The sequence below is a fragment of the Rhipicephalus microplus genome, chromosome 1 (assembly GCF_043290135.1).
Source record: "Rhipicephalus microplus isolate Deutch F79 chromosome 1, USDA_Rmic, whole genome shotgun sequence".
Taxonomy (NCBI): Eukaryota; Metazoa; Arthropoda; class Arachnida; order Ixodida; family Ixodidae; genus Rhipicephalus; species Rhipicephalus microplus.
Window position 1 is genome coordinate 234,856,422 of NC_134700.1, and position 134,116 is coordinate 234,990,537.

At 45.4% G+C, this 134,116-nt stretch overlaps 6 protein-coding genes across 6 annotated transcripts in view; 2 read left to right on the plus strand and 4 right to left on the minus strand.

Moving 5' to 3' along the window:
- LOC119159511 (adenylate cyclase type 1-like) overlaps positions 1–36,763 on the plus strand; it is a 256,501-nt gene extending 219,738 nt beyond the window's left edge. Inside the window, exons 4-22 of the mRNA XM_037412298.2 lie at positions 1–118; positions 2,073–2,184; positions 2,313–2,440; positions 4,054–4,212; positions 6,391–6,535; positions 8,202–8,381; positions 9,892–9,932; positions 11,573–11,717; positions 14,206–14,303; positions 15,862–15,946; positions 17,921–18,016; positions 20,203–20,471; positions 22,265–22,385; positions 26,859–26,978; positions 27,754–27,900; positions 28,942–29,040; positions 29,986–30,103; positions 34,018–34,142; positions 34,712–36,763. The exon at positions 1–118 is cut by the window's left edge and continues 1 nt beyond it. Of these exons, the coding sequence (XP_037268195.2) occupies positions 1–118; positions 2,073–2,184; positions 2,313–2,440; positions 4,054–4,212; positions 6,391–6,535; positions 8,202–8,381; positions 9,892–9,932; positions 11,573–11,717; positions 14,206–14,303; positions 15,862–15,946; positions 17,921–18,016; positions 20,203–20,471; positions 22,265–22,385; positions 26,859–26,978; positions 27,754–27,900; positions 28,942–29,040; positions 29,986–30,103; positions 34,018–34,142; positions 34,712–36,397 (3,992 nt within the window). The 3' untranslated portion in view covers positions 36,398–36,763. The remainder of the gene's footprint in view (positions 119–2,072; positions 2,185–2,312; positions 2,441–4,053; positions 4,213–6,390; positions 6,536–8,201; positions 8,382–9,891; positions 9,933–11,572; positions 11,718–14,205; positions 14,304–15,861; positions 15,947–17,920; positions 18,017–20,202; positions 20,472–22,264; positions 22,386–26,858; positions 26,979–27,753; positions 27,901–28,941; positions 29,041–29,985; positions 30,104–34,017; positions 34,143–34,711) is intronic.
- Positions 36,764–53,068: 16,305 nt separating this feature from the next.
- Positions 53,069–54,809, minus strand: LOC119159510 (neo-calmodulin-like). Its single transcript, XM_075872574.1, has 2 exons — positions 54,344–54,809; positions 53,069–53,336 (listed from the first exon to the last, which is right to left on the minus strand). The coding sequence occupies exons 1-2, from the start codon at positions 54,608–54,610 to the stop codon at positions 53,160–53,162; spliced, it is 444 nt and encodes a 147-aa protein (XP_075728689.1). The 5' UTR covers positions 54,611–54,809; the 3' UTR covers positions 53,069–53,159.
- An 11,837-nt stretch (positions 54,810–66,646) lies between these two features.
- Positions 66,647–78,332, minus strand: LOC142812325 (UPF0729 protein AAEL015238). The gene is made up of 3 exons (XM_075891620.1): positions 78,148–78,332; positions 77,227–77,409; positions 66,647–66,970 (listed from the first exon to the last, which is right to left on the minus strand). The coding sequence occupies exons 2-3, from the start codon at positions 77,380–77,382 to the stop codon at positions 66,869–66,871; spliced, it is 258 nt and encodes an 85-aa protein (XP_075747735.1). The 5' UTR covers positions 77,383–77,409; positions 78,148–78,332; the 3' UTR covers positions 66,647–66,868.
- Positions 78,333–82,656: 4,324 nt separating this feature from the next.
- On the minus strand, positions 82,657–84,401 carry LOC142769379 (uncharacterized). The gene is made up of 2 exons (XM_075872584.1): positions 84,103–84,401; positions 82,657–83,526 (listed from the first exon to the last, which is right to left on the minus strand). Exons 1-2 carry the CDS (start codon positions 84,391–84,393, stop codon positions 83,101–83,103), a joined length of 717 nt encoding a protein of 238 aa, XP_075728699.1. The 5' UTR covers positions 84,394–84,401; the 3' UTR covers positions 82,657–83,100.
- An 8,477-nt stretch (positions 84,402–92,878) lies between these two features.
- On the minus strand, positions 92,879–102,501 carry LOC119159506 (ubiquitin-associated protein 1). Its single transcript, XM_037412291.2, has 8 exons — positions 102,352–102,501; positions 102,184–102,245; positions 101,867–101,985; positions 99,618–100,007; positions 97,000–97,245; positions 95,381–95,530; positions 94,340–94,441; positions 92,879–93,073 (listed from the first exon to the last, which is right to left on the minus strand). The coding sequence occupies exons 2-8, from the start codon at positions 102,203–102,205 to the stop codon at positions 92,948–92,950; spliced, it is 1,155 nt and encodes a 384-aa protein (XP_037268188.2). The 5' UTR covers positions 102,206–102,245; positions 102,352–102,501; the 3' UTR covers positions 92,879–92,947.
- Positions 102,502–102,634: 133 nt separating this feature from the next.
- On the plus strand, positions 102,635–107,427 carry LOC119159507 (protein KRTCAP2 homolog). Its single transcript, XM_037412292.2, has 5 exons — positions 102,635–102,786; positions 102,942–103,096; positions 103,700–103,763; positions 103,849–103,915; positions 107,262–107,427. The coding sequence occupies exons 1-5, from the start codon at positions 102,783–102,785 to the stop codon at positions 107,377–107,379; spliced, it is 408 nt and encodes a 135-aa protein (XP_037268189.1). The 5' UTR covers positions 102,635–102,782; the 3' UTR covers positions 107,380–107,427.
- Positions 107,428–134,116: the final 26,689 nt, after the last annotated feature.

Consider the following 134,116-nt stretch of genomic DNA (forward strand, 5'->3'; position numbering starts at 1 on the left):
AACGGCTACTACTCAGTGTATTGCCACAACATGTTGCCATGGAGATGAAAGAAGACATCATAGCTCCCCGAGCTGGCCAGTTCCACAAGATCTACATACAAAAGCATGAAAATGTCAGGTATGTAATGCTCGAATTTTTTTTTCTATCCTGTACTATGTAATTCATGTTCAAATATAAACAACTTGGAGGAATATGGAAGGTACAAGGAAATAATGTTGCAAGAAGTTAGAACTGCAGTTGGAAGGGGAAAAAAAAAGGGAATGATAAAAGTGGCCTACTTAGTTCATAACCTGCAAATATATGAACCCATGTGCACAAGCATAAGTAACGAGTACTTCATTGGGAAAGTGAAACACCAGAACAATATTTGCACACATACACAGCATAGATTTGCTTGAATGTATTACATCGCTGACCATGGATCTTGGCCGGGTGTTGTTCTTAAAATTTTGAGTATGAATCGATATCATAAAAATCATTCAACAGATGTTATAGTGATACTGTATTCTCACAGCCCAATATCTGTTTAGGTCTGATGCAAAAGGGGCGTTTCAGTCACTTAAGTAACTGCATGAACCTCTTACGAATAAACACGTATTGATTTTAACATGCCTATGTTAAAGAGCTCGTGTGGCGAAAATTGTGGCATGGGCACTGGCGCAGTCGGTTGTGAGCGAAAAGTCGGCATTGTCTGTGAGCGGAAAATCTAAAAAGGTGCAAATAAAATAAATGCAAAATGAAAAAATTGGTTCGAGCCACAACAGAGCTCAGGCCTGCTGCGTGACGAGCAGGCGTTCCACCTAAAAGCTACGCTGTTGCTTGAAACTGTTTTGGAAAAAAAAATTATAAATTGTATGAATGTCGTGTAGTGAGAGGAGCCTCCTTAACGCATGTAATACATGAAATAAGCACAAAATCACGCCAGACATCAAAACATGCAAATTGTGCAAAGGGTTTTAAAGGTCCACTTGTTACAGTGCACTCAGACCTGTTCAATCAGCAAAAGCATTGACTTAGTGAGCAGCTGTGTAGATTGATGTGTTGCCTTATGAACATGTAGTGGGCCCTTCGCTGATATGCAAAAAGAAGAATTATGGCTTAGTGGTTACTTCACAACTGTTCTTTCAGTAGGCATCCTAGGACAGTTTGTAACAAACTAATGTTATGTTCACAATCGTTCGTTTCCTTATGGCACGGTTGAAGCTTGCACTGAGAACTAAAGCCAGGCTAGCAATTGAGAAGGCGATGCGCACGAGGCCCAATTACGATTTTGCATTCTACTCTTGAAGACCAAGCTCGAGTGTGTTCCAAGTTATTTCTTGTGCCATGAACATCAGTGGCCAAATGGCTACATGTACGAACATGCACGCATGCATGTATGTGTGCGTATGCATATATATGTATGTATATATGTATGAACAAGTATGTATGTTCACAGAGGTTCGTTTTGTTTGCGACACGGTTGGGGCATCCATTAAGAAGCGAAGCTAGTCTAGCAGTCGAGAAGGTGCGGGCACGGGGATCGATTGCACTGTGGCATTCTACTCTAGAAGGCGAAGCCTAAGCGTTCTCCAAACTTTTGTAATGTTTTATAAGATTGGAATACACATGTAAAAAAAAACACGACTGTAATATTAAGCACACATATCTTTAAGAACAATTGCTTGAATTTCATGTCATGTCCAAGGAAATGGAGAATATCACACAAATATTGATTTGGTTTGTTCAGAAAAGTTTCAAATTGACAGTTACTTGCCCTTCCAAGGATTTGACGTGCTGAATATTTGAGTTCAAAGTTCTTTTTCGACCTGGAACACATACATGAAAGTAGTTCAAGATATATTTTGTTTTGTGTGCAGTTTTAAGTGCAACATTATTCCAGGTACTTTTGCACTAATGGTGAACTTCTGAGCCTGTTTTGTAATAAAAATTGTTGGGGCTTAACGACCAAAAACCAGAATGTAATCTTGTTTTGAAAAAAATGCATGTTTGGCTTAACTCACGATCTCTTAGACGTTTTTTTTTGGTGATTGTTGTACTTTAACTATTGCCGTGCTTGTTCTTCTTGCAGCATCCTGTTTGCTGACATTGTTGGCTTCACAGTGCTGGCCTCTCAGTGTAGTGCCCAAGAATTGGTTCGGCTCCTGAACGAACTATTCGGACGTTTTGACCAGCTGGCTAATGTGAGTTTACCCGTTAAAGAGCTTTTTGTCTGTGATTGTAAATTTGTGCATGATATTGAAAGTACAGGAAATCCTTCAGCATTGCAAGTTTATTCTTGTTGGAAAGTTTCTTTGCGTCTTGTTTTCAGGACAACCACTGTCTGCGTATCAAAATCTTGGGTGACTGTTACTACTGCGTGAGCGGCCTGCCCGAGCCTCGTTCTGACCATGCTCACTGCACTGTTGAGATGGGGCTAGACATGATTGATGCTATAGCGTGAGTGCCGCTTGCTTTCTTTGCTATTAAAAAATATGCTTAGGGTCTCATTCGAGGGCTAATATTATACCATGATTACGTTCTAACATTATTTTATAGCAACCCTTAGCATCTCTTGAGCACGATTTAACCTCTCTGAATGAAAACATTGCCATTGAAGCTTGCTTAGGGCGTATTCATACGTCTAAAGCACATCATCAAGTAAAAACTGTTACGGTGTCATATGATCTTACAAATTTCTTACAATTTCTTACAAATTTGGCATGGCATGACATTGCATGCAGTAAGAGTTACCTGATAACTTATAATAATTTCTGCTTCTTGAAGAAGGACAAGTAAATAGTGCATACTAAGACTGCACAAGAAGTGACACCGTAAAGTTTTGTTTTTACAGCGAAAGAGATCACAACAAGGGTTACGTGCGCTGTTGTTGTCTGCCGCCGATGTCCGTAACCACTATTGAAAAAAAAAAGTACACAAAACACACCAAGGACACAATGGGATTCAAACCGGGGTCCCCTGCATGCGAGCCCAGTATACTACTGCAGAGCCATGCCAGTGCCTGAAGCTCCATTGCAAACTGGCCTTAGGCAGGCTTGAATGTCGGGGAAGGAATCTCGTTAATACGAGTAATAAGCGTTTTAGAACAGTAAAGGAGAAACAAGGCGTCACACATTTCGAATCGCATAACGAATGGGCTGTTGAGTGATCCAACCCATTACAAAAGCTTCAGGAATAATTCTTTATCGACGTCAGCCACAGCATCGAAAAATTGCACAAAAGTTCTTGCAGCTGTGTAGCAGGTAGTGCCACGCTTCTCCGAAGACTAACGAAGAATGGCATAGTGGATGCCTCCCTACTGCAGAAAAATTTGATGATTAATTGTGTAGTGGATTTTCTGCAAGTATGCTTGTAGCAGTTACCCAAAGAGCATTTAAAAGAGGCTGTAAAAAGGCCGCTCTTCCAGTTCTCGCTGTGATTGTGCTGCGTGTTCCACGCAGACCTGGTGGTTTTTTTCGTGTTCTGTAGTGAAAATTCGTGATGTAAAATTTCGTTTCTTGTGTGCCTGTTGCACAATTGAATCATTAATGTAATAAGCTTGCTAAGGCTTCAAGGCTTTGCTTAAGAAATGAAAACAAACAGTATTATTATACAGAATTGTTGATTGATGTGTTTCGCTGACAAAGCTTAGCATCCCAGGTGTGCTAAATGACCTAACTTATTAAGAATATTGCAGAAAGATCTCAATATTTCAGCCAATTAGTGAAGTTTAGGGCAAAATGTGAGTAAAGTATGGGCACAATTTCAGGCAGCGAAAGCCACCAATTTGTTAAGGAAGTTTTCTCACCCCACCATTATATACAACAGCCGCTCACAAAGCTCATGGCCTGCAGTAAGTGTGTACAGGTGCAAAAATAATCGTTATTCTTCTTTTGAGTTAAGTATGTCATTTGTGTGAATGCTAACTTTAATAATTTCTGTTCAGCAGTCTTCTCAATTTAGTAAGCCCTGTGCTTCCTCTAGCTTCATTAGATTGATGTTTACTTTCATTTCGAGCTGCAAAAGGAGTAGCAAAAAAGCGCCTTCATCTTTTGTGCTTGTACACATTGCAGGTCGGTCGTGGAAGCCACAGACGTTCAACTCAACATGCGAGTTGGCATTCACACAGGTCGAGTGCTATGCGGTGTGCTGGGCTTGCGCAAATGGCAGTACGATGTCTGGTCCAACGATGTCACTTTAGCCAATGCAATGGAGGCTGGCGGCATCCCAGGGTGTGTATGACATGGTGCCAAGAGGTAGCAACATCAATACCACATTTTCAGAACGCTGTAAATTCATGGTGACAAAGGAAAGAGTGACCAAAGAAGTGACATGAGCGTAGATTGCAACCACGTATGCCAGGAACCCAAATCAACTATTGCTAACAAAACGCAACGATGTCGCAACATGTTAATCTGTGATTCAATTTGGAACTAACCATTGGTGCTAGTGCCAACTATGTGTATGACAACATCCGACTGCCCAAATTCACCGGTTTTCTATAGATTTGCTTTTATTATCTTATAGTACCTCCACGCTCGAGTGGAATCTGTTTCATCTTGTGATGCAGAAGAAAAATGGTATCAGTGCAATTGAATTTTACTCGCATAATTAGAAGCTACTTGCATTCTATTCTATGGCATAGAAATTTGTGCCGGAATATCTAAGATAGACATATGAATTCTGTTATAAAGTCATTGCAGCCCGAATATGTTATATCATTGCAGCCCGAATATGAGTAATGTGGGTTGCCTTCCTTGTTGGATAAAGAAAGATATGAAGTTGAGTTAAGGCTGCAGCACTAAAAGGAAAATTGACTTATTGATCTACAGTCGCTCACCGATTTTTCGGACTCCAAAAATTCGGACTTGTTGGATATTTCGGACTTCAATATTGCACCGTCAGGGTTCCCATAGGGTTAATGAATTTTTTCGACCATTTTTTCAGACGAATTCGCCCCCAAAAAGTTGGATTTTTCGGACTAAATCGCTTGTTTTGAGCTGCGCCAGGAACCTGTATGGACGCCACCATGTTGTCGGATTTTCCGCGGGCTTGAGTAAGCTCAGTGGCTCAATTTTAAAAGGGCTTTTCTTCCCCAAGATTGAAAAGCAAACATCATATTTCAAGTTTCGGAGGCCCTGTCTGCTTCAGAAAACGCGGCACGGGACCATTTTTTGGTCTTCGGTCAGCCATAGTGGTCAGCACTGTCGTCATCGCACCGCACATGGAGGAGGTGGAGATGCACAGTGGTGGAGTGAATGTGCCTGCCACAATGACATTAGGGAGTTTTAGAATAGCACACCGCGAGCCCTTGCGGTGTGGTCGCTGTCACTGCGCATGAGTCGTAACACGAGTCGCCATTCGCGGCCCGCCCGCAGAAAATCTGAAATAGCGTGCGGCGATCTCGACCCGCGAGGGCCGCGAATTGTTGTCTGTAGCTTCCGTGCATTTGGGTTTGCGGTCGGGGCGAAAGTCCCTACACTTTTCTCTAGGGGGAGCAAACGCTATTCTAAAACTCATAATAGGGAGTTTTAGAATAGCGCACTGCGAGCCCTTGCGGTGCGGTCGCTGCCACTGCGCATGCATCGTAACGCGAGTCGGCGTTTGCGGACCGCACGCAGAAAATCCAAAATTGCGTGCGGTGATCGCGGCCCGCATGTGGCCTGCAAGCGCTGGTTTCAAAGCTACGGTGTCGCTGTGGTTGTGTATTGCGGTTTGCAGCAGCGCAAACGCTATTCTAAAGCTTATATGGCGCCCACCACGCCTGCAACGCTTGCAAACGGTATTCTAAAACTCCCTAATGCGTCCGCTATACCCGCAATGCCCGCGGCGCCTGCAAACATTGTTCTAAAACTTCGCTCGTGGGGACAATGACAATTTCATGCGCAGAGCCCACAGACAAAGAAATTCTTCACCAGGTTGTGCCGCAGCCGAAGAGCGGTTCGGATAATGACGACGATGATCGCCCGCAGCTGTCGGCAGCGGAGATCGCCACTGTGGTGACGCTTTTGTCGAGCATTTACGGTGACGATGTCACCTTGGCACAAATACGGGCGAACCAAATCGCTTCCAAGCGTAGTATGAGGTAAGGCAGAACCATGGACTTTTTTAAGCCTGCCTGATGCAATAAAGTTCATATTTCTGTCAAAAACAAGTTTTTCGGACTGTTCGATTTTGGACTTTTTTCGGTTCCCCGCCAGGTCCGAAAAATCGGTCGACGACTGTATTTATTTATTTATTTATTTATTTATTTATTTATTTATTTATTTATTTATTTATCTGGTTTGATTTGATTTGGTCCATTTGTCTATCGATCTGTGCATAGCAGAGATATTTGAGTGTCATTTCAGATCAGCTAGTCTAACAATATATACTGATCTGTGTGATTTCACTCTCTCCCTCCCTCACAGGCGTGTACATGTGACAGAGGCAACTGTGGAGTGTCTGCACGGCGAGTACCAGTTGGAGCCAGGCAGAGGGCAGGAGCGCAACAGCTACTTGCGTGAACACAATGTCAACACATATTTCATCCGACCACCTGCACACAGGAGAAAGGTGTGCCCAATCTTTCCAATGCTTCTTTCGTAATGTGACACTTACTGTTGCATGATATAGTTCACCACGTTTGCTTTAATCTGGGAATGTCGGAACTCACCCATGAGCCACGCAAGGGCCCTGTTGATCTCTCCCCCCCCCCCCCCCTCTTTTTTTCAGCAGGGGTCAGTACCACCTCGCAGGGCTGATTCTTTCATGGTTTAGAGCTCTTGAAGCTTTTGTTAGGGCATAAAACATTCTCATGCTTTTGTTTTTCTGTATGACCATGTTTCACATAACATTTCATTACCGTGAAATCTTAAGCAAGCACCCCTGCCCAAGCAAGTGCCTGCTACCCTTTTCGGAAGATTGGGAATACGCACCAATGACTGAGTAAGTTGTTCCCCCACCCCTCCATTTTCGCCATTTTTTTTAGTACCTGTCTTCCAGTCCTGCAGCAAAGGTTCCCAGAAACTCAAGTTCTGAGAGTCTTTAGATATGTGCACAATTTTTTAGTACTTTTACTGTGCGGTGCCTCATATTATCGAAACATTTGAGGACCGTCTTTGGCCCCCTTGTCATAACACATCAAATTTTACATGACGATTTCCTCCAGTTCAGCTAAAAAAAACACGCGAGCGTGCACCCACAGCACATTCATTGCAAAAGCTGGAAGAGCAGCCTTTCTTGAGTATTTCTTATTTAAACCCTCTTGGGGACACTACTGCAACACTGCCATAGCACGCACTGTGCCATTATTCATTATAATTTTTAGGTGAGGAAGCACCCACTATGCCATTTTTCGTCACTCTTTGAGGAAGCGTGGTACCTGCTACACACCTTTGAGGCAATATTTGTGCTTTGTTGATGCTGTGCATGACGACGATGAAAAATTATGGCCGAGAGTTCTTAATGGTTATGAAGCATCCACTGACCCACTCGTTATGCGATTCGCAATGTGTGATGCCTAGTTGTCAAGTTACTCTTCTAAAATGCTCTGTTACACATGTGAGTGTGATTCCTTACCCTACATGAGGCCTGCGTAGGGTCTGTTTGCTACGGAGCTTCGAGTACCCGCGTAACTGTAGGGTAAAATGCTGGGCTGTCACACAGAGGGCTCAAGTTCAAATCCCACTGTGCCCGAGATATTCTTAATGTATTTGCTTTTTTCTTATTTCATGCGATAGCGGTTACGGACACGGTGGTGGTGGCGAACAACTACGATGGCGGAATCGGAATTTGAAGACATCTTGTTATACTTTCATTGTTAAACAGTAAATGCAATGCGTTTTCAGTAAAGCATGTTGTTAGAAGCACTTCTTAGCAGCTGTCCCACTGCCATCTTGAATTTTGGTCCGCAACTGAGCACGGGTCCCTTTCCAAATCTTGCCCGATTTTCTTTAACCATAGAGAGATGCTTGCTTAGCATTGTGTGGTAGTTTTGTTATCATAGGTTTCCAAAACTTAGACAGCTTTGAATCATACAGTATAGTATAGTTCATTTATTCTTCATTATCGTAGGTACAACTTTTTAAAGTCCTATCCCCATGCACCTTCGTTCTTTTAGTGTTAACATTGCGAGGACACAATAGTCACTTATTAAGAGATCGGCTGAACAAGAGACCTGAAATTTGCAGTTGTTTATGGCGGTACATAATCAACAGCTGCTTTTCTTATTCTAATACAGACGATGCTGTTCAACCAGCTGCATGTTCGACGCATGGCTGGTCGCAAGCTGTCATTCAAGAATGTCTCCAATGTGGTGGTGCAGCTGTTGCACTCTATCAAGTACAGCATTGATGTGCCCTTTGCCAACATGGCCATGCCTGGCCCCAGTGGTACAGCTGAGAAACAGCCTAGCAAAAAGGTGATCTGTTTTCTACTGGGTACAATTTAGAAGTTGCTCGTTAATGGTGTCTGGAACTAGGTGCTGTGCTAAAGTAACATTAAGGTGGAACACTGAGCAGCTTAGACTGGTAAAACATCCTTTCACATCTCTATTGTTCTTAATTTTGCAATCAAAAGTTCACTGTTAGAGGAAGACATACAAACATCAATGTTTTGTGCTTAAATTTTGTGCCAAGACCCTCGCACCTGAATGTCGGCGTTATGTCACTGATTTCAACCTTTTCATATCTTTGGCTCAATAAAATTTATCAAAACTTGAAATATTTTTGGCAGTGTGATGTACACAGACAATACAGGCATGCTTCTTCACCCTGTATGAATGAGCCATTGCATGAAAGTGCGCTCTATCGTGTAGTTTCTTGGCTTTTCTTTTTTTTTTTCTATCCCCCTTCTTATTTTTTCTTAAGCAGTGTTTCAGTGAGGCTCATGCTCATTTGTAGAAGTTTTTCTTATTTATCAATGTTTTTGTCTACAATACCATTACTTCTATGTGTACATTCTGAATTCACTGTTAATATTTTTGCTTACAATATGTTATATTCTTTATTTCGATATGAAGTTATTTTCTGATTGTCGCATGCTGTTACAAGCTTCTTGCATATTTTTTGTATAGGAGTTTCTGCCTAAAACTCAATATCATCTGGCAGCTCAAAATAAATAAAATATTTAAAAATGAATAAAAACACAGTCACTGGATTTTTTAAAACAAAATATAAGTCATTTTCCCATTGGGGAGTTATGTCTGCTCTAGTAGACACTGTACCCAGTCTGTGACATTACGTGTGGAGGTGGAGGAACTTGAAGAGCAACATCGCCACCTGCGTTTTTTTTTAATCATTTTCTGGCGAACGAATCTTCTTTTGATGTTAGGAGTCGTTTTTTGCTATTTTAGAAGTGTCATTTACTAATACAAGAAAAATAATTTGGCTCTTTAGTGTTAAGGCGTGCGGGCAGGTCTTCAGTTTACATACTCTGCAAAAACTTGTAGACATAAACACTTTGCATTGGATTGGTTAACTTTATTTGCTTGGAGCACCAGAGGGTGGTGTTTTTATCAGTTGTGAAACTGTGCAGCATCAGTTTTCAGCTAACTTTGAGTACTTTTAATGATATCTAAATTTGTACCAGGCATGCTGGTTGTAGCCATCCAACGCGATGTGCATGTAACATGGTGTATAATATATCGCTGTCGAAAATCTCGGTTGTGAAATTGACACTATATAGACAGGCAAGAAGTTTTATTTTGATGAATATGGCAGGTAAAGAGTGCATATTGCAAGGGAGCACCATTAAAACTGCAGGCAGGCTTAGCGTCTTCTTCAATCTGTGAGCTATTTCAAAACGTTTACTGTAAGGTATTCAATTTTTTCTTCACTTTCATTATGTCTTTTGAATAAAACCATCATTGTTGAATATGCAGAGCGTGTGGGCAAATTTTTATGCTCTCTAACGTTCTTTTTTTTTTCCAGTTCAAGATTACTGATAAACTGCACAAACCACTAAAGAAAAGGTACTGTTGAATTTTTCATATCGCGAGCTCAATTTTCAAAAGCTTCAGTGCATGAATGTGCTGAGTACTATGCATATTTTCTCCTCACAACCACTAGATTTGTAAAAACATCAAAGAACAGAATTTAAAATTTCACATTATTTCTTCAGTAGAGGCAGCAGTACATAAGCTGCATTTTATTTTTTTTATATTTTGATTTCTCTCTTTGCATTGTATAACTTAAAAATTTTTATAGTGACCGAAATTTGTAATTCTTAAAAACAGCTGTCAACTAAAGCTTTGCGAATAGCATCATTCTGGGTGCAAAGCGAATTCGAATATTGAAGTGTGATTGAGAATTAAATAAAATATTTTTGAATATTTCAAGAATATTTTTCAAATACTTGGTTTAAAAAAACTTGGAGAGAATTATTAAGAATATTCTTATGAGGTAGCAACATGAAATTGTTTCTTTTGGCTAGGTTGATGAAGCATTGGTGGGGAGGTGTTTCACAGTTGTCTTATCAAAAATCGGGCAATGCAGAAGCCGACTGGCGCATATGATTTGGCGCAACCAAAGGGCTGCCTATAACACTTTACACGTAAAAGGCAAAAGTGCCGTTTCCTCCGCCTCTCCTTCAACTTCTGTGGAAGCCCAACTGATGTGACTGACAAGAATGTGCTCCCTTCATGTCTGGAGTGCCAAATTTGTCTCGTAGACGTAAATATATAACAACATCTGCAGCTTTGGAAGCCATAAATCTTCGGTGGCCAATTTTTCCGGCTTGCTGCCCGAATTGTGGGCCCAAAACAGCATTATTTAACCCCCCACCTCTTCAACATTCATTATCTACATGTTGAAACAGACGTTTTCTGGAATCAATACATTTTCAACCGTAGTGGAGCTTGAAAAGCAGCTTTGCCGCAGTACGAGTGTGTAATGTGGTGAGGCATATTAAAAATTTGAAGGAGTCACTTTCAATTTAGTGTCGACTGTATTTGTCTTTGGGAAGTTAGAATAGTTTGAACAGTAAAATTCTATGGCGGATCGACTTGGATAACAAACACTATTAGAAAAATATTCGAAATTTTGAACATTTGCACTTTGCTATGGGCAACATTGGAAAAGTCAACAGTTTACATGACATATCTAGCAGTACACTGCTCTCTTGTATAAGTTCTTTTTGGCAAAACTTAGTGAATATGAAGCATTTTCAAAGTTTAGCATGAAATGAATAAAATTCTGAAGCACCTTATTCTTGATAGAAAGTCTACAAATTTGAAATAAAGTACAGTTAAATCCCTTTATGAGAGACATGCTTCGGACAGCCATTCTTGTTTTTGATATGAGTTGTCTTTTATAAGCAGGCTACTTCATATACATTTTCTTATATTCTACATTAGGCTCACTTGTGTCTTTTATGCCCATTCATCTGTTATATCACTGTCTGTTGTAAAGGGTTTCGACTGTGGCACTTGTTGATGAGTATGTCAACAGTTTGCATTATGTGTTGTCACAAATTTTTTCTTATCATTGGTTAACATTGTGCGAGCCGACTTGCCCAACACTCGGTAGAAACTTACCATGATAATGTATGAGTTCTAATAAAAAAAGCAGAAAGTCCTCTGTTCAGATTGGAAAACCTTTCCATTTTTGGCAGGCATTCTGTGGTGTACCATCAGCCAAGCAATCGAATAAATAAGTACTTGGCTCAAGCCATCGAGGCACGCAGCGTGGACCGAGAGAAATCCAATCATGTCAACATGCTCACCCTCTGGTTCAAGGACAAGACAAAGGAGGAGCAGGTATCCCTTGTGGCATTGCACTATCATTTTTTAGCACACTGCATGTTTCCCTTCAACTTTTTTTCGGAATGGTCAGAAGACGCTGCGGATCGGTTGTCAAGGCTCCTGAAAACACGCTAGCCAAACAATAAAGTTCAGCAATATACAATTAATTTTCGATTTCAGCAAGAAATCGTTCCCACTCCTTTGTACAAACGATGCAATATACACAAATGACCAGCGCCATGCACCCAAAGTCACCGTAATTGGTCATTTTGAGCATTGTGTACTGCTTAGTAACCGAGGCTGCCTCAGAAGGGCGCCACATGTCCGCATGCATGCTCATAATCACTGGAAGTAAACCACTTATTCGAAGAAGAAAAAAAATAACAAAAATAACAAAAAGAAAGTGTTGAAGGTCACGACGCGCGCATCGCGAAACTTTCTTTCCTCGTGCCATCCCTGCTTAGCTTCCAGCTCGCTAATCGAGACGAGAGAAGAGAAACGGCATTTACGGCGTCTAACAAATCGCTGTAACGTTTGGCACACAGCATGGGGTCCAGTTATGTTTTGGCACAGTTATAGCTACTTTGATACCCCACTGAATTAATTGCTTGTGCAATGTATCTGTAATAGTAAAAATTGCTCTGGTACTTTGAATATGGCAGCCAACTTACTAACAGATGGTGTTAACAGGCAATGTATAGTAAGCCGACTGAAACCAACCTTAGCAATGGAGAGCTATCAATCATTCCAACAACCAATAAACAAATTAGCTTTAATAACTAACGATTTGACATTTGTACATAATATCTAAACTGATAGACAAAAGGCTAATCGCCAGGTCTTAAGATAAACTGTGTCGACAGGCAAGTCACAGGAAGGCGACAAGTCAGGTTGGATCGTGTGCTTTCTGCATTTCACAGAACTTCTGCGCTTCAATGGCACTCAGACCTCGACATAACGATCCCGGATATAATGAAATATCGGTTATGAAGAAGTAAATGAATAATAGTTTTGCAGCAGGTACAGTGCTAGAAGTATACCGTTATACCGAATTTTCGGATATAACAATCTCATCTTTGTGTAGGATGCAACTTTGTTATAACGTAGTTTGAGTGTATAATATGTCCGAGTTCACCAGCTCCCAAACATGATGATTTATGAAATCAATTTTCATCTAACACAATATCCTTATCAGCCTATCCAACTAACAAAAATTACTTGTACTCTTTTTTTTTTCTCTTTTTTCCACACTTGCTGGCTATTTCTATTTCATTGAAAATGACTGTGGTTAGTTGCCAATGGCTTTAATAATATCCTGTAGGTTTTTGTTTTGCGCCTTTCACAGTACAGTCGAACCTCGATATATCGAACGGCACGGCGATCGCAAAATAGTTCGATATATCCAGAATTCGATATAAAAAAATCACGAAAAAAATGCGTCAACAGCTTGCTGAAAACAACCAACGAACCGTTCAAGCGTGGTGCAGTAAATACTCACTTGAAGATTCAAACATAGTATTTATTGTGTTGGTTTAAAATATTGAAAAAGAGTAGCCTGCTTTTTGTTGGCCATGGCGTGTTTGACGACTGCGTCCTTAATATAGTCCAGGCGATCCATAAGTGATAGGCCGGTGCCTTCAATCGCGCCGCAGTGGCGGCGCACAAGGGCCAAGGCAGCTACGACCTCAGCTGATGTCGGAAGCGGGGCACCATTAGCGCTTGCGGGATTCACCTCGGCAGAGTCTTCATTTGGCTGCTCAGCAGTAGCTTCGGCAACAATCTCCACATCCGTGAGCTCCGCCGTTGTGAGCTCCGCTGTGAGCTCAGCCGTTCGGAGTTAGGCCTGTCGTGCGCGCGACAGGCCTAACTCCGAACGGCGGAGCTCACAACGGCGGAGCTTACGGATGTGGAGATTGTCGCCGAAGCTACTACTGAGCAGCCAAATGAAGACTCTGCACGAACACTGCGAGCACAACGACCGATGCCTGCCGATGCTACGGGGGAGGAGCTTGCAACAAGTGCGCAGTGTGCCGTTGACACCATAGAGACTGCAACGACTGCAAACTGCAAGGCTGCAGCACGCGTACGCTGCTACGTTAAAGTGGCGCTCTTGCCGCCATCGATGTGTGCAGCATTCGTAAACGCCCGCCGCTCTACCACTACTTTGGAGAGTTGCGGGAAAGCTTGCCGCCTGTCAATGGAGCGCGGGCGGTTTGGGGTGGCTGAGTTCGATATATTCATTATATGTCGAACTTTGTTCGAAATTAAAAAATCAATAATGCATGTGATTTCCCGCGTGATATAGGAACCGTTCTATATAGGCAATAATTTGATATATCCGTGTTCAATATATTGAGGTTTGACTGTACAATCAGTTGACCCTAGCCCCACTGTGTTCTGGGCATTTCAGTGTAGCTAGCAACCTTGTGTTTTTGCAGCATTTCTAAATTCTGTTCTTCTGCTGAACATTGAAACAAAGCTTCTCTCTTTTTTTGTCGCACAGTACCACCATGAGAAGGACCACGGCTTTGGCAACAGCCTCGCTTGCATCCTAGGAGTACTTCTCTTGCTGAGTGGAGTCGAGGCCACTGTGCTACCAAGGTAGGGAACACTCAGAAACCTTGATTGGATTAACAAGGCTGTTTAGTGCCACTTCTACTTTCGGTTATCAATGCGCCATACGTACAAGACACCTGTGCAGCGTCGAATACTGGCAGCTACCTGTGCTAGATGGTGACCCGCAACAAACTGTTTTAAGGACAGGCTTCGCAGTCGTTCTGCAAAGAATGTCTCAAGATCGCCTACTGATTACCGCTGAAGCTGACTGGCCATGTAAATTTTCATTCATTAATCATCTTAACCTCAATAGAATCTTCATGGGAGAACGCGACAGTTTGACTCAGAGCCAGTATAATGGTCTGTACTTCACTGACATTAGGTGGCATGTATTTCAGCACGTGGGAAGACATTAGTGAGAAATAATGGAGCCAGGAACATTTTGTGGTTAGTATTATTATTAAACAAATAGGTAGTCTTTATGACTTCAACTCTTCATTCCTGCTTCCTTTCACCCGTAAACATGACGCATAAGCAGACAGTTGCTTCAAGTGATTTTAACTTATTTTTTCTGTGACATAGGTCTATAATTTAGTTACCATAAATATTAAGATGATGAGGTAGAGACATTGTGTGAAGAAATCAGAGGTGCCATCATCCCTCTTTCGTGTCACCTGCATGTTTGTCTGATTTCAGGAATCAGTTGCTTGAATCATGCGTAAGCATTTCTAAATGAGCCCCTTTTACTCATTTTTGCTCTAGACAAATCAATCAGTTATTATGGAATCATATACATATGACTAGGTAAAATCGTGAATTATGCTATTGGTTTAATTTTTGCCAAGAATTCGACATGAATAAAAGAGAGGAACAGTTCAAGCACTGATTTACAAACTAACCTTGTTCAGCAGAAAGTGTGCTTGTCTGCATGCGCATGTGTGCGAGTGCGAACAAGTCCTAGCTTTCATTTCCCAGTGAAACAGACATCACTGAACTACTTAACATTACTACATTTATAGGCTTTGCTAGAAGATGTTGGCACATCTTTTATAGTCATTGGGAAATATATAACAAATTGATTACACATTTATCCAAAATTCAGCTTATGACCCGAGTTTCATGCAGGGCAGTAACATTCAAGTAAGGTATATATTCCTCAATTTAAGCTTGTCCTTAACGAAAGGCATATGTCTGTCAGAAATACTACAAGCCATGGATCCGAGTCCCTCCTGAGCTGGTACAGACTCCATATTGGTAAAATTATGGTAATATACAGTTGTGAGGTTTCATGCATTATGTCCTTCTTTAGTGAAAGTGAAAGAAGAAGCATGACTTGTGTAGTGTATACTTTGTTACAATAGCAGTGATCAAACAAGTTACACAGATTTTTTTTTTGTTTTCATAACGTTTTCTATGTGGCTAATTACTATATATTAGTAGGTATGTTTTACAACATGAAACATTGTTTGAATTCACTTCTTTTTTTTCCAACAGATTTATGCAGTTGTGCTTACAAGAGAGTTGAAGGTCGCGGCACTAGTTTTGAACTAACTGACTGTAGTTTGTTTGCCATTTCTTTTTCCTGCCTGTCCTTCTCTCTCAGGACTCTGATCCTCGTGGTGCTGTCAGTGACTGCATTCGTGTGCGTCTCCATGTTTCTCATCTTGGTGCTGGCTGCTCAACTCAGGGTAGGCCTAACCACTTTCCTTCCTTCCTGAATGAATGAATTGTTTTTTCTCTTGTACTCTTAACCTGAGACATCAACCTATAGAGTATTGATGTTTATCGCCGTGTCACTGCTGCAGTAAGTAAAAAAAGGGCACGGTAAGCACAGAGTATTGTTCTTTCTATCTGTGGGTGGCACATGCCCCGCCTCTTTTTTATCCGTGCGCCACAGCAGGGTTCACGAACAGAGCGAGGGTAGAGACATCGTAGCTGATAAGCACATAGCGAGCGAAGGTCCCGAAACTGCCCGCGCCAACCGTTCGGTCGAAACTTTAAGGCCCACCCACATGCCCGGAATTTTCGAGCGATGACAACAGGGTTTGCCATTGCTATGGCTATCGCGATGGGCCATTTGTCACCATCGTGTCGCAGATTTCTGAAAAACCAGTAAAAACCGCCTGATGCCCAGAAAAGATCGTGACGATTTCCGCAACATTGTAGCACCCCCATCCTCACTTCATTGCAATTTTCTCTTCATGCTAGTTATCTGCGCGTACTTCAAGGAGCGCAAGATATAGGCTACATTTTTTCAGTAACTTCTCATGTGAACAGCGACACGGCAGCCTTATTTTGTCGTTATAATCTTGTTATCAACTGTTTGTTTTGAATGCTTCGGTGGTAGCTTGGTGCAATGTCAACGGCATCATCCTGGATAGTCATCATGCGAGGTTGTCACGAAGTTGGCACAGTGTGTTGTAGCGTACGCTTCTGGCCGCCCCTCGAGATCACAGCAGATACCACCGTTGCGGTTAAACGATTGCGAGAGGAAAAAGCCACGAAACATGTTTATGGAGTGAACAGGTGATGCAGAGACAGAAGATGAGGGAAGTGCAACAAGGACCAAGTTTCCAAACAGCGCACACACATATGTAAATTGCAAAAGGCTAAGCTACCTAACTTTTTTTTTACATTACCACATTTTTTTTTCTCATCCTGAAGAATTTTTCATAAAATTTTTCCCACATAATAAACCCACCCCAAACTTTGCTACGATTTTTCGAGAAACAAGTGCTTTCATTACGCGAGTAAATACGATAAGTAAAGTGACATTTCCAAATCCCCTTCTACTTGAGTGAAATTCTTTATGATAATTTAAGATATTTTCAAGAATGGTAAAGTTTATTATGTTTTTGCTTTTTCTGGGCTTCTTTGCTAAAGTCATGCCGCTTTTTCTGGGTTTCTTTTGCGATGATTATTTGCTTATTAGCTCGGTAGCATCTGGCAACTCTCAGTTGTACACATGAATGACTTGGTGCCTCAAACTCTTTCTTAAAGAAGCCCTGTAACACTTTTCCTAGTAACCATCGAATGGCTTCGTTAAAGGAGTTCATGTTGGCTCACGAATCAACCACCGAAGTGTTTTTAGAATTGGTAAAGTACGGGGGGAGTTACAGAGTTTGGTTGCCGGCTGTAACTGCTTTCTCTCTTGTCGCGCCCCGTCTATCGCGTTGGAAGAGGGAGGGATGGCACGGGGGAAATAAATTAACGTCACGCATGCGTCATGACCACTTTGAGCACCTTTTGTTTTTTGTCTTCGCCCATGCGGCTCACTTTCGATGTGATCATGTGCACATACATGAAGACGGGGCGGCTTTTTGTAGTAGGCTGTATAACTATGCAGTTCAACAAAATCAGCTACTGGCCGTGAATTCGCGTATATGGCACAATCATTAGGGTATATGTCATCATTTCTAGAAAGAAGAGGAAACGATGTCTAGCTGACTTTGAATATTGCAAATTCAAGGCCACGTGCTGCGCTATAATCATTGGCTCTTGTTTGGCTTCTGTTCTCGGGAGCCTCGACTACCAATCGGCAACACTGTGTGACCTGAAGCAGTGCTGCAGGGCCCCTTTAATGCCTTTCTCAAAAATTTTGAACGAGAGATCAATAAGCATGACACCAACCAGAGATTTGCATACCCCTACTTTACCCACAGTGCATCCACTGGGACATCAGCCGTAATTTCGTTCTGCGAATGGTCATCACCGTCTTCTCATTGCTGCTAATCTACTCCGTGGCGCAAGTCAACATGGTAATTATCCTTTTCTATGCACTTTACGCTATGTCTTAGCTAAGATTACGCCATTTTTTTGAACAGCTTTGACACTTCCTGTTGTGAAAAAAAGCTTAGTTTGCTTAAATAATTCCTGCTTTCTGAAACAGTATTGATCTTCCGTCTTCATGGACAGCAGTAGACTGTTTCATAACGTTGTTATGCTGTAGTCTTTCACGCATTTAAAAAGCATTGTGCTGGGAGTGCAACAATGTGTTTTCCTGTTAATACTTCAGTTTAGTATATGAGGTAAGGTCTCGTTAATCTTACTAAAAATGAAAACCTTTTCTAATAGTGGTGTCATTATTGCAAAGCCTTAACAGCTAAAATAAAAGCCAAAAGGGCATTGTTGTAATGTTACTGTGAAGTGTATGTGAAGTGAGCAATGCTGAATGTTATCTTAATTTTAATTTTAACTGCTACTTAGGCAGCTCATGTATGACATGTTCAACACGGTCGACATTTCCAGTGTTAGATTTCGTTACTTATCTGTTCTTATCTACAGTCAACTGCCAATTTTTCGGAACCTCTAGGGAGCAAAAAACCGTCCGAAAATTCGGGCAGTCCAAAAAAATTAATGCAAGCAAAAAAAAACACATTATTTTACTGAATTTTTAATGCAAGCAAGAAAAACGCACCATTTTGCTAATATGTATCGGATCACGAGGGTCAAGGTCGAAGTACCAGACTTTCGAAACTCTGCCAAAGCATCAGTGGGGTGGCTCTGAAAAGAGCTGTTAAAAAAAAAATGCATGCAGCCGACAGCAGGTGCCGTCAGGGCAGCCGGTGTTAGAGCTGCAGTGGGTTGAAAAACTTGTTGATCCTTGTTTGAATGGCATTCCGCTTGCATCTTATCACATTCTCCTCGATCTGAGCAAGGGTCATGTCATCACTGTACACCGATGACAGCGTCATCAATGCTCGCATCAATTCGGCGGTCGTAGGTGGCGCAGGCGTTGGTTCCTCTTTTTCGACATCACAGTCGTCTGAATCTGCCATAACCTGACTGACTATTTCGTCGTCGGTTAGCTCTGCGCAGAAGTCGAGCTCATTGTCAGCGTCGACGAGTTGCAAAGCAAAGCAGTTGCAAAGCATGTCTTGCGTTACTCCCTTCCATGCGTCTGCAAGCATTCCGACAGAAGACCGAAGGTCAACGATGTAGCCTTTTCTCGTTTTCCGAACACAGCACCATGCGGTTGAATATACGTGAACGGTACAAAAGTTTCAGATTAAGGATAACGCCTTGGTCCATCGGTTGGAGGATCGCAGTCATGTACTCCGGAGGTGGCGCTGGTAAACATTCAAGATAGCCAGCGTGGCCAGACCAAATCAGTGTGTGACGGTTAGTTCTAGTTCGAAATGGTGAAACGCTTCACAAAAGCGCGGCGCGGGAAGCCAGAGTGGCATGCACGAGCACAAGCGCTAAAGCGAAAGGAACTTTATTGGCGCCAAAAAATTTCCGGGTGGATAGTTTCGATTGTCAGCGAAGCATCCTTGCACGATAAACACGGCCAGTGTTAGGAATCTTGGAGGCCGTGCGTGTTTCTTCGCTAACGATCAACGAGTCCAAGCAACAGATGCCGCCACAGTAGACCGGCGCGCGCATTTATGCGATCGTAATCGCGTGTGACGCAGTTGTGGTGGTTTCGGCTGGAGGTCAGTGGTTGTTTCTGACCTTCCGTCGCGTCAAAAAGCCTGGAAAATTGAACTCCGGAGGTTTCGAGCGTCTGAAATTTCAGACTTCCTTATACATTGATTTTATGGGGCTCGTGGCGGTGCCGCGAAGATGTCCGAATTATTGGGCATGTCGGAAAATTCGGGTGTCCAAGAAATGGGTAGTTGACTGTATTTGCCAGGAGAGCGTATATTGTTTGAAAAGAAAGCGAAGATCAAACGTCTGTTTGCTTAATTTTGCAGCGAAACCTTTGCGTCGCTTCCATACCATCATTATGTTGGCTCACTGTTGTGCAGAATAACTGGCTTAATGGATTTTGCCTGATGATTTAATGGTCACATCTGATGTTTTCTTTGAGGTCTGGTCGTAATGGTTCGAAGAAGTTTAGGAAAAAAGCTGCATCTCAGATCTATGTAAAAAGACGTGTCAGTAGTACAAGTGGCTGAAAGGGGAACGGAAGACAGTTTGCTGCCGTTCTCCTGCGTCGCAGGTGTCATGTGTGGCCGACTGCCACAAGGAAGCGAATGAGACGGCGGCAACGCCTGCCAAGCCTCATGGTGCAGAGTGGCCGCATCGGCTGTGCCCGGTGCCACAGTACCTGGTGGTGTGTTGCCTGCTGACGCTACTGCCGGCCTCAGCTTTCCTCCGCCTGCCACTGCTGGTCAAAGTGTTGCTGCTCTGCCCCATGGGCATTGCTTTCCTCGCCCTCGTCGAGATCTCGCACGCCCAGGTCTTCTTGTGTTATGACCAGAACGCCCAGTGAGGCTCGGCCCCTTCGCTCTTCTTCCCTTCTTTTCATTGTGCAAATGCTAAACGCTTGGTTAAGCAATGTAGCTTATAGTATGCGGCTGTAATCTGACCTGTCCATTTAGCACTTTTTATTTATCCTTGAGATTGCTAACAGCATAACGTCTGCCATGGTGCACGCAATCGAAAACTGGCCGATTTACTGAGTGGCAGGATACAAGGCAGTGTACCCAACCCAACTAGCCCAAGCGTCTGTCTTATCAAGGCAGTGTAAATGCTCTGCTCAAATAAATTGGTAGAACACCAAGGTTGTTTGTTAAAAGATGGAGAAGCAACAGCGGCCAAATAAGGCAGACTTCAGATTCTAATGAACAATATAACAACTCAACCATGGCACCTGTAATCATCATGGCAAAGATTGATTGATTGATTGATTGATTGATATGTGGAGTTTGAACGTCCCAAAACCACCATAGGATTATGAGAGACGCCATAGTGAAGAGGTCCAGAAATGTGGACCATTGGAGGTTCTTTAACGTGCACTCAAATCTGAGCACACAAGCCTACAACATTTTCGCCTCAATCGAAAATCCAGGCCACTGTAGCGGGGATTCGATCTCGCGACCTGTGGGTCTGCAGCCCAGTACTTTAGCCACTAGACGTACAGCGAAGGGGCACATCATGGCAAAGACAAATTTTTTGTGAAATTGTTGGTTTTAGCCTTGAGCCATTGTTTATGGCCGTTTTAATTGCAGTGAATGCATAGAGCATCTAAGCACACTCGTGAGCTACCATTAAATAAAAATGAAAATGCTATTGGGAAGAAAATGGGCTTTACCGTATAAGCATATTGGTTGAGTATGCACTGTTCAAGAGAAATCTGGTTATATATAAAGGAAAAAAAAAGAATGTATTATTTGATGTGCAGACCAGATGACCAGCAATAAGTCAAATAGATTAACTGAATGAGAATCGTCCCAAGTTTTATAACCCTTTAACCATTTTAATCATTGAGAGTTTTTCTGTTCCCAAAGCTTACTTTGTTTCAACTTAATGTTGAATATTTTGATTCCATAAAAGCATGTTTAAATTATAAATATAAAAGGAAGCTTATATTAAGTCAAATTAGCATAACTAACTTTATTGTACTATGGTTTATCACTGTCCTTCACCAAATAATGTCATCATTGAGAAACTGACAAATATATGGCACATCAAGCCCTCCAAGTAAACTTCGGTATCTGTATAATTAAGACCTGAAGAGCTGTATGATGATGAAAAGCTTCCTTTCTGCAATGATGCACGAGCAACATGCACCGTGCTCACTGCACAACATTTTCTAAACACAAGTTGAGAAAAAATGCGAAATGGCCATTGAAAGTTTAAAAATTGCCAATCAAGTGCTGCCACCTGTGAAGCGACACGCATGCTAGCTTGGAAATAAGCGAATTTTGTTCAAAACGCTCATGGGGATATATCATCTCAAGCGGACAAGCCGCACTTGTCCATAACAGTCGGGCACAGTCTGACAAGGACGAACTGTGCTCGTCCAAGACAGTTAAGGAGTTGAGTAATTTGTATTGGCTTAATGCCTGGAGGGCCCCCACCGGTAATGAATAAAAAGTCACGCTATTTCGTTCGAAACTGAGCAAATTGAGAGGCTGTGGATGGCATCTAAGTTTCTGTGACAAAATTAAAGCTGATGATGATAATCTACTCAAATCAAATACTGTGACAGAGTGATTAATTACCTTATTGCTTGCATTGTCCGATCATCAACTGTACTTCTGTCTAACTTTATGCAGCACTCTGGTACCACTGCATGTACTTGCTGTGGTGGGAATCATCCACATGCTGATGGCCGTGCTCATCCATGGTCGCCAAGTAGAGTGGACAGCTCGACTTGATTTTCTCTGGAACCTGCAGGTAATGTTAGGACATCCACCTTTGCGACGTCACATTTTGCTCATTCTTATTGGCTGTTGCAAGAAAATTATGACACATTCTATTTCCATACTAGTTCTATATCATGTCATCGTGTGAGACAGATGTTGTTGCAAGAAAATTATGACACCTTCTATTTCCATACTAGTGTTATATCATGTCATCGTGTGAGACAGATGTAAGGTGAAGTGCTTCTGACTAAATATCACATAGCAAGTATTGCGAATGTGTAATTGCTTGATCATATGAAAGGTTTGAAAAGAGGAAGAAAAATAAACAGCGACTAAGCTCCTTCGCCAAGAGCCGTATTACGATTTTCTTTCATTCCAGCATTTATACCAATTTTTCTTTTCACCTATTTCTATGAGATCTCAGTGCAACTATGCAATAATATACAAGTAACCTAATAAACAGGCCTTATGAGACCACAGGAAAATGTCGTTGTTACAAAGAAGCGCATATAGCAGGAGCGAGACAGCTGTGCATGTTGCACATTTTTTATTAGATTCCATTTTCCTGCATAAAGCTGCTCCACAAGCATGAAAATTGCAATACAGTGAAATCTCAATGAAAGCGCGAACAAAACCCACACAAGGCACCGTGGACTCGTAATCGAGAATTTACGAACTCACCTGCTTGTGGCAGGTGAGTTCGTAAATTAAGTTTACGTAGCTCTAACAAAAAACAGAATTAATTAATCAGTCCATTATACAGTAAAAACAAGCAGCAAAAATTCATTCATATGATCAATAAGCCTTATTGTTCAATTGTATTATTCTATTCATGCTCCAACATTTGTTTACAAGGAAGAATTATCGAAAAAAAAAATTGAAAGTGAGGAGTACTAATTTGCATTTGCTTGCAGTTTTTCTGTCGTGACTCCATGAGAATCATTTGAAACTTTCCCGAAAGCTCCAGCAGAGTGCTGAGCTCAATGTTTCGTCTGTGGACAAGTGCTGCTGTTTTGCTGTTCTGAATTCCTAGTAAATTTGGTTTGATTTGGTTTTACAACACATTGTGATCACTCTGGGCTGATTTCTGTGTGGAGTGATAAAAGCCAGGGAACTCCTTGTTCGAATTATTCATTGTGGATACCGACATGTTCTATATTTTGGCAGTTTTCCCCATAGATATACACTGGGCTGTGCTGGGACTGGGGAGTAAGCTTGAATCAATGAACTTTTACTGTAATTGTGCCAAACTGTTCGAACAGCCTCAGTAGTAGGAAGAATTTTTATGCCCACGTCAGCTTCAGTGGGGAAAAAACCAGGCAGAGTTGATGAAATGATTTTTCGAGCAGTGTCATAGATACCTAGAAAATGAGTCATTCACAGAATACACAGATGCAACCAAGCTTGTTTTTATTTACCTTTCCAATGAGGCTCCTTCGCTTGGACCACCATAATCTCCTCTGAACTGTTGAAAATATGCATGACCCCCTAAAAAATGGGCTACTGTGCCCCGAGCGTACTGCTTCTACACGCTAGGCTGTGTTCTGGTGCATGGCGGGAGCTATCGGGTCGCATGCTCAGCAGGGATGACTTTCAGGTTTCTTGTTTCTTTCGGTTGCTACAGTTCTTGCATTGATGCTGCTGCATGCAGTCACCTAAGCGCGTTTGCCATGGGACTGTTCATACCGTTACACACTTAATCGTGCACAGCTGAAATGGATACGCTGTTGTGTCAATGCGGCGACAACTATCCTGCTTGCGACGCGTCTCCACAATCCTTGAGCAGTTTCGCTTGGGAAGGTGCAAGGGACTCGCATGAAGCACGTTTTGTGTCATCTGTTAATAAAAGCTTGTAGTGTGCTCAAAACGGCACTACTTGAATGTAAACATTCGACAGATGGCTGTCTAGTTGGGTATGAAAACTGGAAAATGATTTAGACTTCAACCAAAATGTTTGAAGAAACCCAACGTTTCGGAACCGACTTCGTTGCTTTCTCAGGAAAAACTGGGACTACGTAGCAGCGGCGTCTTCAAAGCACTCGCGTTGCGGTTAATGACTCCCCTTCTTTCTCTCGTTTCGGCGTGGAGCGCACACCGTGTGTATACACTGGGGAAAGGGTTCCAAGAGAGCGGTTGATGTTTTGGGCCGTTCGCTGCATATGCCGTGACTCGATTAGTAACCTTCTCCTCCAGTTAGTCTCGCTTTCAAGGATGGTCATCGCTTTGAAATTTATCCGGTGGTCCAACGTCTCAGCATGCTCGGCGACTGCGCTGCGCTCTTTGTAGAGCTTCCGCACGTCATTGGCATGTTGCTTGAGTCATTCTGGTAGGTTTTTTTGTCTTGCCAATATATGAAGATGAGCACTCGGCGCACGGGATCTTGTAAACAACACCTGGGGTCCTGTCTGTTGTTGGCCGGTCTTTCGGGCGTGGGAGGAGGCGGCCCAGCGTACACGAAGGCACGTGTGCGATGCGAAGCCCTGCTTTTTTGAAGATCTGCGCCAACATCTCGCTGGTTTCCTGGACGTATGGGATCGGTACACATTTGGTATGGCTACCAATTAATGCCGATTGGGGTTTCTGTATCCTCTGTTGCTCTGTGTAGCGGGTGGCGGCTTGAATGAAGTTTTTTGGGTACCTGTTTTTTTCTGAAGTCCGCAATTACGCGGCCCTCTTCTTTCTTTCACTCCGTGTCATCGGAACATATGTTCCTAGCTCTCTGGAGTAGCATGCTCACAACTGAGGCCTTGTGGCAGGCGGGATGGGATGAATCATATTGATGGTAGCGGCCAGTGTGTGTTGGCTTCTTGTGAACGGAGAACTCCAGGCCGTTGCGTTTTCTTGCCACCTGGACGTCGAGAATGGCAGCCAGTGGTTGGTTTCACACTCAACCGTGAATTGTATGGCTGGGTACATAGAATTTAGATGCTGTCTGAAATTTTCAATTCAGACGTCTTCATGACTCAAAAGCAATCGTCCATATAACGAAGAAAAAGCTTGGGTCAAAACGAGAAAAAGAGGGGGGGTCATTATCAGCCCCGCGAGAGCTTTGAAGACGCCGCTGCTACGTAGCCCCAGTTCCCCCTGAGGAAGGAACCAAATCGATCCCAAAGCGTCAGGTTTTTTGACAAACTTTTTGGTTGGAGTTTAAATCATTTCCCAGAATGGCACTACGCTTGTAGTACCATACGTGCATTTTTCATGAGATAGTCAGTGAGGTTTCTTGGCTCTTGCATCACTTTCTCGAAGACGGTCTTGCATGAGGTGGCCGTAAATGGCAGTGAAGCGCGCTTTTGTTGTCGTGCGTTAAAAGCGTGCAGCACACTTGACGCTATGGCTGCCACGCGGCCGAGCAGATAGTTCAAGACGCTCATTGTGACATCCTGCAGACACAGTAACGCATAGTTGAACCAAGCTAGCCTGCCATCTCATAAGCCATGGAAGGAAATTGTTCAGCGGTTGTTGTTGCTGCTGTGACTCCCGCTACTTTCGTTCTGCTGCTACTAATGTTGGCAGCCGCGCAGTAAAGTCAGGCAATGTTTTGAACAGCAACAGTGATCTGAAAGGTTCCACTTGAGGCAAGTAATTTGACGTCTGCTAACACGATGAGAACCACTAGAACGTGACATTATTTCAAAATGAGCACTTCCTTGGCACAAGAGCAGCACCACGAGGTTTCTGGTTCGCTATTTCTACAATCAACATCGACTTAATATGCAGACATTCAGAATGAAGAAAAGTCAGACAGAGATTGTATTGCACCAGCCAATAAATGTTTCTTGCTAAGGATGATATGAATCACTGATAGCATATTCATTTCTAAGGTGCACAATAAACCAGATGGAATAAAGTGTGATGAATTTGCTTTGATTATTCAAGACTGTTTGTGCTTTTATGTAACAACGGATGAGCGCTCCATCAAGGTGCCTGATAGGGGCTCATTTTTCTCAGTTTCAATGTTTTGTATAGTGTACCAAATGAACCACATTATAGCTATACATTTTCGTATCCCTTTCTAAGCACTATGTTGGACGAATTTATGCTGGGTTCCTTGTCTGGGCTGCACTTGTTCAAAGTGTGCAGCATAATTATATAAATGCTCATATGAAAATCTGCAACATTGCATGGTTGTATGCAAGCACACCTTTTCATCAATGCTCCATTATTTTAATAATACGTAATTGTTGGGGTTTAACATCCCAAAACCATGATATGATTATGAGAGACGCTGTAGTGGAGGGCTCTGGAAATATCGACCACTCATGGGTTTTTAACGTGCACCTAAATCTTGGCACAAGGGCCTCAAGCATTTTTGCTTCCATCGGGAATGTGACCGCCGCGGCCGGGATTTGATCCCGTGACCTGCGGGTCAGCAGCAGAGTGCCTTAGCTACTAGACCACCGTGGCGAGTTGCTCCATTTTTATGTCATGCCATACTGTGGTGTAGCATGTTAAAGTGTGCTAGGCCTGCCTGTCTGCATAATAATTACTTTTCTCTTTCTAGGCCAACGAAGAAAAGCAGGAAATGCATGACTTGGAGAGTAGCAATCGAAGAATATTGTTCAACCTTCTTCCTGCACATGTGGCAACACATTTCCTGGACAATCAGCTAAAGAACAACATGGTACAACTGTTTGGTTATGAGGTGGTTGCATGCAGTTACCAGCCACCAGTAAAGCTTGCTCTCAGCGGAAGATGCTTTGATAAAAGAGTGCACGAGATATATTGTAATTATGTCGCAACAATGTACTTGCAGCTTAGGGCATTCAGGGATTCGCCTTCAGACCCACTAGCTCATGGCTTGCATGAGGAATAAAATGTAGTCTGTCTGTGTATTGAACCAGATCTGTTCTATAATCAGTCTTGCTTCATAAGATGACTCAAGTTGCTTGTTGACCACTTGATTGTAGCAACTTTGCAACTTGTAAGCACGTACAGTATTTATAAGAGAGCATGCAGTCTGCACAGGGTAAAACATATCTTCTGTGCAGGCATGCATATCCTAAGTTGAGGTTACGCTTGGCAATGAAGAGATAAGATGAACGATTTCCAGCGTACAAAGGATTTGTCTTCATAGCATGCAATACAACACTGCGTTGCTACAGGTTAAGCAGCAGGGTGTGTCTGTGCCATACTCCTCATGCCAGCATACTAGCATACCTACAGTCCTGCAACCAGTGTACCGTCAGACATGCTGCAGAGCTAAAGCCACACATTGGCCTGTTCCCAAGTCTAGTCCTTGCTATATCACATGCTGTGAACATTGCATCATGGAAGAAGTAGCCGTGCCATGAGTGTATTGTTTATGTGCTTTTTTCTCTTTTCTTCTTTTTATTATTCTCTATAAGCATAGATGACACAACGTTCTCGCCACGGTTCGTGCTTTCTTCTTTTTCCAGGAACTGTATCATCAGTCATACAGCCGAGTCGGTGTCATGTTCGCCTCCATCCCAAACTTCCACGAGTTCTACATAGAATTAGATGGCAATAATCAAGGTGTCGAGTGCCTGAGGCTTTTGAACGAGATAATTGCAGAGTTTGACCAGGTAGTGTGCCATTTCTCTCACATTAGGTCCTAGTGTCAATGCAAATGTATGAGCAGCAAGACCACATCTCTATATTTTCGCCTTCTGCGTTGCATTGTGATGCATGTGTTTGAGAGTCTTGGACAATGAAGCTTTGAGTTTCGGGCTGCTCATATATTTCTGAAGCTTTGCTGCTTTACATTCCAAGATAGTCGGGTGCAAAAATGCGTTTTTGTCCATATGTTTCCGGTTCATAAAATTGAACCCAATCAGCAGCACGGTTACGGTGCCAGGAGCAGTACTTTTGCAAGTACCAGCTGCTAAATGTATTGACAGATGAAGTTCAAATTTTAGCAAAAAAAATTTTAAATATTCAGTATGCGCAAACTTTGCTTTGCATCTTCTGGTCTGAGCTGTGCAGCAAAATGAAGGAGAGTATACTGTGGCTTTGCTGTAAGAAACCAGATGTTCTGATTCGAAGTGAATATTCCATTCAATTTTGTTGTTCTCAAGTGGGTTTGACTGATCAAGGGTACGATGACATCCACGGCAACATCAGCACCACGGACCGGACACAAAAATGAAATATTGGGGGAAAATTTGGTCTTAGTTTCATTTCTACATGAACACCCTTTTTTCAATAAAGAGATTGACAGACAGTCTTGGAATCAGCAAAGCCAGTCTATTGGTGACCTGACATTTTGCAAATGAGCTTGTGTATTTTTAGATGTGCATGCTTATGTTTTTAAACGTTTCTGTCATCAGAAATCATTTTAAGATGGTGTGAATGTAGTTTCAACAGGATTTTCACTCTTACGTCATTTTGCTGTGCTGCAGTATTTCAGCTTGTCTAGTGGTACAATAATATAACTCAGTCACACCTGGCACTGTAACTCGCTATTTCTTACCCTGAACCAGTGCAAAGAAGCCAAATATGGTTGCAAACATTAATCGCAAATGAGCATGATCGTTATCAAAAGATCTTAATGTGACTTTAGTGTTGGGAAGGCTTCGTTGTGTCTTTGCTACGATGCTTGTGACATTGCCCATGCTTTGTCCTAGCTTCTGGACGGTGACCAGTTCAAAGCTATAGACAAGATCAAGACAACTGGGAGCACATATATGGCTGCCATTGGTCTCATGCCGGATGCAAGGATTGGGGTGAGAATGCTTCCTTGACCATTTGCCAACTTGTCATATTGACCACACAAATAAACAAGTCAATTAGGGCAATGTCATTCCCACATGTCAAAATTACAATAGGAGTTGGTGAAGTGTGTTGAGGGAACATATCATAATTTAGCTAACATACCAGAGCAATTACGTGACGTTCATGGTGGCTCGGTGAGGAAGTTTGTCCTACGATACTGCACATTATCTGCTGTTCCTACCGTTTTCTGCCTGCCTACTGTTTCACTCTCTGCCATTGTGTAAGCACATAGCATGCCTGTGCATGCGGGATAAATACTGCCATCATAAATTTCCATGTAAAACGGTCGCATGCTTGTGCGACTTATGCTGGACAACTCCCGCTTTGTTTTCGTGAGAAAATGGTTTCAGGTTTTCACACCTCCTACCAGGATGTGGAGCCATTGTTAACTAGAAATCCAGTCCCTAGGTACTGTGACAGAGAGATTGATATGTACTTGGGTGCAGCGACAATATTTTGATGGGGTCGGACAAAAGTGTCTCACCAATTCTCCCAGTGTCACATTATATCATGTTAGTTAATGCATCAGTCAATAGCAAGAAAGTCTTTTATATATGTCCTGCACTATTTTGTTCAAGGAAGATGCAATGTACATTTTATGTTGTTTTCTATCCAGTTTGACTGCACTGTAAACGGAGTGCACATCATAAGTATGTTCAGAAACAAGCAGTAGCTTATAGCACATTTGAAACAATGCATATTATTAAAATTCCATACAAGATCATGCTTATGAGTGTTAAAAAAGTATGCAATCATTATTTCAAATGTTGGTCCACATTTATCGACACCGCGATTGAGTGTCCTCGGCAAAAGCTGTATTTGCGAAGCTGCGGTGGTGCTCATAGTTCCATCATAAATGGTATTCATTTTTCTGTACTTCTTATACTTTTTTGCAGGATGACCATGAATCTGGTGCCAGCTACATGAGTACCATGGCAGAGCTTGTCTTCACCATGAAGGACTGCCTTGCTGACATCAACGAAAATTCTTACAACAATTTCATGCTTCGTGTTGGTTAGTCTAATCTTCCTTTTCTTGTCTCAGTGGTTTCTGTCTGTTATAACCTAAGCCAGTGCAAGGAACACATTAAAAAGCCACATACAGCAACATCATCTCTGTTGATCAACCAAATCGAAATCGTAAATTATTTCTTGGCTCTGGAATGGTAAATGCTACATATGTGTTTAATTATCTTTTGGATTACTGAAACAGGCATCACACCATGGCTAGAAAGCAGTATTGTACGTATACAGCATAAAATAAGATGGAAATAGCAGAAATCTGCAAGGTACCAAATGCTGTGTTGACTTCTATGTCCTTTCCATTATCACATATTGAGGTCTACTTTTACAGCGAAAGCTGTTATCAGATCACAACGGCAGTAAAGTAGTTGTCCACTGCTGCCTAATAACCACTATTTCCCCAAGTAAAAAAAAAGTGAAGGATGAGGAAAAAATTATAAACGTTGGCCACCCTTAGTGACTGTCATCATCAACCAAATATTATCTGTAAAAATGGGCAACGTTCTGTGCCGTCAGCCTCGCTTTTCAAAATAGAGCGACGATGTCAACCTGGATGTTGTCAGCTTGTTATCAACCTGGGCACCAGTGGTTGACAAAAAATGACACCGGTAGTGTTATTCTTTGCTTCTACCTACCACCTAACTAGCCATTGGTAAGCTCTCCCTCTGTGTTCTCAGCCATGGTTCTAGTGACAGTGATGGTGCTTGAGGCCCTTATATATTATGATGATATCCCATCTAGGAACGGATGAGCTTTGAGCTGAAGCTTTTTGCATGGCAGTCAAATACAGTTAAACTTGTATATAACAAAATTTATGAATTCCCGGAAAAATTCGTTCTAAAGAGGATTTTGTTATATGCAGGTTCAGTACGAAAATTTGAAAACTAAACATGCAAATTATACAAAAAGGGGACTGAAGGCAGAGCTAACCCAAAACACTTATTTAGTGGTTAAAACTGCATTATTATAATATTTACTCGCATAATTTGCACACTTTTTTTTGCAATTCTAAGGCTCCAGAAAGGGGTGTGCAAATTATGCGGGGATTTCGCGAGTGCATACAAAATATTGTGTCACAGTCCTAATGTGTGCAGTATATATATATTTAAAAAAGAGAAAGAAATTGGAGCACAAACGAAGTGTACATTAATTTTTAAATGATTAGCACGTACTTTAACCAGTCAGATCCTGTCACACGCAGTCTAGCGGGAATCACTGATCGAGTAGTCCGACCGGAAATCATCATTGCTGCTGCGACAACGATTCCCGTAACATACGGTTGCACCCGGCCGCGTGTTACGGAAACACAATACCCGGGTGAATCATCAAAAAGTCCGAAGATGCGTGCGCCATTGAGGTGGCTCGGGCAGGTCGGGGAGCGCGAAATATCCGAGTAAATACTTTTTTTGCGAAAAGCTGGCAAAATATTAAGGGTGCACAAATTACACGAGGGTGCATATTATGTGCGTAAATACGGTATTGTGATAGCAATTATATGGACACTCTCAGCGAGTTTTTGCCGTAACCGCCATGTTCCGTAACAAGTTCAAATCAATAACATGGCCCCGCACATCGTAACTTTCACGAGCACCCGACGCTTTGGCAGCAGGGTGCTCACGGAAGATGCATGCTCATACCAAAATGACAAAATCTGTGGCAAAATTGCTAGATTGTCTGTGGGGAAAATTGCTTATATCAAGGTTGTCCCCCGCTGTTACTTTGTTTCATAGAGGTCGTAAATACATGTGCTTTTATGGAGAAACGGTAGAAAATAAAAAAATTTTGTTATATGGAGGAGTTCCTTATATGGAGGCTCATTATAAGCAGATGTAACTGTATTCTTCTACCACAGAGCCGCACTATTAATTGAAACTCCTTCACAAAAACGCCCAATAGAAGTGTCATGTTGGGAAACAAATCGTTTCAACATATGTAACTAATATAGCATTGTAGAAGATTGAAAGAACCACCAGGTATCACACAGTGTAAATTGCACATTGAGTGGGCCATTGAACGCACCCAGCCCATTACAAAAGGCTCAGCCATAATTCGTCATCAGCCACAGCACAAAACGCACATAATGCCTTGCAGGTGTGTAGCAGGTACCTTATGCGCAGAATGACGAATAATAGCATAGTGGGTGCTTCCCTACTTCATGAAAGTTACGGTGGCTCATGGCGTAATGGGTACTTTCCATGTGTATTTGTATTAGTTGCCCAAACGTCTACAACAAGCTCTAGAAAGGCCGTCCTTCCAGCTTTTGCTGCGACTGTGCTGCGTGTTCTGCAGGCTTGGCGATTTTTCGTAAGCTCATCTACTTGGTGTGAAATTTGCCAACCTGGCTTAATCTTCTTTTAAATGCACATTCATGTTCATTTCCCAGCTTTGCTTGTTATTTTAACAGTCAAAACTGCCATATGAACCAGTAGCTCATATTGATGATGATACGAAGCAGTAGCAATGTTTAACATGTCTGCAATTGTTTCACCAATTAAAGATGAAACCACCCATTCAGGCAGGCTTGTACATAATGAAGTACTTGTCAATAATTGTAATTGTGTACATCTTTTGGCAGTTTTGTAATTTACGTGGATTTCTTATCGTACTTGGTAGTACGCACTGTAATTCAATGTAACTTTTTTTAGTAAAAATTGCATGATTGCTGAGTCAGCATAACAGACAAAGTGCCTTTGAGCACTAGGTGCGTGGAAATAAAGCAGAGTGCTTAGGAACATGGCATGAGTAGCCTTACGTTTGTTTGTTATGACAGAAAAATATGGGTGCTCACTATTTCATTTCCTCATTTTAATGCTCCACTTGTTGGCACTGCCTTACCAAGTCAGTAATAGTATGACTCGATAATGGTCAGCACGTCTCTTGTTCACCAGCTTTATGTGGGGCAGCTTCTCCAATCTGTTTGTAGCACCTCTTGCACAAACTGTGCCCTCATGGCACCAATAATGCCCCCACTGCCAGTGTTTATGGCCTCACCAACGATGATGAAACGTGGCAGACATGCACCACGCTAACCACGGCAAGGAAAGCTGCCATTATTCTGCAAGTGCTCAGTGGTCACCCGCAAGTGGAAATTGCCCAAGAGTTGAAAGTTTTGAGAGTTCAACAACGGGACACTGTAAGTGAAGGGCGGGACCTGCCGCTCAGCCCAATGAGCTCCAGTGCGGACGTTAATGACGACCTGTGAGGCTGTGATGTGCCAATTCCTCGCGCAGTTACGTTTGAAGACTTCGCAAATGTCTACAGTGCTCTGTTGTCATGTGCAGAATTGAACGACGACGACATAATTGAGCAGGTTCTGCACATGCCAAACAGTGATTCTAACTATGACGATGATGACACACCGTGTGCTTCAGATTCGTTGCATGCCGACCTGTCTCAAGTCCTCAGAATTTTTTGTCGTCCTACCTGTGGTCCTACAGCGAGCATACCACACTGGCAGAAATGCAGACAGACTTGGTTGCACATAAACGGAAGTGTGTGCAGCAACGCAGTGACAGCTTTTTCCAACCGCCAGGTCACTGAAGTTTTAATAAAAAGTTTTTTTTTATGGTGCATTCATTTCTTCGAATATTCGATAATTCGGACTTAGGTACGTTCCCCGTGCAGTCCGATTTATTGGTTGTCGACTGTATATGTGTGTTCTATATGTGGTCATTGTAGTATTGGAGTCATTACCCGACACCTAGAGTAGCAAGCCAGGGGATGAGCCAGGCTGAAATCTTTAGGGATACCATTAAAAATTGCTGCTCATTAATGTATCTACAGTTGCTGTTCATTCACTTGCCCTCAGTCTCGGTTTTAAATTAAGTTACCTCAAACTTGTTTTGAAAGAGTAGTTCGAAAGAGTTCTATTTTGGTATCCTAATCATATGCATATTTATTTTGTAGGGCTCAATATTGGTCCTGTAGTAGCAGGAGTGATTGGAGCCCGGAAGCCACAGTACGACATCTGGGGCAACACAGTCAACGTGGCTAGTCGCATGGACTCTACAGGCCTGCCCAACCACACTCAGGTGAATTTTGATGTTACAGAACATTGTGTTATAGCACAGGAGTACTGTGCAGCATTAAAAGTGTCCCAGAGACTCAGAACATACTTCCTGTATTCTCAAGATTTTTCTCCTGGCAGATTTACTCACTTTGAAGTAATAATGCAGACAAACAGGTGAGTAGGTAAACACTGAACAAGCAACTGGCCTTTTGATGAAGTGAATAGGGCTAGTCAGACATCACGTGTAGTGTTCTGTCATTTATCTAACATTCTATTTACATTATTTCTGATGTGATACTGACAGTATAATCTTAGTTAATGTGATATTGTTCATTGTTCATGGCAAATGACTTCCCATGTGTCTGTGATGGAAGTGATTTGAATTTCAGTATTCTTACTGTGAACAGCTTTTTGTTCATCACACCTCTTGTGTTACATGCGTTAGTGTGTCATTCGCGGGTTGCATATTACAGTGCCTCTTCAATCGTGGCACAATAACTTTTGTATAATATAGTACTGTGCTTGTGCTTGTAGCCATGCTGTTCACAGCACATCTTGTATTTTAATCTAGCATCAAATTTGTTGCTTCAGGTGACCGAGGAAGTTTACCAGTTGCTTCGAGACGGGCCCTACGTGTTCCAGTGCCGTGGTAAAGTCAAGGTGAAGGGCAAGGGAGAAATGACAACGTACTTTCTGATTGACCGGAAAACTCGCTGCTCGGCACCCAGTTCAAGAGAGGGCGGTGCCTCTGGTGGTCAGTCGAGCTCAGTGCCTCAGCCGGAGGAGAATAGCCTCTCTGAAAGTCTGCCTCCGCATTTGAGCTCAAACTCGCTCCAGCTGAGAAGAGAAAGTGGTTCCACTTCTAATAGCTGGGCAGGGCAGCACCAAAAGGCAGCACCGCTGGCAGCTCATGACGACGTTTTGCCATACACCCAGCCCAAGCCCATCATTGTGTCAAACACGCCTCCGCATGGGTCTAGATCGCGAGTGAAAACCGGAGTGTCTTCCAAACCAGAGTCCCTCACACGTGGTGACCCCTGGGAGAGCTTGAAACAAATAAGAGTGCCTCCTCCCTCTCTACCTGGGGACCAAAGTGAGGCTGTGCTGACCGACGACTGTAGTCTCGATCCTCGGTCAGAAAGTGCGAGCAGCCACCTTGATGACGGGCATTCTAGTAGCGATAGCCTTATTGAGGAGAGTCACTGTTTAAATGACCATCCGTCATCGCCACTAGGAAGCTTGTCGGGTCCTGGATTTCCCTTGCTATTGCTGAAAAATTCTAGCTGTCCCCAAGCAAACTGCATGTACCCATACTCTCAGTCTATGGGCGACTATGAGTCAAGTCCCAGTATCATTGGCCCAGGTCTCCCACAAGTTGGTCACTCTCCTAGCCACAATGTCAGACAGCAATACGACGGCAAATTTATTCACAGTGACACTATGCCTGAAGCAGCAGCTCCAAACACTAGACACGATCCTGAGCCTGCAGTGTACTTCGCAAACTCTTCAGGGTCACGTAAACGAACTCATGACGAGACAGTTAGCAGTGCTGTCACTATGCCTCCGGTTGACTCTCCAGAGCAGGTACCTCGTAAGCAGCTCTGCAACTCGAGTCCAGCATCACAGAGACTTGTATGGGAGCATGGCAAAGTCAGGCCTCCACTACTGACCGTACGTCAGGACGCTGACGAGTTGGACATTGAAGACTATCAGGAGAATGGGAACTGCGGTGTGGCAGCCCAGCCAAGATACGCTATGAGCGACATTCTCAATGGAAACTCCCAGCGCATTCTCATGAGGCTTGGCGAGGACTCCACAGGCATTGCGCTTCGACTGGCCGAAGCAGGCCACCCTCTCGGCGGACCACTGTTGCACCTCGACTCGCGAAGCAGCTGGAGCAATGATGGTTCAAGTGAGGCAGACGAGGAAGGAGCCTTGCTGATGGACAATCATGGTGGTGGCTACACGACAGATGACGCGTCGCTCGCCAACGACCAAGGACTAACAGACGCGGAAGGGGCCCTCAGTGACCTTAACTCGCTTCTCAATGATGCAGGCCACGAAGGGGATGACACGAGCATCTCCTCACGGGCCAGCAGCCGCTTGCTCAGCATTGACTCACTCAGTGTTACTTATGACTCGGAGTACGACAACTATGGAGTTGGTTTCAATGGTGCCATGGGCCGCACAGAGGACCTGAGGTCGCTCACCGACTGTATAGCTCGCAATTTCGGCCATTGCAATAGTGACAATGAAGACAGTGACGTGCTTGCCTAATACTATATTTTTTCCAGCCCTGCTTCGCACGTTTAATTGATAAAACTGCATTGTCTTTCTGGCTCTTTTAAAAAATGAGACTTGAATCTAGATACATTCAGTGTAAACGCACATATTCATTTGTTTAATTTTGCCACAGCTCGTGCTAGTAGTCTCGTGTTTGTCTTAGCTATGACCTTACATAATGTTCACTTCTCATGATACATTCAATTGTCTGGAAGACAGACTTATCACCATGGATGCACGATAGAGTGAATAAGAGGTAGAGCCTCGAAATTTTTATTACTGTGTAGACATAATTCACAATGATGAGTTTGCGAAACACGGACAACCAAGGCCGGCTAGATTATGTAAGACAGGGGTATGTGTACAAGCATTATTATGTACTGTTGCTTTATTATTTTTCATCAGCATTGTTATGAATTCAGGAGTTTCTCCGAAATGTAGATTAGCGAAAATTTAACAGTGTAAGCTCTGGTGAAATTTTTTGCATAGCAGTCATTTCATTATAATCTGTAAGATGGGCAAGATTGCATGGTAGTATAGAAAATGGTGTGAAATAAGGATGGCACTCAGTTTTAGCTCCAATTTTCTGCCTTTTATCTATAAAGCTGCATAGTAATTTTATATACTATAAGCTGTGAACCCAACTAGAACTTCTTTATTATGGAATTCAACATGTATACGTCTACTAGGGCGCACTTAAAAATGTTTGACATTCAGCTAATCTGCTGCCCAGTCTGGGCTAATCTGCTGCCCAGTCGGCTTTTCTAAGAAGCCGATTCTTTTGGATAACCAAGATGTGGCTGTAACTGGGCTCCTGTTTACTTCGTGGCACACTCTAGAAACACGATTTATTTTTGATGAAAGTGGGTGTGGATGCTTTTGTGAGGAGTGGGTGTAGTTATTTTTTTATTGTAAAATGATTATTGAAGCAGGTATTTGTGCGTACACCCACTGATAATAACAGTCATGACATGGGACAATTGCCACGTGACAGCTTCGCTTTATTGTTGATATAAGCAGGTTTCATAACTGCAGTAGGAATCGCCCAGCAAGTGTTGAAAGGTGCACGTGTGGACTGATGACATTGCCGGTTAGCAAAATGAAAGTTCAGCTCTTCTCTCTCACAGTGGTCTCATGATGCACTTCAACGTTTGCTCACAATGACTGATTGCAGCAGGAATACAAGTTCACCATCAGACAGGAAACAAATAGAGATGTCCACTCGATGTCCGAACAAACTTGCATGTGCAGCTTGTATCTTTTAACGGCAATGTGCAGAAGTGCCTTACAGCTCCTTGTGCTAAGAGTTGCTGGTATGTATCAGCAACAGTAGGTCGAGAGGGCACCGTACCTTGGGTCGTGTTTCATGTACATGTAGAAGAAGTGTGCCACACAGGACCAACAATGTAACTTGACCCATTACATGTCTGATTCAATTGACTTTCGAGCATATAGATGTTGTGATTAGTGCCCCTGGTGTGACACCAGTGATAGGATGCATTTCTTTTTAAGTTCAGATCTTAGAGTGTATCTTGAGTCTCAGTGTCCCTTTCACCTCTCCTCACTGATTATGCCACTGGGTATCAGCTGAAAGTGTGGAAGTACTCTCAGCTGTGCACTCGTGCATATGTATTACAGATACTAAGGGCAGCAGTGTTTTTCGTTTCACAGCATATGTGGTTGTAAATAACAACTTACAATGCTGCAGTTGTCATATACAGCAAAGAACAAGTAAGGGTTACCTGTCTGTTTTATCCTGATCTCCTTGATGAAATACTGTGGTGTATTTCAATTTCACCACAAGGTGGTGCATAAAAAAGGTCATGACGTACTCGCTTGGTATTACAGTTAGAGTTTACCGCTGCATTTCATTGTGTTCATTGTGTAGATGACCTACTATCTTGAAACAGAGCTCAACTGTTGACTCTTAATGGTAGCGATGCATGTGTAATTTCCTATATGCTACACTGAACACATTGCACGATCGTTCAGGGTGTTTAAGGTGTTGCACCAAACATAGGAGTACATTTGTTATGTAGGCTTCAGTGGGTGTCATCATCCTCTTTTGGCATTGCACGGCCATAAAGTGTAGCCTACAGTTACACATGTACGGACACTTACAATACCTCTTTTCTGCCATGTATTTTCAGAAGTACACACTGACTTGCTGTTCAACTAGTCATAGTGAGGACTTAACATAGCAGTTACAAATGACTAGCTTGCACGGTAAGTGTAGTCGAAGTACAGCTCAAACCTTAATCTTTACACACAGCACGAACAATACAAGGGCATAACAGAAACAACGTGACTTGAGCGCTGACACTTGTGTGTCAAGATCCAGATGTACCAAACTGCCTAATTAGCTGCCATGCTTTAAACATTAATGCCAGCTTTGTATGCAGAATAATTAGCATTAGGTTAGAACAACAGATACAGTTGTTAAATCATATTTTTTTATTACTAAGTGGTAGTAAGGTTGAGTTACGTGGAATTTCTTGTGGCAATTCACAATGATAAATGCGAGAAAATGAGGACACACATTTAGCATGAAACAGTGTGGCCATGGGCTAGCATATACTCTCTTGATATGCACTTCACTCACCTGTCTTCTAAAAGCATTCACACCTGAACATTTTGTTTATTTTTTTTTTTCAGAGGTTACCATCAACATTGCACGAGACTTGTTCGATAGGTCAAAGCACCATCCTGTGAAAACTCATTGCGTGTTATACAGTGCTAATTCTCTTTCCATCACTCAAGCTAAAGGGTACATCATTTCAGTTCGCACTTTCGAGCATAGATAAGAATTTATCTAGCACTATAAATCGATGATGTCATTTACAGCGCAATGGTTCAAATGTGTAGGCCTTTGGTGTCTCCTATGTATTCATATGCTTTCAAATCTGAGCACGTACAGCTTTGCTGGATGGCAAATCCCAGCAACACTGTGGCTCTCCTCAAGTACTAGCTATTTTCCTTTCCATTGCTCGTAGTACAACATGACGCGAGTCACCAAGTTATGCCATGCCACAAGCAGTGGAATGCAAACTATTCTGTTCCCTTGTATTTGTCATTTTTCATTAGCACGCACTTGATGTTTATCACTTATAACCTAGTATAATTTGTTCACAAAAAGCCACGGTCACGCTGAAGCATTTCACCATAGCCAAAACCTCTCCCATTCTAATGCTAGGCTAGTTGATAAGCCCTCATGCTGTGCTGTATTTTACTCACAGGAAACATCAGGGTACGCCCGGGCAAGGACTATTATAAATTAGAAAATGGACATCTATATGAATTTTGTATTATGTTGCAAGAACCTATGCAGTTTACACGAAAAATAACTTTTGCAGCTGATGCAATATGGAGGATTAAAGCCAACACCATCTTTCGTGGCCAGCTCATTGTAACGACCAAGTTTAATGATAGGTTAATATGCAGTAAAGTGATTGCAACATAACTAGAGGTACAAAAATGAGCAGTTTGATGCAGGAGACATCGACAGGGTAGACGAAACTTTATGAACCCTTTTTGTTGTACCTACATGGCTGGCTTTCCTACTAGCCAAATTGGTGTGCTGTAATTATGGCACATAATTCACACACACATTCAGCGCATATGAGCAAAATTAGAGCATCCTGAAAAATTTTGACGTAGCTCTTGCGGTGAAACTGCACGAGAACAGCCACCGTGAGCAGCTAATACTCAGTCATTATTGAAACCGTGACAATATAACCACTGAGTGGACAAATGTGCATTGCCCACTAGAAATGTCAGGCAAAGGCCAGCAATGGCCATTTCAGAAGTAGCATACGTCGTATTGTATCATATGGGGAATGTGCTCAAAAATGGCACAAAAGATGAGGGATGAGGATATCACTGTTTTCCGTTTTTCTCCAGAGCCCATATTTCTTAGTGTGCTACAAAGAAGGAATATCTATCTTTCATAAAGCTGTCTTGATCGTGTGGCTTTTCATGGGATGAGTTTTCTAGTTTCCAAATTAGGTATGCCGTGACAGCAGTGCTTTTGTCTGGGTGTTGACATAATGGTGTTTTTGTAGCACCATCTGCCTTTAAGTTCATCATTAGAGCACCTTCAATTTGCCTCCCCACTCATATTTACCTCTTCACACACACACACACACAAAAAAGATGAAGGAACGCACCTTGACAGAAGACAGAGAAAACACAGCTGTAGAATTCGGGAACGGGACACTAGGTATGTTACTTGAATAGAATCAAAGAAATAGCAAGCTTATTTTTTTTTCACACAGATGAACACTGGTTGCAGTTCATTGTAAAGTGTTCTAGAAGGGACAGACAAAAATGTACTAGTGCATGTTCTGTATCTCAGAACAACACTTCCCTAGATTAAGAAGTACACCTGCAATGGCATGTGGACCAGTGTTGGTGTACGTCTTTATCGTAGCGCCAAACTTAACTTGAGATACTGCGTGAATGATTTCCTGTTATCCTAGAGTATAAATGGTTGCAACACACAGTTGGCCAGGCAACAGGGTTAATAAAATTGTTGCATCTATTTTTAAAAGCAATATTCAATGAGTATAAGTTTCATTATGGATGTAGCAAGCAATAATCAAAAACCTAGCAAAATCTACACAAAAGCCTGCTTCAAGAGACTTATTTTGCCTTAGTGACTATTTTTTTTCTGTGGACAGAAACACTAATATAACCAGCTTTAGCTTACTCGGTATGTGTCTAGAGACTTTGCACTTATGGCATTTTTTAAAGGAGCCCTGCAACACTTTTCTAAGTAATCATCGATTGACTTCATTAAAAGCGCTCATTGTCTCGTCAATTGACCGTCGTAAAAAATTTTTAGAATCCGTCGCGTACGAGCGTGCTTTCAGAAATTTGTCACATGCTTCAAGCGTTTTTTTTTTTTCTCCTTTCATACCAGCGACCATGCTGAAAGCTACACAGCGTGGTATGACAAGGAAGCAAGAACATTCATTAGCACACATCATGACCTTGAATGCACTCTGCTTTTTTTCTTTGAACACTGCACTTAATTTCAATGTGATCAAGAAAGCACGCACGGACGCATGGCAGCGCGCTGCGGCGCAGTGGTAACTAAGCGGCTTGAGATGCTCATATCAACCAATGACCAGGGACTTTGCATTTGTAGTTCATCGTTTGGGTTGATGGCATCACAAGTTGAGAGTAGAGGGAATAATTTCTAGCTTGCTTTGAGAATTTATTGTAAAGTACAGGCTGCCTTTTAATGTTTGACTCGTGTATTCTCAGGAGTCTCAACTACTGATTGGCAGCATTTTCTGACCATGCTGAAAAAAGTGTTGCAGGATCTCTTTAAGGTGTGTGTGTATGTTAACACTACTCCTTCTTTTCTACACACGAGACTCATTATGAAGTTAATGTGTGAATGCCTTGGAAATCTGTTATGATGTCTTTAAATTTTTTATCAAGGAATCTGGCTTAACAGAGTTTGTCCATAGGATATCATGTCTTGTAGCATTGCTCATTGCAGCTACACGAAAAATTCTTAGTTCCATGGAAACAATAGGAAAATGAAATTTAAGCACATTCAAAAATATTTATTTGATTTGATTTTGAGAGAAAAGGGCTTTTGCCACTGATAGTACAGATTTACTGTAATCAAATTATACACAGTACTCAACCAGCAGCATCTTCCATTTCGCTCCTGGAATCTCTACTGATGGTTGCATGCAATGCCGGCTATGGTGTGTTACAATCACTGCAGTGTTGTTCATTGCAACACGATAGCCTGCTATGTCTAAGCATTGTAATAGTGCTTGTATGCCCCCAGAAAAACTGTAGAGCTTTTTTTAAGGACATTGTGTACTCCTTTCCATGATTCAAGCATCAGGGTTAACAGTGAAGGGACCACAAATGCATGGCTGATAATGTCATAGATTTGGTTGTATACCACCATCGTGCGTTGGCAAGCATAGCCCATATTTGCTCGTGCAAGACCTTCACTCTCATTTTTTACTTTGATAGGGTTCAAATTTTGTACAAGTCCCAACTGTGGCCACTTTCACAAAATAAGTACAGTACCGCGACTCCTGTTACACTTCATTAGTTTGCTCAATAATCTGATTCCTAAATATGAATTGCCATCTATATTAAACAAAGTGAAATTCACCTAAACCTTTTCTTAAATCTATAATCTCAGGAGTAGGGAATGCAGACCTTGCACAAGTAAATACACACATGCACACAACCTACTTTCCACAAACTTAGTTTCAGAGAGCAATCACTGCCTTTGTTTGCACTGGTGCTTCAAACATCTCATGCTGATGTATTACAAGTAACAAATACAATCTTTACAGCTCTAGAGCCCTTGCAGAAGTATGAAACAGTGCTGTGTTATTGTGCAGCAGTGCAGTGTTTAGTTTAAGGGAAAGAGAATGAAGGTGTGAGTGTGAGCGAAACTACCATAAACAATGAAGGCGATTCATGAATGCTTGAAATTATTCAGCTTGTTAAAAAATTACTACTTAGCATGTATTGTAGTCACTCATCATCCAGAACAGTGTTTCTTCAAAGGTTCACCATGGTCATAGGTATGGACTGCAATGGTGATGCGAATGATGCGTGGCACATGTCGTTTATTCAATTAGTGTTATATATTTCACACTTAGAAGCGTTTTTTCTGTTGAATAAGTGATCGTGTCAAGACAGCTGCTGGTGAGCTGGGCCCAAATGCGTAGCAATGCATCCTTTAATGAGATTCCTTTTTCTGCTCTATCAGTGCTTGAAGTAATGCTTTTCTCGTGTAATTAACGAAGCAAGCCAGGTATGAACAATGGATAACAAAGAGATGATACTGTAGCGAAAGGAATCCCAACGAAAGTGTGGCCTAGCTGTGTTGCAGCGCAGATGTGCCTTCGGAAACTCTCGTGCTTGAATGCTGCTAATCTGCAAATGATTTCACTGCAGGGTGACAATGTGAATGGCAGATCAACAGTTACCAGTTGAGTGTGATATGTCAAACTTCTGAAATGTCACTGGAACACATTTACAGAGGAATGGAAAGCAACCTAATAGCCAGCAGTAGTTTCAATCAGCGAGAGCTACAGTTATCAATTGATATATTTTGTGAAGCTGCTCTGCATGGGAAGAAAATGTCGGTACAATGTTCTGATGGTCACATTTGCTTATAATTTCCTACGACCCCACATCTCTATGCACACTATCTTTCTCTCTCGCGCTCACACCTGCACTTGTGCACATACAACTTTAACACACCTTGAACTAAATTTCTAGCTCCTAGCTTTCTAGACTAGCTTAAAAAGTTCATGAACACAAGGTGTAGCTAGAGTAACCCCCCTCCCCCCCTGTTCACAAATTTTTCTTTTCTTTAAAATTTCATCTTCCCCTGAAATAATGTTTTGGCTGTTGTTCAGCACCAACAATGTCATTCCAATATTCCAGTTTGGTGTTGCTCACTTAGCACATTAGCAGTGATTCACTATATACCCATGACAAAACTTGTGAATTTGTATAACCACGGAGCAAAGAAACCTTGTAAAGCTGTGTTAATCTGCATGTACATCATGTTTAGCATCGGCACACAGACATGGATGCCACGACACTATGGCTGAGGAACAAGTAGTAGCCTAAAAACCATAGAAATAATCACATTCTGTTTTGGTGGAAGCCTGAACAAATGCCAACAAACATTTGTCGCCACTGTCGAGATACCAAGACATATATGTGTCACAGTATAATATACCAACCTTTGACAGAGCCTACACACAAATGTTTCTTCCATGTGTAGCGCTCACGTGTACAGTGTCAATTTTTATGAAAGAGAACGTGCGAGCATGTGGCCTGTATGCTCCAGCAGTTGCTTACAGCACGTTCAAGTGAGAGCTAGAGCAACCAACATAGTGGAACAATAACATAATATAGTATCAGCGCCGTGGCGTCTCTTCCTTTGTCCTTGTCTGTATTTTTGAGCTGTGTTTACTTCCAAAGTATGAACCACCAACTAGCCCAACTTTCGCTATTATTGTAACATAGTGATGAGAAATTAATGATATGAATGAAGTGGCAGAACTACAACCACTTGCCCATTTAAAAGGACACTAAAGGCAATTATTAAGTTGTTGTTTTGTTGAAATAGCGGTCCAAAAACTTCATAACGTTATTTTTGTACCAAGAAAGTGCTTATATTGAAATAAAATCACATTTTAGTGGTTCACATGGGGTTAGCACACTTCAAATTAAACGTCTCAATAGGAATGTGCCATGTCACTGTTATCGTGAACATTGCTCGGCTTTACTGTGCGGCCGCCGACACTAGTAGCAGAACAAAAGTAGTGGGAGCCACAGCAGCAACAACAGCCACTGAACAATTCTCTACCATGACCTCAGAGATGGCAGTCATGCTTGGTTTAACTGGGCCCCGCTAGACAGCGCAACCTCTCCAGTTTAACCAGGCGAAAATTGAACTTTCAAACCACTCGTGCCATTCCCCACAGTAACGTAAAACGGTTCTTTTTTACATGAATCAAACAGAAACGAACAAGCAGCATTTAGTATGTCTCTTGACGCTTAATGCATGGAAGGTTCTTTATTTAGTGCAGCTAGTCGTTTGATTACTAGTGATTAATTGTAGGCAGTACCTTTAATGTAATCAGGATCACTTTGCGAATGTCCTAGCGTAGCACGTGTGTTCTCATGCATTTGCCTTAATTTCTCGGTAAGAAGGTTACTGCTGTTGATAATGTAGTTGTTTTAGATGCTGTTATACATTGAGCTTTCACTTCGACATAAACTGTTATTTGACTTTAAGTCTCCCTTTAAGGCGATTACGTAAGAGGCTGGGCCGGCCACCGGTTCCATATTAACAATGACTAGTTGTTTTGCTAGCCACTTACGACGCAAAACGAGGCTGTGGTAGCTCTCACTCCCTCTTGAACACGCTGTAAGCAGCCGCTGCAGCACGCAAGCCAGGCGCTAGCATGTTCCCTTTCATAAAAATTGACGCTGTACATTCGCAGGCAGAATGGGCAACTGTTTAGTAAACAGCACAAGCTTCATTCTTTATAGTCCTGCAGCCAAGTGTTCTCAGCATTGCTTTCATACACCTTTCCTCAAACCTGTTCCATTCATTTTCTGATTAAGATTAGGGCTGACCTTGCTAACTTCGGTGCAAAACTGTGATAGAACAAAGACTTGGGGTAGTTTGCTGAAGTGTATTTTGAACTGTAATGCTGTAAGATCAATGAAACACCTGCACACACACAAAGATTGTTCTAAAAGATGTGTGGTGGCTACGTATGTCGCATCCATTTCTTGCACTGCGATTCAAAATGCAGTGTACAAATAAAGAAATGGTTACCGAAAAAAAAAAAAGATCTTTCTTCTCTAAGCACTAAGCATAAACTGCTTGCCACACACAACCTAATGATGTCTTCCTAAAAAGATGGTAGACTGTACTCTTGTGCCACTGAATTTCAGCTCTATCACAATAGAACTTTAGTAGGTGGGTGCAGATATGAGTATACCATTCCACTTTTTTTTTTTTTTGTGGCATCACTTGTACTGCAGTTCAGCATTATCAGTTCGCAGCAAGTCACCTAATTTTTTTTTCTTTTGCTGTATGTAAAGGTATTGCAAGGAAAATGAAGAAAAGCTATGCTTGACAATTTGAAAGACTGCTATATGTCATACTTTTGAACTAGAATCATTTTCTGATAATATTACTTGCCAGAGCAAAATATTGCAGCTTTCCACTGAGAAACCTTGAGCATTATAATAGTTTGAATAAATTTACCCAAGTACAAAAAAGACAATGCCCAAGGCTATCGATTTTTAACGCGACATATAATTGCTGTTCTCTTTCTTTTCTACCCCATGTATATTAGTTCCGCTGCACTAAATAGATAAAAAGAATGTTATGTAAGCGCAAGTTCATTTTAACATAGCAGCCCTGATCCTTTTTTCACTCCATAGCCACAGTCTTTTTCAGAACAATGAAAAACATTAAAACCTACAAAACATTACACGGCACATACTTCCCAAAGAAACTTTAGCTCCTTTTCATAGCTCCTTTTCAGTGCCAGCTGTGTCGGTTAGTCGAGCTATGCGCGTGTCGCCCTATGGGTGCACTATAGTCCCGCCAAATTTTCACTCCTGAATTGTAACAATAGAATTTTGCAGCGCTGGTACAGTGTCCGTTATTTCAATCACTACCCCGTGACTCTTCATATGTGCCTGCCTGTTAATGCACTTGACAGACTCAAAGCAATATTTATTCACCCTTGTTGTTCCGTGTGCAGGCACACGTCAATCACCTGTTATGGAATTTATTGCTCCAGAGACGCTGCTGTTGTTATTTTGTGCGAGTTGTTGACATAAGCATGCCTAAACATGCAAAATGCCAACTGCATGCAAGTTTAGTGCCAGAAAATAAGTCTTGAACTACTACTTGGAAATGGCTAGCTTAGAAAGGCAGTTCAGCAACATGGCAGTATACACTGTAGTGCGACATTAATAGAGGTAATGGATAGGGCAATTCATTGAATAGACAAGTAAAGATCCACTCTGAATGCAGCAATATGAATGAGCTTATGCACGACCTATGAGTAATGATGAGCGCACATTTAGGAAAAGTAGGTGCCAGTTGGGAGTCTTAAGAGGTTGGAAAAATGCATTCATGGGCCAGCATTGTCCTAAATTTCTCTGCCAGGTACAGATACAGCACATGTATCTGGTTCTGTAGAAATGTCTGGGGCACAGTTCTGCACACTGCATTACGAGAACATATTGAAAGTCGCACAAGATTTGCAAGAACGCTATGAAATGAGCATATCTGTCTTGCAATTGAATTGGTTCATGCACGGTTGGCAATGAATTTTTAATCTGCTAATACGATTGAAATACCTTGTACAAAATTGTCTCTTTTATGGTATTATGTCTATTGCTTGAATTCCGCCCATTTAAAGAGTGCGGCTAATTTTACAGAGTGAAGAGTATATCAAGGTGACCGGTATGCTTAAGCATACTCACAATCTTAAAGGAAGCAGTAAAACAAAAACTGGGTCCATTTCTCTTGCTGTATTTGAAGGATGTAAGCTCTGTAATGATGAATTGGGGCATCAAGCAATAGACAATTGATTATATGTTTTAATGCAAAGGTTAACATAAATACAAAGTGAAACAAAGCCCTAGACATGGGGTATGATTTAGTGGGCTTCCTTGTTATTCACAGAAATCGGAGGCAACAATCATGTGGTATCGCACTGTGCCAAATATATTGGACAAACCAGTGCTGGAGTTGCAAGCTGCACAATGGCAATGTTGCTAAAATACATATTTGCACGGCAGTGTCATTCATTCTTTCTTTATTCACTGCGTACTTCTCCACATTTGATATAACAGTCTTGTTCCTCTGCTATCAGTTCTCTTGAATCACAGGGACTTCTGAATTTGAACTATGCGTTTATGGTTTATGATACCATATAATCACCTTCTCCAGGTATTCATGTGACAACAGTGAAGGCTGCTTTGATGTACTCTTAGAATGATGTAGCCATGTACACATAGAATTGATTTCATTAAGGTATGCTGTTCTTAGCTATTTTTTGCACTATCAAGCAATTGAGGCTTCAAACCATAGTTAACGGGCCAGTGTCTAACATTCTAAACATCTGAATCTTTGAATGGGCACCATTTTAAAACATGCTTAATAATAGCACTTGCATTCACTATGATGTGTGCCTACTTGTTCAGGACTAAGATAGACTTCATCTTGCACAGTACTTGGCACATTTGAATGGGTATATTCAAAAAGCAAGGACTATGAGAGACTTGGTACACAGATACATCATCCCATCTATCGAGCAGATAGATGCTTGAGGTGGTCTAGCACCAGATGTGAAATTGCACAACTTGATGAAGTGTCCACTTCCACGCACACCCCCAAAAGCACCTTGCTTCGTTACAAATTGTTCACTTGGATGGTTCTGAAGAAATCTTTTTTATTGCACCTGAAACTGTCTGTGTAAGCTGTTTAAGTTACCTGTAGTAGCAAAAAGCACTGAAGGCCTTGTGGTGCTGCTGCTCCATTACAAATGCTAAAGAACCACCTGCAGGCATCCATGTGCCTTTCTCAAACAATGGTCATTTATAGGCACCAGCTTACTCTTGTAGTGCAATCTTTAAGCATTTGTCTGAAAAATTTGTTACGATTTACGTGGCGTTGCATTTATCAGGAGAGAAAGAAAAGGAGGGAGAGGCGAAGGAGTTGCATTACACTGACATTGTGGCCATGCTGATTGTGATTCAGCATAAGCACGCAATGAAAGAAAGTCTTCACAATCCTATGTAACTTGGCTAGGCAACAATAAGGAGTATTTGAATAAGACTACCCAAAACGTGCCTTGGCTGACAAACATGCTAAAGTTGGACTAGAACACGAGTTGTTCAGTGGCTGTGCAACTAAGGGAGTGCACATGTCTATTGTTATCAGCATACTTCCCTGCTACACGTTATCAATCTTGGCTCTATTTTTCCTTCACAGAGAAGGGTCGTAGTGCTTAGGCTATGTCTCAAGTTCACTCACAGCTATTCGCACTATTTTACTTGCACAAAGTTACGTGCAGCACAAGACACTTGTACATAGCGGACATGCCTTGTAGTGTGTTGGTGTTATAGGCTGTACATCATTCTCTTGCGCATTTCCTTTTATTCACTTCAGTGCTAGCAAGCATTCTCACACAAGGCAGCTTACTTATTACCTTTCCAACATCAGTGGTAGCCACGTGCTACCCAGAGCAACACAAAAAGTGCACTCTCTCTGAATCGTCTCAGTGTCATTCTTGAAAGCATTTTTTTTTCTTGTCAGAATGATAATCTGCTAGTCTTCAGTTGTGCAGTGCCGATCTTTGCACAGTGCACGTGAACTCACTTGTATAGCATGCACGTTTACCAGGCTCAGTGCTCTTCAAGACGCCTGTGAAAAAAATGTACTCATTACGGGACCTTCTCGCATTGTATCTTTAAAGATACTCCACAGTGTTTCACGTGTGATAAAAAAATAACACCCGCATGCATATTGTGCACCCAAAGACTGTAGCGTGAAAACTGACCAAATGTTTCAAAGAATGTACGAAGAACCCTGTGCTCATAATAAATCATTTTTGCATCACTGTTAATTGTGGATCATTCTTGTTGCATGTTAAGGATTCAAGTAAGTGCTGTAGCTAGCTCATTAAAATATGAACCCACAAATATTTTTTTCAGTAAAATTCAACCATTATGCTTGAAATTTTTGTTTGCACCCTCCATGTGGTCGAAGCGAGATTGAGGGAGTGGCTTTGGCTGAGAGGCAACAAATGTTCTTTTGAATTGCCATGTTATTGAGCCTATTCATTGTAACGGCCTACAGCTTCATGGCACTTACTGCACTATGCAACAGTGTGGCATTCAAAATGTAGCTCATCCTTTATTTTTTGTAAAGTTCCGAGTACATTACATCGTAAAGGTAACCTGTAAGCAAAGACTAGTATTCGCCAGTGAGAAAAGTATCACCTGTATGTTATATTAGGCGAGATTCTTTGCAGTCATTGCTGCTATTGCGGCAATGCCTTACGATCTCGCCTGTAGAGTGAACAAAGTCTACCAAACTACAAAAGCCATCTGTTTTTACACAACAGTATGTGAAATAGTATGTGGCATGTGAAACTAAAGAAGTTTAATGGTCATACCAACAGTGCCAGTTACTAAGTAAACGAAATAATCTAACACCAGCAGCCCAGGAATGATCACGACAAATGTTGACAAATGAAGATGGGTCCGAAAGCCTGCCTGCTTCATGTTCTTTGTAAGCAGAACACAAGGCAAATTAACGCTGCTGAAGACGAAAATCTTCACTGCCAAAGAAGACTGAAAAAAAGAAGTCACAAAGTATGTTTTAGTTTCTACTGCTTGAACAAAAGGAGAAGCAGGCGGTTCATTCACTACTCGTGTATGTATCATTGTTCGACAGCAGAATGTGCTTTCTTTTTCAAGTGTTAAATGAAAACAGCAAGTTCCGACCCGAAAAACCACATCTTATGCATAAAAAAAGCCTCTGTAGAGATGGTTAACCAGCGAAGCTGAAATAAGCGGCCCCAGTGATTGTCACTTGGCTAATCTTGATGGTTCGTTAAGCCTTCCTCAATTATTGGGTCGTGTCTGTCTGCAGTGTTAGCTGGCAGTGTGTATGCTGTGTGCAGTGGTGGGATTTGCCCAATTTCTGTGGTACGTACATTTTTTCCAGCTGAAAACATTGGTTGTGGACCATTGGTGAGTAGTGGGTCTCGCATACGTGCTAGGAGTTTTTGCGCACACAGTTCAGATGAAAAAATTCAAAAATCTCGGACTAGACGACGTTCAGAACTAACCTTCTCACAGATAGTTTCTATCTAAATCAATCTCATTTATCACCTGATAGATTACCTTCAATTGCAAAGCTGCTATTTTATGGAGCAGCGAATAAACTGAGAGTGACAACGTCCGTGCACACGAGGGTCGAGAAAGTTTTAACAATGTAGACTTTTTTAATTTCTATGGTAAGCTCCGAAGCTTTTTAATGAGAGCTATCACTAACAACCTGTGGAAGTTCAATGTCCACCCTAACACACCACGTCAAACGCGGCTAATGCGTCGCAAACATTCATTCATGCTATTATCGAGCTGTTCTTCGACGAACGGCTAAGTGCTGCGCGGACTGGCGGCCCCATGCTCACTATGAAATCAAGATCAATTAAATCTGAAGCGCCTTACCTGAGCAGCGATAATTCAGGCATTCCTGGATCATTTCCTTTTTTAAATCCTGCAACCAAAAGCGAGCATATCAGTGAGTTAAACGAACAACATTTGACCGATAAAAGCTGAAATTACAGTAACCTCTTTCGTGCGTCTCACCCGGCATCACAAGCGCAAAGCATGCTGCAGCTGAAGGTACCACAAGTGTATACGTGCTTAGTAATAGCACGGTCTGAAACTACAACGTGGCCAAATCCTCAAAGGGCACTTTACAGCGACTTTTAGCCCACTGGAAGAAATGCTAACAAGGGTCGAGAACATGAGACGAGTAGCGACGGCGTACCTACCCAAGTATAGCACAGTTGGTATGAATCCCCAGTGAAACGCCTTCTTCGCAGCGAAAAGGACAATGGCCACTTTTTGTTTAGACTCTGGGGTCATTTTTGAAGCGCTGACTTTCCCGTCTGTGACCTGCTGATGAGGAGAAACACGTGCGCTGCAAACGTGAACTTGCAACCAGCCGAAACTGTGCGTATACGGCTGCTGCCGATGGCGATGAAGCGACCTGTGGCACGGCCGCTGGATAGAAAACAGCTTGGTGCGGCCTGCTATGTGCCGCCGAAGCGGCGCGACGGGCCCAGTTCACATCGCGCCCGCTCTGGCGCCACCGTTTCTCTCAGGAGAAACGCTTTCACACGCATTTCCACGCGGAACAGTAGGCCGTAAACACGCGTTTCGTAGCTGCACATCACAGGTTTGATTCTGAATTGTTAATAGGAGTACCTTTTACACCACACATGTGAACAGTTTGCCCTAGGAGGGTCGATCATTCATGGAGTGTTGGCCTCAATACTGTCCATGAATGCTGCCCTTTTGACTCACCTGAAATGAAAAGGGCCACTGGTTCCGTTCATGGGGTGGTAGTCGTCGGGCAGATTCCAAGGGCTGGCGTATCGGCCCACCGAAAAGCACTGCAAACGCTTGCCACGGTGAGTTGATGCTGTCGTCTGGAGGCGCGCGTCTGCTTCAGCGCGCATAAGTGCTCTGTTACGAATAATATGCATTCCGATACGCTTCTTGAAGCTGTAGATCGCAGGGGAATACGTCGTGCTTCAACTAGCGTTTTTTTTTTTTTTTTCGCGTTCGAGCTGCTTAACGGCACACATCTTCGCCGCATCACACCACTAAAAAAAACCGCCTGCGACACACGCGCGCACCAAAGAATCGTAGTACTCGATCACAAGAAACATGAAGCAAACTCCCCCTCACACATGATTGCACACATAGTAAGCACGAGAAAGAATACGAAAAAGCACACTGTCACACACAAACCATCACGCAACCACATTGAAACACGAACTGCCATCCACTTAGACGGGTGGAGCGTCAGCGCCCTTCCCAAAAAAGCGGTCAAAACTATCAACTCTGCGCAGATGCGCTCGGCCATTAACGGCGACGTGACGCAGCAGGCTGCACTTTGTTTTTTATCCAGCTACCATGGAATCAGGTGCCACCAAGCCACGTCGAATATTATAGTACACTATAGTCGAGCCAAGCATAAAAAAAAGCCGCGTTAAATTCAACTGGGAAAATTGGTAGGTTTATAGTACGTAGTCCTCCAAGAATGGCTCACGCAAACTTCTGGAGTTGGTCGAGCAAAGGGTTATTTAAACGAATTTGTCACAAGTAACGAGAAATAAGAAATATTTTGGACTAGTATATATAAGCTTGCACATGCTACCAATAGAAGTAGCTGTTTGACTCGATCGAATTGACCGTTGCCTTGTGCACGCCAGTTTCAGAGGCGCAAGAGAAATACTCATATTCGTGCAATTTATATTTGTTTCAGTGCCAATCACAAGCCATTATTTACGCAGCATCACAATAATACATTATGAAATCGGTGCATTCATTTCAACGTTGTTTAATGAAGCGCTGTTCTTGGCGACGTCAAAGCAATATGGGTGAAGCAAAAAAGCGATTTTGATGTTTAGCCTGACGTGATGAGCGATACGAAATCTTCGTAGTTAATGTGGCCATCTCCATCCACATCAGCTTCCCGTATCATCGCGTCAACTTCTTCGTTCGTAAGCTTTTCTCCGAGAGTCGTCATGACGTGACGGAGCTCAGCTGCGGGGATGAAGCCTTTCCCGTCTCTGTCGAAGACCTGCAGATAATAAATGTATTTCAATTGAGCTACCCCACAAGTTGCCAGGAGAACAGCGTCGTTCACCCCAACCACCTTAGTAAGGTACTAATGGTGCGAAAGATAGCGGTCGCGGTCCGGACTTCAAGCTTCAAGAGTTGAACGCGGCATCGCGATTCGGGCACCGTTTTCAGCCCCTTCTCACACGCGTGCCACGCTTTTCTTGATGGGCACCTCAATCGTGCCACGTGAAAAGGAACGCCTGCGCCCATGTAAAACGCACATGAATTGCTTCAGAACTGTTTTAATAAAACCGCTTTGAAATCGTATACGAGCTTGTTGGCAAGGCTTCGTGAGTGCGAAACAAGGTGGACACAGAACACACGGGACCAAGCACTGATGGATGATGGAACAAGCGCTGGTGATCGGCACGTGGTCCAGTCTATTCATTCTGCGTCCTCATCGCCTTCGCGCCGATAATAAAACAACGACGAAACGCGCAAAATTCATGTGCACGAGGCAGGCCTGAAGCCATGATTTTTTCTGGTTGCCTATTTTCGGTAAAACACCCCATCCCGAGAATTTCGGAGGGCAGGGGTGTGTGTGTGGGGGGGGTGGCTATGGGCCTGGCACGAGGCATTCATGCGTCATACGTACCCGCTTGCTGCGACGGCTTGTATGCGACACATCTACAATCACCTATGTAATAAGCGCACGCATAGGTGCTAGCTGTGTGAATAGTAATAAAAGTAATGATTTAGGCTTTGCGGCCCAAAACAACAATACGACCGATCATGAGGGGTGCATGACGTGGTGGAGAGCTCCAGAAATTTTGATTGTCTGATGCTGCGTTTACTTTAATCAAAGAACACGACCCTCTAGAATTTCGCCTCCATCTAAATGCGACAAAGCGGCTGAGATTCGATACCGTGACCTTCGAGTCAGCCCTCGAGCACCGTACATCTGTGGTGAGTGGTGTAAGCGCGAGCTCGGCAGCCCAAATTCCAGCCTCAGTTGACGCTGCCTACCTTGAAGGCCTCCCGGATCTCTTGCTCTGTGTCCGTAGGGCGCGCCTTCTTGGACATCAGAGCCAGGAACTCCGGGAAATCGACGGTGCCGTTTCCGTCCACGTCCAGCTCCGAGATGATGTCTTTGAGTTCAGCCTCGGTCGGGCTCTGACCGAGCGAGCGCATCACGGTGCCCAGATCTTTGGTGCTGATGGCGCCGTCGCCGTCCTTGTCGAAGAGCGCGAAGGCCTCGCGCAGCTCCGTGACGGCATCCTCGGACAGCTGCATGTTTTCCGGCTGCGGGTCAGGTGCCTCTTCAGTGGCTGTTCGTACGCGCTACGTTTTCAGTGCTGGACGACAGCGTGAGCCCACTGCTGGTCAAAGCCACGGCAGGCGCCCCGGCTGCGCTACCCGCTCAGGCAGTGCAGTGAAGGAGCCTGCTTGGGCGTAGGCCGGTCGACCCGATGGTATCCACAAGGTGAACGCGCGTCTCGTGGCTCAGTGCACGCGAACCAATGCTGTCATCTTCATGATGACGTAAATGGCGCAATTTATATGATTTTATGATGGCTCTTTGTTTTTCAAGGCACGTACCCACAAAAGGAATGGGAAAAGCATCTGGCGGCAGGATGTGAGTGTATATATATTGTGATGTAACGGTGAAGGCAACCTTTATTAGGCCCGCAAGACACGATGAAGCGACCACGCCCAAGGCACAGAACTCAGACGAGCCAAGTCCCCACAGCAGAAGAAGATGACGACCACTCATGATGATGAATATGTGTAAAGATAGATGATGTGCTTAATGAATGCCTACACTAACTCCCCCCCCCCACGTGAAAGCGGCCATCCTGACCGCAGTTCCTGGCCGCATTTTAAAGCGAAGATGAACGCCGTATGAAAGGCTTCATGCGGGATACGTGGACTATTTCTGCTGCCCTGTAGCGGCGGTCCGTCGGAAGAAGAACGGGTGCCACGCGATAATTCACAGGAGACGTTTGCTCCAAGACAGTGTAGGGGCCAATAAAACGTAATTGAAACTTCTCGCACAGTCCGGGAGTGCGAATGGGTGTAAGAAGGAGGACTTCGTCGCCAAGGCTGAAGGACACGGCACGATGAGAGGCATCATATTCAAGCTTGCGATCCTGTTGCTTTGCTTCAGTGTTGACGCGAGCCAGCTGGCGGCAATGAAGTAGACGAGACACGTATTCTTCACTTGAAGATGAACATGGTTTGACAGGCGCAGAGAACGAAACATCGAGGAAAGAAGAGGGGAAGCGACCGTGGACGAGGTAGAACGGCGAGTAACCGGTTGTGCGCTGTACAGAGGTATTATAGGCAAAAGTGACAAATGGCAAAATGGTGTCCCAGTTTCTGTGGTCGGATTCGATATACATCGCAATCATATCTGACAGTGTACGATGGAAGCGCTCAGTCAGGCCGTTCGTCTGAGGATGGTAACTGGAGCTTGTTTTGTGTGTAGTGCCGGCTGCCTTGAGCACTTCTTCGACGAGTGCTGAAAGAAATACTCTTCCGCGGTCGCTCAGGATTACACGAGGAGCTCCGTGTCGAAGGATTATTGCTCGAAGGATGAAGTCGGCCACTTCCGAAGCTGACGCAGAAGGCACGGGAGCTGTTTCGGCGTAGCGGGTCAGGTGGTCGACAGCTGTAACTATCCAACGATTGCCCGTGACAGTCATAGGAAGCGGACCATACAGGTGTCACAGAACGAGCGCTAAAAACGGGCGCGCCGCCAAATTCTTGCGATAACGGACGGGAGAAACGCCGCGAGGTCAAAAGAAAAAAAAAGAAAGCAAACGTCCAAGGCTCCCCGGGCGCGCGCTTTCCCCTCGGAAGCGTGGCTTCGCCGACGAACCTCCTCGCCCCACATCGGCGGCCCAGCAAGCCCGCGATATTTCTAGAACGAAGGAGGCGTGGCCACGCCGAGTTGAGTCATCCGACGCGGAGGGCAGTCGAACCGTCTCGCGCCTCTCCCCAGCCTTCGCTGCGTATCGCGCCGACGAAATGACGAGAACTTTCTGGAAGGTGGCGCGGAAGGTATTTAATCGAGCAGCCGAGACGAGAAAGCAGGAGGAGACTGAAGTGAGCGCCAGAGCGCTCGTAGGGATTCCGCCGTGTAGTCGGCGGAGGTTTTGTCCGTTGGGACCAAGCAGCAGAAGAAGAGGATTTCCACCTGGGGGGTGAAGGCTCGAGCTACAGGCAAGAGCGTGTGTTTACCGCTATTGAGCGAAGACGCGTGGCAACAGCTGCGTGTGTGAAGCCGACGTGTTTCCGGCGAAGGAGTTTGAAGCTTGGAGAGTGGCCATTTGAAGACGCGAGGTTTTCTGGAAGAGAAACTTCAGGGGGCAGCGGAACGACAACAACGCTGGACTTTGAGTGAGTGATTCTCGGAAGAGTATCATTCAGACTTTTGTTCCAAGGACTTTGGACTGAATAGGTTTTCCATCTCTTTAGTCTTTAAGTGTCTTGGTTGTTCAATGCATGCGACTGCATTGTAGTGTGTATTGTTGTCTGTGTCCGTTGTTTCGAGTGTGGCTGATTGTACTGTGTAGTACGTTGTTTGATTGGTGACATATTGTCCTCATCTTTTGTGGAGTGTGCAAACTTGTGTATTGTTGTCGATCTGCCATTATTGAGAATATAATTTTGTTTGTTTATCAACTCTCGGCTCTGACTTGTTCTTTGGGCCACAGCCGGCGTCTGCTGGCGCGCCAACAAGGACCACTCCTAAATTGTCCACGCTTTCGTGGTGCGGTTCGGGGGGCCGATACTTCGGCTCATAGAATTAACCCGGCGATCGCCTCCCTAATTTACGGGACCGGTGTGACAACTAATCTGGCGTCCGCGACACAGGACCTTTTGGTGCACAGTGTGTCCAAAGTAGTGAGAAAGAGCCTCGAGTTGTTGATAGTGCTGTCGGAACGATTTTGTGTGTTGTTCAGTGTTCTCGTTAACGAGTGCAGGGGAGTGTTCCGATAGACTGATTTAGGCAGGTACTTTTTGCACGCGGCAAGGTTTTATTTGCGAGTTGCGAGACACAATGGATCTCGAAAAGTTAGTTGCGCTTGGTGTGAAGATGGGTCTTTCCGGCGCCGAACTACGGAAATGGGTAAGCCAGAAGGAGAAAGAGGCAGCTGAGAGAGCCAAGGAAGAAAAAGCAGCTGAGTTGGAACGAGAGAGGTTGGCAGCCGAAAGGGCGAGAGAAGAAAGAGAAGCGAGGGAGCGACAGCTGAAAGAAGAAAGAGAAGCGGAGATGGCTGAAAGGGAACGGCAGCGGCAGCACGAGATGGAACTCGAGCGGCTCCGTTTGCAACAGCGAAGTGAAACTCCCGTCCAAGCTAGAGTTGAAAGCAGCGAACGGGAGGACCACGGCTTCCGCTTGAACCCAAGCAAGCTGCTTGTAGCGTTTGATGAAAGGAAGGACGACCTTGACGCGTACCTTCACCGGTTTGAGACGATTGCGAGGAGCCAGAATTGGCCGGAACATCAATGGGCAACTGCTTTGAGTACTTGCTTGAGTGGTGAAGCGCTCAGTGTGTACGACAGGCTGACGCCGACCGATGCAGCCAACTATGCCAAGGTGAAAGCTGCTTTGCTGAAGCGGTTTAGATTTACTGTAGAAGGATTCCGGGACAGATTTCGGACAGGAAAGCCAGCTGATGGTGAGACGGCTACGCAGTATGCCGCCCGACTTTGCCATTATTTTGACAGATGGATTGAACTTTCAGGGACAGCGCAGGAGTACGATGAGCTTAGAGAGCTGCTAATTAGAGAACAATTTCTTACTAGTTGCCACCCAAGCCTGTCACTGTACTTAAAAGAGAGGAAGGCTGACTCACTTGAAGACATGCTTGAATTGGCTGATCAATTCTTGGAAGCGCAAGGTGGCACTAATTTGGCCAAGGTCAAGAAGGATTGTCCCGATGATTCGAAGAAATTGGCTCCTGAAGAAAAGAAGCGTGCACCAGAGAGCATTCAGCGATGTTTTCTGTGTAACCGAGTGGGTCATCGCGCGAAAAACTGTCGAACGATCTTTACGAGCCCTACGGTAGTAAAATGTTTTAAGTGTGGTCAGACTGGGCACAAAGCAGATGCATGTCGAAACGGAGCGAGTCAAACTCACCAGGTATCCTGTGTGCAAGCAGCACCGAAATCCGATAATAATGCCGTCACCGACGGATTCGTAGAATTGAAAAATGGGGAGAAAATTCCTATTGTCGGTGCTGTAATGTCAAAACAGCCAACCGGTGTTACGAAAGGAATGCCAACGCTGCCTGGAAAAGTTGCGGACAAAAAGATTACGGTGTTAAGAGATACCGGTAGCGCCTCTGTTATCGTGCGGAGAGATTTGGTACGGGAAAGTGAGTTAACAGGCAAAACGAAGCCGGTTTGCTTAATTGACCGTACAGTTCGGATGCTTCCCGAAGCAGAAATTGAGGTTGAAACCCCGTACTTCAGCGGGAAGGTTACTGCTCTATGCATGACGACCCCCCTTTACGACCTTGTCATCGGAAACATCTACGGGGCGCGAGGACCGAATGATCCGGAATGTTTGGGAGAAGAGCCTGAGATAGAGCCCTCGCCAACCCAGCGATCGCGAGATACAGAGGAGGAGCATCCCGTGACGGATCTCACTGGAGCCCAAGGTGAAGCCGCGGCGCAAGAGACAGCGAATGAGAAGATCATCGTGTTAAATGAGTTCACGGGCCGAGCAACTGGTCTTACGTCGCACGACCTCAACCGACCGACAGTGTAAAGGAGACGGAGTTGGCCAGCCGGGCAAAATGTAGAGACATGATCAAGCTGGTTAATAAACAGACAGGACCCGTCGAATGTCATGACCCGTTAACGGTGTCGGAAGTGACAACGATGGCTGAGACGACGCCTCAGATATCGTCGTTGGAAAGGGCTCGCCGAAAAAGAACGTGGAAACACAAGAAGAGATCGAGCGAGCACCGCAAAAAGGGGCGCAAGCGCTGCTCGAAGTACTCAGGATAAGTGCTGAGGTCGAATCAGAATGTGTTGGGCAGTGCTGAGTGCCATATGTTGTGTTAATGTTGTGTTATCCTGTGTCACAAGTGTCGAAGTGTTGTGCTGTGATGTGATGTATAGTATTGGACCATTGTTGTAATGAGAGAACTTTGTACATTTGTATTATTGGGAATGTGTGGTGCAGTGTTGTACTCATGTGCTTGTGGTTGTGTTTTCACGTGTTGTGTAATTGAATTACAATGCACAATTGTATTAAGTGATCTATTTTGAATGTGAAGTGTCATGAGCGACGGATGGTGTTACAGTCTGTGAGAGTGTGTGGTGACTGTTCGCGCTCATTTGTGTGGTTTTGAATATTATGAGATAATATTCTTAAAGTGGGGGGCAGTGTCACAGAACGAGCGCTAAAAACGGGCGCGCCGCCAAATTCTTGCGATAACGGGCGGGAGAAACGCCGCGAGGTCAAAAGAAAAAAAGAAAGAAAGCAAACGTCCAAGGCTCCCCGGGCGCGCGCTTTCCCCTCGGAAGCGTGGCTTCGCCGACGAACCTCCTCACCCCACATCGGCGGCCCAGCAAGCCCGCGATATTTCTAGAACAAAGGAGGCGTGGCCACGCCGAGTTGAGTCATCCGACGCGGAGGGCAGTCGAACCGTCTCGCGCCTCTCCCCAGCCTTCGCTGCGTATCGCGCCGACGAAATGACGAGAACTTTCTGGAAGGTGGCGCGGAAGGTATTTAATCGAGCAGCCGAGACGAGAAAGCAGGAGGAGACGGAAGTGAGCGCCAGAGCGCGCGTAGGGATTCCGCCGTGTAGTCGGCGGAGGTTTTGTCCGTTGGGACCAAGCAGCAGAAGAAGAGGATTTCCACCTCAGGGGTGAAGGCTCGAGCTACAGGCAAGAGCGTGTGTTTACCGCTATTGAGCGAAGACGCGTGGCAACAGCTGCGTGTGTGAAGCCGACGTGTTTCCGGCGAAGAAGTTTGAAGCTTGGAGAGTGGCCATTTGAAGACGCGAGGTTTCCTGGAAGAGAAACTTCAGGGGGCAGCTGAACGACAACAACGCTGGACTTTGAGTGAGTGATTCTCGGAAGAGACTTTTGTTCCAAGGACTTTGGACTGAATAGGTTTTCCATCTCTTTAGTCTTTAAGTGTCTTGGTTGTTCAATGCATGCGACTGCATTGTAGTGTGTATTGTCTGTGTCCGTTGTTTCGAGTGTGGCTGATTGTACTGTGTAGTACGTTGTTTGATTGATGACATATTGTCCTCATCTTTTGTGGAGTGTGCAAACTTGTGTATTGTTGTCGATCTGCCATTATTGAGAATATAATTTTGTTTGTTTATCAACTCTCGGCTCTGACTTGTTCTTTGGGCCACAGCCGGCGTCTGCTGGCGCGCCAATAAGGACCACTCCTAAATTGTCCACGCTTTCGTGGTGCGGTTCGGGGGGCCGATACTTCGGCTCATAGAATTAGCCCGGCGATCGCCTCCCTAATTAACGGGACTTGTGTGACAACAGGTCAATGCCAACTACCTCGAATGGTTGCAGGGGACACGGGAGCGGTTGTAATTGTCCACTTCGAGTTGATGTAGGTAGCTTGCGACGCTGACAAAGGGCGCATGAGGCAACGTACTTCGCGACACAGGTGGACAAGCCCGGCCAGTAGTAGTGACATCTTATGCGGTCATACGTTTTCTGGAAGCCCATGTGTCCAGCAGACATGTCGTCGTGATATGTCTTGAGGACTTGAGCCCGAAGAGAGCGAGGTAGAACGGGCACCCAGCGTTGACCATCAGGGTGGTAGATATGACGGCACAGGGCGTGGTTGTTGAGCTTGAATTGCGTGAGCTGTCGGCGAAGACGGGCGTTAGGGGGCCGGCAAGTCCCGTCAAGACGGTCCATGATGCGGCGACAGTAAGGGTCAGCACGTTGGTGAGATAAGAACAAACCACACTCGCTTGGAGAAGTTGGGTCTAAAGTAGTTAATGACGAAACATGTAGGGAAGAGACGGCCGAAAACTTCTCGTGTGCGGCAGTGGCGGGTTTGTTAAGCGGGTCCGAAGAGAGCGGGCAACGCGAAAGGGCGTCGGCGTCTTGATGCTTGTTTCCCGACTTGTATGTGATAGTGAAGTCGTATTCTTGTAAGCGAAGAATCCAGCGACCAAGGCGGCCGGACAAGTTCTTGATTGTCGAGAGCCAGCACAAGGCGTGATGGTCCGTAACCACAGTAAAGTGGCGGCCGTGGAGATAAGGTCGAAACTTTTGTATCGATCATACGACCGCTAGGCACTCCTGTTCGGTGATGGTATAATTCTTTTCAGCAGGGGTCAGTGCACGGCTCGCGTATGCGACGACTTTCTCACGTGAAGATTTGTCTCGCTGTAGGAGAATTCCACCAATGCCTCGACCACTAGCGTCTGTATGCAGGAGCGTAGGCGCGGTTTCGTCGAAATGGCAGAGGACTGGTTCGGATGTGAGTGCACACTTCAGTTGGGCAAACGCCGCTTCACATTCAGGAGACCACACAAAGGTGACGCCTGATCCGAGTAACTTGTGCAATGGTGAAGCTATTGAGGCGAAGTCTCGAATGAATCGGCGAAAATAAGAAGCGAGGCCGAGGAAACTGCGCAAATCTTTGGCTTTTTCAGGACGCGGGAAGTGTTGGACAGCGGAAATCTTGTCAGGATCGGGACGAATACCGTCCTTGCTTACGATGTGGCCTAACACTTTAATCGTCTTGCTCGCAAAACGGCACTTCTTGGTGTTCAGCTGAAGGCCTGCGTTTGCAAGGCACGTAAGAACTTCGTCCAGTCGTTGCAAGTGCTGAGGGAAGGTTGACGAGAAAATAACGACATCGTCTAAATAGCACAAGCAAGTCTTCCTCTTCAAGCCTCGTAAAACTGTGTCGATCATCCGCTCGAATGTTGCTGGAGCATTGCAAAGGCCGAATGGCATGACGTTGAATTCATACAGCCCATCTGGTGTTGAAAACGCTGTCTTTTTTTTTGTCATCCTCGTGCATGGGTATTTGCCAGTAACCTGAACGCAGGTCTAGGCTTGAAAAGTACTCAGCACCTTGCAGTGAATCCAAAGCATCGTCTATGCGCGGCATGGGGTAAACATCCTTGTGGGTAATCTTATTAAGTGCTCTGTAGTCAACGCAAAACCGCACGGAGTCATCTTTTTTCCTTACTAAAACAACAGGGGATGACCAAGGACTCGCGGAGGGACGTATAATGTTCCGTTGCAGCATATCGGCTACATTTTGTTCAATGATTTCACGCTCGGATGAAGAGACGCGATATGGTCGACGGCGTACGATGGAAGTGCCATCGGTCTGGATACGATGCCTAATAATGGACGTCTGTCCCAGAGATGAGGAATGGGCATCAAACAATCTCCTATGCTTTTGTAGCAAAGCAAGCAACTCATCTGTCTGTGAAGAGGTCAGTTCTGGACTAATAGTCGCAGCAAGAACAGAAACGCTTGATGAACGTCCAATAGAAGGAAGGTTAGAACACGCTGGCATAAGAGAGACAACAGAGACAGGTTGAGATTCAGAAACGCAATTAAGCCATTGTGGTGCCTTTAGGAATGAGAATTTTCTCAGAAGTCTGGTTCGTAGCGTAGAGAAGTCCGGAGCCATTGTGGAATCGCGCTAGACCTGAAGCAAAGGCTATACCTCTTGCGAGATAGCGTGCAGATGGTTGGACAAACACGTCACCAGAGTCGATCACATTAGAAGTGATGGCAACTATCCGCTGATGACCAGGTGGTAGCTCGGTCTCTTCAGCAGCGAGCAAGCGAACGGGTTTGTCATCCGCATACAGGGCATAGTAAGTTTCCATCATATGAACAACATTTTCTTTACAGCAGATGGAAGCGTTCGCCGTAGACAGAAAATCCCAGCCTAATATAATCTGGTGGGCACACGAATTCAGCACAGCAAATTGCACAAAATGAAGAATACCAGCTATGAAAACACGAGCGGTGCACATAGCGGCAGGTCTAATGGCGTCCCCTTGAGCAGCGTGCAGTGTAGGTCCATCATGAGGGGTGGTGACTTTCCGTAGACGTGAGCACAAAGAACGATCAATCACAGACAAAGAGGCACCAGTGTCTATTAAAGCGTCCACGTACACACCTTCTATTAAAACAGCTATCGTATTATATGGACGCACTGGAGGAATTTCTGTCTTTTCGTTCGATGCAGCTTTTCCTTCAAAAGCTGCAGAGGTTAGTTTTCCGGGCGTTGGTTGTTGAATTGCGAGACAGGTCGCAATGGAGACGTGGAACGGCGGAGGGGTGAGGGTGAGCGGCGTCTAGTAGAGCGGTAGGAACTGGTTGGCTCAGATGTCGAAGTTGGAGACGGTGAACGGCGTAGCGGCGGATCATAAGGACGACGTTGGAAAGCGTACCAGCTTGTCCCATCATCCCGTCCGTAGGTATCGAGTCCACGACGCTCGTCCTGCTGACGCTTCCGACAGACGCGTGCAATGTGGCCCCGATAGCCGCAGTAATAACAGATCGGACGATGCGGCCGACACGGTGGGTGAAAGGGCTGGCTAGTCACACTCGGAGTTAACGAAGCCAGCGGGACAGGCGTCGAGTGTGCGGGCATCGGTTGTACCACGGGTGGTGAGCCAGCGAGGACTTGTGCGTACGTCGGCTGGAGTCGAGGTACTGGAGAGTCTACAAACGCTGGCCTGGTCATGGACGCCAACTCCTCTTTGATAACATCCCGCAAAACATTGTTGGAGGGGGGAGGTGAACTCGGTGTCATTGAGAGGCCGAAAGATTGCAGCTCTTCCCGTATAAGCGCCCGGATCATAGCACGCAATGAGGCATCAGTCGTGGTAGTGTTTTCAGAGCTGTCCGGCGGTAACCGTTGGGATTCAAGTTCCTCCAGGCATTGGCACGTGGCAACAACGTCAGCGACCGTAGTCGGGCTTTGAATGACCAAGGCATTGAACGCGACCGTGCCTATCCCTTTCAGAGGATGACGAACTCTCTCTGATTCAGACATGGACGTGCTGAAACGGTGACAGAGAGCAAGCACATCCTCTATGTACAATGTGTAGGACTCACCGCATTGTTGCTTGCGAGAATCCAGTGTCTTCTTCGCGAGAGCTGAACGAACCGCCGGGGTGCCGAAAATTTGGCGAAGCTGTTGCTTGAAACGTGTCCAGTCCGTAATGTCCGTTTCATGATTGAAAAACCATGTTGTCGCTACGCCCGTGAGGTAGAAAGAAACACGGCGAAGCTTGGTAGGATCGTCCCAGTTGTTAGTGGAACTCGCTCGATTGAACTGGTCCAACCAATCTTCCACATCTTCACCTCGAAGTACGGCGAACGTGGGCGGCTCACGCTGGTGCGCGGTGATAATCCACGATGGATAGGCCGTGGTAGCCGGGGACGTGGAGGTAGACGCAGAAGCGCCGGTTGGTTCGTCCTGAGGCATGTTACCGGACACCTGGTACAAACGACGACCTGAGCGCAGCTCCAGGAGGCAGATCGGGCTGGGAGAGGACGGAAGATCGTAGAGCACACTCCACCACTTGTGATGTAACGGTGAAGGCAACCTTTATTAGGCCCGCAAGACACGATGAAGCGACCACGCCCAAGGCACAGAACTCAGACAAGCCAAGTCCCCACAGCAGAAGATGACGACCACTCATGATGATGAATATGCGTAAAGATAGATGATGTGCTTAATGAATGCCTACAATATATATATATATATATATATATATATATATATATATGGCACAACGGGAACGTTGTCAACAAGGATAAATATATTTATTTCCCAACAATATATATATATATATATATATATATATATATATATATATGAGTGCACCTTTATGAATCGGAACAGTAAGGAAGGCTAATGCTGATCAGAGATGATACCTAGTTTTCTCAGCCATAGAGTAAAAAGAAACAACAAAAGCCTGTGTTGCCTCTTTACCGTGTTTGTAAGCGTACGTTTATGCATAGAAGAATGAGGTCCCATTTGGTATGTTTGGTGGTGACATACATCAAAAGCATATTGCCAAAAATCTTCTTATAGCACCCTACCACGACATTTGTTTGCAAGTGATATGCAGTGGTATAGTGATGATTAAAATGGTATTCAGCGAGGTCTCGGTCAGTCATCAGTTTGCAGGGAGTGCCAAGATGTAGAAAAAACTGTTGACGCAGCAAGGAGGCAATGTCACGAGTCCTCTTGCCGAAATTCTCTAGTACCGGACAAAACACTAACACACCTATTATGCCTCTAATCAGCTAAAAAATTTAAAAAAATAAGAATCCATGGCTATGCCTACAACCGGAAAAATGTGCGAGACCATAGTGCTAAAATACACCATTCTTGTCTATACGTTGCACTGAGAAGCTAGTTTTGAAAGTGTCTTCAGATGACCATGACTGAGGATTCATTTGTGGGGTTTAACGTCCCAAAACCACCATATGACTATGAGAGACGCCGTAGTGGAGGGCTCCGGACTTTTCGATCACCTCGGGTTCTTTAACGTGCACTCGAATCTGAATACACGGGCCTACAACATTTCCGCCTCCATCGGAAATGCAGCCGCCACAGCCGGAATTTGATCTCGCGACCTGCGGGTCAGCAGCAGAGTACCTTAGCCACTAGACCACCGTGGCGGGGCCGATGAGCACGGCGTGCTCAAAACTATGTGAAGAGTGAAAAGCATTTAAAACAACTACTCATGACAGTACATTCGAAGCGCAGAAGCCTACTACCTGCTCCTACATCCAGGAATAAAATGAAATTAAAAAACTTTATTCAGGTTAATTATTGAAACTATGAGCCGCATCTTTTTTTTTTTAATTCAATATCTGAATGTTAGCGCAACGTCAGGAATTTCAAAATTTCTTCATACTCCAGCCACGTTGGCTCACAAATGTTTTGTACAATAGGCCACATCAAGCATGTGGTTCCATTAAAATGCAATGTAATTATTTTTACCAGTAAATAATTATGTGGGCCCGAGTAAACAATGTAAAAATCTCTGAAGTAATAGCAAGTCAGTGCGGGAACCCCAACGCGTGTGTGGCTACCTGCATTTTTTTTTGCACGCTTGCTCATTTACCAAACGAATTCATCGTGGAATTTCACTAGTCAAAAGAGAAAGCCATTAATATAATTTTTTTGCCCCAATTTATTTCAGGTGCCAGCATTTCTACCAAGTGCACACACATATACTCACGGAACATCAACAGAAGTGGTAAAATGAGAATAAAATATGGCACAATGAGCAAAGAGAGTTGTTCACATACTAAATAAAACGTTCATGTCATCCTACAGAAGAATTTATTGATCACTGAAATATAGCATAACAACAATGCCACTCAATGTCATAATTGGGGGAAAACACTAATATATATATATATATATATATATATATATATATATATATATATAAAGAAAGCACGTAAGAGAAAACAATAAAAAGCACTTTACATTCGACACTTGACTGGTTTACAGGAATGTACAAAACGATGGCTCAGAAAGAGCTAATTTGCTTTCTTTGATACTTCTGCATTTTCGGGTGGCTCAGACGGGCTGCCGGCAACTAGGGCTGGCTCCGCTTCACCAGCTCCGACCTCCTTGGCAGTCTGTAAAATGAATTATTTACAATTAAGCATGACAATGCATGCTATTTCTTGTGACGTTGAAAAGCACTTGGTATTAAACAGTCCTTAAAGGCCTAATATTAAGTTGATATGCCCTGTTAAAGGGACCCCGAAACGGTATTTTGAAGTTTAGTCAGCGTTTAGGCTAGAGCATCATCAAACCATTTGCACCACAAATTTAGCGACACACATTGTACCAAGGCCGCTACGGACACTTATATCATGCCCTCCTTCTCAATTCTGCCTTGCCTCCTCAACTCATGAGACACGCAGGCGATCGTAGAGCTTTCATGAGCGCACTTGACGATTTGAACTTCACTCAGTTTAGACCTTCGATATCGTACCCTGACAGGTTGCGTCCAATTTCAGAGGCCATTACACAGTGCTCCCGGCAGCACGCACGCCTTCTGGTAGCAGAGACAAAGATCGCGAAATGGTTGATATCGGCTCCGACAGGTGCCACCACCCTACAGTCGATCTTACTTCTGTGCATTCCACAGCCAATCACATCAGCAGCCTCAGTGACACTGCGTTACCAGAGCCTGTGTTCCTGTGAATGGGCAGTTGGAAACACATTTGGCTGGGTGACAGCAATCTGCAGCGATTCGCAGCTTTAAAGCATTGTAATAAATTACACAGTTTAAGATGAGAGCTCAAACCAGTCTGTAAATGACAAATTACGACTTGTTGCACAAGCTTATGTGTTTGTACGATATTGCTTAATTGATATGTGGGGTTTAACGTTCCAAAATCACCATATGATTATGAGATGCGCCGTAGTGGAGGGCTCCAGAAATTTCGACCACCTGGTGTTTTTTAATGTGCACCCAAAACTGAGCACACGGGCCTACAACATTTCGGCCTCCATCGGAAATGCAGCCGCCGCAGCCAGGATTCGATCCCGCAATCAGCGGGTAAGCAGCCGAGTACCTTGATGATGTGTGGTGCTTTGTGGCGCAAGGGCCAATTGACGGCCAAAGAGCGCCATTTCGATGAGTAGAGATGCGGACAATGATATGTTGCATGGCTGTATAGGGGCCTTAAAATTCCTCGCGATAATGCGGGTAAAAACATAAGTATTAAGATCATGACAGTGGCGTGATATGCATAGTAAAAAGGGTGACAAAGGTTTTGATAATAAAAGCATGTAAAAATATTTGGCGCTAGCACAAGTGCCTCATCAGCGCCCTTGTGTCCAAGGGCTGCGAGGCAAGTGCTTTTAAATATAGTCACTGCAGCAGCAACCTCTCTTGAGAGGTCACGCTACACAATGCCTGGGTATATTACATGATAAAAACCGACATCTCTTAAAAAAGCTAGCAATGATTTATGGGTGAAAAGTGGTTCCCTACCGACAAACATTGCGGGGTGTAATGGTATATGTTGTCGGTAGGGTAATGGAAAGTGTTGTCTTCTTAGAGTGTCTAATTGTTTACATTGGATTAAAACGTGAAGAACTGTTAATGCCTCACCACATTTATCACACAATGGTGGATCGCCACCAGACAAAAGATGCGTGTGTGTCGTGTATGTGTGTCCTATCCTGAGTCTTGTTAGTGTTACCTCTGTTAGACGCGATTTTGATACTGGTGGCCAATGGCCAAGGTGTGGCTTGATAACGTGTAGCTTGTTTTGTGTGTGTCTATCCCACTTGCTCTGCCAGTAGTCCCTGAGCTTTCGTTTGAGAGACAGCTTAAGATCAAGGGGCGGGATCGATATGGGTGTAGTGGCACTGATTTCGTGGACGGATGCAGCAAGCTGATCCGCCATCAAGTTGCCTTGAATCTCTCGGTGCCCTGGCACCCAGCACACTGCAACATGTTGGTTGAGTGTGTAGAGTGTGCATAAAATAGAGTAAAGTGAGACGAGGACAGGGTTTTTTTGTTTTTTAAGACTGTGCAGAGCCGTTACCACACTGAGGGAGTCTGTATAAATTACTGCTTTTTGTATTTGTAATTGTTTGATGTGCTTAGCTGCCACAAGTATCGCGTAGGCTTCTGCTGTGAAAATACTTGTGCCTGGATGTAGAGGGCCAGCATCCGAAAAGGAAGGGCCAACAGCAGCGTAGGACACAGAGGAGTTGGACTTAGAGGCATCTGTAAAGAACTCAGGACGTGTGTATTTGTGTTGAAGTTCCAGGAAGTACGTTCGAATATGGGTAATAGGCGCATGTTTAGTAACTTCTAGGAAAGACACATCGCAATCTATAGTCTGCCACTGCCACGGTGGCGGGTATGCTACAGGAGCCATTAAACTGTGTTCAAGTGACACTCCAGTGTCCTCAGCTAGACCCTTCAGGCGAACTGAGAAGGGCTGCCCCATCGAAGGCCTGTTTTGAAACAGAATGGAGCTCGACAAGTCAATAATAGTAGAGTATGAGGGGTGCTTCTTGTCTGCTTTCACCTTAAAAAAATAAACAAAGGACATGTAAGTTCTCTGCAGATGAAGCGACTACTCATTTGACTCAACGTAAAGGCTTTCTACGGGGCTGGTGCGAAAAGCACCTGTAGAAAGGCGGATGCCCAAATGGTGCACGGGGTCCAGCATCTTCAACGCACTTTGGGTCGCAGAGTGATAAACAATGGCCCCATAATCAAAACAAACCCATGGTTTACGAAATCTCTCAGGCGACTCAGAAATAAAAAGAAACGTTTATACCGCGCAGCTAAACGCCATGACACGCCCTCTGCGTGGCAGACATACAAGAATTTTATGAAAAGCTACTGCGCGGCAGTACAATCTGCTAAACTTAAATATTATTCTGTCGATCTACCTTCCCTCTTGAAATCAAATTCCAAGAAGTTCTGGTCACTTGTTTCTCCTCAACAACATGGCCATCAAATATCTTTGCTAGATGACGACCATGTCCCTCTTTCAGATAGTCATTGCTCATCAGCATTTAACGCATTTTTTTCATCCGTTTTCACCCTGGAAGACCATTCCGACGTACCATACGTTCCCGAACTTGACATTGCATACATGGAACCTATAGAAATAACTGCCGAGGGTATTGCTCTACTAGTTAATAACCTCAAGCTTTCTACTTCAGCCGGCATCGACGACATTAATTCTAAAATTCTCAAAAACACCGCCTCCGTTTCTGTTAACATTTTGTATCACCTTTTCAGGCAATCTTTAGCGACAGGTCAACTCCCTTCTGACTGGAAAATTGGTAAAATAGTGCCTGTGTTTAAAACCGGTAATAAGCATTTACCCGAAAGTTACCGTCCAATTTCTCTTACATGTATATGCTGCAAACTTCTTGAACACATAATCACTTCCCATGTTTTCCGACACTTAGAATCAAATAATTTCTTCTTTCTGAACCAACACGGATTCAGAAAGGGTTTTTCTTGCGAAACACAGCTGCTAGAACTCACAACCGAGCTGCATTCCAATATGAACAGTAACCTTCAGACTGATTGTATCTTCCTCGATTTTTCTGAAGCCTTTGATCGCGTAGCCCATTGCCGTCTGATTTCTAAATTATCTGCCCTCCGATTAGACTCTCTTACCCTATCTTGGCTTCGCAACTTTCTTTCACTTCGTCAGCAGTTTACTATAATAAACAATTCCCCTTCCCCTCTTTTCCACGTAACTTCTGGCGTTCCACAAGGGTGCGTCCTCAGCCCCCTACTGTTTTTAATCTATATAAATGATCTGCCAAATAACATATCTTCCTGCATGCGTATTTTCGCAGATGATTGCATAATTTACCGTCCTATATCATCCCCCGACGACCACTTAACTCTACAGAGCGACCTTCACCGCATTAATGACTGGTGTAACAAATGGTTAATGTCCCTGAACACGGAAAAATGTAAAATAATCTCCTTTACGCGCAAACAAAACGTTTGCACTTTCCACTACACTATCAATAATTCTGCTCTATCACACGCATCATCCTATAAGTATCTTGGTGTCCATTTCACACCCAATCTCTCCTGGTCTCACCACATCACCACCATTAGCGCGAAAGCCTCCAAGTCCTTAGGATATCTACGCCGTAATTTACATAGCTGTCCTGCTCACGTCCGTCAACTAGCCTATCAAACCTTTGTCCGTCCCCAGCTTGAATTTGCCGCTCCTATCTGGTCCCCTTATCACAACTACTTAATTGACATGCTTGAAGCTATTCAGAATAGGGCGGCCCGTTTCATTTCACGGAATCATGACTATCACAGCAGCATAACGCAAATTAAAAACAATCTTTCTCTTCAACCCCTGAGCACTCGTCGCGACATTTCCCTTCTTTGCCTCTTTCACAAATACGTGTACACCAACAGACCCCTCCCACTCCACCTCGATGTTCCTTCCATTACTTCACGTAGGTTGCATAATCACTTCAGTTTCAAGCGATTATACGGGGCAACTGATTCATTCAACTCATCTGCTCTTCCTCGCGCCATACGTTTGTGGAATGGTCTTCCGGATAACATCGCATCTGTATCAGACAATAATTCATTCCGTCAGTTGCTGCTTACTCTCTTCTCACAATAGACTTGCCACTGTTCTGCACGTGTCGGATTTTGTGCCCGATTATGTTTGTTGCACACTGGTAATGTTTTCTGTATATGGGCATAGGTTCTGCGTTTTTTGGTGCTTTTTCTATTGTATGGTCTGAAACTTACAAACTAATTATGGCACGTCGTTGAGGTAAAGCCAGCTGGCTATATTTGGTTGATGTCGCCTTCATATGCTATAATGACTGTATTCAGTTCCCACTGTCGTGTGTGCACTATGAAATTGCATTTTCTTTTTTCTTGTTATCGCCTGTTAACTTCAACTTATATTGCAATCCGCGTCATACTTTCATTGTGCTGATATGCTTTGTAACGCGTGAATTATTTTGTGTGATCTGTAAAACTTCACCAATTACCCCCCTTACTCAATGCCCTGTAAAGGGCCTGTAAGGATTTTTCAATAATCTAAGCGGGTGCAAATGAGGCTTCTATACAGGTTCATGAGACATTGCCTGTCACTACCCCACGTAGCACGTGACAACACTTTTATAACATTCATGGCTTTTAAACATTTTATTTTTAAATACTTGATGCGCGGTACGAAGGTCAACTTGTTGTCCAAGATTAAGCCTAAGAATTTATGCTACGCATTGACAGACAGACGTTGACCGTTCAGTTCAATGTCAGGTTCTGAGTGCACGCCTCTCTTTCGGGAGAACAAGACACAGGTGCTTTTTTCTGGGTTCCGCCGGAATCCGTCTTCCTCTGCCCATTTGGACACCTTGTTTAAACCTAACTGAACCTGCCGCTCACACATTGCTAGGCTGCATGACTTAAAGCCAAGCTGGACGTCATCTACATATGTGGAATAAAACATGTTGCGGGGGATGGACAGGTGCAAGGAATTCATTTTGATAATAAAAAGTGTACAACTAAGTACACCATCTTGCGTTACTCCCGTTTCCTGCACAAATGTTTGGGAGAGAATACTGCCCACACGGACACGGAATTTCCGATTGGACAAGTAACTCTCGATTATGGAAAGCATTCTACCGCGCACACCCAGGTGAGACAAGTCTCTTAATATGCCGAAACGCCATGTTGTGTCGTAGGCCTTCTCGATATCGAGAAACACAGAGAGGAAGTATTGTTTGTGGGCGAAAGCGTCTTGGATCTGTGCCTCGATACGCACCAGATGGTCGGTGGTGGATCTACCCTCTCGAAACCCACATTGGTATGGGTCGAGCAATTTGTTTGTTTGTAAGTAGTGGAGTAAGCGGCAATTAATCATTTTTGCAAATAGCTTGCAGAGGCAGCTTGTTAACACTATAGGTCTGTAACTTGATACAGTAGAGGGATCTTTTCCCTGCTTCAAAATTGGAATTATAACAGCCTCCTTCCAGGAGGAGGGGATCACACCCGAAAACCATATGCGATTATAAAGAGAGAGGAGGGTTTCTTTAGTTTCGGAGGGTAGTTCCTTCAGCATCGCGTACATTACGTTGTCAGAACCTGGGGTAGATGTATTACAGCAGCCGAGTGCTGTTCGCAGTTCTGCTAAGCAGAATGGTGCATTATATGCCTCATTTCTTGCGGATTTTCTTTCTAACTTTTGTTTTTCTATTCGTGCCTTGTAATTCTGGAAGGACTCGGAGTAGTGTGAGGAGCTCGATATGTGTTCGAAGTGTGTGCCAAGAAAGTTGGCTTGATCCTCCAAGCTTTCCCCGAGGCTATTAACTAGTGGAAGAGAATACGTTTGTTGGCCCTTGATTTTCTTTATCTTATTCCACACTTTTCCCTCGTCTGTGTACGAGTTGATACTCGATATAAACTTTGTCCAGCTCTCTCGTCTAGCTTGTCGGCGCGTTCTCCTTGCCTGCGATTTGACCCGCTTGAAATTTTCCAGGTTTTCTGCTGTAGGGGAATCGCGAAGCAACGCTCATGCTTTGTTCTGAGTGGTCCGTGCTTTCCTGCATGCGTCGTTCCACCATGGGACTCGCCGTTTAGAACACATGCCACTCGTTTTGGCAATACATTTAGATGCGGCATCAAGTATAAAAGCTGTAAAATACGTGACAGCGTCATCTATGGTCAGGGCAGACAGCTCAGTCCCTGTCATGTGTGTAAGAGTTCTATACCCTTCCCAATCAGCTGAGTCAATCTTCCATCGAGGAACCTGCGGGGGTAGTTGATCTTTGTTCGGCGCACTCAGGATGATTGGGAAGTGATTACTCCCATAAGGGTTTTTAAGAACGTTCCACTTAAAAACAGGTAAAAGGGACGGTGATGAAATGCTAAGATCTATGGAGGAGCATGTGTTGTTTGCAAGGCTATAATACGTAGGCTCCTTCATATTTAAAAGACATAAACTAGAAGAGAAAAAGAGCTGCTCAATGAGACGTCCTTGCGCATCACAGTGAGCATCGGCCCACAGGACATTGTGTGCATTAAAATCACCTAGAACCAGAAATGGCTCTGGGAGTTCATCTATTAATGATTCCAGATCACGTCTGTGTAGCTGTCGATGCGGTGGTATGTACACAGAACATATGGTAATGAGTTTGTTAAAAAGTACAGCTCGAATGGCCACTGCCTCCAGGGCCGTTTGGAGCTTCAAATGCTGGCATGCTATACTACGATCGACTATAATGGCTACACTGCCAGATGGTACGACAGAATCCTCCCGGTCTTTTCGGAAAATAATATATTGTCGTAGGAAGTCCTTGTGCTTAGGAGTTAAGTGCGTTTCTTGCACACATAGCACTTTCGCATTAAACTTACACAGAAGTTCTTGGACGTCATCTAAATTTCTAAGTATTCCCCTTACGTTCCACTGTATGATTTTGTCCATAGTGGAAAAAAAAAGGGAAAAAGTGCTGTGTGCAAAGAAGACGGGGATTAACTCATTTTACAGGGCCTTTGTCAGGCCCTGTAATCGGCGTTCTGTCCTTTTTGGGGCGGTCGAGCGAAGCTCGCCGCTCCTTCGGCGCTTCCTGCGCCGTTTGGCTTGAACTGGTGTCCATAGCCTCTTGCGAGGCACTGGACACCCGCTCTAAAGAGCGATCTGTGCGTCGCTTAGACTTCGCCTCGATCGACAAAGTCTTTGTCCCCACCGAGCTGGGGGTTGATGGAGCCCCCTTGGTCTCGTGATTGCCCTGGCTGCCGCCAGAGCTTGTAGAGGTCACTGGTGTGGACAGGCTGAATGTGGGCAGGGCAGCGCTGGCTGCTCCCGCCGCAGGGGCTTGTGGCATTGCCCTCGGCACGCTAGGCGCGGTCCGGGCAACTGCCAAGGGCCTTTGTGGTGCCGCCCCTCGTTGCACCACTTCGGCAAACGGTGTTTTTAGTGCTAATGATAACGAGACTCGTTGTCTTGCTTCCCTGAATGTGATATTTTCCTTAACTTTTATAGTTATTATTTTTTTTTCTCTTTTCCAGGCTGGGCACGCTCTGGAGTATGCGGGGTGACTACCTTCGCAGTTTGCACAGAGGACCTCGTCATGACTACATTCATCAGCACTGTGGCCGGTTGTGCCACACTTAGCATACATCAGCTGTCCTCGGCAGCTCTGGGATGCATAACCAAATCGCTGGCATTTGAAACAACGCCTCGGGTTTGGAATGAAGGGTCGGACATGGAGTTTTACATAGCCAGTTTCGAGAGTCTCGGGTAAAGTGGTTGAGTTGAAGGTGAGTATCAAGTGCTTTGTTGCTATTTCATTGTTGTTACGTCTGATTTTGATGCGCTGGACTTGTATTGCACATTGATCCTTCCATCCATCAAAGAGCTCTTCTTCACTCAGTGTCATCAAATCTTCGTCCGATACCACGCCCTTCACTGTGTTCATGGTACGGTGTGCGCTCACAGAGACAGGGATGTTACCAAAGGCCACGAGGTGCGAGAGTTTATTGTACTGTTCCTTGTCTTTTAATTCGAGAAGCAGATCTCCACTTGCCATCTTCGTGGCCTTATAACCGGTTCCAATGGTTTCTCTCAAGCACTTGGCCCCAAGGAAGGGTGAGATTGCTCTAGCTTTTGTAGATGATTGTTCGCAGTGGAGGACATGGTATTTTGGGAAAGTTTCTCTGTTTTTGGGCCAAAGTAGGAAAGTTGCGTCGGTGCGTACCCTTTTCGAAGCACGATCAGTTAAAGAGGGGGTCGGGGATCCCATGAGAAAATGTGTATTTTTCGGTAACGGCGCCTACCACCCACCACGGAGTCCAACGAGGGGACGTGGCAGAGCATGTGGGCATGTCTGCGCAACGCCAGCAGTACGCAGTTACTATAACCCAATATGGTTTACCCTAGTTTGGATAGCCACACAAGGTTAACCCTTGCCGCCAGGAAAAATTGGAAGTAAAATGAAGTGAGGAGAAGACAGGAAAGATGTAAAGTGAGAACAAAAGACGAAGATATAGGGAGAGAGAGATAGGAAAAGGCGACTGCTGATTTCCCCTGGGTGGGTCAGCCCAGGGGTGCCGTCTACGTGAAGCCGGGGCCAAAGGGGTGTGTTGCCTCTGCCGGGGGGTCTTAAAGGTCCAATCACCCAGCGTCGGCTCAACCCCCAGGATCCCCTTTTCCCCGGACACGGCAAAGCCACGCACGGCTAGGCGTGGGAGGGAGTAGAAACTCCCCCGTTAGCTCGGGTCCGTGGTGTCGCTACACACCAAAACGCCTAAATAGAAATCCTGAAATCTCGCAAAGCTTGTTTTGTGCCAAGAAAAAGCTTTTAGAGAAAAATTATGTTCCAAGGGTTCACATACACTTAATGTGATTCAAGTTGCTTGCCTCCAAGTAAAAGTCACATCACACATGCTATTCCTGCCCTTTACTACCCAACAAGTGGCACTAATCAATCAATCGGTGTACAAAGCAAACTATTGTTGTATCCTGGAGGCAGTATTTTATTATACGCCTGTTTTCAGCGAGTTTCATAATTCTTCAAAGCAAGTTATTTGATTTGAAGTGAAGCACCTCATGTTATTAACAAAATGGCTGAAATGCGGCTTATATGAACGACGAAACTTTTCACCCACATGTGTTGTTGTCTATAGACAGTGTCATAAAAGGTGGCTATGATCTGCTTCTGGCTCCCAATACTGGATTTGGTTCTTGCAGTACCCATTAGCATCACTTTTCTGATTGATCGTTACTCAGAGGAAGTTGTTACTGGAATGAACTTTTGCATCACTTAAGCTAATTAGGCTATTATCAAGAAAATATTTTCTCTAGTAATTAAATACAGAGTCATAGTTAAATTCCATCCTGCAATGACCTCATGAGATAATAGTGACATTATTATACTGAGGGTGTGTTACATTATCAATTTTGCATTAAAATTCCCACTGGAGTTCCAATTTGTGTTTCACAATTACCTCAATATCTAGGTTACTATGCAGTCAAAGGTACTGACGTTTCAGTGTTCGAGCATCAATGCGTCAGTGCAGCCTAAATTGTTATTAGCCTTAGGTGTCTGTTAATGTATTTGCTAAATCTTAACTAAATGTGTATGCTGTAAATCATTGATGACTCCAGCTGTTCATTTGAACAAATAATGTAATAAAGGTTATCATAGCAGCATTTACTTTGGAAATATTTTAAACACTCGAATGCTGCAACATTTTCATGTTGTTTAATGATACTGTGGTTTACCTCTAACACAAGTGACTCATATGATGCCTGAAAGGAAGCTTAACGAATACATAAATTGTGCACCTGGCAATAGTGAATATCGTAGGGGCTGCATTCCAAGCCACATAAATGAGGGCAATACTTACATGATTCGATGTTTCTTTGTTGGATGCGTCCCCTGCAGCATTCATGCCGATCTCCTTTTTGGCCCATGGGTTCCAGATTGAAAGCACAATGGGCTGAATGAACCGGTACCAGATGAACAGTAACACCGGTGCGACAATGCACGGAATGCAAACCATGGCGTCTTTTTTTCTTCCAGAAAACAGCTGCATACACAAATGGTCTGAAGTTATTATAAACGACTAATTATGCCATGTACGACCATGTGCGTTTCATATAATACAAGCTGTTCGCTGCTATACTCATGGCAACTAAACATTAATTTTTATCTACAAGTGACGGCACGAAGCAATAAATAACCGGCTACGTTTGGCAAGCGGTGACTCGTACCTTCGTGGTACGAGGGAGGCGGCCTCATAAGCGAAATTACTCATTAGCTCCAAGAACATGCAATATTACGTTCTTGAAATTCTGTGACATTTATCTCTTTTTATTTTTTTTATTTTTAGCGAAACCGCTCGTGGTGATCATCACGCACGAGGAAGAAAACGCATAGCGGGATGTCTGGGTTTTCTAGTGAACTGCGTGGCAACGTCCTTTAGGTAAACTTATAAAAAAGGCCTGTCATATAGACTGTAAGTGATACTGACTAAGGAAGCTATCTGGCATTTAATCATGTGCTACCAATACCTCGCATAACTCAGGCAGGTTTTACGACTAAGCAATGCCACGGTGAATGGACAATTTGTAGCACGTTGAGCTGCGGAAGAGCCATGTTTAAATGAAGGTTGGACAAAACTACGCCGATGTTCTGGCAAGGTAAGATATATTTGTATGGTGCAATAAGTAACGAAGTAACTAAGACGATGAGCCTGCAAAAAGCGACAAGCTTGCATCAGACCTTTCCTGCATGACCAAGGCAAATCATTTGTGAAACTGCATACCTGAAAAATGGCGCCGGGACAAGGCTTTTAGAAATGATGACCTCAATGAAGGTATTTCACCTAAATACAACAATTAGACGTCAAGGAGCCCCCGCGTTGTCATGGTGCCGTTGTCAGCCGAGTTTTTTTCCAGTTTCGCTGAGCTGTTCTCAAGTGCGTCTGTACGCTTCTGATCAAAAACCAGCTGCATCCCACAGTTGCCAAGCCAGGCCCACGAGTCGTCTAAAGAACACGAACACCGCAGTTATTAATAACTGCGCCGCTGACAACATGCACTATAGTTATGAAATATTATCTGAATAAATGATCGCGGCATATACATTACTTTCCTAGCCCCCCGAGTGAAGGTACGTTTCAAATATGATCCTTTTTTCAATTATGTCGCCCGAAGATTTCACGTGGCCTCCGAAGTTGTGAAATTCCGCTGCGCGCGTAGCTCTGTAATCTTGAAGGCCCTGCTTGTTGCACCCAGTGTTGGTGCCTTGCATGTACCTTGACTTTGCATGCAAAGTTCACTGCGTTAAATTTAAATGTACTAATAGTTTATATGAGACAGTGAGTGCCACAAGAAGCACTGCAGCACAGCGTTCAACTACGATGTACAAGGGTTCAGCCGACGTCTGTTTTCGACAGAAATCGATTCGCCAAGCACTCTGCTCGACCAAGCCCAGCGAACCGCAAAAGCCAGTGGAGCCCTGGTCTGATGACCCCCACCCGCTTGCCCAGAAACCTTTTAGGGGATAAGAAGAAAGTTTTTCATCATCATCATAGAAAGTAATACAGTAAGGACCACCGAAACAGAATGTACATGTCGGGTCGAAATCCCCGGCTGTTGGGCTCACGTCACCAGTGTTTTTCTACATGATACGCTTCTGAAAGAAAGGGGAAAAAAAGAAAGAAAAGAAACTTTGTTAACGCAAAGGGTGCCAGAAAGCATTTTCAACGCCGACACACCTTTATAGCTGGAGCCCTGCAACTAACACTTTCATAAGCATTCGTCAAATATGAATTCATTGAAAGAGTTTCACAACTTGACTGTCACAACAATTGTAGCAATCTGTTTAGTATGAGTGGATTTACAAGACATCTTTGGTCGTCTCGGCACTGTAGTTTCGGAGCGCTCTCCTGAGAAAGAGAGAAAGAGGCTGATGAAAGGAAAAATACGCAACCTCTCTTACTCTCTCTCACGAGAGCGCTCCGAAACGACCAGTCAAAGATGGCAACAGGGATTTGTCGCAAGTTTCAAGTGCTTTCTTTCTTTCACACTAGTACAGTAACACTAGCGAGCTCGCTGAAAGCTACGCAGGGAGGGGGTTGGTACGTCCAAGGGAAAGTAAAAGACAAAGGGAAAGTGCGTCCCTTCGTCAGCCCGCGTCATGACCTTGATTTTCTGTCCTTTTAGGGGCGAAGCTCCTCATGGCGTGGCTTGTGCGTCCCTCGTTGTAGTGCGTAACCACCAGTGGCACATACCCGAGAGAGCGGTCCTTAGAATGTCCGCTGGATGGCGGCACTTGTATATGATGAATACATGATGTGAGATGGCTGTACTAGTGCTCACTAGATAGACGGACAGACATACAGATAGACGGATGGCCGCACGAAGAGCCGCACGGACAGACAGACGGAAGAACGGACGTATGGACGGACGCATGGACAGACAAACGCACCGACGGTCACACAGATGTACGGACACACGGACGAACGCATGAACAGACGGACTGACGAGAGCTTCACCCCACCAGTCACCATTCAGTCCGTGGATATATGCAGTGATTTTTTTTTCTAACACGCGTCTTACGTTTAGTGTGATCGCTAGCGCGAACACGTGGCACGTGGCCGCACCCCGCGGTGGCCACGATAACTATGCAGCTCACAATGCTCAAATCAGTCAATGTCTCTGGACTTCGTGCTTATAACGTGAGCATTTTAGGCATTCGGCATAATTTGTCAAGAGCAGAGGCAGGAATTTTCAGCTGACTTTAAGAAATAATTATGAATTCCAGGTCGTGTGCTGCGCTATAATTAGTGTCTCATGTGTTCTCAGGAACCCCGAATACCTATATATCAGCAGCGTTTTCTGACCATGCTGAAAGCATTTTGTAGGGTCCTTTTAAAGGCGTCACTCTTTGTGTGCATTATCATCGCGTGTCCGGTACTTCCACATATGTCACGAAGGATGTCCGCCCTATCAATGAGACATTTTCAAAAGAGCCATGTAACAATCAACACTTTTCCACCTAATCATCTAATGACCTCTGAGGTTTTGACGTCGTGCAGCCGGGCAGAAGCATAGGCGTGCGCAGGAGTGGGAGGGGGGGCGCCTTTTAGTCACTAAAGAGGGAGCGCGAAGGGGGTGGGGGTGATGCTATTCGGTGAGGGGGCACTAAATCAGTTATTATGTAAATTGACATAATAGGCAGGGGGAGCTGCGTCGAACCTTCGCCCCCACTTCTGACGCGGAACCATGCGCACGCCTGTGGGCAGAGGCGGTAGACGGTTGCTGACAACTGTTCTATGCCCTATGGTATAGGGATGCATACAAAACGCTAGTGCCGATTCACTAGCTAAAGAGCAATGAAAGGCCAAGCCATCGGACCCAGAACAAGTGAAGAATCAGCGCAGCGTGGTTCAACGGGCACGGAAGATTGCGTAAGGCCACAGCTACCTGGAATGTAGAGGTCACCTCCCTCGGGTGCACAGAGCGCTTGCTCACAATAAACGTTTATTTTGTCTCTATTTTTGAACACGTCCGCTCACTTCGGGTGTGATTTCGGATGTGTTTCTACGATTCTAACAGCTGCTTGTGCTTTTATTATTTGTAATCATCACCGAGGGTCCCGTTGCAGTCGCGTACTTTGGGACCCTCGTCTGTATATTTTATTTCCTGTAACATTCTTTTATGACATGATAATAAACTGATTGATTGATTGATTACGAGCATGCTATAGAGTCACTAGCGTTACACTTTACTACAGTGTAATACTATACACTACAGAGTAAGAGCGTAGCGCAACCACCTCAAGGCGGCTGTGGTACCTATTACATTATCCACTGCCCATATCCTTCCCTTCGATGACGTAATTTGCTGAAATAAAAGCAACTGATTTACATCTTTGAAGTGTATGTGTCAATTCCCTGCCGCGTACAGTGCTCTGTAAGATCACTTCATGCATATCCAGTTTTTTTTTTTAACCATGCGCGCGTGTACCGGACGAAGAGAAGGAAGACCACTCTATGCTCGGCCTTTGGCTGAACCGGTCAGTGCTGCAACCGTTATTGTAATATTTAGTACACCGAGTAACAGTCTACTGACTATACAGTTATGCAAGTCATGCTTTTGCCATGTCATGCAATATTACTCCTCGTACTATACGTGAACTTTATATATTTTTTTCCCGAAGCAGTTTCAAGTAGTGGTTTTCTTTGTGGTAGAGCGCCTGCTTTACACGCAGAAAGCCTGTAGGATCGATCCTTACTCGAACCAAATGATTTTCACTATTTGAATACATGTCGATTTTTCGCTCAATGAAAAAACGCAAAATTTTCGCTCCCACCCGAGGGTGCTGATGCGGACGTCAGAATTTCTGCAAAACGAGTGCGTGCGTGTGGATTTGATCATGCGCTCATGGAAAACCAAGTCATGGTGACGCGACACTGAACGAAAGTATGGGAAACGAAAAATGTGTCCTTACATGTGACATTTGAGATTGTAGAAGGAGTGAACTTAAAACGCGATTTTACGACCGATATGCTGCAGGTAAGACGGCGTTGGCGTGGGTATTTGGTATGCCCTGCAGCATGGCAACGACAGCTAAATGTCCTATAACATACAGTCTCTGACATCACTGAACCTTCCTGAATGCAGCCGTTAGCTATAATAGAGTATTTAACTTCGCGGCATTGTGCACAACGCCAGACCACCAAATAAAATAAATTATGCGAATCGAAGCGCAAGTCTCTGGGCCAGACAGCCTTCACGTCGCTCTCCATTTGGCAGGGAAACAACAGCTACAGTCTAACCTAGTTACGATGGCAGCGGTGTCAGAACCACACGGTAGTTCACTTTATCATATATTCGCTGTAACAGTACAGATAAATTACTGCTGTTACAAATTGGCAAACTGGCTTGCACAAAGACCCTATAAATACAAAACCACATTATTCTATGCTTCAAATCCAATATGAACGTGATAATCCCTACCCGTCTCTTTGTGGCACTTGAAACATCGATTCTCACACACACACACACACACACACACACACACACACACACACACACACACACACACACACACACACACACACACACACACACACACACACACATATATATATATATATATATATATATATATATATATATATATATATATATATCATGGCCCAACAAGACAAGTGCACTTTTTTGGCGCTGTATGACCCGTTTCTGCAAGATCTTCAAGAATTAAAGAAATAGGGCTGTATATTGTCATTTTTATATTTATTTTGCTTTTATTCCAACTTCCGAGTTTTTTGTCTTTCGCAAAACAAATATTTCTTCGTTACATCTAACCAATATCGCGGAGCCTCTCGTGCTTTCGGCTTCGTTACAAAAAGAATAAATATCATCATTTGAAGCGCTATATATATAAAATTTCTGGTTTGGTTCTCTATACCCGACAATTCGCTACACCTTTGTGCGTTATAAGAGGGTTTAACGGTATTAAACAGGAACAATTACTCCCCTTTTCGACCGTTACACCAACTACGCGCACATTTATTACTATAGCTGGCTGCGCGACTCAAAGACTATAAGTATCTCTAACAAGCAACAGTTGGCACAAACGGTGTCTGCGGCCTAACTAGAATTAAGACTCGAGTGAGGACTTATTTAATGACGCACGGAGTAGCTATATATATATACGCTCACCGATGAAGTCCTATAGCTTCTATTCTATAAGCACGCACTCGATCTCACGGCAGCGGGCTGTAGCCGAGGAGCGCGTTTCGCGGAGAGAGGATAATTTTCGGGTGGCCCATTTTCATCTTGGCCCGTTTGTAGCGGCCGGCCGAGGAGCCGTCGTCATCGGTCGTGTAGATCTCCAGGTCCTCGAGCTCGGTGAGGCCGATGTCGGAAGGACTGCGCCGCATGGCGCCCCTTATGACGTACGCGACGAACCAGTACACGAACACGATCAGGGACACCGTGACGACGACGACGATGATGCCGACCAGTACGTAGCGCTGGGCGACGTAGAACCTGTCTGCCACGGAGCTGTACACGACCTTGCGCATCTTGGCACGCCTCTTGGCGCCCATGCCGGGCAGCACGAGATTCTCCACGTTCTCGAACATGGCCTCTTGCAGGGAATCATGAAGGGAGGCCCTCAGCTTGGCGTCCTGCTCGGAAAAGTGGTTCTACTGTGCCAGCTTCCTTACACATACAAATATGCTAAAACGACTGGTAGTGCGTGGGCTTAGAGACGCAAAAGCCACGCGAAAGTGACGAAGTGTGCGCAGGGTCCTTCTTCAAGGGGCAGGAGGGGGGAGGGCGAAGGAGCTCGAATATTCATACGGATGACTTTCACCTTCCAGTTGTCTTATGCAAATGCAGAGGGGGGGGGGAGGCTCTGGCGATGGTATTTATTCATTTACAAATATGTCATAATATTCTAGGCCTCCAAAAAGGCATCAGGGAAAATGGGAAAAGTATGTATGGTTACATCAACGCAAAACAGACATTTTCGGAAAATAACACCAGCAGCGTATCGAAAGCACAATCCGCGCAAGGCGACATCACGTAATATTAAGGCACACAACGCAAAAATTGCGAGTTAAATGTGCACTACAAACAGCAATTGATCTTTTAATAGCACCGCCCGGCTTTGGTTCAGGAATGGAGTTCGCAATAAAGTGGTCAATGCGCAGGAAATGTTACCCCGTTACCTCATATGAAACGAACCAGTGTAAACTTACATGTTCCTCGCTTATGAGGCGAGACACATTGTCGTACAAGCTCAGCAGCATCGCCGGTAGGCGGCTGTCGTCCACGGCTACCAGGCTGCCGTTGATGTTCAGCAGGTCGCCACTGTGCTCGTGGGCAGCGGTGGCGGTGACACGGCTGATCGGCAGAACTAACTGATGCTTCTTTAGCTGCATTAGCAAGGTCTCCTCGGTCCCGGCGATGGGACGAGCAATCGCAATGGTGTACAGCAATAGCTGCCCGACCACAAACCGAACGCAGAGCGAGGCCGTCGCCGCAGCCATGGCTGCACGAGCCGTGCGGCCGCAGCGGCGCCAGCTGTTGTTGGCCTCTGAGCATGGCACATACTCAATGCAGGGGATAGACCGAGTAGTGAGTTAATGTTTAAATGCATTTATTTGCGTACTGCAAGCACTTTTGACATCTATCTATCTGTCTATCTAGCCACCTGCGTCTCCGTGCTCTCGTGATCACCTCCTTAACTTGGGGTAAACCAAAATTAGTGTGAGAGAGTAAGATAGTTTGACGAATACGACTCGCTAGTCACGACATCACTAATGTCAGAATCTTGTCGCATACGTCGTCAAACACTTTCCGTCAGACAGCAGCACGTAGGCACGCACATACTAGTGGGCGGGTATGCGCCACTGATATGTGGGTATGCGCCACAGGTGATTGACACTTCCGGGTATGTTCCACTGGTATGCGGATATGCGCCACAATTGATTTACACTTCACATCCACCCAGGAACTGCGAGAACACACACAGATTTTAACGCGTGAGCGTTAAGAAAAAGGTGACATCGGCTGCATTCACCCGACGAATGCCAAGAAAAAATGTCAGGGTGCCAGCAGGAATCGAACCCCAGCATTTTGCGTGGCAAACAAGTATTCTACCCCAGAGCCACGCCAGGGGTAGGTATCTAACTCCTTTTAAAATAGACCGTAATGTTCGTGAAGCGTCCATAGGGGATGCAGCGATGGCTATAAACATTACGCATGTAGATATACGCTACAGCTGTCACGTCGGGTTAAGGTCAACTGTAGTTAAGCGCAATGCACTGAATGTGACTGAAAGTTCATATTCGTCAAGACGCTTTCCTTGCTCAAGCATTGTTATCGCCCGGTTACCCTGTACGTAATTCTCAGCGCAAACCGCGCCTGCAGTGTTCGAGAAGCTTCGAGACTGTAGTAGATCATTTCGTTGAAATTACGCCCACTTCACGAACATTACAGATTATTCTGGAACCTACGTGACCGCTAGCCATAACGCTAGAATATTCGACAGCACGTCTATAAATTGCGACGTCCTTCACCGCTTGTCAGTTGATCGACGGCCGAGGCACAGTTCGCCGGTATCAGTGCCAGTGTCTTGCTGTAATCTCACTTTTTTTTACGTGACCACAAGTTCGGGCGAATAAACAGTTTAATCTACTACCGATTGTCTGCTCCCTTCATCGATGTCACGACGCTGGGACAATATCAAGCGAGGACCGGGGCGAACAAACATTGTCAATTTTAATTCAACTGCGTTAAGAAGAAGCAGTGCATCTCGACTAAATAAATGACGACCATACAGTCGGCGAAGCTACAGGTCCTAATGTCCACGTTGAAGTCTCTCGGTCTCTCGACTAGTATAAAGGACGGACAGACGTACAGGTGGATGTATACCCATGGATGATCGGGCATACGGATCGATGGACAGATGGATGGATGGACAGATGGACGACGCGGGTGATATGTATTGAGCTGTTGTATAGTTGATAACACATAATGGCGGTTGCTTACACAGTTCTTTGTTGTTGAGCAGGTGTTCAGTTTCAGTTTGTCTTTTGTGGAGCGGGATGGACACCAACTGGGTTGGCCCTAAGAACCTTCACCCCTAAGTGCTGGCATCGGCAGCTTTGACCCAACGAAGGTGTAGAATATCATGGTCACAGCAGGAACTGAACTGCACCATTTTACGTGGCAATCACGTATTCTACCACAGAGCCACGCCAGGTCTCGGAACTGCTTTTCAAGTAGACCTAATGTTCGTGAAACGTTGAAACGTCAATTGTGGCGGCAGTGCTGGCTGTCCAACGTTAAAACCAGTACATACGTACTTCACACAGTCATCACGTCAGGTTAACAAAAATCGCCGTGAAGCGCTATCCACTGAAACTCGTTTATCTAGCAGTGTCCAGGGCCGCCATTCTCGCTGGCAAAAACGCTACATAGCAGCTTACCGCCTCTGGTATTCTAATACCTTTACTGTTGGCATGGTAACTCAGCAGTAAACATGCAACTGTTTAACACGAGTAAAACATTTGCACAAATGTTTAGCGTCATTTTGTAACGCTTCGCTCAATAAAAAATTACAACACAGTCACCTTTCCTTCTCATGATTCGCATAACATTGATTCCCAAGGTACGTGGGATCTGCCGAATTTTTCACTTTACGTTCTGCACTGTATCATTTGTAGATGCTATAGTAATTAATTAATCTGGAATTGAATTTACGAAATCGATGGTGTCACACTGCACTCTGCAGACTGCTCGTTCTGCAGCGGTATACAAAGGTGTCGGAGTGTCACATATGCGGTATTGAATCCGAGTCGTCTGTATCTTACACGCATCGTCCACACAAAATCCGGTCTGTCAAACTGCTGAAGTGGTTTAGTAATACACTTGAATTCTCTTTGAATGCTGTACATCTGCGAGCAGCTGCGAAAAGCACCACGGCGGAAGGCATATGACGAACATGTGGTACAACACATCAATATAGTTACGTAGTATAACGTGAGTAGAACACAAGCTATGTCCGTGTTTGCTTCGATCTAGCCGCTGCACCTTGTGAAGGAACTGAGATGCTCATTGAGAAATTCGGTGTATGACTTGACAAAGCATAACTTTCTTAAAATTAAAGCTACGTCATCTAATTTTCCGATATCGTAATGATCTCTACATATAGGGCTTAAACTTTACGCTGCAGTGCACCAAAGAAACACAACGTGGCACAGACATCATCATGACGAGCAGACACTGCCCCAGCAGCGGCCCCTGCTGTCTTGCGGAACGCGCATCCGCCGGCGGCCGTCGAGGACGCAATGAGGTCGGGCTCGTAAGGCGGCCAGCCGGCGAGGGAGCGCCATGGGCTCCACCGTCCTCCTGGTCGTCGTGTTGGCGGCCATCGGGGCTGCGGCGTCGGGGCCGACGATCATCAAGGATGATGCAGTGGCCTCGGTCCCCTCGCACGGAGAACGGGTGAGCGCCGCGATGCCGCAGCCGTGGCACGACGACGATGCCAGCGGCGCGGCCAAGCGGCGGCACCACGAATTGCCGGCCTTTGACCAGATCATCGTCGAGACCGTAGAGCAGCCGGCCAGGCATCGGCCGTCGTTGGTCTTCATCCTCTTCGTGATTGTCACGAGTCTCTTTATAGGAGCCATCGCACTGCTGCTGTGCGTCCTGTGCCTCTTGAAAGCCTTCAACGCACAGATCGCGTACCGGTCTGTGGCGCAGAAGGACGACACGTTTTGCGCGGTGCAGAGCCGCGAGAGGCCCCTGGCCGACGTCATGTTCAAGCAGCGGCCAGACTACGAAAACGCGGAGGCGCCTATTGCGCGCAAGGAGCGCGAAGTGGCGCAAAGTGCTCGCGACGTGCCGAACACCGCCCGAGAAGGGACCAAGAGCGACGTGAAGTACAGCACTCGCGACGCGCCTGTGTACAGCGCGCGTGACATGCCCGCGTACAACGCTCCCACAGGGGACTACTGGGAGCCGCCATATTCCAGAGATATGCAGCAGTACACGCGGGAAGTCAGCAACAGGCGGAGGGATGCGTACATGTCGTCGGCCAAGGCGCACCACAGGGACGAACTTCACAGTGACGACGCGAACGTCGAGGAACACAACTGCGGGAAAGCGTTGTCCAACCTGCGGTTGGACCTACGCATCAACCAAGAGCCCGGTCGCAAGAACAAGAACGTCTACGGAGGCGGCGTCATCAGGCAATACCCGATGGAAAGCTACTCTCCCCCGTCGTACTCGAGCGGGGAGAATATGGCCATCAGCCGCGTGTCTAAATCGCGACCACTTCTGTTCAGTCTCAGCCAAGATAAGAAACAATCCAAGGACCGTGGGAGCAAAACTTCCATCAGAGATGTCAAGACACACAAAGCGAAAGAAAGTAGCGCTGTTTGGCCTTCCGGTTCCAAGGACAGCCAGGCCAGCGAAGTGGATGAACATTTTTTCGGGGAGCAAAATGCCACCGAGGCGCACTGGTCCACTATGACCAACAGTAAGGTAGGCCGGCCGCCCAGCAGAAATATCGAGCCTACTCCGCGGAAGGCCTCGACGACACCCCACCTTGGCCGCACAACTCCCCAGCCTGAAGACGTTTCGCGGCAGCACATCGCCAACGCAACAGATCAGCTGACGTTAGATCAGGTTAAGGCGCTCATTGACGAAATTCTTAACAAGAAGGCGAACAAAAAGGGGAAGCACGGCAGCTAGCCAACGGTGTGGTTTCTGTGCCCGTAAGTGCCGCCCTTGTGAGAAACAAATTACACTTCCGCGCGGAAGGTACTTCAACGGTAACTTATCTTGATGGGTATATGTTATTAATCATGCAAACACGCATTTCGATAGGCCCTGTCGCACCTCGTGTGGGCGCATCCGATTTTTGTTCGGGTACTAGAGGTGAAACATGATATGGGCATCAGACATACTTTTGTTTGTTTTTACAACACAGAAACGAATAGTACATTGCACATGCGATGCCCGGTTGAACTGTTCACGATTCATCGTATAAGTTTGACCGCTATGATGGTGTTGCGTGCAAAAATCTTCGCTTGTATCGCAACATTTCTCTAACGGATCACACCGACGATAATTATACTCACCGACTTCCCCTTTGGACCAGGTGATATACGACTATAACCCATCCTCCCCTCATTCACGATAAAGATTTCTAATCAAGAAATAACGCTAGCGATGTGGTTCTTTATTGGGGTCACAAGGTTGACTTTGCGTGCGCCACAAGACTTCGAATTTCACCTCGACCACCTAGCCCGGAGGAGTAGGGTGGGGAGCACTCCTGCCAGTGCATTTGTCTTTTCATACACTTCTTAAATTTCTTCGAAATTATATCACAGCTACAAATAATGTGCTGTATACTTGCCTTGGCCTGATTGAAAAAAAGCTTTTAAGTTACCCTTCTTTAGCTCATTCACAGCAAGCAAAGGTCTCATTCTGGCAGACTTGACACCTCCAGATAGCATGTGAGTGACTACTAACACCACACAGATATAGAGCTCTCTTCGCAGAAATACCGGCATCGGGTTGGTTGTGAACGAAAAATCAGCGTTAGCTGTGAGAGAATAAAGGAATGTGCAAATAATAAAACTGGCCGCCACACCGCCCTGAAAATGTGAATGTTCAGCGCAGCTACACTTGTTGATGGCGGGAGGGGGTATGTATTATTATTACTTAAGAGTAATGGTAGTGATAACCGCTTTGTGGTTGCTGTGATAGACCGTTATTAGTTCTGCAACCATCTTGCTTTCTCGGTCAAGGCTAAATCTAAATCCGATCTGCGCAGTGGTACCTCATAAGAGAGAGAGCGTTTACTTATGCTTGTCCAAGTCTTTATCATTTTTTTTACTTCGCTCTTTTCTTTCCTCTTCCTCTCCTTTTATCCTCCTTTGCATTATCTTTTTCCTCCTCTTGAAAGAGAAAGCAAGTCCTGTGCCCTTTTGGGGGGCAGTTGCCAGCTCTCTCTTTCCCTCTTTCCTCTGTGTCCTTGTGTATCTGTGTACGCAAATCAAATTAAAAATCCACAGATCACCACAATATGTCAAGTGGGCAAAGCTCTGGGTATCGTATGAGTGAGTAACCATACATTGCTCCATATAATGGTGTAGCACCCCGCCAGACATGACAAAAGAAGAGTCGTGTGGCTCACGGTGAGATCAAAATGACCCGGCTCTCTAGTCTTGACCTGGTATTTCACTATGTCGGCGTCCACGTTAAAGTTGCCTAGAATAACGGGTTTGTGCTTGAAGGCATTTTACATTGTTCTGTCACGATTATGATTGATATTAGTTTATTGATAAACCTTTTTTTTCATTATTGAGTGACACAAATAGCACACAGCAAGGATTTTCAATATACTACGAGAGTGGACAGAGGGAGTCAACGATAAAGTTAGGTCTTAAAGTGCATAATGCGTACGTTGAAGTCACCAACTACACAGTATAAAGGCTTCGTGCTTCTAGTTATCTTATATTGTTCTCTCCCTATTGATATAAATCTATCGTTAGACCCATTTTGTGTCTCACATCCACGAATCTCCCGGTGACAACAGACACCATTTACGCGAATGGACATGCCTCGACCCTAACGTGCTTTGCCCCTAATAAATGAATAATAAATAAGAGCATTCTCATACACACTTAACACGCTGAAGTTTGCAATGTCCTTATCGGGGAACTGATCAGATTGGCCCACTGATCAGCGTGATGCTTGCGCTTTCTCGCAGCATTCCCTTCTCCTCCTCGTCTTGACGGGCTTGTTACTTGTGCTGGGCTTCTTTGCCTAAGACGCTGTTGAGCAAGACAAATTTGTTCTGTTTGTCGAGCATTGTACTGACAGTGTTCCCCCGCTGTCCTTAATAATTTCTGTGGCTTACCCATGATGAAGTGAATGAGTTTCTAGGCAGCTCTTCCTTTTAAATATGAAAGCAGCAAATAAAGTAGGGAAAAGGAACATGCTTTGCATTTTTAGTTGGCGCCGTTATAATCCATTGTGCGGTTCACACTACACACAATGCCTTCGAATGACGTCAAACGGCCCTTTCGAAACCTGCCGTTTAGTCTTCATAATAATAAAACGTAGGGTTTTACGTCCCCAAAACCATGATATGATTCTGAGAGACGCCACAGTGGAGGGTTCTGGAAATTTTGGCCATCTGGTGTTCTTTAAAGGGGCCACGAGACACTATTTGAGCATGTATTTTTTATCGGTTCTGCTGGTGCTGTGGAACTCGCCGATATCATTGTGCACATGGCAACGCCGAAATATACGCTGTTATAATTTTATTTCACGGGACAAACTACCTTGATTTCAGACTACGGCGACACACATCAGCTATTTTTGTTATGGGAAGTGACGTCGTGTCACGTGACGTGGCGACAAACATCGTTAGATTCTGATTGGCTTGACGCAAGAAATAGCATGCAATATTCATATAGACCATACAAGTGAATCCAAAAAACAACAAGAACCTTTTTTATACTTTCTCAGAAAGAAATCATTCCTGTTTCGAAATGATGCATTTCCAGAACAACGAACACAACACTTAGCCTGCGAACAAAACTATGGTAAGCCGGCAACTAAAAGTGGAAACACATGCCATGTTTTTAACGAGCCAAAAATGCAACAGGCGGTGGGCACTGGCGTTGCTGTAGAACGCTTCTTGCATGCAAGCCGAGAAGTGACCCAGCCCAAAGCGTATGTGTGTATCTTAAACAGTGTGACCATGGGAGTGTCTGCTACCCGATGCACGTGGTTCGTATACGACACTGTCAAAAAGAGCGGTAGCGAGGTATTGTGTGAAAGCCACCAAGAGGTGACATTTCTGGAATGTCTTTATAAGACGTGCGCTGTGGTTGGAAGCGGTCTTTGACATCAGCAGGCGAGTGAAATGTGAAAGAGAGCGTTTCTCGTCATTATCTGCTAGAGTTTCGAACTTTGAGGACTCATAACTTCACTCTCCGTGCATCAATTTCCATCATTCTTGTTGCATTTGTCTCGGTAATCATTGCTACACGCGTTTTGGTGCTACATAAGGCTGTCCCAAAAGTGTCGCAGGGCCCCTTTAACGTGCACTGACATCCCACAGTACTCAGGCCTCTATTATTTTGCCTCCATCGAAATGCAGCCAGGATCAAAACCACAAAATTTTCCCACAAGCGGGAGGTGAACAGTTCCATTGCAATAAATAATAGAACTTAATTCCAGCGAGAATTGCACTCGGGCCTGCACGACAAGCAGCTGTTTTACTACAGAGCCACATAGTCGCTTCAAACTGCACACAAAAAAGACTATATGAATGGCATGTAGTGAAAGGAGTTTTCCAACACATGTAGTGCTCCACGGCAGAGGAGTATAATCGCGCCAGACTTCAAAACAAGTGTGTTGCACAACGAGTAGGTGTTTTAAAAGCCCACCCATAACCTAGCACTAAGTCATAACTAATAATCATCAGCTACAGCATAAAAAAGTGGACGATTGTGAAGAGTAGTACAGTTGCTTCCTAGTTGTTTCTGTGCTTTAGCTAGGTGATACAGGTTGCTTGTAGGTCATTAGAGGTGGTGGCAAGGAGACTATTGCTATAGTAAGGCTCAGTAAGTTAGAGGCCACAATGAGATTACTAAAATGCAGTATAAGGCAAGCATAACAATGAGACACTCAGTGGTCATTTGAACAATACATATGCTCTAACCATCATTCAAATTTTCTTGAGGGAGCTTGCTGAAACAGCTCATCTATAAAAACGGCTGACATGATAATGCAACAAAGAGTTAAAGTGGTATGATGCAAACATCCCATACCTACAGTTCGCTATAATATCTTGTAGTGTTGATCGACTGCCCAGAAAGCGTCAGCTAGTTCGTTTAATATAGGTAATTAATTATTGCAGATCTGTGAAAGGCTATACACTCTCAGAATTCTCTTTGTCTACTGTTCTGAAGCGGCCACTTTCCTTGCTGAAAACACAAAGGGTGCATCATTATTATTTTTATTATCAAAATAAATTTGGCAATATGTTGAATAATAAAGGAATAATATCAGTCATCCTAAGAGCAAGTCCAGTGCCTTGTCCCGGTCATTTTGGGCTTCGACAAGGGCCTTAACAATGGAGTCTTTCGTGAATCCAAGAGCCACGAACTGTCGTTGGAGTTGTAAGAACTCCAGTGCCTGTAAATGAAAACGAACTTGTAATCCTTCTCACCCTAAGCTTAATGGGCTACGACAAGAAAAGACACAATGAGACACATTGCATGTAATGTGCATCACTATAATCTAAAGGGTAATTAAATATTATGTGAAACACCTTATTAGTATTCGAGTTGGTGAAACACTGACATTACTTCTAGAGAGATAATAAAATATATACTAATGATGATGTTAATAAATTGAAGGAAGAGTTCTGATCTGTGTACCAGACAACAGCTGTTGTAAGCTCTTGCATGCTAATGAGGTGCAAAGCCTAAAAGCAGCGGACCTGTACAGGCACCTCGCTTACGACATCTGGCTACTGCTCACATGAGCTGAAAAAATAAAAAATAACGCTAACAATGAAGCTTATACTGTGTTGTATGCAGAGATAAAATGAAAGAAAAACAGAGGACACACCCTTCTAGGTGCCAAGGAACAGAACACACATGGCCCAGAAATCAATCTACATAAGAAACTTGAGATCAGACAATTTCTATCTTTCATAAAAAGCACACCGATACCCCAACCACACAAACTTAGAGGCACTTTGAGCTAGTGCACTTCGCTTTGTTGCGAGCAAATTTGGCAGCATGGTCCTTGATGAGAATATAACATGTCTTTCGGAGTTCGTGACAATAACAAAAAATGATGCCATAGTGACTGACATGATACTCGGCATATCGAGTTTTTGAAACAATTACAGCTTTATAACCATGCAATAAAATATGTCAATGCAAAATAATGTCATTAACAATTCCTATATCTAGAATTCATTTAGAGCCAATGTGAGTGAGGTGCATGACCGAAATCCAGGTAATAAAAATTGCTCAATTGCTATTTGACAAGCGTGAAAAACTAAACATGAAAGCATGCTTTCACATCAGTGATGACATGGAAACGCTTCTTACATTCAAAATTAAAAAAAAGCAGTTTTGAAAGACCAAACGTTGCAATGAGTATTTTTAATAATTCTTCTTGCACTGCTTTAGGAGCAACATGAATCGCTGTAGCAAATTGGGCTTACCGAATACACTCAGTGGCACCTATGCTAAACTGCAGGTGCCACTAAATATTAGTCCCTGATGGCCAGTGAATGATACTGTAATAGCAGAGGCCCCAAAAGCAAGGACCCTAACAGCAAAGTGCAGCCCTCATTCAATGTGACATTACATTTGTTGTCCAACTGCCTTACATATAATGAGTAATGATCTGTTAATTTAATACAGTTCACTGAACGTCACCAACCTGTTCATAGTTTCCTGAGCTGACCTGCAGAGCTTCCTCAGCATCCACATCACTGAATCCAGCATCAACAAGTGACTGCACTTGACACAAGTACTCGACTACCTAAAAAGAAGTATTTTAATTCACCTTAGATTAATCTATTATCATATCGTGTCAAGAGCATCACGACCTTATCATTCAAGCCAAACAAAACAAAAGATGACGTGCCACTGCACAAGTAGAACTGCAAAGGAGCTAGAACGTAATACAAGGCAACAGGTAACGTCTATGTTGTCATCTAGGGTGACGACTAAATATATTGCGCTGAAAACGGGCACCGTGACAATGCACTGCCGACAGCCACTTTAACATGCTGCAACGATTCTAGCAGGAACGGAATGCCTAGTTCCCATAGTGCTACAGAAACTGAACCAGTAAAACCACTACTTTAGTTGGAAGCCTGTGACACGTATCGTTCATAGACAAAATTCAATTAGGAACCCTACACCACCCCACATGGAAGCACTTTTCAACGCAGCTCTTCCCTCACGCCAAATTGAATGGAGGCACTGTGAGACTAATTATGCTCCGTTTCATACATCGGGTGGGGAAGCTATGCAAGAAGTTCGATCAGCAATATGTGCGATTCCGCGCGTCTTGTGCTTGGCCTTCACCGTTGTAAACGCTCATGTGAAGCAAGCCCAAACTCACACACACAGCGTCGCAACATGCAGCAAACAAAACACTAAGAAGTGAAAACAAAGAGCAGCTAAATGGTCCAGAACAACTTATTGACAGCAGCATATCCGGGTGTGCTTATCTCCAACGCGCAAAGCATTTTCATTTATTACGAAACCCAAAGAGGAAATGAAATCACATTTCAGGCGAGAAAATCATTGTACTATACTATTTCTTACTGCAAACGCATTTATTACAAGAAGTCTCCACGGTATTGCACCTGATGATTGAAATGAAGTATAGTCTTTCTGAGCGCAAAATGTAACAACCCAGTTTCATGAATCTACAATGAAGCTTCAGCAACAGAGATCACTAGTGGAATACCTTTTTGTCATCTGTGCTTCCCTGGGAGTGCAGAGCTCGTTGAGCCCGGTGCTTGTCGAAGCCCATGTCCATTAAGGAGCGTAAAAGAGGAGGGAGAGTTTCTGCTGGAGTCTCTTTAACTGCAGCTTGATGATTATGCAGTGGCTGCGGCTGGGTCAAAGGCAGAACAAATAATTAAGCCTTCGAAATTATACCTACAATGATAACTATAATAGTAAATGAATGAATGAATGGATAAGAAACAAAAAAAACAAGGTTTATTTCTTCAGCAGAGGAACCAGTGAAACACGAAAGTAAAATGTGTTCTTGCAGAACTAGTTAATAGAGCCAGTCAACAGGTTCCAACTTTTTTTTTACATTACCCAAACACGCTCGCCTGACCAACGCCTGACCAACCTCCTTTCACGCTCAGCGACATCAATCGGCGATCCGCGACGTGACACAGCACACAGCTCCTCGATTGGTCTATTGTAGCACTCTGGAATTCGCTTACCGAGCACATAGCCTTATGCACCAACCATAAAAAAATTCTTGAACTAGCAATCCCTTTTGCTTAGCCTGAAACATCACACTATTCACAAAGTGATGAAATCCACAGGCCAGTAACGACAACTTAGTCTTTTTACATTCCTGTTTATTCGTCATAGCACAATGTGCATCCAATTTATTTTTTACATTAGTTTGCCAGTACCTACTGCTTTTTTGCCTTAGTGTTCCAATGCAGATATATTATAGCAGTTCACCGGTTATTTGTTAGTACATGTTCAGTACATCACAAAGTTAGTTGCTTAGCATTTTAAACTTTTGTAGAGCGAAACATTTTCCCATCTTCCATCCGTTCTCTTCCGAAACTAAATGTGTTAAAGCTCAAGTAAAATACGTTCACTTACTTTTACAAAGGTAGAACATATTGTAATGAGAAAACGCGCATGTGCATAAACCACGAAAAACTTTGTTCAGCAGTGCCCGACCATGAACACTGAGTGTTGTCAGAGGGGGGGGGGTGGGTTGAGAATGGCCCACTAAGGGTTAATGCTGCAATTTAGTGACAAACATTGGGCAGTCAACATATATCCTTGCAACCCCTAGAAATTATCTGTTCACTCTTGACTATCACCATCTTAGAGCTTCACTAGGCAGGATGCTCGTTGCCACAGAGTTTCCTAAAATTAACTAGAGGACACTCTGGCACTGCAATCGTTCAGCGACCATGGGAATGATGGGTAGTACACACATTTGCCTAGTCTTCATACTTGAGGGCGATGAATCGTGCTTGCGGCTTCGTTTATTGCAGTGTTTCGGTTTTGTTTTGAAAGAAAAATTCAACCATTTTGAACTTCGTGACCCAATTTGTAAAGGTAAGTTGAAAAAAAAAAAATAGGGTGGTGAAGCGCAATCGCTGAACATTTGCTGATTTTTGTTTCGTGAGAAAACAGCTTCAAGCCACACAAACACACACAGAGCCAAAAGCCGGCCAGAAGTACGAGGTTTAGACAAATGTGTGTACTACCCATCATTCCCATGCTCGCTGAAGCGCCGTGCGTTGCAGCTCCCGTAGACACTAGCGCCAGAGTTCCCTCTAGTGTATATTAAGAAACTCTATTCGCATTGCCACTTACTGTTTCCTCTGGTGTCAGTTCTGTCTGACGGGCAGGCTCTGGCGGTGGTGTTTTGGTAGATTGGCCAACGCTCCCATTTCCAGAGCTGCAGACATCTGAAGCACTCCTCGAGAAATGCACAGTAGCTTTGGTGCCACCTTCCTTCACAACCACAGTCTCAGTGGGCTGAACATGTGGCCACGCAGGCTCACTAACAGGACGTTCCACTTCTGCAGAGGTGGCTTTAGGTGACTGTGTTGTCATACCCTACATAAAATGACACAACTGCATTAATTAAGTTCTCAAGATTTATGCATAAAAATGTAGTTATGAGGCATTACATGGTGTGAGACTCAATATTAATGATGAATCACTTGGGCTTCTTCAATGTATGTCTAAATTTAAGTAAACGAGGGTTTTTGGATTTCATGGTTGCTAGAGTACAATGGGGAGCTAAATCAAATGACCAATTACCCTGTGCACGCTACTACTTAAAACTTATTTAAGCCTTAAAGCTGCCTTTAGCCCATGTGGCAAGGGTAATGATGATCGGTGCACTTATTGCTAAAGGTTATTGCAGCCTGCATGGGGTTTGTCGATGATGTTAAACTAAATACGACTCATTGACAAGCTTTCCCTTTCAATCAAGTGTTATTGAATCATTCAATCTACAGTGCAAGCAGCTCCCTCTATGAAAGGGCCCGCAACACCGAAATTGAAACCTCAATATGTTTGTGTTGTTCATTTGTCCTATCAACGTTGGCATAAGTGACCGACAATTGGTGGTAAAACGTTGCTTTTAAGATATTCTAATTTGGTTGTGCATTAAGCACGAGTGCTCCGTCAAGTTGGTAGCACCTCAGGACATTGCCCCTACAGTTGAACCGCTTAATAAGAGACATACATTGGGGACCAATTCTTGTCTCTTATAAGCAGGGTACCATGTATGCATTTTTATATCCACGCCAATTTCAGTGTAGGCACACTGATGTCTCTTATACCCGTTTGCCTTTTACGTTAGTGTCTTTTACAAAGCGGTTTGATTGTAGTATGATTCAGATAGGGGCCCTTGTGTTGCTGAATGAGTAAAGCGAGTATTGTCCACACTATCACCGACAAGTTTGCGGGGCGCACACACACATACAGACAAGTGCGGGCTTGGACGCTTGAAAGACAACATGGTTTCCTACCTGGTGTATGCTACATACACATAGCAGGGCCGACGCCCAAAGGATTTTACACGACCGCTGTAGTTCACCAGGGAATGCACGTCAACGGGCTCTTCTTCAGAGCACAAAATTCAGAGCGGGCTGAGGAAGCAGCCATAGCGCTTATTGCCGCGGATTGTAATTCAAAGATGATAATAACGGATTCGAAAAAAGCGTGTGCTCACTACCTAGCAGGGGAGGTATCCCCCTTAGCTAGCCATATTCTAAAACGGGCTGTCACTGATACAACCCAGAAAAGCATAATTTGGGCTCCTGGCCATCAGGATTTACGAGGTAAAGAGGCCGCTGACGTGGCCCCCCGAGCTCCTCACCACAGCTCTTATGACTCGGAGGCCAATACACCGCTGCTGCAGTTTAGAAAAATTATTTCCTATTATCGCGACACTCACCAGCTTTTCCCGGATCCTGCAAAGGGGCTGAGTAAAGCGGATGAGTGCACTTTAAGGCACCTGCAGACAGGTACTCTACTCTGTCCTGCAATTATCAAACACTTCGACCCAAACAGGGATGGGTGGTACCCACACTGTGGGGAGAACTGTGATATCTTTCACATGGTGTGGGCATGTGCAAAAAATCCACACCTGCCCCCTTCTTCTACCCCTTCCCGAGAAGCATGGGAGACTGCCCTCCTCAACTGCCCTTCGTTGGAGTCTCAACGGACTCTAGTGAGACGGGCGCGAGTCGGGGCCTCGTCATGCACTGTCCCGAACTACGGACGCCGACTATGTAGCGTGGTCAGGCTTTGGCCCCCAAACTATCTTTTTTTTCAACATTAAATATTTTCATCTCTCTCGCACACATACACTGCCGTTTGGCCGTGTATGTATGTTGTGTGTAGCACCTGGTGGAATTATTGTTTCTCACCCTATATTCTGTTGTCGGGCTGCTTTCAAGGTGGTTCTTGCAACACACTGCTGCACTGGCTGCTTACGAGAGTGGCATTGTAAGCACCGTAGAAAGGAATGTTTTTTTTTGTTCTCTGAGAGGGCACACTGTCCAGTCTAGTGGGTGCTTGGCAGGCAAGTGTGTCAAGTGCCATTTATTGGCTGACAAAATTTGGCAGGAGAATGTGCCTATAGTGTGTAACCTTACTCATGCTGAAGCATCCATCTTTCATCTTTTGCCAACACGTGGTGCCAGGATTCAAAAACTGCGCCTTCATCATCCCCAAAGCTTGAATGCAGATGATCCAATGACACTCTTTTGCAGTGGGTTGCCAGTTTCCTATAATTTCTGGTGTGATTTTTGAAGTGATGCCGAGACTAGTCCTAATTAATGATGCTACCATTAATTACACAAACATTACAGCATTTACGGCCATATTTTAGGATTAAAAAACACAAAGCTAGAAATGAAATATGAATAATTAGTACAAATAGTAATAACTAAATCCAAAGCAGTTCATCTCACCTGAAAGACTGAACTGAGCTCTTCCAATTCATTGATCGTCTGAAGCTCAACATAATCAAACGGGCTCGAACTCTCGTTCTCGAACTCTGCCAAGCTGAATGACTTTTGCGTTGTGGACTGAGGGGCAGTAGTACCAGGCGTCTCTGGGGCGAGTGCAGGCTGCAGAATGCTGGCAGACGTGACTGAAGCAGCAGTGACAGCTGTAGCAGATACGCAGTTCGTCGAACCCGGGCTCACATCACACACACCCGACCGATCTTGTGCAGTCGACTGAGTGAATTGCTCAATGTCAGCTGCCACACGGTCAGTTCGAGCTTGCCGCTTAGATTCTTGTTCCTTGCGATAGCGCTCAGCAAACTCAATTGTTCTCTGCTCGAGATCAAAGTCATACTGAAAACAGAGACGGAGGAAACAAAAGTGGTACGTATGCTAGAAGAGACACATGGGCAGTGAGAAACTGAAGATCATAAGCTGTCATATAAACAAGTGTTTTCAGTTTTTCAATGATACCGTGGGCTGACATATTAGACAAGTTCCATCAGTGATAGTGCCTTAGCGAGAAATTGCATTCTGGGGGGGTCTTACAAATGCATTGTGTGTTTCTGAATGCTTTTGAGTGAACAAATATGTATACACATGCAATATTGAAAATTTTCGGGGAGTAGAGTGGGAGGAGAAGTTGAATCCAAAATTCCTTCTCTGTCTATGCCATTGATATACGAGTTTCACTAGTTTGAGATGAATGGGTATGGTCAGTGGAATAAGAGCACGTGTGGCCACTGATGCTACATCTTGAGAGTTGCAGCAGAGAAGATCGCGTGGCTATTATACTTGGGTTAAAGCTAGAAAAGTATTTCCAATATGAACAGATGGGTTGCCTGTGACAGTATAAATCACATGCGGAACTACTAATATTTTCCGCAATACCGAATATGTGAAATAGCTCAGACAGGGGCATCCATTGTTGTAGTAGTGAAGTAGACGTGTCATTGTGCCGCTTAGCACAAGTTCGTGGATATGATATTTGCTTGTTACGATAGAGTTTTCAGAGAAGCTGGTAAAAAATTTTGATGAGGCTCAAGCTTTGCCTTCAAGAGTAGAACTGAATTCGTAGGCAAGATGAACCTACGGCTCAATCACACATCACTTTTTCCTTGAATGCGTGAAATCAAGGCAAGAAGAGCTTCCCAAGAACAGGTGTTATAGCTTTTTTCTCATACGTTTATTTGTCTTCATGCCTGCTCATTTGCACAGTATCATTTTCAACTCGATTACGACGTCACATCGCTAGCAGGTTCGAGATGTGTACCGTCGCGCTCTAGTTTGATAAGGTTCTTCGCTGGTGTCAACAACGCTGGCATTCTTTACACCGACGCAAGTCACATTGTTTGCTCGAAATACAAATGGCGCCACTGTGGGTTGCAAAAAGAAAAATGGAAAGGGTAGGGCAGCGTTTTTGCGGCTGACGTCGCAGCCCCTAGTTTTTTCTGGGAGGCATTGGTTGTACAGATGCCGTATGCAGTATTGTGTGACAATACCTAAAGGGCTTAAAACACAGTTTTCTCTATCTTCACTTTGCACACACCAAGAAGTTTCACAGGATTGCGGGTGCTTTTTGACAACTTTGGGGGCATTAGGTAAGTAACCAAAGTCAAAGTACCTCAGTTCAATATCACAGGCATTACTGGCCTGCCCAGGTTCTTTTTCTTTACCTAGAATACAACCAATTAATATTTGTTTTATTATCATTCCTCATTTTCCTTTCTATTCCTTGTTCAGCTTCTAGACACACATTCTTTATCTTTGAATTTTCATGCCAGCATTTTGAGAAAACGTGAGGTACAAGGCCTGGGCTCATTTGGGACAGCTACTTAATAAAGAACAAGGCCTTTACGAACTCTATTTTCAACGAAAATGATAAAATCTTTCATCAGCCAAAAACATTTGCTTATCATGCTTCAAGGACGTGCGATTTTCGCATAAACCACGAGTAAACGTATATCATTGCATGGGTAGCTTGTATAACACAATGTTGAAGATTGATTGATTTGTGGGGTTTAACGTCCCAAAACCACCATCAATGTTGAAGATTAAACACCAAACAATAGTAGTGCAATTTGAAGAAACAATACTAATACACAACTTTCGTGGCTCTTTTGGGATGCGAATATTTAATTATAATCGTTACAAACAGCCTCTATAGGCTAAATAAATAAAGTTGCCATAGAAAGATTTGAGACCACACTTACGTTTTCTTGCAGTGTTTGAGGGTAGAAGTTTCTAGTGAGCCCCATCGGAAGCACTATCCTTCGTGGAGGCCTGAACTTCTCTGATATTTTGACTTGTACTCCATCCAGGTAGCAGGCCACTACAACATACATGCGATGCCAGAAAGTAAGTGCCGCACCAATTATGAAAGCTTAAACGAACGCTCCAGTCATCGAACGAAACGAAAACACAAATCACAACAAAGCTATGCGAGGATAACTTTATCCAACCAGCCAACACTGTTAACACGTCTACTTTCAGTTCTTAGAAACGTCAAACTTCTCGCAACACAACTCACCATCCTTTCGGGACGAGTCCATTGAATCAGTGTAAAGTGCAAGAACTTGTCAAGTTTTTTTCCTGTGGGAAAGAAACGAAACGATGAAATTTCGCGAGATATCAAGAAGCAGCGATTCGGCAGGCACTCCGCGCACCACTGAACTGACGCCAAGGTTCAGCCCTTTACCTATTTATCGATATTTCAGGTTCCTCAGAAATGCAGGGTGCTTCTGGTTCTATCGCTTTGTTTCATCACCGTTCTAGCATTGTAAATCCCCCTGCTCCAGCGGGCGAGCAAGGCACCAGTTTGTTTTGACAGAATAAATGCGTTTACGCAAGTTTGTAAGTGGATTGCTCAGGATCAGGATAGTGATGGCTTTAAATGGTTTTACACCCAAAACGAATCCAAGCCAAGCTAGCCAGTCAAGCCTGGTAGCTGTTCTGTGGTCAAGCCAAGCCTCCCGTCTTCCGACGCCGGTTTAGTTGTGTTTGTGCCACCGTGTCATGCTGATTCGAGTAGTTTCAAGTAAGAGAATTTGCTAAAGCTCAGTTCTAGACCTCAACCGGCGGACTACAAGGCTTCTGTTTAAGCGCAAGAAGGACTCTCAAGGGCAAAAAATGGGTCAGTCTTGCATACTTTTGCCTGAACTTGACCTCCGTGGTCATACCAAATCTGATAACGAGTAGGGTGCGAATTTTTTTATATGTATACATTATATCTGATTCGTGAGCTTGTTTGTCATTTGCATGCATTAATTAGTTGCCTAAACTTTTCAGCGGTGTCTACAGGAACGTCAGCTGTGCTGTCATCGTGCCTCTTCATGTTGCTGTTCGCGGCTATGCAAATTTACAAAGCTCACCTGGCGTCCAGCCAACCGATGACCATCCTCGGCGGCTTCCTTGGATCTGTGCTTTTTATATTAATCCTCACTGTATCCTTTTAGTATGCGTGGTGGTGACTATGGTGGTCGCGAAGTTTGCACAGAAAAGCGCCCTGTGTCATTGAACCTACCTGGCAGGCAAATAAACGATGCATTTTCGATCACGTTAGAGCCCGATTCAGATTGTATTTTTCGACTGCGTGAGCCAATTGTGATGGAAAAATTTGATCTCTATATAGCTAGATCATGATAGAGAGTGCACTGTGTGCCGTCCGCATGAGAGAAGCGTCAAAAACCAGCGTACCTGCGTATTAATGGGAGGGGAAAAAATGGTGTGTCTGCTTGATAATGACAAGTCGCCTCGGTGGTACGGTGGTTAAGGTGCTCGTCTACGTAGCCGAAGGTAACAGGATCGATCGCGGCGCAGTGGTAGCATTTCGATGGAGGTGAAAGGATAGAGGCCCATGCCCATGCAGATATTGGCGCAGTTTCGAAGAACCCTTGGGGTATAAACTTTAGGAGCCCTCCTCTACCGTGTGCCTCATCACTATATCGAAGTTTCGGTTCGTAAAACACCAGATATAACAATCATTGCATGTTAGTGGCCAAAACGAAATATTGCACATGATATTTCTTTGACACTTGAACTTCTAGGCCGTGTCCAACTTGGAAAACCACTTCTTTGGGAAGAACTTCCAGACCAAGCTTATTCCTGAAGGTACGCGAGATGCCACTTGACCCTTCTATGCTATTGCTGGTGCTGTAATGTTCTCAAACATCTCATGTAATTTCTCCCCTGCCAGTGCTCATCTGCTTGGTGGTTGCCATGGTGGCATCTGGCCTGGTGCACCGAGTTTGTGTCACAACATGGTAAGTGTTGATGTCGGACATTGTTTGAAATAGTAGTGCCTATGCCGTTCTCAAATGCGACCCCACCTCAATGTGGAACGGAAACTGCCGGAGCTTTTGGCTGATGTTTTCTGATACGTGCTTCTGCAATAGAAGGCCCTTTGTTTTTCGCTTCTTCGTCACAACGGCTCCACCCCGCCATTGTATGGCCTACTCAAAATTCATAAGTCTGGCACGTGGCCCATCGTGGATTTCACATGTTTGCCCATCGTGCGTTGTACACGTTTGCCTCTCTACAAGCTTTTGAATCACCTTTATCGTGTGTGTGCTCCACAGCTTGGAAGTGGCACAACGTTTATCTGTAACTAGGAGGACTTCATTGACAAGGTGCACCATCTCACCGTGGATGACGATAAATTCATGGTGTCGTTCGACATCTTTTCCCATTTTACCTGTGTGCCTATGGCACTTGCAGTGAGCGCTGTGAATCTGCCATGCAGGCTGATGAGAAACTGGGCAAACACACCGTGTTGGAAGTGCAAGTTCTCGTAGGACTACTGCCCCGCCGCGGTGGTCTAGTGGCTAAGGTACTCGGCTGCTGACCCGCAGGTCGCGGGTTCGATTCCCGGCTGCGGCGGCTGCATTTCCGATGGAGGCGGAAACGTTGTAGGCCCGTGTACTCAGATTTGGGTGCACGTTAAAGAACCCCAGGTGGTCAAAATTTCCGGAGTCCTCCACTACGGCGTCTCTCATAATCATATAGTGGTTTTGGGACGTTAAACCCCAGAAATCTATCACTGCTGGATTTCTATTTAAAGAATACCTACTTTATTTTCCGTAGTGTCATGTACAAGCAGCTGCATGGAGCCCCTATGGGTGCTTTGATCCCCGCAACGGTGGCAAAACTGGCTATGGAGTCAGTGGAAAGCCGGGCTGTGCCTTCCTTCGACCCTCCTTCAAAAGTATTTTTCTGATTCGTCGATGATTGCTTTTGCCTCGTAAAAAAAAACCGCCTTGGCCGCATTCACCAACTTCTTAAATAGCATTGAGGAAGCTATAAAATTCACCATGGAAGAGGAGAGCTCTAAATGTCTACTTTTTCTTGACGTAGTGGTACAGCGGTACCGGCAGCGTCTGTCCTTTAAAGTTCATAGTAAGGACACACATAGTGCACCTGATCTTCATGTAGCCTCGGTGAACCCTGTAAGCCACAAACGGTCTGTGGCCTTTTCTTTCATAAAGAGAGCCCAAAGAATTTAAAGCAAGCCAGAAGACTTCGACTCGGACTTAGCATGCATCCGTCGCGAACTCGGCACGTGCAGGTACCCCAGAAGTTCTATTGCTTCGTCCGAAAAACTAGCCCTGTGCCAGACTGAGCCACGTGATTCCCTCAGCCAATGTCACGCCTTCATTCCGTGCGTTCCCGGCATCAGCGAAGCATTGGCAAGTGTCTTCCATAAGTAAACTGTGCAAGTCGCCCATATTTCAAGCCGCAAGCTATGTCAGGAGTTTCTTAGTGGGAAGGACAAACTAAAAAATGAAATGTTCCCTGGCGTTGTGTATAATATTTCTTGCACTAAGGCCATTATGTCTATGTGGGCGAAAGCGGAAATTTCGAGTGACGTAAAGAGCACATGAATAACGTGAAAAATAACAAAAAGTCATTTCTAGTGCTCTCGCAGTGCACGCAGAAAAAAACGCACCACAGCTTCGACTGAAACCATGCTTCAGTTGTCACCTGAGAAATGAACTGAATAAAATGGCACTATCTGAAATATTTGACCATCTAGACAACAGAGAACAACACGCTTAACCACAACAACGGCAATTTACCTTTTACGTATGCAAGATGCCGCAAGTGATTATTTTTGGCAGATTAATACCCCTGTCACACGGCCGCCACCAAACTCCGTTGAACACCGTCAACGTAAATCTCCCCTAGGGGGTTCGACGGAGAAGGAGTTGTGGCAGTGTCACACGGCAATGACAAGGTTGTAACAGTTGCCGCGAGGGGGCTCAGCTGGCGCTGTTTGATTTTCAGGAAAGTATTCTAATTTGATCCCTATTGATTTTTTTGTGAATCCTCGTTATGCGGTTTTTACAAAAAAGCACTATAAAGTAGGTATGCGACTAACAAACCATTAAAAATAATTTCAAATAACGCATTTGCTAATTGTAGCAATGCTGCTAGTGACGCTGGCCGCATTGTGTTTTTAGTTGTTTTGTTGCCTGTGTACTTGCCCGGTACGAAAGTTCTTATGCTTCCTTGCCTTGTGAGCACACATTTTGTGTTCATCAGCCATGAGTGACACAGCGGACGACGTGAGGAAGTGGTGTGATATTGCGCTGGTAATGACGTTGATCGGCTGGCGCTGGCCAGCCCGACTTGCGAGGCACGGTGTGTAGGGCATCGGTGTTGAGAGTAAGTGAACTCTGGCGGGCGTAAAAAATGTAAACAAACACGCGTTGTGAATGAGTACTACACCGAAAGAATGTTTAATATTGCTAAAATGTATTATTTTTTCACTGCGGCGACTAAGTGCTCGAAATTTTTCTCTGACCTCTAGACTGCTGAAGACGAGAGTACCTCGTTCCACTGCGAAGGGAGATCGTTGAACGTCCTTTGCGAAATGCTCCGTTCACCTTCGTTTGCGTAAGGGTGGCCGTGTGACACCAACCGCATCTTCGTTGTCGTAAAAACGAGGGAGTTGAACGGTCTTCACCGGTGCCCGTGTGACAGGGGTATTAAGCTGGAAGCTTCGGCTTCCCAGCTTAGTGAACAAGGCTTCCGTGTAGAAGTCAAAACGTCCTTATTTAATATTTTTGACATCCTCTTGGTCAGCGTCCTGTCTTTTTTTTTTTCTACAATGCCATGGTGAGTGTTAGCCATGGTACTCTTTTCAATGCCATGGTATTCAGAATGGTATTCGTGTGTTTTGCAAGACCTGTCTCTGGTCCCTATGAAAATGTAAACTGGGCTTTTGTTGACACAGGTGAGAAACAAATGTTTTTATCACAAACTGGCACAAATGCGTCACGCTTGTGTTAAACCCATGTGCATTTCACGAATGAGCTTGTCAGTCGATTACTTCTGCAACAATGATTTTATGAGTAAGCTTCCTAACCAATTACTTCCACAGCACGTAACATTGATACCTTTTGACGCTCATAAAAGTGCTTTTACGTTATTGCTGGTGTGCCATATTGAACACTTAAGACAGACGTGAATTTGGACCTAAAAATGAAAGATGTAGTGTACAAAATGGTACAGAACTGCAGAACGTTTGTTTGGGTAACAGGACTGAGAAGAATAAACGATAAAGACTTAATAAGGCATGTTGCTAATGCATTGTTGACCACATTCCAGCCTCATCTTTTCTCTCGTGGCCCTCTACTACATCTCAAGATTATCTATCAAGGTTCATGGAACTGGTGCAGCCCCGTTGACTGCAGCTACCCTCCCCAAAGGCAAGAGGGCCAAATAGCTCATCAAGTCACAACCTTCAATAAATGTGTGCTCACCCATTTTCAAATTGTGTTGAGAGCACTCGATCAATAATGTCTTGTAACAATGTAATACTTGTTCCACATGCAGTGTCTGGCCTACTAGCCACACTTCAGAGGCTTTCACCTGTGCCTGGCACGTTATCTGAAATATGCTTCTAGGGGGCGCGGGGGGGTTAGATGTGAAGCAGCTCTGACTCAAGTGTGTAACACTGTACGTGCGTCCATACGAACACGCCGGTCTCCTCGCCGCTGGTATTGGAGCGGTGCCAAGTAGGTCGTCACAGCTGTGCGTTGTGCGCCACATTCTCCCTCAGCAGCAGCAGCTGCCGGCTGTTCTGCTTGCTCGTGATACTTCTCTCTCTCTTCGCAGTCTTCACCGCCCGCGACGCTGGGCCTCACATCGAGTGGAAACACTTTGGCTTGTTTATCTGCGAATGAACTTGCACGAAACCCAACTAGCCTCCCCATGTGCTTGCGTTTTAAACAAATGTTTACTCGAGTAAACGCTATACAGAGTTTCGCTTAAAATTGTTCTTCAGCTCCCGCGACGACGCCCATTCAACCGGATCAACACTGCTGCTTCGTATCCCATCAGGGTTCCCTTCGAAGAGATAGTCCTTTTCTTTTTGTTTTGAGAAGAAACATATTTCCAGAGATACTGTGTTTCCTGTAGTGACAAAAAAAGAGAAGGTGCTTATAATTCAATGTAAGAACAGTCTACATTAACTTCTCTCATTTTTGCATCTGTGGTTGTAGTCTCGTAATAATAATGGCTGGGGTCTTATGTGCAAAAAAAAAAAAAAGCACGACAAGATTATCAGCCAGCCATGGTGCAGGGCTCCCGAATTCTTGGGCATCTAGTGTTCTTTAACATGCTCTGACATTGCACAGCACACAGGCCTCTATCTGGCATCCTGCCTCTGCCTTAAGGCAACGGTTATCGTCGGGATGGAAGCCGGGAACTTTCGGTCAACTGTTGAGCACTGGAACTGCTGCATCACCCTGTGGACTGGTTGCAGTTACCTTACAGCAGCACTGATAATCTGTGTACTTGCAGAACCTCTATGCTGCTTTTAAACTCTTTGCAGGCATAGGGTGAATCAGTGCACTGAAGGCAAAAAGCTGGTTGAAAATTGACATAGTTTGGTTTAAAGAAGCGGTAAACAAGGACCATTTAAATGCCTTGTTCTGGTGTCTTGGATTTTTTCTGGCTTCAAACTTGGTGCGCATGAGTTGGGCATTCTGGGGCACTTATGCATGTGTGCCCCTGACCATGCTTCGAAATCCGTATTGCCATAAAGAGGGCTGCATGGGAGGGTGCCATAGCCTATATACGGGGTGTTTTGTCTTAGAACCAAAATTCCTTTACAGAACTGAATTAAACAAATTACATATGACTTGCCGTCATGTGGCGCTTGTTAAGGCATTATTTATAGTGCGATTAAGCTTGGTTAGTTCACTAAGGTCAGTTCTGCGAAATTCTTAATAATTACATTAGGGCCAAGTGCATTTACATTTCTTTGCATTAAAGGGAATTAATTCCTGAACGACCAATCTAATCTCTTGTGTCGGGGGTTCGATACCGGCCATGGCGGTCATATTTCGATGGAGGCTATAATCTAGGACCTTGTACGATATCAGCTCACGTTAAAGAATAATAGATGGTAGAAACACCCGGAGCCCTCTATGACGGCATCCGTCGTAACCATATCGTGATCGTGGGACGTCAATCTCCTAGTATTAGATATTGTGGCAACGTAGTACATGCTGCGCGGTGGTTTGTGCCGGCGTAAGGGAAGCCCTCGATATATGAAATAAAGCGACGCGGCTTCGCTCATGCACTGCTTGCGTGTCTACTAGGTGCCTTGGTGCGCGCTTTCGGCGCACACATCGAGGCACACCAATGCTCCCCGTACTGCAGCGGCGCCCATCTTGGCGAAATGAGCGGCTCTAGGTCGGCTTCCCGGTGCGTCAGCGTTTTTGACGGCCGCACACGGTAAAAGAAGCGGCTTCGCTTCCGATAAAGCGATAGGTGATTTCGCTCGACATTGCATTGCTGAGTAACTCGGGGGACGAATTGCAACTCATGATTACGGAGTTAGACAAGGAGAGCAGAAAGGTGGGTCTTAAAATTAATCTGCAGAAAACGAAAGTAATGTACAACAACCTCGGCAAGGAGCAGCGCTTCGAGATAGGTAACAGTGCACTTGAAGTTGTAAAAGACTATGTCTACTTAGGGCAGGTAATAACCGCAGAGCCGAACCACGAGATTGAAGTAACTGGAAGAATAAGAATGGGGTGGAGCACATTCGGCAAGCACTCTCAAATTATGACAGGTAGATTGCCACTATCCCTCAAGAGGAAGGTATATAAAAGCTGTATCTTGCCGGTACTTAGCTACGGAGCAGAAACCTGGAGACTCACAAAGAGGGTTCAGCTTAAATTGAGGACGACGCAGCGAGCAATGGAAAGAAAAATGGTAGGTGTAACCTTAAGAGACAAGAAGAGAGCAGAGTGTATTAGGGAACAAACGGGGGTTAAGGATATCATAGCTGAAATTAAGAAGAAGAAATGGGCAGGGCATGTAGCGCGTAGACAGGATAACCGCTGGTCATTAAGGGTAACTGACTGGATTCCCAGAGAAGGGAAGCGGGTTAGGGGGAGACAGAAGGTTAGGTGGGCAGATGAGATTAAGAAGTTTGCGGGTATCAATTGGCAGCAGCAAGCACAGGACCGGGTTAACTGGCGGAACATGGGAGAGGCCTTTGTCCTGCAGTGGACGTAGTCAGGCTGATGATGATGATGATTTCGCTCGAAGCACGGTTGACGGCGGTGCAGTGGCGTGATTTTATTTCACGCCATTTCGCGGGTTTTCGTAAGCGCCGGAAAAAATCGCCACGCAGCATGTATAGCCTTAGGTCGGAGTGAACGCTCTTTTTAATGTGTGTGTTACGTTGCCACAGTGAAAATTGGATCGGTGGTTTTGGAATACGCTCTACGATCGTAACAAAACGCGCTTCACCCTATCAGCCGCATTTTTGATGGAGGCAAAATGCTTGAGGCTTGCTTACTTAAATCGAAGTGCACGTTAGCGAAGACCAGGTGGTAGAAATTTCTATAGGCCTCCGCTACAGCGTACCTTACGATCATATCGTAGTTTTGGGATGTTAAATTGCAACAATTATTTTTATTACTTTACCCTATAGTGAATATCAAACATGAAGCGCAGTATAACAAGCGCTACTTGACAGTAAGTCATATGTCGTTGATTGAGTTCAGTTGCGGTAAGTTACTTGTAACACCCTGTGCGTGGGTGGTATGTAAGGCCTTAAGGAGCGAAACATTTATTTATAGATTAATGAGAACCAAGTGGGAAGCCGGTACAACGAGCAGATAACGTTTCAGTGACACCACTGAACACCCTCACCACCCTGATTGCACAACATTGCGCGATGCAGGAACGTCGACGGCAGGCCTCGGCGAGAGATTAGATTAGCTTGCGCCGAACGCGTGAAATTTCTGCCGCGGGAACACGATTTCCGACTGTAGCCAAAAGACATAGTGGGTCAGCAACGAGTATCGCACACCACGGTGGCGTATTGTGGCTCACATCCACTGCGGGCTATTGGCCAAATATGGCGGTAGATAAAATGTTTAATGTTTAGAACGGGCATTCATTTGTTCTATTCCTTGCTAAGTGCAGGGAAATTTATTTTGAAAGAAATTTACTTTTCGTTGAGAAAGAGAACGTTTGAGAAAGAAGATAGAGCAGTGACATAAGACAGAGCGCACACTTAGAACCAATTTTATTGCACAGAGGGCGGGAATATACATACATTCAAAAGGGCGAGGAGACCACACCCAGAAGAAAATGCAAATGATAGCGCATGCGCCACACCACCTTATTTTAATATCAATTGACAACTTAATTGAAAAGATACTTGTATTCGTTATCCAATAGATTTACGGACGGGGCACTGACACACTCAGTTCCTGCTTTACAAATAAAAAAAAAGCCTCATATATTTCACGTGCCCTCTGGTCCTTATATCTTGCCATTACTTGGCATTCATCAAACTTCCGGGTGCACCCACAGTTCGCACAGTGACTTGCCAAGCGGCTGCCCCCTGACCCGCGCATCAGATTTCCGTGCTCCCTAAGGCGATCGTTCAGAATTCAAACGATAGAGAATATACCATGCCTGTTCTAAGGGCCTTTATGCATGGTGGTCACACCACGTGATCAACTTCAGTGTGACGTTGCTAAGTATACTGACGAGTACAGCTTTTTTGTTTCTAGATTATTTTGTGTTAGCAACTTGGACGGCATGATTACCGACTATATCAAGATAACAAGGGCGAACCATAAGTTGTACACTTGCTATGGGCGCTTCATTCATGTTGGCGGACTAAAGGCAATCTGCTGGACAACGCACAATTCCGGAAAGTTCCAACTTCGAGAACATACACGGCGGGGTTCTGGGTGCGGTTGGCCAGGGGCACCTTAGAGACACGATACCGAGGCGCAAAAGAGCACGTATATTTACTCGTTCAAGCCTCAGCCGCGATGATGATGATAGTGATATCCTCTCGCTGACGGCACTCGATAGTGTGTCAGCGGCCGCTGAGCGCGATCTGCGAGCATGCCATCATGTCCACCGTTTTTTTTTTTAATGTGAAGCATTTCTTAGCAAACTTCGGCGACTTTGAGCGTATCATCCATCTATGCGGAGTTTCCATCCATCTTCCATCCACGTTTGGGTGCTCTCGTGGCCGCCCCATTTACTGGCGTGAACCAAAATTAGCATGAGAGGGTAAGATGGTTTGAAGAATACGACACGCTTGTGAAGACATGAATAATGTCACAATCCTGTCGAATACGTCGTCAAACACTTCTCGCTAGACAGTGGCACATACCCACGGGCGGGTATGTGACGATGGTATGCGGGTATGTGCCACAGGTGATTGACACTTGGTATCTGCTCAGAAACGACGAGAACACACATGGGCAATTTTAACGCGCGAGTGTTATGAAATACCCGACGTCGGTAGCGTCGACCTGACGAGTCCCAGCTGGAATCGAACCCAATCATTCTGGGTGCCAATGAAGCATTCTACCACAGAGCTACGCCAGGTCTCGGAACTACTTTTAAAATCGATGCTAATCTTCGTGAAATGTTAATAGTGGTTTCAGTGCTGCCTGCCCAATCTTATAAACATTACATATGTACTATTTTGATATAGCCGTCAGGTCGCGTTAACGTCAGATGTGGTTAGTTGCAATGCGCTGAAGTTGGTTTAAGTAGCAGTGTTTAGAGCAAGCATCTTTGCTTGCGTCAGCGCTTCATATCAGCTTCTGGTGTTACTAATACGCATTTTCCAGAGTTCACCGTTGTGCAAGTGCAAACAACTGGTTATATAAACATCTTCAACTCTTCAACATGTGTCTGTGTGTGCTACATTTGTACATTAATTTGGCTTCATTCCGTGGCGTGTCACTCAATAAAAAAATTGCAACACGGTCACCTTTCTTCCGCATGCTTCGCATAACGTGGATTCTCAGGTACGTGGGATCTGCCGAATTTTTTACTATTCGCGGCGAGATCGGGCTATAGGTGGCAGCACCGTCCCCGTGCAAGTGTGGATAGGCGGTCGGCGGCGCGTATATTACACGCAGCGGCGCTTCGTTGCGTTCGGTCTGAGCCACTTGTCGGCGGATAAAATGCCTCGACTACAGTTTACTGTTCATATCTACGCTCTTCTCTACTGAATCGGTGCATGACGCCTATGCAAAGTTAACATAACCCGCGAGTAAAGCGCATTCTGCTTTTCATGCGGATGCCCGCCCTGAGTGACTCACTTCACGATTTCGCACCATAAACCACCTCTTTGCTGTGTTGTTTGTACGCGGTTAGCTTGTGTTCAGCCTGCTACGCACTGCTGTAGCGTGACTGAACTACTTATTTAAATCTTTGTCAACTGCATACACCAACAAACAACAGAGAAAGATCGTAGCAAGCCCTCATTTCTGTGCGATTAGTTCAGTACCACATTTCGCACCTTATATGCATATCATTTTTTTTCTCATTTGTTCATCATGAAATGTGGGACAGTTGATAAGTCGAGTCAGAAAAGCTTAGTGGCTGATGGCGATTTGCTCTACACTACGTTTACCATGTGTACGCACATGTTCTTCCACCAGTAAAAAAATATAAAAAATAATATATAAAAGTTCAGCAGAAAGCTTTCATCGATGGACGACGTGCATGACAGTGCTACAACTAAGGCCTGATTAATGGGACAAGCATGCTTTTGTTTTCAGACAAAAAATGACCACTGCTGTCCGTCAGTCACTACGAGGCCACACAAACGCCGAAGACAATGCAAAAAAGATGAAATTTTCAGTGAAATTATACAAAATATCATATAAGGCATGCCGTCTGAACTAATTTTCACCGTCTGGGCTCTTCAAAGCGTTCTTAAATCTAAGCGCATGGTTGCGCGCGGTCATTGTGTTTTAGGTACAGTTTAAGTTCCGATGTGTCACAGTTTATATGATAGTAATATTTCTATGTAGTGGTAACACGGGAAAATGAACACAATTAAGGATCCTCGCATAGTCAATGAACTACAGTGCCGTAGTTGTACACCTACCAACAGCGCGCAAGCGCATGGACTAGAGCCCCCCTTTTTTAACAACCGAATCGGTATAAAACGTTGTATTCACACACCATTTAATTGTACTCATGTTTGAGAGGATACTAAGAGCATTTTGCGATGTGCTTGAAGCAGTAAGCGGCACCCAATCTGAAAATATTCTGGTGAGTGGTGGGTACGACGACAATAAAGAGCACTCTGGAAAGTTGCACTCGCCGATCTTACTACAATGCATTAGCAGCCGAGCAAGACCAAATGCTTTCGTAAGTATAGTTTCAAGTACACGTAGAGACAGTTACACTTGGCGCTGACATTACCGGACAAACCAGGCTTTGAGAACGTGCATCACGTACTATCAGCATCCATCAGCGTCAAATGAAACCCGAACAGCGGCAAGCCTTGCCGTCCAGCTATCACCGCGGACAGGCACGCATGTATACGCAGAGCTGCCGAACAGTATGCACGCGCCTATCGACGGCGATAACTGGACGGCGCGTACTACTCTGTCGCGAAGGCTTGCCGCTGTTCAAGTTTCATTTGACGCTGATAGTACGCGCACAGAGAAACACGACGTGGCTATGGCAGACGACGCACTGGGCAATCTACACTTCGCCTCTTCGGCCAGTTGCCGCCAGGCGGCGACTATGCTCGATCTCGCGGCCATAATGCCGCCGCCGCACCCACAATATGTATCGCCAGCATGAGGCCCTTCATGCACGGTGGTCACCCCAAGTGGTCACCAACTTCAGTGACATGGCGCTTTGTATTGGAGTACAGCTTTTCATGTATATATTCCTATAGCGTTAGCTACTCATGCAACATTCTCTCTCCTGCACCATCAACATTATAGGGACGGACAGCATATATATATATATATATATATATATATATATATATATATATATATATATATATATATATATATATATATATATATATATATATATATAAATATATATATATATATATATATATATATATATATATATATATATATATATATATATATATATATATATATATATATATATAGATGAAATAGATGATCAGAGTTTCTTCCGGCTACCGTAATAAAAGTTATAAACTTCGAGAATAGTGCAGTATAGGAAACAAAACAATAAAATATTTATTTAATCCTAACAGTTTCGGCTGGTGGACCAGCCTTCTTCGGAGGATGTAAGTGATATATATATATATATATATACTTTCATATCTACAAAAATATGTCGGGTTCACCGTCTAACACGCGTTCACGCGTTGAGGACGATGGTATCCGGAAGAAAGCAAACGTAACATGTCACATTGAAGCCCAAACGAAGTAGCGTTATCTCCGTCAGAGTGTCGAAAGCTTTAACAAATGCGCCATTGAAAATCCGACACATGAGGCTCATGATTATGAAGAGGGAAAAAAATGAAGAAAAGGTGGCTACCTGCAGCCATGGCGTGACCACCGTGCTGAAAAGAGTTCAAAGAACTCATAAGCTGGTACTCATAAAAGTGGTTAACTCGGATAATAGCGGCATACAGACGCGTAGTGAGTACCTCGCTATTTCGAAAAAAAATGCTGAATGATGACGCAATGGGTACTTCGCTACTTCGCAATACGATGGTCGATGATGCATTGCGGGCAGATCGCAACTCTGCTTGCAGCAGGCGCCCCACAGAGATCGTAACGGGTTCTAAGACAGCCACTCTCCTATATATAATAGCTTACGCTGTGACTGTTGCGGGTCCCGCCAGGCATGGCGTATGGCGGAACACGCAGATCGTTGGTACGAATCTTTTTGTAGAAAGTACAAGGTCTTTACGTCGCTAAAGTATCCGGCGGAAGTGTATTAAACGGCTTTACCCGGTAATTCAGTCTGTCTTTGCACTATGTGGGGAGAGAAGGCGGCTATACGGTGGCACGATACGAGAATTCGCATATGTAGGCAGCAGAAACATTGCAACAAGTGGTCCGATGGAATCATAAATTCATCTTTCTTTTTTCTTTATATTCGAAAATTTTGTATTCCAGGGGGCCACGTGTTAGCAAAATGACACGTTCTACAGGAAATGGTTTAAAAAACGACTAACGAAGAAAAGGTATGGCCTGTGCTGTTTTTTTTCTTAATTTATGTTCTGATGATCATATTTAAGACAAACTCGTGTCATTCATGAAACGCTTCTGGGCTCTATCGGTGTTTTACAAAGCGCCGAGGGGTGACAGCTTTATTTGCACGCAAGCAGAAGAGGTGAGTAGCGAAGCGGTTTAATTCAAACCGTGTTGGGTATTAGAAAAGTGAGCATGGCCACAGGTAATAAAACAGGATCGTTGGGGGCGGGTGACAGTGGAGGACAGGGGAGGGCAGTTGGGGTGGATGGCAACGTTTTCAGATACATTTTGTAAAGTATATATAAACGTTTGTGTATCTGTAAAAGTATCTATAAACGTTGGTGAATGAGGTACATAGCTGCTGCGCTGCCCGGTGGAACATTGGAAGTAGTAGTTACACCGAAGCTAGGCTGGCTGGTTCTAGCTGGGTCATCCAAAACATCCTCTCGCGGTGCCTCGCGTGGTCTTTAGAACAAAATAATGTTTGCGTAAGTTCCCGATGCATATAGGCTGCAAAGTGGACACGCGTTATCACATTAGAGGGCGGCCGTCCTCCGGTCTGGCGCGCAGGGGGCGCCCTACATCCAATTAAAACCCCGGTATAATATGTTTGACCTAACCTATTAGAACGAAGTTCTTCTGCTGATGCTGCAAAAAAAAAAGAATTGGAGGTTGTAGTAGAATGCAGGCTCATGAATAAACAGTAAGGGCCATCAACCAAGCACCCTCAGCAAGGGCCACTTACGCCTGCTATATTTCGTGAACAAAAAAAAAAAGAGGATATATAACATTGAAACCATGCGTTGAGTGACATAAGCACACTTCGATAAAAAAACTTGGTTAAAATTGGGACCGGGTTTTTTGTAATTTTCGTTTTCGAAAATGAGCTTTTTTTGGGAAAAGTCACTTTTTTAACACCTTTTTTTCTTCTATTACGCTGCGTGTAAGAAAACATTCTCTTGCAGGTATGTTGAAAAGATATTGCTCTATATTGACACTTTTTCTGACATTTTTGCGTGAAATAAGAAATGCGCCAAGGAGCATCAAAGACACTAAACTCTTTTTATTTTGACCGAGTTTGGAATTTTCTCATAATTTTTTGGTTCTGTAGGCAGCTTAAGGAAAGCGTAGATGTAATTTACTGTGGTGCATACAAAAACAAGAAAGAAAAAATTGACACAGCGTTTACACTACGCATTCAATTCGCCTGCGAAATTGAGAAATGTTGCAGCAAGCAATTTCGAGACCCGGGTGCCGCCACCTTCCAACATTTTTTTTTTGGTGCACTGGAATCAATTTCAGGGGCGAAGCTCCTCTTAGTCTAGCTTTGTCATGCGTCACGCGTAACCGAGAGAAGAGACGACACAGAAAAGGCAGTATCTCCCGAACAGTATAATAGACGGCGCTGTCTCATAGAAGTACATACAAACAGCAGTTGAGTGAGAATATCATAGATAGCGCTGCACCGGTATACTCTCCGATTGGCTGCTGCGCGCGCTGTGCCTGGGTACGCGGAGAACGAGTGCCTCTCTCAGTCTCCTGGACAGCCGCCGTACGTGGCGGATCGTTGGTGGGGCATAGAAAAAGCAGAGCAACGGGCGCGTTGAAGACGCTTGCGCTCGGCTTTTTTGGCTCGCGTCTCGTCGGTGTTACCCACGCGCCGCCAGCATTCTCTAACGCGATCGGACGCATGGACAGACGGACGGACACATGGGCGGGTGGACGGATGGACGCTTCGCTCCGCTCATCATCATTCACTCCATGGATATGCTGTAATTTTTTTGAAATAAAATGTTTGCTTCCATGCAGCTCAAATACACCCACATAACATATAGAAAAAATACAGACGAAACGAAGATATCGTCTGGACACGCATGTTTGATCTCTCGTGGAATCACCCAGCTGCAGTTAAGCGGTGCCCGCGCGCTGGCTTGCGATCCCACTGAAGGGCTTCTTTAACTTCTTTCCTTCGTTCTATTGTTCTCCGCTTACCTTCCACTGCGCTTGTCGGGGCGAGAACAGAGAGAAAACAATCATTGTGTGCACCGAACCTCTGCACTTGACGGGTAACTCGTTGTGCTTAGCTGGGCCAGTTGGTACTGGTTAGCAGCAGAGCAATACCAAATGCTTTCGTACGTCGTTTCGGGCATACGTAGAAACAGTTACACTCGCGCTGACAAGACGGGACAAACCACACTTTTAGAACGTGCATGACGCACGCGCACATATATAAACACGACGTGGCTAGCAGACGACGCACGGATCAATCTACAGGTCGCCGTTTTGCCCACTCTGCTCGACCTCGCGACCAATAGCGGCCTTTCTTTGTTGTCCTTGAGCATGTTCGCTAGTAATATGAAAGCATATATACTTGAATTTTGGAAAAAAATTGCTGCACTCAATCTGGTAGGCACTAAATTTCTTTACTGAGGTCATACTTGGAAAAGTGTTGCAAGGTCCCTTTAAGGAAGAAGCCGTTGACGATGACGATTTCAGTTGACTTCTAATGAAATTGTTCCTTCCAGTTTCTTTGTCAATATGCTTCACATAAAGCAATTTCATACATACTCCACTTTTGGCTAATAGGGCGGTCATTGTTCTGCCAGTTTTTGCTGCCGCTAGCTGCCGGAAGCCGACAAAACGTGTCGCCGAGTGGTTCGGCGAACCTCGAGCTGTTGGGAAGGTGTGCTTCGAACAACAACACGTGTACGAGTGCACCGACGCTGCTGTATATACGTAAAAGAGGGCGATGTATGATAATGAGTTTGTCTTTTTACTGCACAAAGCTGTTGCAGAGGCCGTATAGAGTCATGTCGTGGTACAGCGTCGAAATGAAGCGGGCAAGACTGTGGGTTGAACGTCAGCGCCGCTGTTTTATAAGCGTCACTTGAACGGAGGGATTTGAAACTTATCGCGAAAACGGCAACGTGCACGTGCGTTCATTTGACGTGCGTACAGCAGGTCGGAACCGCTCCGTCGTGTCGGTTAATCGAGCTAAAAAGTGTCCTGATATATAGATTGATGCCAGCGCGAGCATTCGCATTCGTGATTCATAAGTGGCACAGTGTGCCATTCGATTTGGTATTCGAATCGAGTAGCCGCACAATTCGTTTATGCAAATGTTCTCGTATAGTTTACGAGTATTTCAACGTGTTGTGCTGCACTGCCATTCGATGAATTTTGACCCTACGGGCATAATAAGCATAGGTGAGCGCAGGCTTCCCCTACAGGGGGGGTGGGTGAAAGTTCCTCGAATTGCCCCCCCCCCTTTCCTATTTTGTCAATGTATGGGGCTGAATTCTTGCTCCCCCCTTCTACCCATTTAGTGCTCACGCATATGGGCATAGGTATAGTGTAGCAGAGGCGTATAGCTTTCCCCCTTCCTGAGGGGAGCGAGAGTGGTGGGGGGCTCTTTTATAAGAGCGGGTTAATATATAGACGCCCTTTATAAGGTGCTTCTTAAAACTTTCATTCATAAAACCACCAATTCCTGAAAAAAATTATTCCTGAAATGGCCACAACAATGCATATATACAGATCAGGGGCGTCCCTATAACCCTTGCAGTGCAGCGCTGTAGGAACCCTCCCGCTGAAAGCTCATTTCTAGCGTTAAGGCAGTGTTCTTCGCGTAATATGTCTTTCAGGCACTGTTTAGTGTGCGAAATATAATACTTGGCACATGATAATGAAAACTTGTGGACGTCAAAGACTCGGTATTTCTTATCACAATCCCGGAGAAAACGACGTTTTTCTGGCATGTCATCCTGCATAACTCCCATAGCTTTTGCTTTTTTCTTTTTTATTGGTGAGGGAGGGGGGAAGGTGCTGAAAAGAAAATGACGCGTACTTGCGAGGCTGCTGGGCCACTTTTTTTTTTTTCAAGTTGCGAGAATTATTGCACAGATACGGAATCCCACCTACTCTGCAGCCCGAGTGCTCCGAAACTTCAGAAATGTGTGCGTTTTTTTTAATTTTCATGAGACTCTTTGAAAATACGTTCGGCAATATTTATATAAGTGGTTATAACAGAAGAAAAGAAAAGAAAGGTGCCGACCCGTAACTGTCTCTCCTTACAAGGACACCTCAACAGGTCAGCACAGGAATGGGATATGGGGAATAAAAGATATAGGGAGGGAAAGATTGGAAAAGAGAGAAAAAAAAGAAAGGCGAGGGTCATTCGTTCTGCTTTCTCAACGGACCCACAAGCCCCCACGCGCCATGCACAGCTGACTAGGAAGGCTCCCAAGGGCCGGAGAGGTATCGTCATCGAGAGGAGGACAACGGTTTGATTGGCGCGTCGTACAAAGCGCGTGAAGCACTCGCCGAAGCGCGCAATCTCTGTACGGAAAACACTGTACGGAAAACCGTAGCACTCACTAATTCGAGTCCAGTGGACATCGATGGGGAGGCACTAATGTTCTTTCAGTTCACAAGCGCTCAAATAGCGCAGAAGTCCTCAGGAAGGTGATGAGGGCAGCATGCGCGCGCTTCACCAGGCATGCGTGCGCACGGGGAAAAAGAATCACATCAACAGTGCTGGTGCAGAGTCCCAGTTTGCTGTAAGCATCCAAGAGTGATCTGCGCGCGTCCGAATACTCCTCACACTGGAAGATAATGTGATGGAGTGTTTCGGGCTGTGGGCAATGACGGCAGTTTGGGTCTCCACGTCCAGACTGTCTGTGAACCCGTTCCGCCGTGCGGTAGCAGCCGATGCGCAGGCGGAGAAGGAGGGCACGCTCCTCTCTCGAAAATCCTGTTTTCGGGAGTGGGCGTGGTGGCTGCCCTGCCGCAACTCGTGGGTCCGGGTGGCGAGCGGTGACAGAGCACCGTGTGCGAAGCCTTGCTACGTCGAATGTGCTCACCGCTGTAGTCACAGGGGTTCCCGGAGAGTGTGCTTCTTTGGCCAGCTAGTCGGCCACTTCGTTGCCGGATATTCCAACGTGCGCTGGTATCCATTGCAGCACAAGATCACATCCTAGGTCCTGCACTGCTTCGAGCCTTCGCGCGATGCGCGTGGCAACCGGAGGTCTGCGGGCGTCCTGCGCGAGTAGTTGGAGAGCAGCACGTGAGTCCGAGAGAACGGCAGCCGACGGAACTCTCAGTTGAATGAGGGCATCGGCGGCGAGGTCAAGCGCGGCGAGTTCGGCTATCGTCGACGATGCCGCGCAGGCGATGCGGCACTGATTGTGAAGCTCCAGCGAAGGCACCACACACGTACAGCCGCGGCACACCCGTCGTTCAACACTGAACCGTCAGTAAAGACGAGGAGTCGTCCCGCGAGTTCGTCAAAAGTGGCAGCAGTTTCGTGCCGAAGTGCACACACAGGCGTCGTCCGCTTGCTTGCCACTCCCGGTAACTGTGTCCGAATCTTGAGAGGGCGATGGCGGCAGGGCGGGGCACTATAGTCATTCACATCCGGTGAGCTCGGGATGAGGGCGTAGAATGCCGCAGCGCATTGCCCCATCCGTGAGTGCGGAAGTGAGGAGAGCCAGAATACCAGCTGCTGTCCGTGGCGCGAGCGTTTCATACGCTCTATGTGATTTAGCGCTCGAAGATCGGCCCGGAGTGACAGTGGCATGTCTCCCGCCTCAGCAAGTGTTGGGCCGATTTGAGATGATCTGGGCAAGCTGAAAAACTGGCGAATCGCGATACGATGTGCTGCGTCCAGTGTCTCCCAGTTGGAACGCGTAAGCGCTGCGAGAGGAAGGCCGTACAAAATGCGCGCCGCAGCCATTCCGTTGTAGATGCGGAGAGCTAGGGACGGTGTGCATCCATTGCCGCGAGCAAGGAGCGCTCGAGCGGCGGAGGCGACCCTTCGCGCGTTTCGAAGCTGGTCGCTGACCGCTGGTGACCAGTTGAGGCGTTGGTCCAGCTGCACTCCGAGGTAGGTCACTCGCCTCTTCCAAGGGATGGGGATCGTTTGGAGAGTGAACTTCGGTGTGTGGCGCTGGGCGCCATAACTGGGGTGCAGCAGCATCGCCTCCGTCTTCGCCGGTGAAAGCGTCATCCCCCTGCCCGTGATGAACGCGTCAATGGAGTCCAGGACGGTTTGGACACTGGTGCGAATACACCGGCCACTGGGCACAGGTCCCGTCGCGAACACCGCAATGTCGTCCGCGTAGACCGCCACGCGCACATCACAGGGGAGAGCACGGGGGATGTAATCGTCGATGTCAGCCAGGGCGAGATTGAACAAGAAGGGGCTGAGTACACTGCCCTGCGGAACACCGACACTCACGGGACGCGGCTCACTAAGGACTCCACCGACGCGCACACGCATGGTTCTGCCGCCGAGGAAGGAAGCGATGTACGTGAAGAGGAGACCGGTCACTCCGAGATCGCGCACCGCGTTCAAGATGGTGGGGTGTGGCAGGGAGTCGAATGCCGCCTTGATGTCTAACAGGATGAGGTACCCGGCCTCTCCTTTGTGCTGTGCCTCCTCTAGCGTTGCGATGACGTCCGCAAGGGCGTCGGCAGTAGCACGCGAACGGCGGAAGCCACACTGCGAAGGCGAGAAAACATCCAGTGCCTCGGCAATCCATTCAAGTCTCCTCAGTGCCATGGCCTCAAAGAGCTTGCCCGCGGCGGAGGTAAGAGAAACAGGGCGATAGGACGCTGGCTCCGAGGCGGGTTTGCCCTTCTTGAGCACGGGGATGACGATGGCTTCGCGCCACTCTTGCGGCACTATCCCCGTGCGCCACACGTCGTTGTAGGCGGCCAAGAGCACTGGGAGCTGGGACTGATCGATGTTGCGAAGCATCTGGTATGTCACGCCGTCAGCGCCTGGCGCTGAGCGCCGTTTGCACGACGCCAAAGCCAGGCGCAACTCCCCGAGAGTGAAATCCTCAGTGCATAAAGCACGTACTTGATTGCGCATGCTGGTGGTGAGGAAAAAGCGGCGAGGTTTGTACCACTCTCGGCGATGGTGCAGTGGGAGTTGGGGAACCTCGGGCAAGCTTTCAGGAGCGCTGAGGCGGAGGGTGTCAGCCAGTAGCTCGGCCAGCTGCTGGTAAGTGATGCAATGTGCAACAGCAATGGCGAGAGCTGGGAAACGTAACTCAACGGGGCAGAGGACGGCACTGAATATCCTCCACGCACGCGCGGAGCGTCGCGGGTCGTCCAGCGTGACGCATAGACTGCCCCAGGAGCGGTCGCGTCTTTGCCGTGCGTGTCGGCGACACACGGCGTCAAGGCGATTATACAGTGTCCAGTGCTCCTTGCGGTCAGTTTTAGTTGCACGGCGCTGGAGCCTCCGGCGAGCCGCGCGTAAATTAAGAAGTTTTATGTCCGGAGCTGGTGTTCCCACTGGCACTGTGCACTTGCGCGAGGCCGCTTCGACGCAGCGGGCGACGTGCGAGAAGTAGGCGACACCGGAAGGTGGGGAGGCAGCCGAAAGTTGCCGAAAACGTGGCCAGTCAGTGACATGTAGTGTATGTGCGCGTGCCCGCGCGGCGCCGATCAAGTGGCTCTAGGTGGAGGGGGTAATGATCTGAGCCCCACGTGTCTGCCTCCCTCTTCCATTCGTACCGGCAATGGTCACTCACAAGTGAGAGGTCTATGGCACTGCTTTTTACGCCGCGACGGACGAAAGTCGGACAGCCAGTATTTATAATAAGCAAGCCTGTCGCAGCAATGGCATCCAACAGGTCTCTGCCTCTGCAGTCTATGTGGTCACTCCCCCAAGCCGTATGGTGCGAGTTGAAGTCTCCACAGATCACACAGTCACCTTGTAGGCGTCGCACCAAACGGGTCACAAATGTCGTGTCCCACCTGTGAACAGGATGGACATAAACACACGCCACTGCCGTGTCGCACTGCCCGAGGCGCACTTTAACCGCCACACATTCAACCTCACTGCACAAGGTGTCGGAAACATCAACAGTGCAATGTGAGAGTCCATTGCGCACGTAGATGGAGGCGTAAGAGCGGGCGGGAGGATGTGTGGGGTCGCAGCACACATCTAAGTCGCAATCGCGCACTTGACACCTCGCTGTACAGTGGTAGCTCGAGTAACCAGTGAGTCTACATTCGCTTCCGCGTACATAAGCCTCCTGTAGTGCGACGATGTCGTACTCGTTGAGCAGCAAGTACTCAGAGAGCTCACTGTGACGGCGGCGCAAAGAACGACAGTTCCACTGAAGGATGCGCGGCCGCCGTGCACAGTTTTTACTCGCCATGCTGTGTCAGAGCTTGTTGCGTAGCCAGCGCTGCTATGCAGAGCGGGCGAACCGGACAGTCGCGAGGGAGGAAGTCCAACGCGGCACGAACTGCGGCCGCGAGCACCGAGATCGCCGAGGAGTTCTCTGGAGCGGTGGTGGTGTTTGTTGATGCATCAGCAGTAGAGCCACCAGCGGCCGCCGCATATGAAAACCCTTCTCGAGTGGCAGATTTGTGTGCCATGGGGTTGTTCTTGCGAACAACTGCAAAGGCCTCGCGGCGTGTCATGGGGCGGGCCGATTGCGCGCGGACCTCTAGTAGCTGACGCTCTTGTTGCCAGCGAGGACAGCGGGGTTCTGTGGCCAGATGGGTGGCGCCACAGAATATGCAACGCGGGCGCTGCGCGGTGCAGTCGGCACGCGGATGTGGCCCGCCACAACGCACACAACGTTCGTGTGCTGTGCAGGTGATGTCCGTGTGGCCGTAGCGACCGCACCGTTCGCACTGCACAGGACGAGGGCGGCGAGCACGAACCGGGCGTCGTTGTTTGTATAGTTCGATGTCCTGTGGAGGTTTCCGTCCAGAGAACATGATCACGACATTGCGTCCGGATCGCGTGCATTGCAGTACAGGGAGCTGCGATGCGATGTTGTCGCGTAGTTCCTCCTCCGTGAGTGCTGGGTCGACATTGTGGATTATTCCACTGCAGGTGTTGGTTGACGCCTGCCTGGCACGCACGGGAATCTCGCAGATGTCGGAAACTGCGAGGAGGGGCGCGAGCGGTGCTCCCGCGGCAACGTCGACAGCGATAACATTGCGGCCGAAGTTAATTCGCACGCGGTGTGCCCCCTCAACTGCCGCTAGTTGTGCGGAGATTGCCTCTTGTGTCGCAGACCGAAAGGAGGTTTTCCTGGCGGTTGGCCTGTAGAGGACGGTCTCCAGCTGGGAAGTAGACCCAGGTCTCGCAGGTAGCTGAGTGGGTGGGGTACATTTTTGGGTTAAAACCGCAGGTTTTTGTACCCCCTGGTTCTTCTGCCGTGTGTTGGTAGTAGGAACCTGTGGTTCGCAGAGTTTGGTGCCGTTTGGAGCCCCTGTGGATGGCAGTGAGGGAAATGGCTCCTCGGGCGCCCCCAGCACACAGCTGTTGCGATCAAGGGGGCGCGGCTGCGTTTCTCGAGATGCGCTGGATTTGTTTACCTCCCGGCGTAGCTGATTAGGCGGTCTGGAAAGAGGTGTACTCGGGACCGAGAGGAGAACTTGTTTTTCTCCCTCGGCTTGTGGGGTAGAGAGGGCTGCCTTTCCAGGTGTCCCTGTGTCGTCAGTCACCAAAGGGGAGGAGGAGCCCTGCTCCTTGTGTTCCGGGCTGCTCTCTTCTACAGAGGTGCTGGGAGAGGAGGCCGGCGTGTTGTGTGACCACGACGAGGAAGAAGTGGGGGACGACGTTTCAGTGATGGGGGAAGAACCACTGCTGGCTGCGTCGCTCTTCTGAGGGGAGGGAGACAGCTCACATTCTGTCTTTTCTGGGTAGCTGTGTTCCGGGCTGCTCTCTTCTACAGAGGTGCTGGGAGAGGAGGCCGGAGTGTTGTGTGACCACGACGAGGAAGAGGTGGGGGACGACGTTTCAGTGATGGGGGAAGAACCACTGCTGGCTGCGTCGCTCTTCTGAGGGGAGGGAGACAGCTCACATTCTGTCTTTTCTGGGTAGCCAACCTCATTACTGCTGCTGGCTTGAATTCCTGTCTCCTGGCACGGAGACCGGTTCTGCAGGATGGCAGGCGTCCCTAAAATGGCGGCGGCTGCTGTCTGCCTTCTTGTGACTGCGCGCTTTTTCGGTGGGAAGTTTTTCGTCCTTCGTGCGCGGAGCCTAGGACCAGCGTTGCTCGCGGTCTGCTGCGGAGGTTTGGACAGCAGGCTTGTGGCTGCCTTGAGTCTCCCTGCCCTGGTACGTGCGCTGGAGGTAAGTGAGGGACGCGGCGGGCTTGGACGGCCGGCCGTTCCTGTGTGCAAAACCTGTGCCGCGGTTTTGAGCAGTAGGTCGCAGGCCTTGGCTCTTTCTGCCAAGTCGAGAGCATAACCTGACGGGAAGCCCTCAGGCAGGCCGTCCGCCATTAGCGATGGGATTGAGGGACCATCCAGGGTGGTGCCATAGAAATTAAAGTAAACAATAATAATAAAAAAAGAAGAAAAAGGGGGCATTGAGAAATCACATGCTAAACCTTAGAGCCCTAAAAAGGGCTGCACTCGAGAGTGCTATTTAAGGTTTAGACGTGAAATAAATACGCCCACGGGAGTGAGCAAAAACTGCCAAAATCAAAGGACTGGGGACGGGGAAAAAACACGTCTGCTCCGTGCGAGGCACATCGGGTTTCTGGTTCGGCAACGGGCAGTTGTAACAAAATCGGGAATCGCCTGCATCGGTTGGACACCTGCTTGCAGCAACAGCCTTTCCTGCATTTCGAGGCCGCGAAACTGTTGTGTGTCGCTCTAGCGGATCAGGTTGGAACTGCCGAAAGTCCCTCTCACCATCTGTCTATCGCTCTGTGAATCAAATGCCGAAAAATACGGGACTGCGAAGTACCCCGCGGCCTTCCGGTCAACAAACTTGAGGAGCGTCGCTGAATGATGTTTCTCGCCAAGGGCTATCGGGGGAAAGGAAGAAAGCTGGTAGTTAAACGACAGGTCAATAGCAAGTCTCGCGTAAACTTCTATCAAGTAAGGCTCTCTGTTTTTTCAATAAATTCTTCCTTGTTTTCTTTTTAAATAAAATTGCCATAAATGTGCTAAGCTGCTGGTTGAATTATTTCACACTTGTTGCCGGCACTTGCACTTACAAAGTTTTAACGAGTTTCCGTACACTGATATTGTTTCCAGCTCATGACTTGAGAAGGTACGCGCAGGCATGTAGCCTGAAGGCATATTTACCGCTGAAGAGATGCACTCAGAAAACGAGGACGACGACACAGCCTTCCACAGCTATATACATTCATACGCACAGCAACTAGGCCAAAAACAAGTTCTCTTCAAGCATGTATATCCTGAACTTTTTCTGTATGGTTTGGAGAGTCGCAAAGTGATTCTCGTGCCTAGCGCGGTGCGATGGGAGCTGTTGGGATGAGCACGTCTACCAGAAACACAGGCAGGAGAGTGGAGTGATTGAGGAATTTCGGGGAAAGTTGGGCCCGCACGCATCGGACGCCCTGCTCATATATGTGCCGGCGTAACTCAGCACTTAATCCAGAAGAGAAAGGTAAGTACAATGAGGACAGCTCGTAATACTCGGGGGCTCTCTTGATTTCAGCTGAGTTGTTGCGTTACTGCAGAAACTGTATACAAGTCGTCTTTCCTGCAGCTTCCCAATAGCGGACACGTGTGTTCGCGAGTAGTAAGTAGACACAACAATTGAATGTTTCAGGCAGAACCTCTCGATTCACTTTGGTTACCTGCTCACTCGTCGTGCCATAGAGCCACACGAGTAACCGCCAAGGAGCGTACTGAGGGCTGAGGCCCCGTCTACAAAAAAAAAATCAAAATCCGTGGCAACCTTTTAACGTCTGTGGCTTAATTGGTGCTTCTAATGATGGCTTATATAATGGAAAACTAAAAAAAACGTATTATTTATGGCCTCATTATTTAGAGCCACTATAACGCATATCTACGCAAAAGCGGAAGGGCTTTTCAGTCACCAAGTGTCCCCGAGCAGTGGCGCCACAGTGAACGCGCAAAGAACTAGGCCCAAGATGTCATTTCGGGGTCACGCAACAGGTCGCATATTTTTAAAACACGTAAGTGTTTTATGCCGGGTGCACCAAGATTTCAGTGACGTGTTTCCGTCACGGAAATGACGTAAAATGCGCATGATCAGAAAACAAAAGAAAAGTTCTGCAAATGGGATTCGAACATATGACCACTGAGCCCAGGACAACAGACGCTGGGCATGCTATTCACTATGTCATGGTCATTTTTCTTTCTTTGTCGCCTTCTTGACTGCAGGTCAAGATAGTCTAACAATCACACATCACACCCGTTTCATGCGCATTGATGCCCCAAACAAGGAAATCACATCTTCGACGCAGTCGGTAGTCTTATACACATCTAGCAATTTGGTAACAGCTTCCACGAAACACTCACAACAGATGGAACTTTAACATCACAGTGTCTGTATGATAACATGTTACGTCATACCGAATGAAGACCCAGTAACAAAAATAACACCCAAATGTTGAACAGAACTTTCACAAGGCGAGATAAAAAAACGAATTTCATGTGGAGTAAGAGGCAAATCTATTTTTAAAGTCTTCTGTAAAATATCCTGTGTATTATGTGTGCGGTGCCGAAAGTCGTCGGGGCCCATCAATTCAAGCTGACGCTATGTGGAGAGTGATTGTCACACAGGTCTCGTTAATTAGGGAGGCGATCGCCGGGCTAATTCCAAGGGCCGAAGTATCGGCCCCCCGAACCGCACCACGAAAGCGTGGACAATTTAGAAGTGGTCCTTTTTGGCGCGCCAGCGGATGCCGGCTGTGGCCCAAAGAACAAGTCAGAGCCGAGAGTTGATAAACCAACAAAATTATATTCTCAATAATGGCAGATCAGAAAAACAATACACAAATATGCTCACTTCACAATAGCTGAGTACAATATGTCACCGATCAATCAACGCACTACACAGTACAATTAGCCACACTCGAACAACGGACACAGACAACAGTACACACTACAACGCAGTCGCATGCATTGAACAACCAAGACACTTAAAGACTAAACAAATAGAAAACCTATTCAGTCCAAAGTCCTTGGAACAAAAGTCTGAATGATACTCTTCCGAGAATCACTCACTCAAAGTCCAGCGTTGTTGTCGTTCCGCTGCCCCCTGAAGTTTCTCTTCTAGGAAACCTCGCCGAAGTTTCTCTTCCAGGAAACCTCGCGTCTTCAAATGGCCCACTCTCCAAGCTTCGAACTTCTTCGCCGGAAACACGTCGGCTTCACACACGCAGCTGTTGCCACGCGTCTTCGCTCGATAGCGGTAAACCCACGCTCTTGCCTGTAGCTCGAGCCTTCACCCCTCAGGTGGAAATCCTCTTCTTCTCCTGCTTTGTCGCTACGGACAAAACCTTCGCCGACTACACGGCGGAATCCCTACGCGCTCTGGCGCTAACTTCCGTCTTCTCCTGCTTTCTCGTCTCGGCTGCTCGGTTAAATACCTTCCGCGTGACATTCCAGAAAGTTCTCGTCATTTCGTCGGCGCGATACGCAGCGAAGGCTGGGGAGAGGCGCGAGACTGTACGGGGGCCGTCCCCGACTGATGACTCAACCCGGCATACACGCCCCTTTCCTTCTGGAAATTTCGAGTGCTTGCTAGGCCGCCGATGTGGGGTGAGGAGGCTCGTCGGCGAAGCCACGCTTCCGAGGGGGAGCGCGCGCCCGGGGAGCCTTGGATGTTTGTTTTCTTTTTTTTGACCTCGCGACGTCTCTCCTGCGCGTTATCGCAAGAATTTGGCGGCGCGCCCATTTTTAGCGCTCGTTATGTGACACTGGCCCCCACTTTAAGAATATTATCTCATAATATTCAAAACCACACAAACGAGCGCGAACAGTCACCACACTTTCAAAGACTATAACATAGTCTGTCGCTCATTACACGTCACATTCACAATAGATCACTCAATACAATTGTACATTGTAATTCAGTTACACAACACATGAAATATAACCACAGGCACATGAGTACAACACTCCACGACACATTCTCAACAATACAAATGTACAAAGTTCTCTCATTACAACAATTGTACAATACTATACATCGCATCACAGCACAAACACTTCGACACTTGTGACACAGGATAATACAACATTAACACAACATATGGCACTCAGCACTGCCCAACACATTATGATTCGACCTAAGCACTTATCCTGTGTACTTTGAGCGGCGCTTGCGCCCTTTCTTGCGGTACTCGCTCGATCTCTTCTTGTGTTTCCACGTTCTTTTTCGGCCAGCTATTTCCAACGACGATATCTGAGGCAGCGTCTCAGCCATCGTGGTCACTTCCGACACCGTTAACGGGTCATAACGTTCAACGGGTCCTGTCGGTTTATTTACCAGCTTGTTCATGTCACGGCATTGGGCCTGGCTGGCCGACTCCGTCACTTTTACACTGTCGGTCGGTTCGGGTCGTGCCGACGTACGTCCAGCTGCCCAGCACGTGAACTCGTTCAACTCGATCATCTTCTCATTCGCTGTCTCTTGCGCCGCGGCTTCACCTTGGGCTCTAGTGTGATCCGTCACGGGATGCTCCTCCAGGGTATCTCGTGGTCGCTGTGTTGGCGAGGGCTCTATCTTAGGGTCTTCTCCCAAACATTCCGGATCATTCGGTCCTCGCGCTCCGTCGATGTTTCCGATGACAAGGTCGTAAAGGGGGGTCGTCATACATAGAGCGGTAACCTTCCCGCTGAAGTACGGGGTTTCCACCTCAATCTCTGCTTCGGGAAGCATCCGAACCGTACGGTCAATTAGGCAAACCGGTTTCGTTCTGCCTGTCAACTCACTTTCCCGTACCAAATTTCTCCGCACGATAACCGTGGAGCTACCGGTGTCTCTTAGAACCGTAATCTTCTTGCCCGCAACCTTTCCAGGCACCGTTGGCATTCCCTTCGTGCCACCGGTTGGCTGTTTTGTCATTACAGCACCCACAATAGGAATTTTCTCCCCATTTTTCAATTCTACGAATCCGTCGGTGACGGCATTACCATCGGATTTCGGTGCTGCCAGCACACAGGATACCTGGTGAGTTTGACTCGCTCCGTTTCGACATGCGTCTGCTTTGTGCCCAGTCTGACCACACTTAAAACATTTTACTACCGTAGGGCTCGTAAAGATCGTTCGACAGTTTTTCGCGCGATGACCCACTCGGTTGCACAGAAAACATCGCGGAATGCTCTCTGGTGCACGCTTCTTTTCTTCGGGAGCCAATTTCTTCGAATCATCGGGACAATCCTTCTTGACCTTGGCCAAATTAGTGCCACCTTGCGCTTCCAAGAATTGATCAGCCAATTCAAGCATGTCTTCAAGTGAGTCAGCCTTCCTCTCTTTCAAGTACAGTGACAGGCTTGGGTGGCAACTAGTAAGAAATTGTTCTCTAATTAGCAGCTCTCTAAGCTCATCGTACTCCTGCGCTGTCCCTGAAAGTTCAATCCATCTGTCGAAATAATGGCAAAGTCGGGCGGCATACTGCGTAGCCGTCTCACCATCAGCTGGTTTTCCTGTCCGAAATCTGTCCCGGAATCCTTCCACAGTAATTCTAAATCGCTTCAACAAAGCAGCTTTCACCTTTGCGTAGTTGGCTGCATCGGTCGGCGTCAGCCTTCCGTACACACTGAGCGCTTCACCACTCAAGCAGGTACTCAAAGCAGTTGCCCATTGATGTTCCGGCCAATTCTGGCTCCTTGCAATTGTCTCAAATCTGTGAAGGTACGCGTCAAAGTCGTCCTTCCTTTCATCAAACGCTATGAGCAGCTTGCTTGGGTTCAAGCGGAAGCCATGATCTTTCCGTTCGCTGCTTTCAACTCTAGCTTGCACGGGAGTTTCACTTCGCTGTTGCAAACGGAGCCGCTCGAGTTCCATCTCGTGCTGCAGCTGCCGTTCCCTTTCAGCCATCTCCGCTTCTCTTTCTTCTTTCAGCTGCCGCTCCCTCGCTTCTCTTTCTTCTTTTAGCTGTCGCTCCCTCGCTTCTCTTTCTTCTCTCGCCCTTTCGGCTGCCAACTTCTCTGTCTCCAGCTCCAACTTCAATTGCTGCTCTCTTTCTTCCTTCGCTCTCTCAGCTGCCAACCTCTCTCGTTCCACGGCCTCTTTCTCCTTCTGGCTTACCAATTTCCGTAGTTCGGCGCCAGAAAGACCCATCTTCTCTCCAAGAGCAACTAACTTTTCGAGATCCATGGTGTCTCGCAAATAAAGCCTTGCCGCGTGTAGAAAGTATCTGCATAAATCAGTCTATCGGAACACTACCCTGCACTCGTTAACGAGAACACTGAGCAACACACAAAATTGTTCCGATAGCACTATCAACAACTCGAGGCTCTTTCTCACTACTTTGGACACACTGTGCACCAAAAGGTCCTGTCGCGGACGCCAGATTAATTGTCACACAGGTCCCGTTAATTAGGGAGGCGATCGCCGGGCTAATTCCAAGGGCCGAAGTATCGGCCCCCCGAATTGCACCACGAAAGCGTGGACAATTTAGAAGTGGTCCTTTTTGGCGCGCCAGCGGACGCCGGCTGTGGCCCAAAGAACAAGTCAGAGCCGAGAGTTGATAAACCAACAAAATTATATTCTCCATAATGGCAGATCAGAAAAACAATACACAAATATGCTCACTTCACAATAGCTGAGTACAATATGTCACCGATCAATCAGCGCACTACACAGTACAATTAGCCACACTCGAACAACGGACACAGACAACAGTACACACTACAATGCAGTCGCATGCATTGAACAACCAAGACACTTAAAGACTAAAGAGATAGAAAACCTATTCAGTCCAAAGTCCTTGGAACAAAAGTCTGAATGATACTCTTCCGAGAACCACTCACTCAAAGTCCAGCGTTGTTGTCGTTCCGCTGCCCCCTGAAGTTTCTCTTCTAGGAAACCTCACCGAAGTTTCTCTTCCAGGAAACCTCGCGTCTTCAAATGGCCCACTCTCCAAGCTTCGAACTTCTTCGCCGGAAACACGTCGGCTTCACACACGCAGCTGTTGCCACGCGTCTTCGCTCGATAGCGGTAAACCCACGCCCTTGCCTGTAGCTCGAGCCTTCACCCCTCAGGTGGAAATCCTCTTCTTCTCCTGCTTTGTCGCTACGGACAAAACCTTCGCCGACTACACGGCGGAATCCCTACGCGCTCTGGCGCTAACTTCCGTCTTCTCCTGCTTTCTCGTCTCGGCTGCTCGGTTAAATACCTTCCGCGCGACATTCCAGAAAGTTCTCGTCATTTCGTCGGCGCGATACGCAGCGAAGGCTGGGGAGAGGCGCGAGACTGTACGGGGGCCGTCCCCGACTGATGACTCAACCCGGCATACACGCCCCTTTCCTTCTGGAAATTTCGAGTGCTTGCTGGGCCGCCGATGTAGGGTGAGGAGGTTCGTCGGCGAAGCCACGCTTCTGAGGGGAGAGCGCGCGCCCGGGGGAGCCTTGGATGTTTGTTTTCTTTTTTTTGACCTCGCGACGTCTCTCCCGCGCGTTATCGCAAGAATTTGGCGGCGCGCCCATTTTTAGCGCTCGTTCTGTGACAGTGATCCAACCTTTTTATTACTTTTGTACAAAGTTTCTTGCTTTTCGTCGATCTCTAGAATTAGAAGTAATTCGCTCCTTACCTTTTCATCCACTATTCTACGTTATTAGGCTAGCCGTATATGCATTTACTAGTACGTATATCTGACTCCCGACTGAGGACCACTACTATATTTATTTTCCAGAGTTTTCATTACTACTTCCAAACGCTAACAAAATAAGATACAGCCTTAAAGGCAGCGCCAGTCTGTTTCTTAGTAGTTTTCGCGTTTAGTTTTCGCGTTTACTTTCATTCACTCCAACCGCCCGCGATGTACGCTCAACGTAACAGTCACACAGAAATATCCGATTTGTTCGCAAAAAAAGGAGCGCGCATTTCGTCAGTTGAGAAGAAACGTCGAAGTAGGAGTGTGACCAGTCGAACATTCTGGCATTTCGGACACTTTAAAGCCAACAATGTCAAAATTGAGCGAGACAGGAAGAAGTTAGGAGAGAATAAATGCGCGAGAAGGAGGGACA

What these genes read in the sequence shown, in the direction of transcription:
- LOC119159510 (XM_075872574.1), bottom strand. Translation starts at nt 54,610, where the DNA reads ATGCAGCTGTCCGAGGATGCCGTCACGGAGCTGCGCGAGGCCTTCGCG. An exon ending in AGATCCGGGAGGCCTTCAAG is followed by an intron (nt 53,337 to 54,343) that starts GTAGGCAGCGTC and finishes TATTATCTGCAG; the next exon opens with GTCTTCGACAGAGACGGGAA.
- LOC142812325 (XM_075891620.1), bottom strand. Translation starts at nt 77,382, where the DNA reads ATGGTTTGCATTCCGTGCATTGTCGCACCGGTGTTACTGTTCATCTGG. An exon ending in ACAAAGAAACATCGAATCAT is followed by an intron (nt 66,971 to 77,226) that starts GTAAGTATTGCC and finishes TTCATTTTACAG; the next exon opens with ACTGCCAAGGAGGTCGGAGC.
- LOC142769379 (XM_075872584.1), bottom strand. Translation starts at nt 84,393, where the DNA reads ATGGCTGCGGCGACGGCCTCGCTCTGCGTTCGGTTTGTGGTCGGGCAG. An exon ending in GCCTCATAAGCGAGGAACAT is followed by an intron (nt 83,527 to 84,102) that starts GTAAGTTTACAC and finishes TTTTCCGAGCAG; the next exon opens with GACGCCAAGCTGAGGGCCTC.
- LOC119159506 (XM_037412291.2), bottom strand. Translation starts at nt 102,205, where the DNA reads ATGGACTCGTCCCGAAAGGATG. An exon ending in CTCAAACACTGCAAGAAAAC is followed by an intron (nt 100,008 to 101,866) that starts GTAAGTGTGGTC and finishes CTCTGTTTTCAG; the next exon opens with TATGACTTTGATCTCGAGCA. An exon ending in GAAGCACAGATGACAAAAAG is followed by an intron (nt 94,442 to 95,380) that starts GTATTCCACTAG and finishes ACTTCTTTTTAG; the next exon opens with GTAGTCGAGTACTTGTGTCA.
- LOC119159507 (XM_037412292.2), top strand. An exon ending in GACCAAGCTTATTCCTGAAG is followed by an intron (nt 103,764 to 103,848) that starts GTACGCGAGATG and finishes CTCCCCTGCCAG; the next exon opens with TGCTCATCTGCTTGGTGGTT. An exon ending in CGAGTTTGTGTCACAACATG is followed by an intron (nt 103,916 to 107,261) that starts GTAAGTGTTGAT and finishes ACCACATTCCAG; the next exon opens with CCTCATCTTTTCTCTCGTGG.